The 144,179-nt window shown below is 39.1% G+C and overlaps 4 protein-coding genes and 3 pseudogenes across 4 annotated transcripts; 2 read left to right on the top strand and 5 right to left on the bottom strand.

Moving 5' to 3' along the window:
• Positions 1-1,707: 1,707 nt before the first annotated feature.
• LOC119521161 lies at positions 1,708-21,875 on the bottom strand (annotated as a pseudogene).
• Positions 21,876-22,373: 498 nt separating this feature from the next.
• LOC119521160 lies at positions 22,374-34,454 on the bottom strand (annotated as a pseudogene).
• A 1,417-nt stretch (positions 34,455-35,871) lies between these two features.
• Positions 35,872-36,401, bottom strand: LOC119521966 (eukaryotic translation initiation factor 1-like). Its single transcript, XM_037820708.1, has one exon. It carries the CDS (start codon positions 36,384-36,386, stop codon positions 36,048-36,050), a length of 339 nt encoding a protein of 112 aa, XP_037676636.1. The 5' UTR covers positions 36,387-36,401; the 3' UTR covers positions 35,872-36,047.
• A 2,979-nt stretch (positions 36,402-39,380) lies between these two features.
• On the bottom strand, positions 39,381-40,787 carry LOC119521952 (keratin, type I cytoskeletal 18-like). The gene has a single exon (XM_037820681.1). It carries the CDS (start codon positions 40,758-40,760, stop codon positions 39,465-39,467), a length of 1,296 nt encoding a protein of 431 aa, XP_037676609.1. The 5' UTR covers positions 40,761-40,787; the 3' UTR covers positions 39,381-39,464.
• Positions 40,788-46,927: 6,140 nt separating this feature from the next.
• On the bottom strand, positions 46,928-52,619 carry LOC119521940 (transcription initiation factor IIA subunit 1-like). Its single transcript, XM_037820659.1, has 2 exons — positions 52,273-52,619; positions 46,928-52,121 (listed from the first exon to the last, which is right to left on the bottom strand). The coding sequence occupies exons 1-2, from the start codon at positions 52,301-52,303 to the stop codon at positions 51,028-51,030; spliced, it is 1,125 nt and encodes a 374-aa protein (XP_037676587.1). The 5' UTR covers positions 52,304-52,619; the 3' UTR covers positions 46,928-51,027.
• Positions 52,620-60,185: 7,566 nt separating this feature from the next.
• Positions 60,186-92,796, top strand: ZNF283 (zinc finger protein 283). The gene is made up of 6 exons (XM_037820635.1): positions 60,186-60,288; positions 60,835-60,904; positions 62,354-63,053; positions 73,567-73,654; positions 75,393-75,519; positions 84,955-92,796. The coding sequence occupies exons 3-6, from the start codon at positions 63,040-63,042 to the stop codon at positions 86,655-86,657; spliced, it is 1,932 nt and encodes a 643-aa protein (XP_037676563.1). The 5' UTR covers positions 60,186-60,288; positions 60,835-60,904; positions 62,354-63,039; the 3' UTR covers positions 86,658-92,796.
• Positions 92,797-98,319: 5,523 nt separating this feature from the next.
• On the top strand, positions 98,320-101,033 carry LOC119521939 (annotated as a pseudogene).
• Positions 101,034-144,179: the final 43,146 nt, after the last annotated feature.

The raw sequence follows: 144,179 nt of genomic DNA, 5'->3' as shown, positions 1-144,179 counted from the left end.
ATTGGCTCCCCTAACTTTTGGCAGTTTCCAAAAGTGAATAACACTCAAAGGACAGAGATTTGCCATCACAGGAGATGCACAAAAGGATGGGCACGAGCACTCGAAGGAAACTCCCAAATGTGCTCCAGCCACAGCTGGAGAAACTATCACAGCTGATCAAGGGAGGCAGCGGCCACCAGAGGCGACTGTTCTGATGCCTTCCTCAAAATAAAGTTGGTCACATGTCTTCAGACTTTGTGGTGTCTGGGAGGAAATCTTCTGACCCAGGGGAAATCATCCCGGCTGGTCTTACTTCCTGGGTCCTGCAATCAGAATTAGAGTCCCAGCTTGGCCAGAACACCCTGGATTACCAAGGTCCCTCCTGCTAGCACTTTCCCAGCCTCCAGCAGGTATGCTCATTCTCGAACCTTCATCCTGTCACCCGCCACTCCTTACTATGCAGTGCTGAGAGCCAGGGGGTTAGAAAAACTCATCTGCGTAGCCATAATAAAACCAACAGCCAAAAGCTGTCAGCTCTCCTGGCCAGGCTCTAGAGGAAAGAGAGAGGAACAGTGATGGTTTCAATGCAGAAGTGGGTCTAGACAAGTGCTCCACAGACACATGTTTAGAAGGAACCCGAGGGTCACAGTGGTTCACCCAAAGGGTAGAAGAGGAGGCTGCAGGTGGGAGGCTTGGGACTGAAGTTTCTGCATGTAGTGTATTTTAACCAAATGGAGGTCTAACCCTGGGACCTGAGAAAGGAAATGGTGACCTAATAATTCTTGTCAGCTCCCTTGCCTCACTGTTCTGATCTCTCACATTCCAACCAAGGCATTGCAAAGTAAGTGCAGGCAGAGCCATGGAAAACACTGTATTTATGTACATAGGAAGGGTGGCTGCAAGCCCCTCACAGAGTAAACTCCACCCCAAAGGAAAATCTTAGTGGCAAATTCCTTTGTCCCTTGACATATCAGCACAGCCCGGACTGGAACTTGGGCTTCTTGTCTGTGGGCCCCCACTGTAAGATTATAAATATGAGAAAGAAACTGGTGTCAGACCTGGGGTTCAGTGGGAGCTGGGGTGCCTGGTCATTCCCAGGGAACAGACAGTGACACTTGTACAAGGGTTAAACTGGGAGCGATGCTGGGATTCTCCTCTGGGGACTGTGGCCTGCTGGGATGAGCTGGCAGCAGGGTGGGGAGTCCAGGGAACTGGAAGAAAATTAGTCCCGGGTTCATGGGTGCGCACACACATGCGTGTGGCACAGATTTTGCATTTTCCTTGTGCTTGATGCCTCCACCTGCTGTCCTCTTTCTGACGGCAGCTTATTACTTTGCACTGACATCACTGTCTGCAGCTATGGATCCCGAAACCAAGTATTTCTCCAAACAGAATAGCCGTGGTTCAGCCACATGGCACAGGTAATCGCTGTCCTAGGGAGGTAAGACGGGTGACTAGAACAGTGATTTGCTCCAATTAGAAATTCTTGATTTTTTTCTTTTTTAAAAATAGCAGAGTGGTGGCAGACGGTGGCTCAAAAGTGACACACGCCCCCTTTCCAGCCTCTCAGACGCCAAGGGCTTCAGCTGGGATCCTGACCGCATCCTGAATTCTAGGTGGGAACTCATTCCCTCTGCCCTACCAAAAGACTTCACATTTCCAGGGATCCTGGGCGGGACCTCACCTGGAGGGTCTGAGCACCCATCAGGTTGTCCAAAGGGCCCGACTCTAGATGTTGGATTTAGGAGCTGAGTCGTCGGAGATCTCCTTGAGCTCCATGCGCATGCACAGGTAGTCCGGGATGACAGCCGTCGGTGCAGTGCGCACGGCTTGCTCCAGCCACCAGGTCCGCAGCCGAGGGGAACCAGCAGCCCGGGTGGTGAAAGAAATGGACAGTGACAGTGAAATCCACACGCTGCTTCCCGCGCCGGATGAAGCCAACAAGCTCAGGGCACAGCTGAGGGCGTTGAAGATAGCGGACGTCATGGAGAGCCGGCAGAGAGGGGTGGAGAAGCCCAGGATCTCAGCGTCCAACATCTCTCTGCGCCAGCGAAGGGCTGCTGCGCGCCAGCCTCCACCAGCGCCAGCCACGGGCCCAGCGAGCCGTCACAGCCGGTCTGCATGGGGACGATCACGTATCAGTGACACAGCCCAGACCTCGGTCAGCAATGCTGCGCCGCGAGCTCCCGGCCGCCCTGGCACAGGGCCGCCTCAATTTTATTTTTCATAAACGAGTTTTCAATATACTCCAACATTTATTAGAAGCTGGAAGCAGTTGTAAAGTGCTTAGATTATATTTAAAAATCAGTGGCATCAAAAGAATATTTTTGCCGCATTGCTCGTTACCCAGTTTAAAGAACGTGCAGAAGGAGGTATAGGGAAGCCTTGGGAGTTTTTTCGAAGCTCTTTTATTGCAATCCATTCTGCTTCCATGCATGTTTCCATTTCTATGCATGTTTGCATATACCTGGTCTCTCAAATCAATTTTTTTCAGATTTGGTTTTTGTTTAAGCCATTTACTAAATGTGTGTCTGCAGTTATTCCATCTACTGGACAAAATCTTCAAAAATGTTTCTATATAAAGTAGGTGTAATGTGGAAATCCATCCATATAACAATAATTGTTAACTGATTTCAGGCTTTGTAGCTAAAATAATCAAATATTTTTCCTTATTCAAAATGATGCCATTAGTTTAAAATGCTGAAATTGTATTGAATTTGTTTTGCTTTTCATAATTAGCTTTGCATTTTACTGGGGGGTGTGGAAGAAAATAATCAGTCAATTTTCATGTAATATAATTTAAAAATATAGGAAAATGTCAGGTGAGTTGCCTAGATGTTTATAGAGAGCTCACAGTTATTTACATTTTAAGATAACAGATTCCAAAATTTGGTGTTCCTTTTATTTACACGAACTGATCCAATTTTTAACAACAGCTTTTTGGGGGATATGAATTATATCTCATATACCATAAATTTCACCATTTTTAAGTAGAAAATTTAGTGGTTTTAGTATATTCACAAAGTTGTGGAATCTCTACCACTACGTAATTCCAGCATACCTTCATCCCACACAAAGAAACCCCCTACCTAACTTCATTTCCTTCATCTCCCAGTCCCTGGAAACCTTAATTTACTCTCTGTCTCCACAGATTTGCCTATTCTGGACATTTCAGATCCATGAAATCACACATTACGTGACCTTTTGTGTCTGGCTCTTTTCATTTAGCATCATGTTTTCAAGGTTGTAGCGTGCATCAATATTTCACCCCTTTTTACGGCTAAATAATAGTTCATTGATGGATAAAGCACATTTTGTTTATCCATTTATCAGTAAATGGACATTTGGATAGTTTTCACTTCTGAGCTATGATGAATAATGCTGCTATAAACATTTGTGTACAGATTTTTGCATGGGCATATATTTTCATTCAACTTGTGTATAGGTCAAGTAGAATTGCCAGGTCACTTGGTAACTCCATGTTTCATTTTTGAGGAACTGTAAAAACATTTTCCAAAGTGGCTGCACCACCTTACATTCCCAGCAGCAATGTATGGAAGTTCCAGTTTCTCCACATCCCTGCCGTCAATTATTATTGTCCATCTTTTTGATTATAGCTATACTGGTGGGTGTGATAACCTTTTTAATCTCATCTATAAACATCACTTGCTATCAATTTTTACGTTTTGGATAAATGTTCTTCCATACATGGTCGGAGTTGTGAAGTTACCTGGATGAGCTTGTGAACTCCAGTCATTGCCTTGCACAAAACGGAATCATGCATACTTGCAGCACTGATGTTTCTTTTTCATATCAGGTTTTGATTTTGAATACTCCCCACTTTTCTGGACATGCCCCTCACTTTGTCTTCATTTTCAAACACTATGTTATCGATGCTGCTCATCTGTACGGTTATGCGTGGGGCTCTCCCTGGAGGCAGACTCTGAGGGGGGATCAGCACGTGGTGGACTTTCTTTAGGGAGAACCCCTGGGAGCAACAGCTGTGAAAAGGCGCAAAGGAAGCAGGACGAGGTGGAGGGAGAAGGTGGGCTGTGATGTGTCCCAGCAAAGCCCTATGGGACGCCCTAGTGCTGGACTCTCACTTCAGAGTTGGCTGCTGGGGCAGGGCGTGCCCTTGAGTGTGTGTGTGTGTGTGTGTGTGTGTGTGTGTGTGTGTGTGTGCTCTCTCTTCAGTTGAGGAGGTACCCAGGAAGCTGACAGCTGATGCTGTCTCCCAGCAACTGAGAGAATCAAAACCTTCATTCTTGAAGAGCATCTGGGTGGCACATCATAGCAGCCACCATACTCTACTCATTCTTTCTTCAGTGTATTTTCCATCCCCCAAAAGTTTGAAATAAAGCCTAATTACAGGATCCTTTGAGGCGAAATAAAGTAACACATATCTGATGATTCATTTTTCCTTTGGAACTATTTGTATGAAACAATGTTCCTTCTATCTTTACTGTCCTTTGGAATTTAGAAACTCATTTGAGATGAGTAATTTTCAAGAGTGTCCATTGTTTAATATAGAAATTACATGGCTTGGGACCTGGATTGGCAGAAAGTGTGCTCAATTAAAGGATTCTCCATTTTTCTCCTTCTTCCAGTGGTTTCTTGAAATTCTCCTTTCATGGTTTACAAGGAGGTGGAAGGTAAATTCACACCCTGCTCTGCTCAATCAGTCATGGATCTGTGCTACGTTCTGTTGAGCTAGAAGCTGTGGAACTCTGGAACTCTTTTTTTTTTTTTTTTTTCCTGCCACTTTATTTTTCTCAGAAATTTATTTGATGATCCAATTAGTTTTACAGTAGCTTTCCATTTTCTGTTTTCTGATCCTGATTATTTTTTCCTTCTTGACATCTAGGGACAAATAATATAGAGGGTTACTATTTTATTTAGAACTTGCAACGTCTTAAAATAATATGTAGAAAGCCATTAAACTTTGATAATAGTTAAAATAACTAACTTTTATGCTGACAAAATTTCTATAGCAACAATATACAATTGCAATAATAATACAATTAACTGATTATTATATAATACTCTAATATCCATCCACATAATATTACTTTGTGGATTACTAATTACAATTGGATATTAATTATTATCTAGTGATTCATGCCAAATGAAAGGACTTTAAATTTGGAATTCAATAATTCCATTCTGATACAGTGAACAATTACAGAAAATAGGAACTGCAATGTGAAATAATAGATGCAGTCAGTGCATAAAACCAGTAGTTTTTTTTTTTTTAAAAGATGCTCTTTTATCAGGTGGGAAAGCAGTCCTCTGTTTATAAGCACAAGTTATACAAGGTCTTTCCATTTCCAAACTGATTTTTCCTTTGTAAGTGGAAGCAGTACAGTAGCTACCAACTCTGTTAGAAGAAGACACTTTACTGCCATCTGCTGGAAAATGGTTGCAATAAATTAAAAATCCCTTATCTCGCTCTCACCAAAAGGAATAACACAATACAAAAATATTTCCCCCGCAAATTGTTTTCAAAATAATAAATATATATGTGATGCTAATGTTACCGCCTTAGGCATGGTGCAGCGCCCAACAGACACAACTGTATACTTGACAGAGGAAGGCCACACGCAGATGCGGGGTTTGGGAAGGTTTGGCTCATGACGACTTGGAAGACAGACAGATGGCTTCTAGGAGTGGACCCATAGCCAGAAGTAGCAGGATTTGGGAAATAGGTGAGAGTGGATTTTAGACCATCTAAAGGGGGGTGGTTCGGGTCAGGGAGGAGGAAGTTCAAGGTGGCAGGTTGTAGGGTGTGGGTCAGGAAACCCAGCTCTGCCCTGCGTTCACCGTGTGTCCTTGCAAGAGGTCCTCTCCCTCCCTGGGCTTCTTCTGTTCCTTCTGGTTGTTGGGGAGGGCAGGTGCTGCTGAACTCTGGAAGTTCTGCCCTCTTTGGCCTCCCAGGCCTCAGAGAACTAGAGACTGGGTCTTCAGACACGAGTCAGGGTTGGAAGGGGTGAGATCACATGTTCTCACTGTAGGAGTTTTAGCCCCAGCAGCAGAAATGGCTGACCACCCCTTTATATGGTCCAAAATCCACTCTTACCTAATGGCAGGGGAACTTGGTCATGTTCTGGCCACATCAGTGTCATCACTAGCCCATGGTCCGCTCTAAGGGAGGCTATAGTTGGGGGGGAGGAGCTTGGATAAGTAATGGAAAGAACACTCTGCAAAGTCTCCCCTGAGCCCTGGATTTTTCCATCTCTACCCACAACTTTCTGAATACTCCAGCTGCCTCTATAGTCCAAGCATCTCCACTGCCTATCTTTGCCCTCTTCCACCTCTCTCCCACTGGAACCCTAGATCTCCCTCATTCCTCTACTTCCCTCCTTTCCTCCAGACAATTCTTCTACCCCTACTTCTCCTCCACTTCCAGCACCTTTTCCTCCAGCATCTCTGCCATTCTCACCCCTCTTCTTCCACCTCCTTCCCTTTGTTTCTCCCCAACTTCCAGCTCTTTCCTGTCTGCTCCTTCAGTCCCCCCCACTTCCCCTCAGTCTCTGTTCCCTTCCTCCTCACTTCCTTCCCTTCTTTCCTGAGCCCACTCCACTTTCTTCCTGCCTAGGGTTGTCAGAGGAAACACAGGATTCTAAGCTAAATTTGAATTTCAGATAAACAATGGATAATATTTTAATATCTATCCCAAATATTTCATGGCACACACATATTGAAAAGTTATTTGTTGTTTCTCTGAAATTTGAATTTTATTAGGTGTCCTGTATTTTTATGTGTTACATCTGGCAACTCTACTCGCCTCTCTGCCACCTCCCTGGCCACGTTCATTCCACCCAGGCTGGTCTCCTTGGAGAAACTGGTCTCAAAGAGACAATCCAGTGCTCCCCACTCTGTCCACCTGATCGCCTCACCAGCCACCCTGGGCCTCCTTGGGACCCAGCTACTAAAGGGTTGTCACCAGGCAATGCAGGGGTTTCCAGGGCATTGCTCCAGCCCCATAGCCAGTATTAGTTCTGCTGGGCTGGTGCCTGGGCATATTCATTGTTATATTATCTATTCCACCAATTTATTTGTGTATTCTTTGGCTTTTACCACAATGACTTAATTACTATAGTTTTGAGTAAATCTTGAAATAAAGTTCTCCTTTTTCTTCAAGATTTTTGTGGCTATTCTAACTCTTTTTCACATACATTTTGGAATCATCTTGTCGACTTCTACAAAAAGAGCTTGTTGCCATTTTGATTGAGATTTGTTGACTCCAGAGATACATTTTGGAAGAATTGATAGCATAACAACACATGAATTCCAGTCCATGAATCCATGAATATGATGTATATCTCCATTTATTTATGTCTAATTTGTCAAAGTCAATATTTTGTAGCATTCATGTGTAAGCCTTGCACATCTATTATATTTCTTTCTAGATATTTTCTATATTTGAAAAATGTTTACTGTGGTAACATATATACAAAATAACATTTCCCATTTTAACCACTTTCAAGCATGTAATTACATTCACAACATTGTGCGACCATCACCACCATCCATTACCAAACGTTTCCATCACCCCAAACAGAAACTCTGTACCCATTAAGCATTAACTCCCTGTTCTAGTTTGCTAATGCTGCCAGAATGCGAAACAGCAGAAATGGATTGGCGTTTATAAGGGGGGTTTATTTGGTTATAAAGTTACAGTCTTAAGGCCATAAAGTGCCCAAGGCAACACATCAACAATCAGGTACCTTCACTGGAGGATGGCCAATGATGTCTGGAAACCCTCTGTTAGCTGGGATGGCACGTGGCTGGCATCTGCTCCAAAGTTCTGGTTTCAAAATGTCTTTCTCCCAGGACGTTCCTCTCTAGGCTGCAGTTCCTCAAAAATGTCACTCTCAGTTGCACTTGGGGTATTTGTCCTCTCTTAGCTTCTCTGGAGCAAGAGTCTGCTTTCAATGGCCGTCTTCAAACTGTCTCTCATCTGCAGCTCCTGAGCTTTCTTCAAAGTGTCCCTCTTGGCTGTAGCTCCTCTTCAAAACGTCCCTCACAGCGGCGCTGAGTTTCTTCTCTTTGCCAGCTCCTTTATATGGCTCCAGTGATCAACTTAGACCCACTCCGAATGGGTGGAGCAACACCTCCATGGAACTTATCCAATCAGAGTCTTCACCCACAGCTGGGTGGGGCACATCTCCACAGAAACACTCAAAGAATTACAATCTAATCAACACTGATAACGTCTGCCCACAAAGATTACATCAAAGACAATGGCATTTGGGGGACATAATACATTCAAACCGGCACACTCCCCATCCCCATCCCCATCCCCACTCTTGGTAACCTGTAATCTTCTTATTGTTTCTATGAATTTGCATGTTCTAGTTATTTCATATAAGTGAGGCCATACAATATTTGTCCTTTTGTGTCAGGCTTACTTCACTCAACTTGATGTCCTGAAGGTTCATCCACGTTGTTGCATGCATCAGCACTTCATTTCTTTTTACAGCAGAATAATATTCCATTGTATGCATATGCCACATTTTCTTTAGCCATTCATCTGCTGATGTATACTTGACTTGCTTCCACCTTTTGTTTACCATGAACATGGGTGTATGGATATCTGAGTCCCTGCACCGAGAGCGCAGGCTGACCAGATTCCGACTCCTTTCTCTTGGAGTTCAGTTCATCAAGGCTAATTAGCATCTACAACTCCTAACTAGCTTTACTATTGTATACTACTATTTTAAAGTATGACTTTTATTTTGTCCAGGTTTTTATTATTTTTTACCATGGGAGAGAAGGTATTTTATGTCATGCATTATATTTGTCTATCTGTTTATAAAAAGAAATGTAGCTCTCGGATTCCCGCTGCCTTGAGGGATGGTGCAGAATTCTGCTCCTCCTCCCCACCTGCCATGGCTCCCCCTGGGGGCGTCCTCCCTCCACTGCAGGAGCCCTGAGGGGACAAAGCCAGGATGGAAGTTCAGACTTGGTATCTGAGAACTAAAGAGCTGGCAATTATCCGCTCAAAACCGGCAGATAAAAGCAGCAGAGAACGCACGGAGAACCTTGCGAGTGTGGTGTTTGGGCAGGAGTCTCAGTGGAAATCAAAAGTTGAAGCTTTGGAAGCTGAAGTTCTGCAGTTACATCAAAAATTTCTTCAGAGCAGAATTTGTTCAGGATCTTTTAAGAATGTTCTCCATCATTATTTCTTTGAATATTTCTTCTGCCCCTTTGTCTCTTTCTTCTCCTTCTGGGACTTCCGTAATATGTATATTTGTGCACTTGATGGTGTCCCAGAGGCTATTTTCACTCTTAATATTTCTTTTTTTTCTGTTTGGTTACTTTAAAAAATTTCTGTCTCTTTACTTAGACTCTCATAGTGTTCATTCATTGTTTTCCTGATATTCTTTAGTTCTTTCTCTATACTTTCCTTCATCTCCTTGACACTTTTAAGATCATTTTATTAAAGGCTTTGTAATGCCCTCATTTTTGTCTTCTTTCTGGTGTTTTCTGTATTTTTATCCTCTTCCTTTGGATGGGTGATCATTTCCTGTTTCTTTGTCTTGTACTCTTTTTTTTTTTTTTTTTGCACATTGTACATTTTAATATTTTAAAATGTAACTCCGGAGTTTACTCCCTGGTGTCGTAGGTTCATCTCTTTAAACCTCAAACCTGTGATCTCTGTTAGAAAAGGCCTTAGTCTAATCAGGCTGTGATTCCATGGGTTTGGGTATCTTTCAAGCAACCTCCTGCTCAATTAAGAGTTTAGGGATAGCCAATAGTTTAAAAATAAAGAGTACTCAAGACAAGATTTCACCTTTAACACATTTTTACTAAAAGGAGCACTTAAGGTAAAAGGAACAAGTTAACAATGTAAAAATTAATTGATACGTGACCAAACCAGGGAGCCCCCCATTCTTCCAGATGGAGCTGGACATGAGATCAGACAGCTCCCCCTTGTCTCGGTTACAGAAAATTTATAGCACTTGATTTAGAGTAACTTTAATTAAGTCATATTCTATTTTTACATTAAATGATGCTTCATGAACACGAATGTCTCATGAAACGAAGTATCTCAACCCACGAGTTGTTCAAGATCAAAGGAATGTATCCACATTATCAGAGATTTAGTCTTGAATGCCCATAAAACTCTACTGATAATATTTTTGCTAGCTAAGCTATGATTTTTGTAAGAGCAATATAACATACTTTTTACTTGTATAAAAGTCTAAAAATTAGAAAAGAGATTACTATTACTTGTCTCTAACTTGTTAATATAGTTTTGTCATTTTATTCTATTGATTAGTTTAGCCATTACATTATATGGATAAACATACATTTGATTTGGACTGTATTCAACCTTGCTACATTATTTATGACTTCTCTATGATTAAAGTAACAGCTGCAGCCCCATCCTATTTTCACAGAGGACTAAGTGATTACATGTTATCTATATCTAAGAAGATTGAGAGGGCCTTTCTGCTTTCTTAAAAAATATTCACAGTTCTTTTACCTGTTTAGCTTTTCCTTCAGTTCAATTTTCTAATATGAGACTTGAAGGGTATGAAACATCCCTCCCAGTTATTATAGTAAGCCCTTTCCACTTTTTATCATTTGGAAATTTCACTTGAGTGTTTTTAGGTAAAATTCTGTTAAATATGCTTCTATATCAGAAGGATTAACTGGCTCTTCACTATCAGAAAGAAAACATCAGGTGGTATATGACAGCAGCATAGAGAGAAACAATCAGTTTTTTCATTATCAGATTACTCAGTAGAGATATTAGCCTGTGACACTGGGTTGTCTCTTTCTTGGTTTTGTAACCAGCTGGTGATGAACAGAGATTTTCTTGAGATTCCGCCCTCCTGTCAGGAAGTTCTGCCCAGGGGGAATGCAGTGTGCAGGGTTTTCCCTGACTTTCTGGGCCTCTGTCTTGTTCTGGGCTTGTTTGTTGTTTTGGAGTTCCCTTGTTTACACGAGTTTGGTTGTCCCGTTTCCCAGGGCACAAAACCTCCCTCTCTGAGGTATTTCAAGCTGGCAGGACTTTATCCCAGACTGTCCGCCTCTACAGTTTTTTACACTCCTTTTGTTTTCTCAGAATGCTTTTGCCTGGAGGGCAAATTCTGGGAGGAGGGCTCCCCTCAGCCCTGGGGAGGACTTTCCCAAGTCAGCCTTTCCCAGCCCAAACAGGGCCAGGGAACCAGAAAGGGGGAGCAGACCAGCTCCAAAGTGCCCCATGGAGGAGGCCTGAGGGGGCACCAAAAGCTTCTCGGTGGCTCCCCAAAGCTGAGCTTTCCTGGCCTGCCCAGCAAATGCAGCCCTTCAGCTAACTGTCCCCTGCAGCCTTGAGGAAGCACAGCATCTTTACATCTCCACCACCTCCGCCCCTGTCCAGAGAGGGTTGAAACAATGGCTGCTGCTGCCATTGTCTGGGGCTGGTTGAAACAAGAGCTGCCCTCAGAGCTGGGACCCAGTGATCCAAATTCGCTAATCAAAAGCTGTGATCAGTGATTGGCTGTGCCCACCTCTGTTCTTGGGAAAGAGGATTTTATGTCCCTTTCTATCACTAGCAGCTGGCCAGGGACTGGACCCCGCGGCAGCTGCCACGGGAGTGGGGAATGGGCACAAGTAGCCACCATGAGGAGACAGCGATTTACAGCTCTGTATCATAACTTATCAGCCTCTTTCCCCTGCTCTTCCCTGGATGCTATACAGTGTTTTGGCCTCTGGAGTCCCAAAATAGTTGTTTCAGACAGTTCCTGCTTGTTTAATAGCTGTTTTGGTGGAGGAACTGAGTCCTGGAGCCCCCTACTCTGCCATCTTGCCCGGAATTTCTCTAAAAATATTTTAACATCTGTGAAAACACAATGTTTTGCAATCAGTGGTGTTTTACAAATACTATTGGGCAGCCAGAAGTCATGACATAATTGTCATTGTTTGCACACATACAAACTATATCAAACATGATCACAATTTTATTATGTTAAATAAGTTGTGAGCATTGTTGGTTCTGAGTTGAGTTTAATTGCTGAATAAAATACATTATGATCTCTTTTGTGAAGTTGGCATCAATGTCATCTTTCCCTTTTTTCTAGATCAGATTTCCCAAAATCTAATCTAGATTAATGGTCTTTTCATATCTGACAGTGGAGACATCTGGCAGTCACCACTTTAACCAAGTAATCAAATTTGGTATCACTAATGGTGGGAAAATCTGACATTATGTGCCTTCATGTATTGAGATATGAAATGTAGAACATAACCTATGACATATTCTTGCCAAAAGTGTTTAAACTAAATTAAATCAATCTTCTAGGCTGAACTTTCATTTTCCAGAAAAAACAAATGAGAGAGGCATGAGTTAAATAACAAAGAAATAAACAAATCCAGAATGTGGGACATTCTGTAGGACTCTTTGAAAAGTCAATGCCATGTAAAAAAGATGAGGGCTTGCTCTAGATTAAAAAGATATAACTACCAAATGCAATACATGATACCACAGTGGATCTTAATTAGAATATAAGTAGACAGGTAAGATATCCTTGGGAAAATTGGGGAAATTTAAACGAATACTGCATATTTAAAGGATATTAATAAAATTGCTATTAATTTTAAGTTTGAATGTAGTACTATGGTTATATGTAAGATAATCCTTTTTTAGGACATGCATGCTGTTATATCAGGGTTGAAGTATTAAAATGGTAACTATTCTCAAATGGTAGAGCTAAAAACTGTGTGTTTAATCTGAATTTGTTTGGAAGGTGTTCTGGTTTGCTAATGCTGCTAGAATGCAAAACAACAGAGATGGATTGGCTTTTATAAAAGGGGGTTTATTTGGTTACACAGTTACAGTCTTAAGGCCATAAAGTGTCCAAGATAAGTCAACAATAATCGGGTACCTTCATTGGAGGATGGCCAATGGTGTCCAGAAAACCTCTGTTAGCTGGGAAGGCACGTGGCTGGTGTCTGCCCTGGAGTTCTGGTTTCAAAATGGCTTTCTCCCAGGACGTTCCTCTCTAGGCTTCAGCTTCTCTCTAAAATGTCACTCTCAGTTGCTCTTGGGGGCATCTGTCCCCTCTTAGCTTCTCCGGAGCAAAAATCTGCTCTCAACATCCATCTTCAAACTGTCTCTCATCTGCAGCATCTCTCTCAGCTCCTCTGCATTCTTCAAAGTGTCCCTCTTGGCTGTAGCAAGTTTGCTCCTTCTGTCTGAACTTATATAGTGCTCCAGTAATCAAGGCCCACACTGAATGGGCGGGGCCACACCTCCATGGAAATTCTCTCATCAGAGTTATCACCTAAAGTTGGGTGGGTCACATCTCCATTGAAACACTCAAAGGATTCCAATCTAATCAGCACTAAAACATCTGCCCCACAAGATTGAGTCAAAGAATATGGCTTTTTCTGGGGGACATAATACATTCAAACCAGCACAGAAGATACATGGTATTCATTGCTCTAATCTTTCAATTCTATATGGTTAAAAATTTTCATAACAGAAGATAGTTTTGTCATCTTTTGTTAATTTCTAATATATCTTGAATTGTGGACACAGAACGTGAATAATAGGGTATTGGCCTTTTGCAATTTATTATGGAAAAATAATTTCACATCTTTCCTTGGTTCTTTAACAGGTATATTCTCAACATCTTCACACTTACTAAATCTGCTGAATTTCTTTCCAATGTTAATTTTTTGATGCAGTTTAAGGGATGAGTGCTTAATGAAGATTCTCTGATTTTCTTTATATTCTACTAGATTCTATACAGAATAAAATGTCTGAGGTTCAATAAAAAATGAGTGATAATAAAAGACCTTTCTAGAAAGGGTCAAGGGGGAGGGCAAGATGGCAGCATAGAGAGGAGTGGAAACTAAGTAGTCCTCCTGGAACAACTACAAAAAACCAGAAACAACTAGTAAATAATCCAGAATAACTGTGGGGGGACAAACGAGACCATTCATTCATCATACACCAACCTGAATTGGGAGGAATGCCCGAGAACACAGCATAAAATCTGTAAGTAAAACCTGCGGATCCAAGTCACGAGACCCCCTCCCCCATAGCCCAAGCTGCAAAGCCTCGTGGTGCCAGAGAGAAGCTCTCTCCCAGCAAGTGAATACAGCTCAGCTGAGCTCCAACTGGGGTTTTAAGTAGCGAGTGTGAACTGCTCACTACAGGTACGCAGCCCCAAAAAACAGACAGAGGCTTTGGGTGACGACTGACCTGGGAGAGCCCGAGGGTCGCCTTGGACAGGGTCTGAAGGGGACTATCTGTTTCTTTTTCGGCTCAGTGGAGAAAGCCCCAGTCATTTTCAGTTTCCAGGGCTGTGACTCTGGGAAGGGTGGAGACAGCACAAGCAGAGAGAGAGACCATTGAAATGCTAATGACCCCCACCTGAGGGGTCTGTCTTCTCTAAGAGGAAAGGGGTGGGGCCCTTTCCATTCAGAACCAGACCCCAGAGCCTGGGGGAACACGGCCATACCTCCTCACACCAGTCAAGAATTATAGGCTAACAGGCGCCACCTGCTGGGCAGAAAAGCACAGTGACCCGAGGCATCAAAGGGTGGAGCAATTTTCTAAGACACACCCGCAGGGAAACCAGATACTGAATATTTCTTCCCTCTGGGACCTGAGCCTGTTCTGGTCTGGGAAAATCTGATTTGGATAACCAAGGAAACCATGTCTAGACAACAGAAAATTACAACCTACACTAAGAAAAACAAAGTTATGGCCCAGTCAAAGGAACAAACGTACACTTCAACTGAGATACAGGAATTTAAACAACTAATGCTAAATCAATTCAAAAAGTTTAGAGAAGATATTGCAAAAGAGATAGAGGCTGTAAAGGAAGTACTGGACATGTATACGGCAGAAATCAAAAGTTCAAAAAACCTACTAGTAGGATCTATGGAAATGAAAGGCACAACACAAGAGATGAAAGACACAATGGAAACATACAACAGCAGATCTCAAGAGGCAGAAGAAAACACTCAGGAACTGGAGAACAAAACACCTGAAAGCCTACACGCAAAGGAGCAGATGGAGAAAAGAATGAAAAAATACGAGCAACGTCTCCGGGAACTCAAGGATGAAACAAAGTACAATAATGTACGTATCATTGGTGTCCCAGAAGGAGAAGAGAAGGGAAAGGGGGCAGAAGCAATAATAGAGGAAATAATTAATGAAAATTTCCCATCTCTTATGAAAGACATAAAATCACAGATCCAAGAAGCGCAGCATACTCCAAACAGAAGAGATCTGAATAGGCCTACGCCAAGACACTTAATAATCAGATTATCAAATGTCAAAGACAAAGAGAGAATCCTGAAAGCAGCAAGAGAAAAGCAATCCATTACATACAAAGGAAGCTTCATAAGACTATGTGCGGATCTCTCAGCAGAAACCATGGAGGCAAGAAGGAAGTGGTGTGATATATTTAAGATACTGAAAGAGAAAAACCACCAACCAAGAATCCTGTATCCAGCAAAGCTGTCCCTCAAATATGAGGGAGAGCTCAAAATATTTTCTGACAAAAAGACAATGAGAGACTTTGCGAACAAGACACTTGCCCTACAGGAAATACTAAAGGGAGCACTACAGGGTGATAGAAGAAGGAGTGTGTGGTTTGGAACACAATTTTGGGAGATGGTAGCACAACAATGTAAGTACACTGAACAAAGGTAACTATGAGTACGGTTGAGAGAGGAAGATGGGGAGCATGTGAGACACCACAAGAAAGGAGGAAAGATAAAGACTGGGACTGTGTAACTTGGTGAAATCTAGAGTATTCAACAATTGTGATAAAATGTACAAATATGTTGTTTTACGAGGGAGAACAAGCAAATGTCAACCTTGCAAGGTGTTAAAAATGGGGAGGCATTGGGGGAGGGATGCAATCAGCATAAACTAGAGACTGTAACTAATAATAATAATAAAAAAGACCTTTCTAAATTCATTACACCCATTGGGGTTTCTTCATAATAATTCATTAACAGTAGCACTAATCATGATAATAATTATAATTAATATTTATTAAGTACATGCTATATGTCAGATATATTCCCAAGGACATTATATGCATTAACTCATTTCATTCCCCCCAAATAATGTTATCAAATAACATTATTTTCACCATTTCATAAGTGAGTCATAAAGGGGATAGTTAGCTAATCTAATGTCACATAGGGAGTAAAGGTGGAAAACTATAATAAAATACATGCAAAGACTAAAGTTTTCCCAAATTTGTAACATTAATGAGGTTATTCTATAGGTTGAATTCTACAGTTTGAATTTGTTGAAGATAAAAAAAAATGAGTGCTGTTGGAAGGCTTTTAAACATTAATTGTATTAATACAATGATAAAATCTCTGACACTGAGTAAACTATAAGCATGAAGAAAAAGATTACTGTGTTCTTTGAATTTTCCTATAGTATGAATATTCTGATATTCTGTATATAGAGGAGCAACAAGGGAAGGCTTTCTTATATTAATTAAATTATGTTATTATTTCTCCAGTGATAAAATTTTGAATAATATCAAAAGGCTTTCCCATATTCCTTACATTCATAAATTTGCTCACCAGTGTGAATTCTCTGATACAGAGTAAGATATCCACGTATAGTAAAGGCCTTTCCACCTTTCTAACACTCTTAGAGTTTCTCAATGTATGAATCCTGTGATGGTGGATAAGTTGAAAGCCGTAATTAAAGGCCTTCCCAAATTCTCTATATTGATAGGATTTTTCACCAGTATGAATTCTCTGATGATCAATAAGAGAGGCACCAAGTCTAAAGCTGTTTTTACATTCCACAAACTCATGGGGTTTCTCACCAGTACGAATTCTCTAATGTCAAGTAAACTGTTTATATGACTAAAGGCCTTTCCACATTCATGACATGCATGGTTTTTCATCAATATGAATTCTCTGATGTAAAGCCTGATATAAACACTAAAAACCTTCTAACGTTCTTTCTATTTATGGGTTTTCTCACTTGTATTAATTAACTGATGATATGAAGGTTTACAATATATCTGAAGGCCTTCCCACATTTTTTACATTCATAAAGTATGCTGTGCATGCTCGCTAAAGGTTTTCCCATATGCCTTCCAGACATAGGTTTTGCACCAGTATGAGTTTTCTGATGTACGCTAAGGTCTCAACCACAAGCAAAGATCTCATATTTCTCACATGCTTATGATTTCACTTCCATGTGAATTTTCTGATGAGTAAGTTATGAATGCACAAAAAAGCTCTCCAACATTCCTTACATTCATAGTATTTCTTATCACTGTGAATTATTTTATGTTCAGTTAAATAATAACAAAGTCTAAATCCCTTTCCATATTTCTTTCATTCACAGGGTTTTTCACCAGTTTGATTTTTTTTTTTTTTTGATGTTGAACAAGATTTGAATCACAGATATAAGCCTTCCGATGTTTCTTTTGGGTAAGTTGATAGCCACAACCAAAGGCCTTCCACGTTCATTATATTCAGAGAGTTTCTCATTAGTATGGATTCTGTTTTCTGTAAGTGGGTATTTTGTTATAATTTATTAGCATTTAATTGAAATATACTTTTTGAGGTTACTGCCATCCATTAAATTCACTTTTAGACTTCTGATCATTTCTAAAAGTGGAGGCTTCAAGGTCAAGCATTTTATTTCTTTCCATGATCTCACAGTGAGTTAAATTTATTTCATAAATGTTCTTTTCAGGAGATAAGTTATTCATCTTGTCTTTTGACTCTATATCTGAAATTCAATAAGAAAGAAAACATTTTGTTTACTTGCACCAGAAAAAGATGAAACTTTTATAGTAGAAATAATAGAATAATGGAAAAGAGTGCTCTTTAGAAATAAATGGCTTAAAAACCTCTAAAGGCAAATTACTGTCAAGCAATTTGAAAAAAGGAAAGGAGAGCTCAGGTAATGATCTGTTTATGTGATCTCAACGAGGCAAAGATATTAAGTTTGTGACATTTAGCTGTGCATCTAAATAATTTGGGATTTTATATTACAAAATTACAATACAGACCAACAGGATTATAATATAGAGAATGTGGTCCAAGGGTTTTGTATTTTTAACACCTATCAGATGATTCAGATGCAGATCAGAGTTTAAGAATTTCTACTTAAATTTGCAATGATTTATCTTTACTCTTAGAATAAGATCTCAACACAATATAGATAACATAGTGTTTCCTTGTCACAACATTACCCACCTCTTAGTGCCTTCTAAAGGCTCTTTCCTTTCCTAACATATCCCTGGCATGGAGTCTTTATTAGCTAATAAAGACGAACTTCTCATCCTTTAGTTCCCAGGTTAAATCCTATCTAAGTCCATATCTTTTGTTCTCTATCCCAGTACCTCATATCTTGTCTTTATAATCATTTTCAACTAATTTTTATTAATTAATTTATTATTCTGTTTATTTGTTTAAATACACCTCTCAAAGGGCAGCTCACTATCTTTTTCATTCACCAAGTAACAAATTCCTAGCACATGTAGATGTTAAATAATTGATTGCAGGTTAAATGAATAATTGGCTTAAAGAACCCAATTATTATCATGATGAGAATAAAGGGAACATTACAAAAATAACCCACTGGACACAAAAATAGGAAGAGCCCTGGATCCTGTCTGTTCCCTTATGGGCCATTTTCTTTCTTAAGCTGGTCTAGGTTCCCAAAATGCTAGATGAGAGATGAAGGTTTTAGAAAAGTAGAAATGAAAAGGGAAAGGGTTCGAAGCCTTGCTTTAAAAATTGTTTACTTACTCTCTGCTTGTAATTCTTGGGGAGATGGCAAGAGTAAGGATAGAAAGAGAAGGTGTCAAGTAAATGAGAAATGGGCCACTTAAGGTGGATGAAAGAAAACAATACTTTCTGACAGAGGAAGGAGAAAATGCAGCACATTGTTGTTTTGTTATTTTCATTTAATAATTTTGAGATCTCTTCACTCATACACAAAATAACTGGTTTTATTTACTGTTGATTTTTTTCCTCCTGTGGATGAAAGAACTGAAGCCTGGAGAAATGAACTAGTGCTACTGAACTGTTTATTTTTGTGATAATAGTACACTTCGAGTATCTTTTTCCACATTAAAAAATCTTTCTGAATTATAAATGTTTTCCCTACATTATTTAACAATGTGCACTACTTAAAAAAACAAGTACAATGAATTCAAACCTTAAAAAAATAACCTTCTGAAGAAAAAAGTTGAATACTGTAATAATCATTTAACTCCCACAATTACGTAATAGTTATTAAACCTGACTCCCTGCCTCAAATCCCTCACACTTTATTAGTGATTATTACTCTTTCCTGTACTGTTCCCAGACAGATGGGAACAAAAGCACATCCGAACCCGCTAAGGGAGATGTATGATTGGAAAAAGATTGTTTATACTGAATCATTTTCCTTAAGCACATACGAATCTCCACCACTATTGTTTGTTCTGTGCTGGCCACAGCCTTGATTGTTTTTATTTGTTCACATCACCTAAGAAACTGAGATGTAACTTTACTTAATTTCAGTGGAACTTTTACTAGTAGTCATCTGTCCTACATATGCTCAATCTGTTGGGTTCCATATACCGACTCTCAGGTCTTTCCTTCCATTCTCTTTTGTTCAGGGCCAACCATTCTTGTTCTCTCCAGATAATAATCCTAATTTTTTTCAGAAACAATAACAGGTACATACCTTCTGGAAGGCTTATGAATATTTGGACAAAGAGGGATGCTGGGGAGAATAGGGTATCTTTTTAAATCAGGGAAGGGTTTGGGGAGGACCAGAATGCCAGGAATTTTTAAATTAAAGGATGTATTGGATATAGGCAGGAGAATGGAAATTCAGAGATGGAAACAACCCAAATGTAAGTTTTCTAGGGCTGCCATAACACAGCATCACAACTGGGTGGCTTAAAACAACAGTAACTTATCCCCTCACAGTTCTAGAGGCTGGAGGTCTGAACCCAAGGCACTTGGCAGGGCCATGGTTCCTCCAAAGGCTCCAGGGAATAATCCTTTCTTGCCTCTTCTATCTCCTGGTAGTTGCCCACAATACTTGACTTTCCTTGGCTTGTAGATGCATCACGTCAATCACTACCTTCATCTTCACATGGCCTTCTACCTGTGTTTCTGTCTCTGTGTCCAAATTTCTATCTTCTTATAAGGATACCAATCGTATAGGCTTTAGGGCCCACCCTAATCTGGAATGACCACATCCAGTCACACAACCACAATCACATACCAGTCATAGCCTCACAACTATTCACATTATCACAGACATACACCCAGACTCTGTCCTATGTGCACAGGCTTAATCAAACACAAGTACTATCTGTCACATACCCCAGAAGTACATCCCATACACTGTGTCTATCACACACAGATCATGAACCCCAGACCTGTCACTCATATAGGCACTCAATGTCTGTTACAGCCATGAAGACGTACTCTGGGTCTGCATGTGTGCAGGTACTCACTCACACACACAGCTCTCTATCAGCATAGTCCCAGAGACATGTGCCCTGACCAATCATTTGCTCTAAGACACCCACACACAAAATGTCCTTCACACACACACACACACACAAACTGAGGTACATGTCAGCCCTGTTTTGCCTATAGGTGATCTCACATACACAATGTCTGTCAAACATGATCAGATATACACCCATGGTGCATGCACTATTTGTATGTACATAAGGTCTGTCACATAGTCATGGAGATACACCTTGGCCAAGTCACTCCCTTAGGCTCATCACACACACACACACAGAAATAAGTCTTTTACATACAATATGGAGACATGTCCTGATCCTGTGACATACATAGGTGCTAACTTGTCTGTCACATGCACACAAGTTACCACCCAACAGACACAATGCCTGTCACAGTCACAGAGACATATCCTGACTTGTCACACTCAAATGGTCATATGCACTCTCATAATACATAATCGCAGATACACCCAGACCTGTTACACACCACACAAGCACATATACAATATTCACATCATAGAGACATGCCACAACCCTGACATGCTACACAGAAATATATACACTTTTGTCACAGCCACAGATTCATCCTGGCCCTGTCACACTCTCAGAAGCACCTTCTCTCTTCTTTCATGAACATACACATAGTTTGTCACAGTCACAGGGAAACACTCCTGCTCCACCATCAGCACAGACATGCTCTCTCTCTTTTGTTTTAGTGTGCTACAGAAAATATAGATTTTGCATGGAATAAACATCTCTTCCTTTGGTCTCACACAGAAGTTGAAGTTTTAAAGCACCGTCAATATCATCCTTTACCCTTTAGTCTGATTTACTTTAGTCCTAACCAAGTCCATTTCATTCATATCTCAAATTGAAGTCTGATCTCCTTTTCAGCCTCTAACATTTGCTGTATGGGGTAATGCTGACATTCAAAGCTGCTGAATTCTGGCTCTGAGTCTCAGATGTCATGTCACACAGATACCCAAGTTCCAGGGACTGATCAGGTTACACCCAAGAGCTCAGCATCTCAGAATCTAGAAATAACTTACAACTCAAGAATAGATGTAACTGCTGTAAGACCTTACAGTCTAGGAACCTTTACCATAAGCCTTCCCCTGATAACCTATGCTCTCAGAGTTTGCACTTTATAGTTAGTCCATATTAGTGAGGTGTTACAATGTTTGTCTTTTCATTTCTGGTATATTTCACTCAACATACTGTCATCAAGGTCTGTTCACCTAGTTGCATACCTCACAACTTCATTCCTTCTTGTAGTCACTCAATATGCCATTGTATGAATACATCACAGTTCGCCATTCCGTTCGTCATTTGATGTACCTGTAGGCCACCTCTATCCACTGCAAACTGTGAATACTGCTGGCCATAAACCCCACAGTGCAAATGTCCATTCATGTCTCCGTTCTCAGTTCTTCCAAGTATATACCAATAACAGGGTTGCAGGACAATATGGCAACCCCATGCTTAGCTTCCTGTGGAGCCACCACTCTGCCCTTCAGATGGGCTGCACCATTCTACTTCCCCACAAATGGTGATTAGGTACATCCCTCTCTCCACATGTTCTCCAGCACTTGTATCCCTCTGTTTATTTTTTTTTGATCATTACAAAAAGATAAGGCATAATTTTATTACTTTCAACATTTCATCACCATGAAAATAAACTAACAAATAGCTTCACAAAAATAATTTTTTATTCAAAGCAGTGAAGCCTGAGCAGGAAGGCAGTACAAAGAATGTAAACAATGTAAACATCACTACATTCAGCTCAGACTGATCGAATGCTGAAAGACAACTCTCAATGCTCTATGTGTGCTTACTAGCAAGATACATTAAAAAGATTCTATTATACACATACAACTCTAATTTTGAAGAGGAAAAAGTAATTTATCAAAGTCAATCCCAAAGCCAAATACTGGCATCATCACAGCTATAAGGATCTCTGCTAAAACTGTTCAAACTAGTTTTTTGAATAGCAGCAACACAATTCTGATGTTGTGCATTTGGCTTTATGAGGATCTTCTACTTCTAAATCCCAAACACTGCCAATTTGATTGCCCAGTGCAAGCATCTTTTGCCAGAAATCCATAGAAAACCTCATGTATCAAATGTCACACTGGCTGTAATCAATTCGCCCAAGAATAGTCACATTAGACTCACTGGGTTTAATTTCATCTATATCATCTTCCATTTTGCCAGGTTTCCCGCACACAATGGCATTTTCACAAGACAAATGCCAGCAAAGCCTCTGAGAAACTGTATCTCTCCTACATTTCTGGTGAGAATGTAAAATGGCACGGCCACTCTTGGACAGTATCAAATCACCTAACCATCGCACACAACCGACATAATTCCTGTGTATGTCTCTGGTAGAAAAGTCAGGAAAGTGAATTTTCTGAAAAACAAATGGTCTGTTAGTTTTATTTCGGTTGTAATCATAAGATTCCTTAATTGCATTCATCATTCTCTTTGAATTGATCCTCCAAAGTTTAAGAGAGTGAGCCATACCACAGGCATTATTTTTTCACCCAAAATGTCATAATCAGCACTTAGAACTTCATGTCTGTGCCCTTCTACACCTCCAAATATTGCCACCAAGGTGTCCATTTGGATATTTCATAATCGTAAAGCATGATCTTTACTTACAGACAGAAGGAGGTTAGAGTCTCTTGGGTGGAATTTCAGCTCATTGATAGCATTTCATGGCCAACATAGTGCTTCATGCACTGCCTTGTTATGGGATTAATTATCCTAATTATGCCTCTAGATCCAGCCACAGCCAGCAGAGGATGGCTGGTATTGCTATCATATGTCCATGCACAAGTGTAAAAGTTTTCATCAGCATCAGCATCCACATAGGATTGCAACAACCAGACTTCTCGTGAGTGACATTCAAATAAGGTAACTCTGTTACTTCCAACAGTTGAAAACACTAATGGATCTCCTTCTTTACTATGCCAGTTAAACTAAACTCCAAACAGTGGTTGGTTATGATCTTCCTTGAGGCTATTTACACACTTGAAAGAATATTTGCATTTCTTTGACTTCCATTTTCCCTTCCCCCAATGTCTCCTTGCAGGTGCATTCGGCATATTTGTAGATGTATCAGGGTGTTCAGTGTTTGTACCACTTTCCATACTGACAGCATCATCATTTTTGTCTCCTGAGAGGTTGGGGTTGCTGTCCTCATCGCTGCTCAGCTTCTGCTTCTTCCCTCTGTTTATTTTATTTTATTTTATTTATTTATTTTTTCTTCGTTCCCTTTCTCATTCCCCTTCTCCCTTAATTCCTTGTGGGTACCTCCAGCATTGCACATGCCAGATTGTACCCTCACTGTCCATGTGTCTGTTTCACCCCAAATAGGGAGAACCTTGAAGGCAGAGGCCAGCACTGGGGCTTGCTTATCTCTAAACCCAGCACCAAGTACAGTAGCAGGCACAGAGTTTGTGCTCAGTAAACACTGGGGACCAAGTCTGGCAGATGGATAACCAGGAGCTATATTAGCCAAAGCCTGTGACAGAACTGTCACTGATAACATCTGAGTGGGGTTGGGGTGATCATCTCAAACAGATACAGTTTCCGTCTGCCTCCGCATTCAGTTTTTCTTAGAATCACATCTGTCTGTGTCTCAAGTATCCTTTGTACCTCTTTCCTGCTATTAATATACTTTGTCATCCTTTCTCTGTCATTTTTTTTATCTTCATTTTATTGAGATATATTCACATACCACGTAGTCATACAAAACAAATCGTACATTCGATTGTTCACAGTACCATTACATAGTTGTACATTCATCACCTAAATCAATCCCTGACACCTTCATTAGCACACACACAAAAATAATAAGAATAATAATTAAAGTGAAAAAGAGCAATTGAAGTAAAAAGGAACACTGGGTAACTTGTCTGTTTGTTTCCTTCCCCTATTTTTCTACTCATCCATCCATAAACTAGACAAAGTGGAGTGTGGTCCTTATGGCTTTCCCAATCCCATTGTCACCCCTCATAAGCTACATTTTTATACAATTGTCTTTGAGATTCATGGGTTCTGGGTTGTAGTTTGATAGTTTCAGGTATCCCCCACCAGCTACCCCAATTCTTTAGAACCTAAAAAGGGTTCTCTAAATTGCGCGTAACAGTGCCCACCAGAGTGACCTCTTGGCTCCTTTTGGAATCTCTCTGCCACTGAAGCTTATTTCATTTCCTTTCACATCCCCCTTTTGGTCAAGAAGATGTTCTCCGTCCCACGATGCCGGGTCTGCATTCCTCCCTGGGAGTCATATTCCACGTTGCCAGGGAGATTCACTCCCCTGGGTGTCTGATCCCACGTAGGGGGGAGGGCAGTGATTTCACCTTTCAAGTTGGCTTAGCTAGAGAGAGAGGGCCACATCTGAGCAACAAAGAGGCATTCGGGAGGAGGCTCTTAGGCACAATTATAGGGAGGCCTAGCCTCTCCTTTGCAGCAACTGTCTTCCCAAGGGTAAAACCTGTGGTAGAGGGCTCAAGCCATCAAACCACCAGTCCCCTATATCTGTGGTCATGTTAGCAACCATCGAGGTGGGGTAGGCCAATACCCCTGCATTCTCCACAGGCTCCTCAAGGGGGCACTACATATTTTTTTTCCTTTTTTTTTTTTTTAACCTTTTTGTCCTTTTTAAATCAACTGTATGGAAAAAAAAATTTATAAAACAAAGCAAAACAAAAAAAAACATAAAATAAAAGAACATTTCAAAGAGACCATAACAAGGGAGTAAGAAAAAGACAACTAACCTAAGATAACTGCTTTACTTCCAACCTGTTCCTACTTTACCCCAAGGAAGTTACATAATATAGCAACATTTCTGTGAACTTGCTCCTACTATATCCATCAGAAATTAACAGACCATAGTCATTCCTGGGCATCCCCAGAACGTTAAATAGCATGTCTGTTCTTCTTGGATTACTGTTCCCCCTTCCTTAATTGCTCTCTATTGCTAGTTCCCCTACATTCGACATTATAAACCATTCGTTTTACATTTTTCAATGTTCACATTAGTGGTAGCATGTAATATTTCTCTTTCTGTGCCTGGCTTATTTCGCTCAGCATTATGTCTTCAAGGTTCATCCATGTTGTCATATGTTTCATGAGGTCGTTCCTTCTTACTGCCATGTAGTATTCCATCGTGTGTATATACCACATTTTATTTATCCACTCATCTGTTGAAGGACATTTGGGTTGTTTCCATCTCTTAGCAATTGTGAATAATGCTGCTATGAACATTGGCGTGCAGATATCTGTTCGTGTCACTGCTTTCCGATCTTCCGGGTATATACCGAGAAGTGCAATTGCTGGATCGAATGGTAACTCTATATCTAGTTTTCTAAGGAACTGCCAGACCGACTTCCAGAGTGGCTGAACCATTATACAGTCCCACCAACAATGAATAAGAGTTCCAGTTTCTCCACATCCCCTCCAGAATTTGTAGTTTCCTGTTTGTTTAATGGCAGCCACTCTAATCGGTGTTAGATGGTATCTCATTGTGGTCTTAATTTGCATCTCTCTACTAGCTAGTGAAGCTGAACATTTTTTCATGTGTTTCTTGGCCATTTGTATTTCCTCTTCAGAGAACTGTCTTTTCATATCTTTTGCCCATTTTATAATTGGGCTGTCTGTACTATTGTCATTGAGTTGTAGGATTTCTTTATATATGCAAGATATCAGTCTTTTGTCAGATACATGGTTTCCCAAAATTTTTTCCCATTGAGTTGGCTGCCTCTTCACCTTTTTGAGAAATTCCTTTGAGGTGCAGAAACTTCTAAGCTTGAGGAGTTCCCATTTATCTATTTTTTCTTTTGTTGCTTGTGCTTTGGGTGTAAAGTCTAGGGAGTGGCTGCCTAATACAAGGTCTTGAAGATGTTTTCCTACATTATCTTCTAGGAGTTTTATGGTACTTTATTTTATATTGAGATCTTTCGTCCATTTTGAGTTAATTTTTGTGTAGGGTGTGAGGTAGGGGTCCTCTTTCATTCTTTTGGATATGGATATCCAACTCTCCCAGCCCCATTTGTTGAATAGACCATTATGACTCAGTTCAGTGACTCTGGGGGCCTTATCAAAGATCAGTCGGCCATAGATCTGAGGGTCTATCTCTGAATTCTCAATTCGATTCCATTGATCTATATGTCTATCTTTGTGCCAGTACCATGCTGTTTTGGCAACTGTGGCTTTATAATAAGCTTCAAAGTCAGGGAGTGTAAGTCCTCCCACTTCGTTTTTATTTTTTAGAGTGTCTTTAGCAATTCGAGGCATCTTCCCTTTCCAAATAAATTTGATAACTAGCTTTTCCAAGTCTGCAAAGTAGGTTGTTGGAATTTTGATTGGGATTGCATTGAATCTGTAGATGAGTTTGGGTAGAATTGACATCTTAATGACATTTAGCCTTCCTAACCATGAACATGGAATATTTTTCCATCTTTTAAGGTCCCCTTCTATTTCTTTGAGTAGAGTTACGTAGTTTTCTTTGTATAGGTCTTTTACATCTTTGGTTAAGTTTATTCCTAGGTACTTGATTTTTTTAGTTGCTATTGAAAATGGTATCTTTTTCTTGAGTATCTCTTCGGTTTGTTCATTTCTAGCATACAGAAACATTACTGACTTATGTGCATTAATCTTGTATCCCACTACTTTGCTAAATTTGTTTATTAGCTCTAGTAGCTGTATCGTCGATTTCTCAGGGTTTTCCAGATATAAGATCATATCATCTGCAAACAATGACAGTTTTACTTCTTCTTTTCCAATTTGGATGCCTTTTATTTCTTTGTCTTGCCAGATTGCCCTGGCTAGCACTTCCAGCACAATGTTGAATAACCGTGGTGACAGCGGGCATCTTTGTCTTGTTCCTGATCTTAGAGGGAAGGCTTTCAGTCTCTCACCATTGAGTGCTATGCTGGCTGTGGGTTTTTCATATATGCTCTTTATCATGTTGAGGAAGTTTCCTTCAATTCCTACCTTTTGAAGTGTTTTTATCAAAAAGGGATGTTGGATTTTGTCAAATGCTTTTTCAGCATCTATTGAGATGATCATTTGATTTTTCCCTTTTGAATTTTTAATGTGTTGTAATACGTTGATTGATTTTCTTATGTTGAACCATCCTTGCATGCCTGGAATGAACCCCACTTGGTCATGGTGTATGACTTTTTTAATGTGTCTTTGGATTCGATTTGCAAGTATTTTGTTGAGGATTTTTGCATCTATATTCATTAGGGAGATTGGCCGGTAGTTTTCCTTTTTTGTAGCATCTTTGCCTGGTTTTGGTATTAGATTGATGTTAGCTTCATAAAATGAGTTAGGTAGTGTTCCATTTTTTTCAATGTTTTGAAAGAGTTTGAGTAAGATTGGTGTCAGTTCTTTCTGGAAAGTTTGGTAGAATTCCCCTTTGAAGCCATCTGGCCCTGGGCATTTATTTGTGGGAAGATTTTTGATGACTGATTGGATCTCTTTGCTTGTGATGGGTTGATTGAGGTCTTCTATTTCTTCTCTGGACAGTCTAGGTTGTTCATATGTTTCCAGGAAATTGTCCATTTCCTCTACATTATCCAGTTTGTTGCCATACAGTTGTTCATAGTATCCTTTTATAATTTTTTTTAATTTCTTCAGGATCTGCAGTTATGTCACCTTTTTCATTCATTATTTTGTTTATATGGGTCTTCTCTCTTTTTGATTTTGTCAGTCTAGCTAGGGGCTTGTCAATCTTGTTGATCTTCTCAAAGAACCAACTTTTGGTGATATTTATCCTCTCTATTGTTTTTTTGTTCTCTATGTCATTTATTTCTGCTTTAATCCTTGTTATTTCTTTTCTTCTACTTGGTTTAGGATTGGTTTGCTGTTCATTTTCTAGCTTCTTCAGTTGATCCATTAGTTCTTTGATTTTGGCTCTTTCTTCCTTTTTAATATATGCGTTTAGTGCTATAAATTTCCCCCTCAGCACTGCTTTTGCTGCATCCCATAGGTTTTGGTATGTTGTGTTCTCATTTTCATTCGTCTCTATATATTTAGCAATTTCTCTTGCTATTTCTTCTTTAACCCACTGATTGTTTAGGAGTGTGTTGTTTAACCTCCAGGTATTCGTGAATTTTCTAAGTTTCTGATGGTTATTGACTTCTAATTGTACTCCATTGTGGTCAGAGAATGTGCTTTGAATAATTTCAATCTTTTTAAATTTACTGAGGCTTGTTTCATTTCCCAGCATATGATCTATTCTGGAGAAAGTTCCGTGAGCACTAGAAAAGTATGTGTATCCTGGTGATTTGGGATGTATTGTTCTGTATATGTCTGTTAAATCTAATTCATTTATCAGATTGTTTAGGTTTTCAATTTCCTTATTGGTCCTCTGTCTGGATGATCTATCTATAGGAGAGAGTGATGTGTTGAAGTCTCCCACAATTATTGTGGAAACATCAATTGCTTCCTTTAGTTTTGCCAGTGTTTCTCTCATGTATTTTGTGGCACCTTGATTGGGTGCATAGACATTTATGATTGTTATTTTTTCTTGTTGAATTGCCCCTTTTATTAGTATGTAGTGGCCTTCTTTGTCTCTCAAAACATCCCTGCATTTGAAGTCTATTTTATCTGAGATTAATATTGCTACACCTGCTTTCTTTTGGCTGTAGCTTGCATGATATATTTTTTTCCATCCTTTCACTTTCAATTTGTGTCCCTGTGTCTAAGATGGGTCTCTTGTATGCAACATATTGATGGTTCATTTTTTTTGATCCATTCTGCGAATCTATATCTTTTAATTGGGGAGTTTAATCCATTTACATTCAACGTTATAACCGTGAAGGCATTTCTTGAATCAGCCATCTTATCCTTTGGTTTATGTTTGTCATATATATTTTTCCCCTCTGTCTATTAATATCCTTTATTGTACCCATACCGAATCTCTTTAGTACTGAACCTTTCTCCAGGTCTCTCTGTCCTTTCTTTGTTTCTCTGTCTGTAGGGCTCCCTTTAGTATCTCCAGTAGGGCAGGTCTCTTGTTAGCAAATTCTCTCAGCATTTGTTTGTCTGTGAAAAATTTAAGCTCTCCCTCAAATTTGAAGGAGAGCTTTGCTGGATAAAGTATTCTTGATTGGAAATTTTTCTCACTCAGAATTTTAAATATATCATGCCACTGTCTTCTTGCCTCCATAGTGGCTGCTGAGTAGTCACTACGTAGTCTTATGCTGTTTCCTTTGTATGTGGTGAATTGCTTTTCTCTTGCTGCTTTCAGAACTTGCTTCTTCTCTTCCGTGTTTGACAGTGTGATCAGAATATGTCTCGGAGTGGGTTTATTTGGATTTATTCTATTTGGAGTTCGCTGAGCATTTATGATTTGTGTATTTATGTTGTTTAGAAGATTTGGGAAGTTTTCCCCAACAATTTCTTTGAATACTCTTCCTAGACCTCTACCCTTTTCTTCCCCTTCTTGAACACCAATGAGTCTTATATTAGGACGTTTTATATTATCTATCATGTCCCTGAGGTCTGTTTCGATTTTTTCAAATTTTTTCCCCATTCTTTCTATTATGCTTTCATTTTCCATTCTGTCATCTTCCAGGTCACTGATTCGTTGTTCAACTTCCTCTAGTCTTGTAATATGAGTGTCCAGAATCTTTTTAATTTGGTCAACAGTTTCTTTAATTTCCATAAGATCATCTATTTTTTTATTTAGTCTTGCAATGTCTTCCTTATGCTCTTCTAAGGTCTTCTTGATATCCTTTGTAGTCTGTATTATGGTCTCATTGTTCATCTTTAGTTCTTTGAGTAGCTGCTCCAGGTGCTGTGTCTCTTCTGGTCTTTTGATTTGGGTGCTTGGGCTTGGGTTATCCATATCGTCTGGTTTTTTCATATGCTTTATAATTTTCTGTTGTTTTTGGCCTCTTGGCATTTGCTGAACTTGATAGGGTTCTTTTAGGATGTGTAGACCAATTGAAGTCCTTATCTCTAATTTATCAGATTTACAGCTTCGTGGAGTACACTTTCTCTAACTAACCAGCAGGTGGCATCCACGAGCCACCTGTTTTCCACAAGCCAGTTCTCCCCTGCTCAGCCTTTGTGGTGAGTGGGGGAGTGAGTCTTGTGGGGTCCAATTGGTGTACCAAGCTTGCGTGTGTAGTTGGTGTTGCCTGCCCTGTATATGGGGCGTGTTTCTGGGCAGTCGGGGGGGGGGGTGGCTCTAACCATCAAATCTCCCTGGTGATCCTGGAGTTTTAAAGCTACTGTAATAGTCTAATCCTTCAGTTCAGTCCTGCCACAGTTTGTCTCTGCCACTGACCCCCAAGTCCTTGGTATTGTCGTATGGCTCCTGAGACTTGTAAGTGGGTCCCTCTTCCAGGCCGTGCACCCCGTGGTCCTCTGTTGAGGGATGACTGTGCTATGTCACAGGTAAGTGCCGTCCCCCCAGGGCAGTTCTGGGCTGCTGGGCTGTGTAGGGAGGCTCCCAGTCTGCTGAAATGATGGCTGAATGGGGCTTTGTTAATTCACACTGCTCCACCTTCCTAACTCTGCCCTATGTTTATTTTTTAAAGAGTTCTATTCACACAGCATACATTCCCTCCTAAGTAAACAATCAATGGTTTCTGGTATAATCACATAGATATGTGTTCACCACCACAATCTTTATGAGGACATTTTCATTTCCTCCACAAAGAAAGAGGAAGAGGAGGAAAAAGAAAAAAGAGAAAAAAGAAAAAGAAAAAAAATGATGACTGAAAAAATAAAAATACAATAAAAAGTCAGACAACACTACCAATGCCTAGTCTCCCATAACCCTCCCTTATATCTCCTTCTTATAGACCTTTAGCTTTGGTATATTGCCTTTGTTACAATTATTGGAAGCATATTACAATGTTACTGTTAACATTGATTGTATTTTTCCCCAATACCATACCATGTTCACTACCTTGCAAAGTCGACATTCATTTATTCTCCCTTATGTAAAAACATTTTTATGTTTGTACATTTAGTCACAATCATTGACCACTTTAGGTTTCACTAAGTTATACAGTCCCAGTCTTTATCTTCTATCTTTCCTTCTGGTGTCATATATATCCCTAAACTTCCTCTTTCAACTGTACTGAGTCATCTTTATTCAGTGTACTTATAATATTGCGCAACCATCATGCAGTAGTATGCTATCCATACAATCAATCCTCTTGAACATTCATCAAATGTATGATCTCTACCCTCTTTCTATCTCCTGATATCTTTATTTCTACACTCTTCTCCAAACCTCTCTCTCCTGTGTTTTCCTATCTGTCTGTAGCACTCCCTTTAGTATTTCCTGTAGAGAAGGTCTTCTGTTCACAAACTCTCTCAGTGTATATTTATCTGTAAATATTTTAAACAGTCCCTCATTTTTGAAGGACAGTTTTGCCAGATGTAGGATTCCTGTTTGGCAGTTTTTCTATTTCAGTGTCTTGAATATATCATACCACTGCTTTCTTGCCTCCATGGTTTCTGCTGAGAAATCTGCACATAGTTTTATCAAGCTTCCCTTGTATGTGATGGATTGCTTTTCTCTTGCTGCTTTCAGGATTCTCTCTTTGTCTTTGACATTTGAAATTCTGATTAGTAAGTGTCTTGGAGTAAGTCTATTTGTTTCAATTATGTTTGGTGTAGCTGCACTTCTTGGACCTGTAATTTTACGTCTCTCATAAGAGATGGGAAATTTTCATTAATTAGTTCCTCTATTATTCTTTCTGCCCCCTTTCCCTTCTCTTCTCCTTCTGGGACACCTACAACACATATATTCATGCACTTCATGTTGTCATTCAGTTCCCTAAGATACTGCTCTTATTTTTCCATTCTTTTCCCTATCTGTTTTTTTGTGTGTAGGATTTCAGATGTCCTTTCTCCACTTCACCAATCCTTTCTTCTGCCTCTCCAAGTCTGCTCTTATATGTCTCCATTGTGTTTTTCATCTCTTCTATTGTGCCTTTCATTCCCATAAGTTCTGCCATTTGTTTTTTCAAGCTTACAAATTCTTACTTACGGTCACCCAGTGTCTTCTTCATATCCTTCATTTCTTATGTCACATTTTATTTCAAATTTTTGGTTTGATCTAGAAGATTTGTTTGAATATCTTTAATTAGTTGTTTCAACTCCTGAATCTCAGTTGAGGTGTAAGTTTGTTCCTTTGACTGGGCCATATCTTTGTGTTTCCTGGTGTAGCACATGATTTTTTGCTGTCTAGACATCTGATTTTCTTGATTACTTGATTCTGGAGGTTGTTTTCTCTCTTTTGCCTAGGGTTTTCTTGTTGGTTGTCTTTGATCTCTAGCTTTTCTTTGTTTCTCACACTGGCCAGTTGTCAGATTGGCTCTGCTCCCCAGTCTTCCCCCCAAAATCAGGCACCCACCATGGCCTGCCACAGGGATGGGAGGGAGGCACTGGGTATCCCAGCAAGTTCACTGTGTGTGGTAAAATCTGCTGGCTTCCAGTGGTGCTCTGTTTTTCACTGGCCAACAAAACCTGGGCTTGCTTCAACAGTTGGGTACTCCATATTTCTCATCCAAAACAGGGCCAGGTTTCCATACAGGGCATGTAGACCAGCTCCTGTGGTCCTAAAAAAGGGTTTGGAGCATCTTTTTAAAAGTGTTTCAACTCCCTTACACCCTCAGGACTGTCCAGAAGATGGTGCTATTCAGTAACTTAATCGTCCTCAGAAGCTGCTTTGCCTCTGAGCACAGGCTGTGTCTACACAGGTGAGCTGAAATTGCAGGATTCCTATGCCCTCACTTCACTGGCCAAGATCTGGCTCGATGTGGGGCTACACCTTTGGCAAAGTACTCCCTCAGCTGACCCAGTACTCCAGGTGCTCCAAGGCAAGAAAACAACTGCCCGGCTGCTACTTCCCACAAGGGTGGGGGAAGGGCTTTCAGACCCAGGGCTGAAAATGCAGTCTCTGTCCATATTTTCTCAGTCTCTTTGCTCCTCACTGACCTGGGCCTTGAAATGTCCTCCCCAGTCCTCTGGGTCTTCAAACGGTGGGGTATGTCTCACTGCTGTGAGAGATTTTAAAATCTGTGTCCCTGGTGGGAGGGGACCTGTCTGCTGATTCTGTGCCTTTCCCACACTGAGAGCAAGTGAGGGAGAGGAGAGAGGACTGGCTGATCTGGGACAGAAGATTCCTACCTGATATTTCTTCTGTTTCTTCAATTCAGCATTTGCAGGGACTTCCTCCAGTCTATATCCTCCTCCAGAGTTTCAAACAATTCAGAATTGTCCTTTTTATCACTGAATCTCTGGAGAGAAGTTTTCAGTAGCTGTTTACATTGCCATGTTGATGACTTTCTCAGTCTCTTTACATGCAGTCACATACGCTCAATCACACATGCACACCTATCTGTCAAACACTTTCCTGGAGACAGACACACACACACCCCATTACCATCTGCCACACCGGACAGCCCTATCATATGCACAGTTATGCAATCACAAACATCATCTTTCACACAGGGTGCTACACCCAGGCCCTATTGCATGCACAACATTCACAGCTCCACATACACATCACGTCTGTCACACACCATCACAGAAACACCTGGCTCAGTCTCACTCTGGACATGTGGTGAGGGAGACATCCTGGCCCCCATTTCACCCACCCTTCCCCTCAAGTCCATCACACCCAGTCACTCAGTCAACTTCCTCAGGTGATGGTGTTCACTTCGAGTGCTCCTCTCACCCCCACCCTGGATTCTGGCCCAAATTGGAAGCCTCCTCCCTGCCTGGCCCTGAGTTGATTTCTTCCTTTGACCCGACTGGCTTACACGTGGAGCCCAAGAATCACGAGGACATGTCAAGGGGCCTCAGAGACTGTCATTCGGACCCGGTGGCCTGTAGGAAATGTAGTCCTGTGCCGAAAAAAACACACCAAACTCACCGCAAGCCCAAGGGTGAGGAGACGGCCCCGCCCCGAGGGGATTCTGGGAGCTGTGGTCTGCCCGGAGTGCGCATGCGTGCATAGGCGGAATTGGTGCCTCAGGCCAAGGCTGGGGTGAGGCTTTCCCAGCTGGGAGGGTGTGGACTGTTCAGAATCTCTACACACCAGGCGGTCTCTTTAGGGTACGTGGGCGCACCCTGAGGACAAGCGAGTTCCTGATCGCATTTAGTGAGGCAAGTTGTTGTCTGTGGTGGCTCTTGAGTTGACGCCAGCTCCTGGTCCTGCACCGGGAACACGGTAGGCTCCCAGGACGGGTGTGTCTCGTGCATGTTATTGTGTTAACTCGACAGTTGTGGTGCCGACTGAGTGGCCTTGGATGGTGCAGCCATGTGCTACAGCCAGATCCTACTGGCAGATTTTCACAAAAGTTGGGAGTTGTGTTAAACATGACCATTATTAAACATTAAATTATATAAACAGCATTAAATAAATTACATTTAAGGCAAAGGCAATAAAAACTCAAAACTTATCACTTCATAATTATTTTACTACTTTTTACTATTACTAGTGCTCTTGAGATTATGCCTACTGTATCTGTATGGAGGAAATACTGTATAATGGTGTGACCCTCTGGCTCTCTACCCAACTTGAAGTTTAGTGAAACCATATTAGTAGCTGGAAATAAGCCACAGTGGGACTTTTACATCACCGAAATAGGCAATTGCTACAAATCTGGAGTTGATTCGTTATTTTGTTGATTGTCTAGATCAGGTTTTGCCAAAATCCCATCTCTTCCTGCAACGTCTTTCCAGTGAACCCTACTGTGAAAGCTTAATATCGAATTCATTTTGAAGGAGAAATAAAGGAATTCCTTTATCACTGAGACATACTGAAGGGTGCATTGGGAGCTTAGAAGAAATAAATTGGTAACTGAGATAAATGCCACTTTTTCTCTTACCAAATTTTAAAACTAAAAATTCGTATAGTATACAATATTGCTGAGAATGTGGAGAAATGGGAATGACTACAGCCTTTTTTTTTTTTTTTTTTTTTGAAACATGTGCCAAGTTCTTTTATTAAACAGATCAGGTTTGTAGGATCTTGACTTACAGTACAAACCCCTACTGTTGGGGTTTGAATCCTCTCCATTTTCAGGATAGTTGCCACCAGCTCAGACTTCCTTCACACACGTCACCCGTTCTAAGGCTGTGTTCTAACAGTCTCCATATGAAGTCAGCCAACGCAGTCAAGAGCCCAGCCTTTATCCCATCTTTTCTCAGCTCCACCAAGGGCTGGTCAGGTGGTGACATTCTCTCAGGGCAGGGAACTCTGCAGAGGGAGGGCCAAGGAGCTTCTGGCCAAACACAGCTGTCTGTGATCGCGGGGTTCTGGGCGTGGCTGAAACATCACGCTACTGCTGTTTCAGGCTGGAAACTGCCAGGCGCCTAATGCTTGACCTCTGTTTAAATGAGGGACTTGAAGACTAGACAGCATGGCTCTTTTCAGTTTATTGCATGAAGGAGTTACACTAGTCCAAGTTAAAAGCGGACCCCAAATGGTTACATTATACAAGCTATGAGGTTTTTAAACTTGTGACAAGGGACAGAGGGAAATTTTCTACTCATTGCAAGGAAATCCTTATTTAAGCTTCAGTGAGCCACAAGCACTTAAAACCCATGAACCTTCAGCTGGTCGTCCTTAGCCAGTCCAATCTCTACAAGAAACTGGCATATGTTCTTGCGCTGGTCACCCTGTAGCTGAATCACTTCTCCATATTCTGGATGCTCAATTACAGTACCATTGCAGGCAAATTTCTTCTTAAATGCCTTCAGTAGTTTCTTTTTATTGTAATCATCAGCGATCACTTGGACCGTGGTAAGGGTCTTCCTGCCGTTTCTCTGTTGAAGTCTTATATGGATATAATCAGTCCCAGCAGAAAGCAGGTCATCACCCTTACTTGCGTTAGCAAAGGGGTCGAAAGAGTGGAGGTTCTGGATAGCGGACATACCATACGATTCTTTTTCCTTGGTGGAAACGGCCTTCGGCCTGCGGAAGGCAGCGGCAGGAGGAGGTGGGCAGGGGGGATGGAGCGTCGGGAAGTGAGGGGGCTCGAGGGGGAGGCTGCTGAGTCCTCCGCGGCCGCCAGTGACTGGGCGGCTACAGCCTTTTTACAATTCAATTGTTGTATAGTAGCTATCACAATATCTGAAAGCAAACCCCTAAGCAACTAGCACTTTTGTATGTAAGAATCAAGCCTACAAAAATGGTAGCATCAAAGACAAGGATGTGGATATAATAACGCTTACTGAAGCCATGTTTGCCATACTGAAGAACTGAAATCAACCTCAGTGTTCATCATTTGAGGTATGGTTTGTCGATGCTGACCAATACAGTAGCTATTTATAAATTTAATTTACAATGTAAATTTCTTAAAATTAAATACAATTAAAAATTCAGTTCCTTAGTCACTCTTGTCACATTGCAAGTTTGTAATAGCCAATGTGGCTAGTGGTTACCAGGTTAGACAACACAGATATAGAACATTTCCAACATCAGGGATAGTTATATTTGACAGTGCTGAGGTAGACAATAATTCAACATTAGAAAGAATGAGCTAACTTCTGGGAAGATGGCAGATTAGGAGAGGAAGAGCAAAATACTCCTCCACGAAAAAGACTAGATAAAGGGCAGAAAGTGCTCCAGAACAACAGTTCCAGGTTGTCACTGGCTGGGCAGGGATTTCTATACCACATAGTGGGGATTTAGCTGGAGAGGCAGAGAGACTGATTGAGAGGAGGGGGTGAATGTCTTTGGCCTGGACCACTGCCAGGAATGGGAGGCTGGAGCCAGCAGATGAGTGCATAAGAGAGCAGCTTTCCATGCCCTGCTCACACTTCTTAGCAGTTGGCTGGGGAGATAACCCTTCACAGCCCTGGAACTGAGAGCTCCCATGAGGGAACTCAGGATTCATGGACTTGTGGTGACTGCATTCACTCTTCCTCCATGGAAGCCCATGGTGAGCACAGCCAAGAAGCAAGGGCACTGCACAGAAAGGCCAGGAGCCCTTCCCCAACCCCAGGGACTTGTGGGTGCATGGCAGTCAGGGACTGCAGTGCATTTGAGCTGGAGGGTGAGATGTGCAGCTCTGCATCCCCAGAGCAGTCCACCTGCAGCCCCAGGAATTGCTGGGTCCACTGTGCCCTGGAGCAAACTCCCTGCTCATGTGTGCAGGGCCTGCCCTACCCACCCCCCCCAGGGCTTGCAATCCCAAGTGCTTTCTTGGCTCAGCTCCTGCCCAGCCAATGCAGCCCTTCAACTGTTCTGCACAGCTCTGAGTAAGCTTACTGTCTTTAAATCTCCTCTGCTGCCTTTGTCCCGGGTGGACTGGAACAGTGGCTGCCCTTAGAGTTGGGCCTACAGCAACATGAAGTAGCTAATGAAAAGCAGCTATCAGCAGGCTTCTCCCAGGGGCCAGAGCACACTGCTTCCTGTCACAAGGGTAGGGGGTGGGCACCAGTAACCACCATGTGGAGAGAGTAATTTTCTGGTATTTACTATAATGTACCAGCCTCTTCCTCTAGCTCTTCTTCCCTGGATGCTGTTGTGTCTTATTGGACTCGAGAGTTTCAAATAGTTGATTCAGACAGTTCCTGCCTGTCTAACAGTTATTCTGGTAGAGAGACTGATTCATGGGGCTTTCTACTCCGCCAAATTCCCACAACTCCCCTGTCATTTTCTTTTACACTCATTCTGTAGACGTCTTTTTCTGAATAGCTACTTCATTCTATTAACTGTTATGCAACTGGGCTATGGAAAATGAGTTTTTATTTTATTTTATAATCATAACATGCTCCTCCCTTCTTTTAAACCCAAGTAGTTCTGATTTCCAATCTTGGATTGGCATTCTTGATTATATTATTTATAACTCTTTCTGGAAGCAAACGAAGAGTGAAAATACAAGAAACTTTATCCACTTTACCTACTTAAAGGAGAAAGAAATGTAATAAAAGAGGCTTACAAAATCATCAACTATACTATAGGAAAGAGACCTAGATTGAATTTTCAGGAATAGTTTCAGATAAAAGGTTACCAAATTGGAGATGCTATTTCTGCAACAGATTTCTGCCACAGAAAAGTCCATGAATTGTCACAAGGGTACCTCTGGAACTTTTAAGTTCAATACCCAACTCTATAGCTAAATCTGGGCACCAGAAACCTTCCCCACTGCCACTTAATTTGACATTAACATTTTAATAGCTAACAAATAACAGCAGAACCTTCTGTATCCAAATCATTATCCCCACAACCTTGATTGACAGAGCAATCTGCAGGAAAATGCCATCTGTCTGAGTTCTATCCTCCAAATATCAGCAAATTTGCAAGAATTTAAAAACCTGTTTCATACAATCCTAGCAGAAAAGGAACTGGTTAATTTATACTTTTCAACATTTCCACTTGTTCAGTTCAAAAAGACACAATAAAAATAATTGGACTGATATGCAGGGTGAATTTATTATATCCATCAAAATTATCAAGAAAATATTACTCTAGGAACAAAAGTGTGAACATTACAAAATATGTCAATGTACTTCACCATATGAATTGTCTGAAAGTAATGATCAAATGTTTACCTCAATAGATCCTTGAGACTTAATATTATTCAGTGTCTATTTATGCTGAAAATATTAGCAAAGCAGAAATAAAAACTCACTAAATTGGTAGAGTCTGTATATTAAAAACCTCTAGCAAATATGTATACTGGAGAAATGTATACATATTTCATTTAATATCAGGAACAAGGCCATACAATCCATCCTTACTGCTTCCAATTAAAATAGTCCTGGAGGTCCTGTCTAATGCTATAAGAAATGGAAGGGAACTGATAAGACAATTATTTTCAGACTATATAACCTATAGAGACACCCAATAAAAGCATCAGACAAATCATTAGAACTAATAGATTTTTGGTTTTATATGTTTGTATAATATCTTTTTTCATCCTTTTACTTTTTTTTTTTTTTTTTGAAGATGCAGAAGTTTTTATTGGTCACCGGTTCCCCAGAGGGCACCCTGCTTCTGCTGCCTCAGTGCCTCAGAACTTGGGTGTCGTTGGTCTCAGATACCACTTTGCCGTCCACGATCCTGCGGGTGGTGGTCTTGTGGATGGTTTGCATGGAGTTGCTGCAGCCCAGGGCGTCGCTGAGACTGAAGTCCTCTCCGTCTTCTAGCAGGCGGCGATAGGTGGCAATCTCAGTCTCCAGCTTGACCTTGATGTTCAGCAGGGCCTCATACTCCTGGGCCTGGCGCTGCCCCTCTGCCCGGGTCTGTGCCAGCTCTGATTCCAGGTGCAGCAGGACCCCGTTGAGCTGCTCCATCTGCAGGGCATAGCGGGCTTCCACCTCCCGCAGGCTGTTCTCCAGGCTGGCTTTCAGATTCCTCATGGAGTCCAGGTCAATTTCCAAGGACTGGACGGTACGTCTCAGCTCCGTGAGTGTCATCTCAGCAGCTCCTATCTCAGCGGACTGAGAGGTGACCACTGTGGTGCTCTCTTCAATCTGCTGAGACCAGTACTTGTCCAGCTCCTCTCGGTTCTTCTGAGCCAACTCGTCATACTGGGCTCGGATGTCTGCCATGATCTTGCTGAGGTCCTGAGACTTGGGGGCATCCACCTCCACGGTCAGCCCAGAGCTGGCAATCTGCGCTTGTAGGCCCTTTACTTCCTCCTCATGGTTCTTCTTCATGAAGAGCAGCTCCTCTTTGAGAGCCTCGATCTCCGTCTCCAGCTGCAGCCGGGTGACGTTGGTGTCATCAATGACCTTGCGGAGCCCATGGATGTCACTCTCCACAGACTGGCACATGGCCAGCTCCGTCTCGTACTTGACTCTGAAGTCATCTGCAGCCAGCCGGGCATTGTCAATCTGCAGAACGATGCGGGCGTTGTCCACAGAAACCTCAAAGATCTGAGCCCTCAGTTCCTCGATGATCTTGAAGTAGTGGCTCCAGTCCCTGACCTGGGGTCCCTTCTTCTCCAGGTGTTCCCGAATTTTGCCCTCCAGTCTCCGATTCTCAGTCTCCAGGCTCCTCACCCTGTCCAGGTAGGAGGCTAGGCGGTCGTTGAGGGCTTGCATGGTCTCCTTCTCGCCCTGGATGCCCCCCATTCCCGCCAGACCCCCGGCCACCCCGCCGGCCAGGCCCCCGGACCCCCAGCCGCCCCGGGAGCTGGAGGAGCGGGACACGGAGATCCGGGAGCCCGAGCCCCCGGCGCCCGCATAGACGCTGGCCGCGCTGCTGGCTGGCCGGACCCGGTGGCTGGTCAACTGGACCGAGCCGAGGGATCGGTAGTTGGTGGAAAAGGTGGTGGAGCGGGTGGTGAAGCTCATGTTGTCTGGGGAGTGAGGCGAGAGGCCAGGACTCGGGATATGGACGCCTCATCCTTTTACTTTTAACCTCTTTGTGTCTTTGAATCTAAAGTGTATCTCTTGCAAACAGCATATAGTTGGATCACTTTAAAATCATTCTGCCAATCTATGCCTTTATTTTGGAGTGTCTTATGGAGTGTATTATGGAGTGTCTTATGATTTATGTCTATCTTGATCTTCTATTCCTCTTATTCTACTGCCTTCTTTTGTGTTAAATGAATATTTTCTAGTGTACCATTTTTTTATTTTTTTAATCATTTTATTGAGATATATTCACATACCACGCAGTCATACAAAACAAATTGTACTTTCGATTGTTTACAGTACCATTACATAGTTGTACATTCATCACCTAAATCAATCCCTGGCACCTTCATTAGCACACACACAAAAGTAACAAGGATAATAATTAGAGTGAAAAAGAGCAATTGAAGTAAAAAAGAACACTGGGTACCTTTGTCTGTTTGTTTCCTTCCCCTACTTTTCTACACATCCATCCATAAACTAGACAAAGTGGAGTTTGGTCCTTATGGCTTTCCCAATCCCTTTGTCACCCCTCATAAGCTACATTTTTATACAACTGTCTTCGAGATTCATGGGTTCTGGGTTGTAGTTTGATAGTTTCAGGTATCCACCACCAGCTACCCCAATTCTTTAGAACCTAAAAAGGGTTGTCTAAAGTGTGCCTAAGAGTGCCCACCAGAGTGATCTCTCGGCTCGTTTTGGAATCTCTCTGCCACTGAAGCTTATTTCATTTCCTTTCACATCCCCCTTTTGGTCAAGAAGATGTTCTCCATCCCACGATGCCGGGTCTACATTCCTCCCCAGGAGTCATATTCCACGTTGCCAGGGAGATTCACTCCCCTGGGTGTCTGATCCCATGTAGGGGGGAGGGCAGTGATTTCACCTTTCAAGTTGGCTTAGCCAGAGAGAGAGGGCCACATCTGAGCAACAAAGAGGCATTCAGGAGGAGACTCTTAGGCACAAATATAGGGAGGCCTAGCCTCTCCTTTGCAGCAACCATCTTCCCAAGGGTAAAACTTATGGTAGAGGGCTCAACCCATCAAACCACCAGTCCCCTATGTCTGTGGTCATGTTAGCAACCATGGAGGTGGGGTAGGCGAATACCCCTGCATTCTCCACAGGCTCCTCAAGGGGGCACTACATCTTTTTTTTTTTTCCTTGTTTTTCTTTTTTCTTTTTTTTTTTTAACTTTCCCTTCTTTTTTAAATCAACTGTATGAAAAAAAAGTTAAAAAGAAAACAAACATACAATAAAAGAACATTTCAAAGAGACCATAACAAGGGAGTAAGAAAAAGACAACTAACCTAAGATAACTGCTTAACTTCCAACATGTTCCTACTTTACCCCAAGAAAGTTACATAATATAGCAACATTTCTGTGAACTTGCTCCTACTATATCCATCAGAAATTAACAGACCATAGTCATTTCTGTGCATCCCCAGAACGTTAAATAGCTTATCTGTTCTTCTTGGATTATTGTTCCCCCTTCCTTAATTGCTCTCTACTGCTAGTTCCCCTACATTCTACATTATAAACCATTTGTTTTACATTTTTCAAAGTTCACATTAGTGGTAGCATATAATATTTCTCTTTTTGTGCCTGGCTTATTTCGCTCAGCATTATGTCTTCAAGGTTCATCCATGTTGTCATATGTTTCACGAGATCGTTCCTTCTTACTGCCGCGTAGTATTCCATCGTGTGTATATACCACATTTTATTTGTCCACTCATCTGTTGAAGGACATTTGGGTTGTTTCCATCTCTTGGCAATTGTGAATAATGCTGCTATGAACATTGGCGTGCAGATATCTGTTCGTGTCACTGCTTTCCGATCTTCCGGGTATATACCGAGAAGTGCAATCGCTGGATCGAATGGTAGCTCTATATCTAGTTTTCTAAGGAACTGCCAGACTGACTTCCAGAGTGGCTGAACCATTATACAGTCCCACCAACAATGAATAAGAGTTCCAATTTCTCCACATCCCCTCCAGCATTTGTAGTTTCCTGTTTGTTTAATGGCAGCTATTCTAACCGGTGTTAGATGGTATCTCATTGTGGTCTTAATTTGCATCTCTCTAATAGCTAGTGAAGCTGAACATTTTTTCATGTGTTTCTTGGCCATTTGTATTTCCTTTTCAGAGAACTGTCTTTTCATATCTTTTGCCCATTTTATAATTGGGCTGTCTGTACTATTGTCATTGAGTTGTAGGATTTCATTGTATATGCAAGATATCAGTCTTTTGTCAGATACATGGTTTCCCAAAATTTTTTCCCATGGAGTTGGCTGCCTCTTTACCTTTTTGAGAAATTCCTTTGAGGTGCAGAAACTTCTAAGCTTGAGGAGTTCCCATTTATCTATTTTTCTCTTTTGTTGCTTGTGCTTTGGGTGTAAAGTCTAGGAAGTGGCCGCCTAACACAAGGTCTTGAAGACGTTTTCCTACATTATCTTCTAGGAGTTTTATGGTACTTTCTTTTATATTGAGATCTTTGGTCCATTTTGAGTTAATTTTTGTGTAGGGGGTGAGGTAGGGGTCCTCTTTCATTCTTTTGGATATGGATATCCAACTCTCCCAGCCCCATTTGTTGAAAAGACCATTATGGCTCAGTTCAGTGACTTTGGGGGCCTTATCAAAGATCAGTCGGCCATAGATCTGAGGGTCTATCTCTGAATTCTCAATTCGATTCCATTGATCTATATGTCTATCTTTGTGCCAGTACCATGCTGTTTTGGCAACTGTGGCTTTATAGTAAGCTTCAAAGTCAGGGAGTGTAAGTCCTCCCACTTCGTTTTTCTTTTTTAGAGTGTCTTTAGCAATTCGAGGCATCTTCCCTTTCCAAATAAATTTGATAACTAGCTTTTCCAAGTCTGCAAAGTAGGTTCTTGGAATTTTGACTGGGATTGCATTGAATCTGTAGATTAGTTTGGGTAGAGTTGACATCTTAATGACATTTAGCCTTCCTAACCATGAACATGGAATATTTTTCCATCTTTTAAGGTCCCCTTCTATTTCTTTTAGTAGAGTTATGTAGTTTTCTTTGTATAGGTCTTTTACATCTTTGGTTAAGTTTATTCCTAGGTACTTGATTTTTTTAGTTGCTATTGAAAATGGTATCTTTTTCTTGAGTGTCTCTTCAGTTTGTTCATTTCTAGCATATAGAAACATTACTGACTTATGTGCATTAATCTTGTATCCCGCTACTTTGCTAAATTTGTTTATTAGCTCTAGTAGGTGTATCGTTGATTTCTCAGGGTTTTCTAGATATAAGATCATATCATCTGCAAACAATGACAGTTTTACTTCTTCTTTTCCAATTTGGATGCCTTTTATTTCTTTGTCTTGCCGGATTGCCCTGGCTAGCACTTCCAGCACAATGTTGAATAACAGTGGTGACAGCGGGCATCCTTGTCTTGTTCCTGATCTTAGAGGGAAGGCTTTCAGTCTCTCACCATTGAGTACTATGCTGGCTGTGGGTTTTTCATATATGCTCTTTATCATGTTGAGGAAGTTTCCTTCAATTCCTACCTTTTGAAGTGTTTTTATCAAAAAGGGATGTTGGATTTTGTCAAATGCTTTTTCAGCATCTATTGAGATGATCAATTGATTTTTCCCTTTTGAGTTTTTAATGTGTTGTAATACATTGATAGTTTTTCTTATGTTGAACCATCCTTGCATGCCTGGAATGAACCCCACTTGGTCATGGTGTATGATTTTTTTAATGTGTCTTTGGATTCGATTTGCAAGTATTTTGTTGAGGATTTTTGCATCTATATTCATTAGGGAGATTGGCCGGTAGTTTTCCTTTTTTGTAGCATCTTTGCCTGGTTTTGGTATTAGATTGATGTTAGCTTCATAAAATGAGTTAGGTAGTGTTCCATTTTTTTCAGTGTTTTGAAAGAGTTTGAGTAAGATTGGTGTCAGTTCTTTCTGGAAAGTTTGGTAGAATTCCCCTGTGAAGCCATCTGGCCCTGGGCATTTATTTGTGGGAAGATTTTTGATGACTGATTGGATCTCTTTGCTTGTGATGGGTTGGTTGAGGTCTTCTATTTCTTCTCTGGTCAGTCTAGGTTGTTCATATGTTTCCAGGAAATTGTCCATTTCCTCTACATTATCCAGTTTGTTGCCATACAGTTGTTCATAATATCCTCTTATAATTTTTTTAATTTCTTCAGGATCTGCAGTTATGTCACCTTTTTCATTCATTATTTTGTTTATATGGGTCTTCTCTCTTTTTGATTTTGTCAGTCTAGCTAGGGGCTTGTCAATCTTGTTGATCTTCTCAAAGAACCAACTTTTGGTGATATTTATCCTCTCTATTGTTTTTTTGTTCTCTATGTCATTTATTTCTGCTTTAATCCTTGTTATTCTTTTCTTCTACTTGGTTTAGGATTGGTTTGCTGTTCATTTTCTAGCTTCTTCAGTTGATCCATTAGTTCTTTGATTTTGGCTCTTTCTTCCTTTTTAATATATGCGTTTAGTGCTATAAATTTCCCCCTTAGCACTGCTTTTGCTGCATCCCATAGGTTTTGGTATGTTGTGTTCTCATTTTCATTCGTCTCTATATATTTAGCAATTTCTCTTGCTATTTCTTCTTTAACCCACTGATTGTTTAGGAGTGTGTTGTTTAACCTCCAGGTATTTGTGATTTTTCTAAGTCTCTGATGGTTATTGACTTCTAATTGTATTCCATTGTGGTCAGAGAATGTGCTTTGAATAATTTCAATCTTTTTAAATTTATTGAGGCTTGTTTTATGTCCCAGCATATGATCTATTCTGGAGAAAGTTCCGTGAGCACTAGAAAAGTATGTGTATCCTGGTGATTTGGGATGTAATGTCCTGTATATGTCTGTTAAATCTAATTCATTTATCAGATTGTTTAGGTTTCAATTTCCTTATTGGTCTTCTGTCTGGTTGATCTATCTATAGGAGAGAGTGATGTGTTGAAGTCTCCCACAATTATTGTGGAAACATCAATTGCTTCCTTTAGTTTTTCCAGTGTTTCTCTCATGTATTTTGTGGCACCTTGATTGGGTGCATAGACATTTATGATTGTTATTTCTTCTTGCTGAATTGCCCCTTTTATTAGTATGTAGTGGCCTTCTTTGTCTCTCAAAACATCCCTGCATTTGAAGTCTATTTTATCTGAGATTAATATTGCTACACCTGCTTTCTTTAGGCTGTAGCTTGCATGAAATATTTTTTTCCATCCTTTCACTTTCAGTTTCTTTGTGTCCCTGTGTCTAAGATGAGTCTCTTGTATGCAACATATTGATGGTTCATTTTTTTTGATCCATTCTGCGAATCTATATCTTTTAATTGGGGAGTTTAATCCATTTACATTCAACGTTAAAACCGTGAAGGCATTTCTTGAATCGGCCATCTTATCCTTTGGTTTATGTTTGCCATATTTTTCCCTCTCTCTATTAATATGCTTTATTGTACCCATACCGAATCTCTTTAGTACTGAACCTTTCTCCAAGTCTCTCTGTCCTTTCTTTGTTTCTCTGTCTGTAGGGCTCCCTTTAGTATCTCCAGTAGGGCAGGTCTCTTGTTAGCAAATTCTCTCAGCATTTGTTTGTCTGTGAAAAATTTAAGCTCTCCCTCAAATTTGAAGGAGAGCTTTGCTGGATAAAGTATTCTTGGTTGGAAATTTTTCTCACTCAGAATTTTAAATATATCGTGCCACTGCCTTCTTGCCTCCATGGTGGCTGCTGAGTAGTCACTACTTAGTCTTATGCTGTTTCCTTTGTATGTGGTGAATTGCTTTTCTCTTGCTGCTTTCAGAACTTGCTCCTTCTCTTCTGTGTTTGACAGTGTGATCAGTATATGTCTCGGAGTGGGTTTATTTGGATTTATTCTATTTGGAGTTCGCTGAGCATTTATGATTTGTGTATTAATGTTGTTTAGAAGATTTGGGAAGTTTTCCCCAACAATTTCTTTGAATACTCTTCCTAGACCTTTACCCTTTTCTTCCCCTTCTGGGACACCAATGAGTCTTATATTTGGACGTTTCATATTATCTATCATATCCCTGAGGTCCGTTTCAAGTTTTTCAATTTTTTTCCCCATTCTTTCTTTCTTTCTTTTTTTTTTTTTTTTACTTTTTTTAAATAACATCTTTAATTAAAGTTTTTGCAAAGGTAAAATATTAAACTTAAAATAGGTCTTAGTACATCAAAATACTAAGTTCTCTAATTGTATCCCAAGGATGGTCTTTAAAACATAATATCCTGTATATCACAGAAGAGCAAACTTGATCTGCAATTGTACAGAATGAATTTTACAAACATAATAAATATATTTACGCCCTTACACATAACAGTATGTACAACAGCAGTTGACAATAGTAGCTCCGAACAGCAAAAGGATTAGCCCCTCTCCCATAATTGTAGCCCTGATGCATACTGGACTAATTTAAGGAACGTTGACTGCAAGAGTAGTTACGAATTCAATCTATTTCTTCCCTTAGAAGAGAAGAAATAATTTATTTGAAATGAAAATATAAGTTTGGTGTGTTCTTCCTTAAACCACAGAAAATGACAAAAGACAGACTAAGGCAGGCTTACAAAGGGAAGAATATAGAGTAATTTCCATAGCATTAATAGTGGATTACAATGCAAAGTTATTCAACATAAACCCATGAGAAACTACATGGAACAATTAGTTTTAACTACTGAATTTAAAATCTGAAATGGCTGATTCAGATAGGTAGGTGGGAGACACACATGAAATAAAATGAAAATATACAAAGACAGATCAATAAAATATTACATTGCACAAAAGCTCAAAAATTTCAAGATGAAATAATCTGAAAATATAGGAATTTTCTTAAGTGGAAGAAACTGCTAAATTATAAAGGGAATTCCCAAGAGGAAATTTTTGTCTGCTTTCCTATATAAGGTGTATTTCCTTATGAAAAGAATGGTGACATTATTGCTATGAGATAAGAAGAAGTTACTCTTAGAGGGAGACAACCCTTTTCATTCCCACATAAAAGCCAGTAAAAAAAAAAAAAAACAAAATTCTTGATTTTCACTATAGCAAAAGAAATTCATATAAAAGCTATTATATTTTATTGTTCTTGTTTTCTAAAACCAGAATCTATTAGAAATATGCTCTTCAAGAACACATTTTAATCACTACACATACTACTCAAATCATGATGTATTCCTAGAATAACATCAAGGTGGCTTTGATTTTAAAAGCGGCAACAATGTAAATATGATATTATGGTGGCATTTAATCAACAAAAAGAAATGTGAACATTAAAAAAAAAATAAAAGCCCAATATAAAGATCCCCCTCATATAACAGACATTTTATTCTAGAAACTAATTGCACATTAAAGAGTTGTTTTGAGCCGTATGTGGTACTCCATAGAAATTAAATGTGCTCTCAGGCATTCAAGTGATCTGGATATCCCAATGAACAAGCAAGAGTATATATACTGAAAGGCACACATTTCCACATTTTATCTAGCAATTTTGGGTAAATTTTCCTTAGCACTGCTGATTAATGTTAATCTTTTTTTCTTTTTTAATGTAAAAGGTGCCATCACCATCTGTGCAAATCTAAACTTATCCTTTTCTGCAACCTTTAGTCATTTCCATAATACAAGTCTGAACTGTTTTCCTCCTTTGGATAAACATGTTACTTTCATTTTAAAATTGTAGAAAGTGGGAATCCTTTGCTTTTTCAAAGGAATGACATATTTACGGAACCTAATGAAATGATTTGCTAAATACAATGTTAAAAGCATGATTAAAAATTCAAGTACAATAAAAGATAAGCAAGTGACATTCTTACATCAAGCCACTATAATAAAACTAAAACATGCTATTTGATTAAAAAGGAACACGATGCGGTAGTATATAAAAGCACATTTTGGTATGCAGTATTGTTTGGACCAGCTTTCAGAATTTTCACAGGTAAAAGAAAAGCATTTGCCAAGCATGCCAAATTAATATGCAATACACAGGTGCAAATACAAATGGTTACTTCCTGCTTTAAAATAACCCTAGTGAATCATTCTGAAAGCTGTGGTTGTTCATGTTTGAAAACAAGTTATAAAAACTGGCCAGTATACAATGTTACTATGAATACAAATGTTTGTCTATATAGAAGGCCCATGACAGGATCTGAATATCATACAGCAATCCAATTTTCAGTAGCGTAAGAACTACTAGATAGCCAAAAGTTTTCACTTAATCAATACTGCAGCACCGCGAAACTTTTATAGGTAGTTCAGGTTGTTGACTTCTTTATTGGGTAAATATAAACCTACTAGCAATTTTACTAAAGACAACTGAACAACAGGATTTCTGTTATTTCACCCTTTTCCTTCTTCTCCTTCTCCTCCCTGTTTCATTAATTTAAAAAAGATGTGCTTTTGAGAGTAGTGGGGTCAACAAATAAATCTCCCCCCTCCCCCCAAAAAAACTAAATTAATATAGTCAGAATAAAAACCATACTCCCAATCATGGCATCTAAAGAAAACTTAACTACTAGCATGCTAGAAACCACCATTTACACCAAAGTAGAGAAGATAAGTTAAAGGAGCCAAGTTGGTAAGTGGGAAAGAAGTAGGGAAAAAATTCATTAGGCTTTTTGAGAAGTTTAAAGATTTGTGCTAAAAAAAATGAAGAAGAAAAAACACTATGTAGTAGCTCACAGTTTTCTCCTTTGCAATGTACTTTAAAGTGTTTGTGTGTTACTTCTAGAAACACACAAAGGCAAATAATCTGAAGACAAAAATGGAAGACTAAAAAAAATCCATAGACAAGTAACTTAAAACAAGTGAATTTTTTCAAGATAAACCACGAAAAGTTGAATTAGTTCTAAGAACACAAAGGTGAAGACAAGTGTTCCTGCAATTCTTCCAGGCAGCTAGTTCACACAACGAACACAGCATTGCCACATTGTTCTTTGGAGCCCCTTACATAATATTATGTAATTCTTAATGTACATATTAAATGTTATTTTTAATATACAAGTCAAGTTTCTATCCTTTCTTCCAGATGTGCAAACCAGAGCCCATGTTTATATTATCAATGACCTAAAAGGGCCACCAAATGAAATAGAGGTAAATTTGTACTTAGTGACCTACACCTCCCTCCACCCTCAAAATTTTCCCCTCAAATTACAAAGTTGCTTTTTAAAAAATTTGTTCAATTAGAATAATAGGCTTTTTCAATTCTTTACTAACAAACACAAGAAACTTTTATAATTACTAAATTGTTTCATAAAAATCCAGGTCCTCACTGCCTGCCCTATGTTTCTTTCAATCAATGCTTCAAAATGTTATCTGAATGTTTAGCTTCAGCCCTAACAAGAAAACTCTACATCTACTTATTTGTATACAATTTCAGCTAGATGCTACCTTTGTGAAATAAAACCGTATTCCTGAGGAGCCAACTGGGGTTTCTTATAAGGTATGAGACTAAAAGAAACAATACAGTAAGAAAATTTAAGTTGTCATTTTCATTCCACTTAACTCAGGCAAGACCCAAGTCTTTGAATTACATTTACTAAGTATGAAAACCTAATTAAAAGAAATATTCATTCCTGGGTCAAGTTTTGCCTCCAAACTAAGTTTGATCACCTTTAACTCTTAAATAGATGTTTCACAGAGCAGGGAAGGAAGAGGTAAATGTTACTGAGGAAGAACAGCAAGTAAAAATATTTAAGACATACTATGAGAGTTTTAAATTGTTTCCTTACACAAGTGAATTAAAATTCAACACCATAATTCTTACCCTTTTGTAAAAAGCTCACACAACTTTTACCAATTATAACCACACGCAATAAGCAATTTCAATCTATCAAAAGGGAAGTTTCTTCAGTTCATTCCAACAAGTATCTTCTGATTTAACCCAAGTTGGAGGAAGGAATATAGACAAAGCTTTACATGCTAAGTATTGGTGGCAGGTACCTGTATTTAAAATTGACAATTATGGTTTTCCTACACAAAAACCCAGCCCTCCCCCCTCAACAACCCCAGGTGCTACAGTTCCATGGCTTGCCAGTTAGAAGTAGTGTCTATGTTGTCAAGGTCTATCTTTGTTCCAGTAGCTTTGCTTCTACTGCACTTTTTTGACATGCAGAAATTAAGTTTTGGTTGGTGTATGTCCCAAGTTTCAAACTGTCCACTTAAAAAAATTTTTTTAAGTTTGTTTTGTTTTATTTATAAAAGAAAAGAAGCAACTCTTCACCATTCTGCATCTCCAATGGCTTTGGAAAATATATAATCTCTTCCATTAAGATTCATAATGCCATCCTTGAGATGAAATTTCCATTTGTTTTTACTTCTGTGTATCTTATCATACTGGCATACGACAACATTTTCTGTGTCAAAGAGTTCCTGCCCTTCCTCATCACTCACATCATCTTCACTATTGAGGGGCTCTTCTTCCACCTGCCCATCTTCAGCTCCATCTTTCTCTTTGTCTTCCTCTTCATCATCATCATAATCTTCTTCTTCGTCTTCATCTTCTTCAGACGACGTATCCCCAGTTCCATCAACTTGTAACACTAATGGAGCTTGTGATTGAGCAGGCTGGGCCTGTGACTGCTGTTGACCAGTTGCAGTTATCTGCGCTTGTGCTGCTGTAGGTGCTGCCACAGTTGTAGGTATAACTTGAGTCTTATTTCCTGTAAATAAGATTTGCTGAGGCTGGATGATGACACCTGCTTGTGGTGAAATCCCTCCAGGAAGAGGGGCCAGTACCTGTTGTATAACAGGAGCTTGAACTCCACCAGGCTGCATTTGTGGTATAACCTGTTGTTGTAGAACCACTGACTGCTGAGGTTGAAAGATATACTGGGCACCATTGGCTGCTCTGACCACCTGAAGAAGCTGGCCTGAATTTGTTAATATCTGTTGAACAGGAGTCACACCTGCAGGGAGTGCCAAGGTAGCAGCTGTGGCAGCAGCACTCATGTTTGATGCATTCATATGTTGTATCAACTTAGAATCAGGAACAATAACTTGTGGTGCTTGCTGGGGTGCAGGAATAAGGACCTGCTGGGTCTGAGCTTGCTGCGGTACAGTCTGTTGTGGTTGAGCTTGCTGATGGTGGTGGTGATGGTGATGCTGCTGCTGCTGGGGTTGATGCTGCTGCTGAACTTGCAATAAAAGCTGCTGCTCTTCTGAATGAAGTCCATCTACTGCCCTAGACTGCATTAGCTTATTCTCCCATAAAGTTTTTAGTTCCATCAGGACTTGTTCATCCACTCCATCATCCAAAAAGATATCTCTCACATCATTAATAACATCTTCAATCACAGATCTATATAATTTAGGTTCTGCTTTCGTGATCCAATCTGTACCTCTAAGCTGTATCATTAAATCATTTATATATCCAAAATAACAGCTCTCAGCGGTCCCAGTGCAGCAAGACACACTGAATTCTTTCCCAGGATATCTCTTTCCTTCCAGTCCTCCCCAGGTGATGCACGGTGTTTGTATTTGCCGAGTTCGCCATTTCCACACACAACACAAACAAGAGGGGGGAACCCTGAGAAAACAAAATCAAAACAAAACCAAAAATAAAAAAAAAAAGCCAAGACACCCGGAGGGTGACCCAAGCCACCACAAGATTAAAGAAAAATTTTAAACAAAATCGAGTCCTGAGGGAGTAGAGGGGAGCGGTGAGAGGAGGAGGCACTCTCCCAGAGCTAAAAACCTCGAGAATCGCCCTACAAAAAAAAAAGCCACGACCCTTCAGGGGTCCGGGGGGCGTCGCCCGCTCCCCACCCCGCGCGAAGGAGGGAAACCACCACCGGTCGCCACTCCCCGCACCGCCGCTGCCGCCACCGGCTGCAGCTCCAGCCGTCGGTCCGCCCGCTTCTCCCCTTTATATAGCGAGCCAACAAGCTGCGCGAACCGCCGCCACCGCTGCTGCCGCCGAGACACAGGGTGGAGGGGGAGGGAGGGGCGGAAAGGGCGGGGGCGGAGGTGGGCGGGGCTGAGCGCGAGACACCGCGAGAGCCGCCTGCGCAGGCGCGCCGGGGCGGAGGCTGCTGCGGGCCGCGTCGTCACTCCCCGTGGATGGTGGTGGGCGGGCGAAGCCCGCGAACTGGAGTAATGAAGTGCTGCCATCCCGAGTGTCGCGTGTTCACGTGGTTGGCACCCAGGCGGAAGTTTCCGACAGCTCCTTTGGACGAGAAGCTTGCAGAAGGCAGTACTGGAAAAGGCGCGAGTTCTAGTGACACTTAAGGGACCGCCTCCTGTCAGACGTTTACGCGCCGTGCCGCGCTGGAGGAGCTAGGGAACGTAGACCAGGCGGTGGCAGCTGCCTAGCAAGGAGCGGCCGCGGAGGAGGTCCGGTCACGTGGCCCAGCTTCCGGCCTGGGGCACACTTGGACTCCCCGCAGTTTCAAGTGCGGAGTCATCCCGCGGAGGGTCATCCCTGCTCGGCGTTCGCGCGTTTAGCCCAAGTTGGGCCTTTCGCTGGCCTAGTATACGTGTTTCCAAAGGGAATTAAATCTCATTCGAGCCCACTGTTTTCACGTTCCAGAAGCAGTAACTCCTTGAAACCGGCTGAGTTGTCTGTCTCCACTCGGTGTCAGGTTACGAAATCTCCCGGCTTAAGTAACCCAAGTGGTCGGCCTCCACTTGCCCACGTATTTTAAAATGACTTCTTATCCTAGTGGAAATGCCAAAAAAAAAAAAATAAACGGAATTCCGATCACTGGATTAAGACAGCACAAACGATTACGCTGACAATTTAAAATATTTACAAAATACTGTGACTCCATACAGCCGGCAGGCAGTGAGTGACTAATCACATCTGAGCTACATGCCCTTGACCCACCAACTCATTTGGCCTCTCGCTGTGAGAGAGCCGGCAGAAAATGTCCATGTCTTGGAGTGCAATTTGACAGGCTTTTGACCTGCTCTACCCAAGCAAATCCTGCCTTTATATCAGCATTTCACGGGGAACAGAGAAGGCTCTGTTTAGAGAACAGACCTCACGGTAACGAATTTTCTTGTCCCTAGCAATTTTGAGAGATATGGAATGTAGTTCTCAAAAGGCAAAACAAAACAAAATGTCAAAAGTTACATGCCGGTGAAACCAGATTTAAATAAGTGCCCGATGCATCCCATCAGAGGGAGGAAAAGATGCAGCCTGCCATGACCTGAAGGAAAGGATTAGAGAAATCCGAGGCCATTAAGATACAGAAAATGGGAGGTTGTGGGCCGGTTTGTGAATCCCCATTCTTTCTTTTATGCTTTCATTTTCCATTCTGTCATCTTCGAGGTCACTGATTCGTTGTTCAACTTCCTCTAGTCTTGTACTATGAGTGTCCAGAATCTTTTTAATTTGGTCAACAGTTTCTTTAATTTCCGTAAGATCATCCATTTTTTTATTTAGTCTTGCAATGTCTTCTTTATGCTCTTCTAGAGTCTTCTTGATTTCCTTCATATCCCGTACTATGGTCTCATTGTTCATCTTTAGTTCTTTGAGTAGCTGCTCTAGGTGCTGTGTCTCTTCTGGTCTTTTGATTTGGGTGCTTGGGCTTGGGTTATCCATATCGTCTGGTTTTTTCATATGCTTTATAATTTTCTGTTGTTTTTGGCCTCGTGGCATTTGCTGAACTTGATATGGTTCTTTTCGGATTTGTAGACCAATTGAAGTCCTTATCTCTAATTTATCAGATCTGCAGCTTCATGGAGTACACTTTCTCTAACTAACCAGCAGGTGGCGTCCACGAGCCACCTGTTCTCCACAAGCCAGTTCTCCCCTGCTTAGCCTTTTTGGTGAGTGGGGGAGTGAGTCTTGTGGGGTCCAATTGGTGTACCAAGCTTGCGTGTGTAGTTGGTGTTGCCTGCCCTGTATGTGGGGCGTGTTTCTGGGCAGTCGGGGAGGGGGGGGTGGCCCTAACAATCAAATCTCCCTGATGATCCTAGAGTTTTAAAGCTGCTGCAATAGTCTAATCCTTCAGTTCAGTCCTGCCACAGTTTGTCTCCGCCACTGACCCACAAGTCTTTGGTATTGGCGTATGGCTCCTGAGACTTGCAAGTGGACCCCTCTTCCAGGCTGTGCACCCCGGGTCCTCTGTTGAGGGATGACTGTGCTATGTCACAGGTGAGTGCCGTCCCCCCAGGGCAGTTCTGGGCTGCTGGGCTGTGTAGGGAGGCTCCCAGTCTGCTCAAATGATGGCTGAATGGGGCTTTGTTAATTCACACTGCTCCACCTTCCCAGCTCTGGGACAATCAGCTGAGGTTGCAGGGAAGGCTAATGTCCACGCCCAGTTTTGTGGTGTGTGCCTGTTATCTGAAGCACTTCCGTCACACTGGGTTGTCTGGGGCAGCTCTGGGCTATGGGGCTGGCGATGGGCAGGAGTGTTTCCTGTCCACCAGGATGGTGGCTGTGAGCGGACACCCCCCTTTTCTTGGGAAGTTGTGGTGTTTAGTGAATTTTCTCAGCCACTGGATTATTGCCTTTTGTCTCAAAGCTCTCTTAGTTCTGCTCTTGACTTGACGTGCCCAAATTGCAAGTCTTTGAAGCTTTTGGGCTTCTTAGAGTAATTGTTTTAGAAAAAGAAAAAAGGATTAAAAAAAAAACAAAAAACAAAAAACAGGGCCCTCCTCAGAGATCTAATGGGTTATTGAAATGCTAATAGACAAAGCAACCAGGGCCATTAAGGAAAGGTCCACAGGGCAGAGAGATCAGCTTTTCTTCGGGATTTGCATATGCGCCTCAAGGCCTGAGCTCCGCCCTTCCCCTTTCTGTGTTCGCCAGAACTCCAAAAATCCTCTGCTTTTATTTTGGAGTTTTTCATGTAATTTTTTTTTTTTTCTATGCCTGTCTCCTCTCTGCTGGGCTGGCAGCTCTCAGATTCTCTGGTGTCTGGTCTCAGTCTATCTATGGTTGGAGTATGGATCAGTAGAATGAGTTTCCGAGAAGGGCTACCACTGCAGTTCTCCCTTGTCCTTCCCGGTGCTGGCAGCCCCTCCTCCCACGGGACTGAGCCTGGCAGGGAGGGGCGCGGGTCCCCTGGCCGCAAAAACTTACAGATTTCGCTGATCTCAGCAGTTCGACATTTTCGTGAGTGTTGTATGAAGTATGCCCAAAGACAGATTGCTCTGTGGTGTCCAGTCCACGCAGTTCCTGGCTTTTTACCTACTTTCCTGGAGGAGTAACTAAAACTTACAGCTCACCAGTCTGCCATCTTGCCCCGCCTCCTCTAGTGTACCATTTTAATTTACTTTTTCTATATATATATATTTTAGTTATTTTCTTAGTGGCTGCCCTGGAGATTACAATTAACATCTAACAATCTAGTTTAGATCAATTCCAACTTCATTTCACTATTATACAAAAACTTTGCTCCCATATAGCTCCATTCCCTTCCCCTCCTTTGTGCTCTTACTGTCATACAAATGACATCTTTATATACTATATGCCACTCATCACAAACTTATAATTAGTGCTTTATGAAGTTGTCTTTAAGATCAGATAGACTAAGTGTGCCTGTTGGGGTATGCCTTCAACATTCAGCCAGAAAGTTTACAACTCCACCTTAGCTTTCACTTCCTGCTTGCACAGAACCTCAAGGTTAGCTAGAGGTGAAAGTGTAGGGGCTTCTCGGGTCTTTCTTGAGCATGCACACAACCTAATGCATGCACATGGCCTTCTAGTTCCCTTATGGGATTACATTCCCCAGCCTTTCAAGTTTTTTGGTTAGTCTATTGTTTACCCAATTGTATACACTGTCACAAGCAGCTGCAACATTAAACAACTGATAGTGATTGTTTTTAACATCCAGGAGACATGGGAGTAAGCCTAGGGGCATAGCTTTTCCAAAATCTCCTATTAGTTCTAATGATTTGTCTGATGCTTTTATTGGGTGGCTCCATAGATTATCATATAGTCTGAAAATAATTGTCTTATCAGTTCCCTTCCATTTCTTATGGCACTGCATAGGACCTCCAGTACTCTTTAAGTAGAAGCAGTAATGACAGACATTATTGCCTTGTTCCTGTTATTAAATGAAATGCATAAACATTTCTCTAGTATATATGCTTGCTAGAGATTTTTAGTATATAGCCTTTACCAACTTATGGGAATTTGTTTCTATTTCTGGTTTGCTAATATTGCACCACTAATAGACAGTGAATTATATTGTCTTAAGAATCTATTGAGATAAACATCTGATCTTTACTTTCAGACTACTCAAATAGTGAATTATATTGACAATAACTTTTAGAGATGGAAATATTTTTGAATGAAATGTGTTGGATTTCTTTCAAAATAATATGGGATTGGGAGAAGTGGGTGGGGGAAGAGATGAAACCAAATTCCAATATGCAAAGACCCTTCTTATCACATCGTCTTCAAAACTGTTTTGGCTTTTCTTTTGTATTTCTTTTTATTTGAAACATATCATTTCATCAAATCCATAGGAAAAATATACTTGGGATATTGTTTTAGATTGGAACTAATTTATATAGTTTTAGAAAGGATTGGATGACTCCAAATTTGAGTGCTTTATACACAGGTTCAAGGCATCTCTTTCCACTAAGGAAGTAATTGCTAAAGTTTTTTTAAATAAAACATTTTGTTTGCCTAATAGAGCTTTCATTCATTTCCTATTATGTTTTTCTTTAGGTAATTTATATTGCTACTGTGATGTAATAAATTAATTCGTTACTGTTTTCTATAAGTTCCTGCTGGTATACAGAAACTTTCATTTTTGTTAATGTCTGGCTGCCACTATATTCTTAAAAATTCTAGTTGTTTTTATATGCCTATCTTAGTTTCATAGAAAAACAAAAATATCATAGGCATAATAATTATGAGTTTACTTTCTTTATAATGTTTATTTTTTCCTCAACCAACAAAAATCTTTCTTGCTTTTATTGTGACCTTATAGATGGGAGCTTATTAAAAACTTCAAGAAGGACATAAAAATATAAAGTGAAAGCACCTGAAATCTCACCACCTTGTGATAATGATTCTTGGTATTTTAGTAACAATCTTCTAATGCACACTTAAATAACAGATACATATATATATATATATATATGTATATGTATGTATTTTACACTTTCAACAGGCATTTTTTACATTGTTTACCTACCAGTTTCTCCTCTGTACACACCCTCACAAGCCCCTGAAGTCCCATAATGTAAAACAATGTTAAAAACCTGGAGTACAAATCCCACAACTTTCTCCATGCTTAGACAATCATACATAAACACATATAAACATTTGCCTTCAATTCCTGTTTTATTAAAACTTTTATCACAAAATATTTTAACTTATGAGGAATATATAAAAAACATACAATTATGTAACTATAACCCAATTTAAGAAATAGAAAACATGAAATAATTTTGACTCCCTTAGCCAATTTATCTTTCCTCCTCCCTAGAGTAACCACATTCCTGAATTTTATATTTACTGTATCCTTTTTTTCATTAAGAACCACCTATGCACAAAACAAAATATCATTTAATTTTGACTCTTTCAGAAATTTTATAAATGGCTTTATACTATATGTATATCCATAATTTCCACTGCTCTGTAGTATTCCACTGTACAGGTACTCCATACCTAATTTATCCATCCTACTTTTGACAGCCATGTTTTATTTCCAGATCTGTTTGCCATGGCAGTGATGTTAGTGAAAGCAATGCTACTGAGTTTGACAACAGAGAAAGTGTTTTACTGATTTTTCGCAGTGATGAAGCCCCATTATGTAAAAATGAGAGAGAACTTTGAAGGAGAGACAACAAAAAATAGTCAGAAAAAATTATATATATATTTTAGGAACATTTAAGGCTTTCTTCTGAAATTGTAACAGAAAGAACTAAAAATTTTTAAGTTCAAACTTGCTAATTGCAACAGAAAAGTCAGGCCCTTCTAGGAACTGGAAACCTGGTTTTGTACATCTAGAATAGAACAAAATGTGTTATCATATTTTGAAACAGAAAGTTTTCTGATGGACTAATTATGTCGTTTTCAAACAGATTCCTTGCTTTATCTAATCTCAAATAATCCAGAATATTTGAGGACCTAAGTCTGGGCTCTGTTCTAATCCACTTGCCTTACAAATAGAAGACTATTTCCTTAATCCTAGGCTTTTCAAAATTATGTGCGCAAGTTTCCATAACATAATTGAAAAGTGGACCCCTACCTCAACCATTCCATGACTGGATGGTACTTTGATCTCTTCTTTTTAAAATTATGCTGATATATATTCTTTTCTATAAAACATCTTTGATTCTAAAATCTAAAATCATTTGGCAGATAAATTGCAAATGATTTTCTGCATCTTAAATACATTTGATGTTCCAAGAAGAGGTAACACGAATCCATTTTATAGATAATGAAACTGAGGCTTAGGGTCACTCACAATCCTAGGGTCACTCACAATTTCCCAAGCACATATTGTGGTCGGTACTCTGATAATCAAACTAAACTATACCTAGCTAGACAGCACTGCACTTTCTTTTTTCTCACTAATAACCCCAGCTGCACAGTGACGCACTTTCCTAATCACCATGATAGGTACACAAAAGAAAAACCTATAAAAAAAAGATCTCCCAAATATTAAATCATTTTCGGTTACAGATATTCAGAGACATACAATCTCATAGACCTCCTCACGTTTCTCAGTCCCACAGAGACCTTCACACAAGTCCCTAGTCACAATATCCTTTCACGACCACTTATTGTTGCCTTCCAACAGAGGACTATAATCTCTAAAACCATCTCACACGAGAGGAAACAAAGACTCACGCTGGCAGAAATATCCCATGGCCATAACTCCAAAAAAGGTCCTATGTACATAATCGGACCCACAAACCCACTCAGAGCAGAACACACACCCTTCCGTTCCAGTGTCAGGAGCTCCCGCCCAGGCGAGCTCGGGTTCCGCTCACGGGCTTTACCCAGGATGCTGAGGCTCACTGAGGACTAAGTCTCCTATCCCCAATCCCCGGCCCCGCCCTCTCCGGACTCCAGAATCTGTCCCTCAGCCTCCGCTGAGGACCTTTAACTCGCCTCCAACCAAACCAAAACAACTGAGCCGCAACACTCGCCTAAGCCAGCTACAATTCCGTCCAGCAAAAACCAGAGCTCCCAGCAGCCTTCGGAAAGCCGAATTGCAAGCTGGGAGCATTCTGAATGACCTGTTTCCCCACTTCAGCGGATTCGCCTGCCCTGGACTACGTTTCCCAGAAGTCTCCAAGGGCGGGGCGAGTATGCGGAGACAATTTGTATGGCTGGGCTCCCGGCCTCCGAGGATTCCCCAGCTCTGGACTACATTTCCCACAAGCCTCTGGGCCCCGACTAACCTCGGTCTCTGGGTCCTTTTCCGGTGTCCCCAAGGTTCCTGGGCTCTGCGCGGTGAGTTGGACGCGTCCGAGGAAGAAATCAGCACAGGGTGAGGAGGGAGGCCTCAGCGAACTGTACCGGAGACTTCGGAAACCGCAATGAGGGTGGCAATGAGTTTGGTGCGTGAGACGAGGCTGTGGTCGCGGACAGGGCGTTGTCGCGTGCGGAGCCTGAAACCTGTGTGCACGAGCAACTGAGGAGGATGGTGTGTGACAGACAGTTAGACAGGGCTGCAGTGTGTCTCCGTGACGGTTGATGCAGTTGTGAATGTGTGACGAGTGATGGTTGCGTGGCCTTATTTGTAGTGTGGTTTGCTTTGGTTGTGTGCCCTGTCACTCCAGGTGCCTTCCAGGTTCTCGACGGGCCCGCCACAGTTAAATGACCGCAAGAAAGAAGTCCTATATAATGCCTTGGAATTAACGTTTCAAACCGGAAGGCACAGGACTGGTCTTGAGAAGAGAATTTTAGATCTGAAAATGTCCTCAGGACTATCTCCTGGGAAGATGTGTTGGGGAGGTCTAGAATTTCTCCTAGACCATGTCTCCAAGAATTGCTGTCAACTCTCAGACAGATTCCAGACTTATTTTTTGTTTATTTTTCTTTTCTAATTAAGCCTGTCTGTGTTCCAAAAAATGCTGGTTTCTCATTATTTCTTTCTTCTCCAGTGCTGCCAGATTTCATAAGGACCCTGACAAGAAGGGTAGAATTGTTGCACATTTAGAAATCCAGACTCAGGTGAGTTTGTACTTCGTTTTATTCATACAATTACTTTTTCTTTTAGGCAGTAAGAATATTGCTTTCCTCCGCCTGAAATAGCCTACTAGTAGTGTCTATTCTGGTCATTCTAGTGAAGGATCATCATGCTAGTGCATCCCCCTTCCCAGGGGTCCGGTCTTGTCCTTCTCCTCCTCAGTTAATAGCTACATATCTAGGTGGCAAATTGTTTGAATTCTCCCATGTATACTATCCTCTTCTAAGGATTCTGATGGCAGTGAAGTATACCTCCTGGGGATTGTTAGAGCTCTATTTTAAACTATAATTACTTAAGGAGGAGATTAGTATTTAGGTGATGTCCTGAACAAGCTACTTTTGATCTTCTGCAGAGTCATGATTTTTAAAACAAGGCAAGGTATGAGTGAATTATTGTTTCAGTCTATACATGACAAAGTTGTCTGCTTTGTGAGACTTTTAGGGGTCAGAATGCAATTGGGCTTTCAGCATAGGGGTCTGTACCAACAAGGGCAGGGATTTTCAGATCATCTTTAGGTGACATCACTAAGGCTCGTTTTAGGTTTGTTTCAGGTCCAACTTTGTATGGGTTGTGAGTGGCAGTGCAGTGTCATGGTTCGGGACCTGTAGCATCTGGGTTCAAATCCTGGCTCTGCCTGTTAATAACTATGTGAGATTAATTGACTCCGGCTCTCTGTACCACATCTAAAAAAACGTGGTATAAAATCAGGACAAAATAATAGCTACTTAATGGCATTGCAATGAGGTAAGATGAGTTAATATGTCTAAAGCTCCTTAGAACAGTGCCTGCCCTGTGATATGGGCGGAGTAAATATTAGGAGTTACTATTACATGGTGATTCTGAATTATTCCCCCTTAATTTTTTATAGCTCAGAAGCAACGGAAATAAGAAGTTGATTGTGACAGGATAAAAAAAGTTTAAAAAAACAACCAAATGCTCAAATGGGCTAGGGCAGAAAATCTTAACCTGAGGTCTTTATTCCATTTATGAACTTCCAGGTGTCCACAAATCCCTTGAAATTGTGGTAATTTTTGTAAATAATAATAAATGTGCCTTTTTTCATGCCATAGACAAAATGTATATATGTTCATGAGATTGTCAAATATGTACATGATCCCAAAGATCTAACCCCACATATGGGTCTAGAATAAAGATTTTAATAGCTTGGGAATGAATTATTCAAAATTAGCATCCAGTTACTGGAACTAAGTAAATTGCAGTATATCCTGGGATGGAATAGTATAGAGCTAATAAAAATTATGCTTATAAACAGTATAGTGGCTTGGAGGTATGTACCCCAGAAAAAAAAATGTTCTTGAACTTAATCCATTCCTGTGGGTATAAACTCTTTTAAATAGTACCTTTTGATGAGGTTACTTCAGTTAAGGTATGGCACAGCTGAATCAGGATGGGTCTTAATCCTATTACTGAAGGCCTTACAGGGTAGGTCACAGAGAAGGAGAGAGAGAAAGAAAGCCAGAGGGAGCAGCCAGAAGTTGGATGTCAACGGAACCCAGAATAGAAGGGAGCAGCCAAGAGAGGCCATCATGTGTTTTGCCATGTGACAGAAAAGCCAAGGACCAAGGATGGCTGGTGGCAGCCAGCCCCAGAATCCACATTTTACTGGGAGAAAGCATCACCTTGATGACACCTTGATTTTGGACTTCTCCTAACCTCAAAACCGTGAGCCAAAAAATTCCCTGTTGTTTAAGCCAACCCATTGCATGATATTTGCTCTAGTAGTCAAGAAACTAAAACAAAGAGTTCCTCAAAAGAGGGAAAATTTAAGTGAGGTAACTTTAAGCAGTAGTTAAAGTTATGAACAATAGGACTCAAGATTATTATAAGTTATATTTGAACCCCATTTAATAAGATAGGCTCTGAAAAGACATTGTTCAAGAGTCATTTCCAAAATGTTATTTTAAATAACCATTCAGCGAAGAGGGGGAGGGCTTTAATCACACTCATCCAGCATCTACTCTGTACTAAATGCTGTTCTGCCTACACACATATATTTTCTTCCTCAGACTTCTAAGGTGACTTTTGTTGCTCACATTCATTCACAGGTGAATCTTAACAGAGACGGTGTCTCATTGTATCAGTGAGTTGCAGCTACAGGATGCTCAAGAGCTGGTAGGTATAATTTGTTTCAGGACCACTGATTTTTCAGTGTTGGACCTATTTGTTCAATTATCTTAATGACTGAAATGTGCCCTACCCCCATTACTCAGTTTTTTACATTTGGATATAAATATACCCCCAGTAAATATCTTTATAATTATGATTATTGAGTTAATGCAGACTTGTTGCAAAAAATCCAGTAATCCAGGAGATTTATAAAGAAGGTAGTTAAAATTCTATCTTCTAGAGTAACCATTCTTAATATCTTGGCATATTTTTATTCAAAATTTTTTTTTCTCCAGAAAATAGAATAAGAAGGCTATAGTTACAAATATTCACATAAATCATCAATTTGCAAAGAAAAACAAGATTGAGCCTTTGGTTGATGTTCTCAGGTGTCAACCTAATCAGATCCTATTCTCTGAGCTGGATTTATGATGTCAAATTGTGTCTGTCCATCTGCAACTTCTGGGAAGAGGGGATATTTCCTCCATATCTTTCTGAAAATCTTTTTTTTAGGAGAAGTGGGTTTACAGAACAATCATGCATAAAACACAACCCTGCGTTGGTGTGGAACATGTATTACATGTATTACAATTGATGATAGCACATTTTTATAATTGTACTGTTAATTACAGTCCGTGATTTAACATATGGTTCACTGTTTGTGTAGTATGGTTCCATGGATTTAAAAAAAAATTTATTTTGTTACCATGTATACAATCTAACATTGCCCCTTTTAATCATATTCAGATACATATTTCAGTGCTGTTAATTGCTTTCGCAATGTTGTGCTTTCATCACTACCATCCATTACCAAAACATTTCCATTATTCCAGATAGGAACCCTGTATATTTTAAGCCTTAACTTCCCATTCCCTGTCCCCACCCTGTCCCCTGGTAACCTATTGTTTAGATTTTGATTCTGTGAGTTTGTTTATTCTAATCATTTCAAGTCAATGAGATCATATACTATTTGTCCCTTCGTGTCTGGCTTATTTCATTCAACATGATGTCTTCAAGGTTCATCCGTGTCATCATATATATCAGGACTTCATTCCTTTTTATATAAATATACCACATTTTATTCATTCATAGGTTGATGGACACTTGGGTTGCTTCCATCATTTGACAATAAGAATAATGCTGCTATGAACATCAGTATGCAAGTATCTGTTTCAGTCCCTGCTTTCAATTTTTTTGGGTATATATCTAGTAGTGGTGCTGCAGGGTCATATGGTAGTTCTATACTTAGCTCTCTGAGGAACCATCAAACTCTGCCACAGTGGATGCACCATATTCCATTGCCACCAATGAATGAGTGTTCCTATTTTTCCACATCCACCCTAACACTTCTTATTTTCCGTTTTTTAAATAGCAGCCATTCTAATGGGTGTGAAATGAATCCCTTGGTTTTGATTTGCGTCTCCCTGATGGCTAATGCTTTGGAGAGATATCTGTTCAAGTCTTTTGTCTATTTTTAAATTGGGTTGTTTGTCTTTTTGTTGTTAAGTTGAAGAATTTCTTTATATATACTGGATATTAATCCCTTATCAGATATGTGGTTCCTAAATCTCTTCTCCAGTTGTGTAGGTTGTTTCTTTACTTTCATGATAAAGTTCTTTGAGGAACAAAAGTTTTTTATTTTGACGAAGCCATTGTCTATTTTTTTCTTTTGTTGTTTGTGCTTTGGGTGTAAAGTCTATTAAACTATTGCCCAACACAAGGTGCTGAAGATGCTTCCCTATGTTTTCTTGTAGGAGTTTTATATTTAGGTCATTGATCCATTTTGAGTTGCTTTTTGTATATGGTGTGATGCAGGGGTCCTCTTTTTTTTTTTTTTTTTTTGCAAATGGAGATCCAGTTTTCCCAGCACCATTTGTTGAAGAGACTGTTCTTTCCCAGTTGAGTAGTTTTTGCCACCTTGTAAAAAATTAGTTGGCTATATATTTGAGGGTTGAGTTCTGAGATCTCAGTTTTATTCCATTGGTCTGTCTGTCTGTCCTTGTGTCAGTATGTTGCTGTTTTGATTACTGTGGCTTTGTAAAAGTTTTAAGATTGAAAAGTGTGAGTCCTCCAACTTCATTCTTCTTTTTCAAGATGGCTTTAGCTATTCAGGGCCCTTTACTCTTCCATATAAATTTGATAACTGGCTTTTCCATTTCTGCAAAGAAGGTTGTTGGAATTTTGATTGGGATTGTATTGAATCTATAATTGTTTTGGGTACAATTGACATCTTAATGATATTTAGTCTTCCAATCCATGAATACAGAATATCCTTTCATTTATTTAGTTCTTCTCTATTTTCTTTTAGCAATGTTTTGTAGTTTTCTGTGTATAAGTTGTTTATGTCCTTGGTTAGATTTATTCCTAAATATTTGATTCTTTTAGTTGCTATTGTGAATGGAATTTTTTTTCTTGATTTCTTCTTCCAGTTGTTCATTGCTTGTGTATAGAAGCACTACTGATTTTTGTTTGTTGATCTTATACCCAGCCAGTTTTTTAATTCATTTTATTAGATCTACAAAGTTTGTTGTAGGTTTTTCAGGATTTTCTCCATATAGGCTCATTTCATCTGCAAATAGGGAAAGTTTTAGTTCTTCTTTTCCAATTTGGATGCCTTTACTTACTTTCTTTCCCCTCCCCTCCCTTCCCCATTGCTCTGGCAAGAATGTCCAGTACAATGTTGAATACCAGTGGTGACAGTGGGCATCCTTGTCTTGCTCTTGATCTTAGAGGGAAAGCTTTCACTCTTTTATCATTAAGTAGGATGTTAGCTGTGGTCTTTTCTTATATGCCCTTTGTCATGTTGAAGTTTCCTTCTATTCCTAGTGTTCTAAGTGTTTTTATCATGAAAGGGTGCTGTATTTTGTTAAATGCCTTTTCTGCCTTAATTGAGGTAATCATGTGGTTTTTTCCTTCATTCTGTTAATATGGTATATTACATTAATTGATTTATGTTGAACCAACCTTGCATACCAGGGAGAAATCCCACTTTATCGTGGTGTATAATTCTTTTAATATGCTACTGGATTTGGTTTGCTAGTATTTCCTTGAGCATGTTTGCATCTATATTCATAAGAGGTAATGGTCTGGAGTTTTCTTTTCGTGTGGTATTTTTATCCAGCTTTGGTATTTGGGTGATTTTGACCTTGTAGAATGAGTTAGGGAGTGTTCTTTCCTCTTGCATTTTTTGGAAGAGTTTGAACAGAATTAGTGTTGATTCTTCTTGGAATGTTTGGCAGAATTCCCATGTGAAGCCATCCTGGTCCTGGGCTTTTCTTTGTTGGGAGGTTTTTGATGACTGATTCAATCTCTTTACTAGTAATTGGTTCATTGGTATCTTCTGTTTCTTCTTGAGTCAATGTAGGTAATTTGTATGTTTCCAAGTATTTGTCCATTTCTTCTAGGTTATAAAATTTGTTGGCATACAGTTGTTCATAGTATACACTTACGGTCCTTTTTACATCAGCAGGGTCGGTAGTAATGTCCCCCTTTTCTTTTCTGATGTTTGTTGTTTGTGTCCTCTCTCTTTTTTTCTTTGTCAGTCTAGCTAAAAGTTTGTTGATTTTGTTGATCTTTTCAAAGGACCAACTTTTGGTTTTCTTCATTGTCTCTATTGTCTTATTGCTTTCTATTTCATTTATCTCTGCTCTAATTTTTGTTATTCCCTTTCTTCTACTTACTTTGGGTTTGGTTTGCTCTTCTTTTTCTAGTCCTTCCAATTTTGAGGTTAGGTCTGATTTGAGATCTTTCTTCTTTTTATTTTTATTTTTATTTTATTTTATTTTTTTTATTTTGAAATAAATTCAAAGTTATAGGAACAGTTGCAAAAACAATACTAACCCCATACAAAGAATTCCATCATACCCTGACCCCCCTCCCCCGATAGCTCAATCCACCAACCTTAACATGCTGTCACATCGCTATTTCTTTCCCTCCCTCCCTCCTTCCCTCCCTCCCTATCATCCATCATCTATTGCTTTGTCTTCTGAACATATGAGAGCTAGCTGCACACATCCTTGAACATATACTATAATTCACATATACACTTCCCATGAACAAGAACATTCTTTCATGCAATCCCATTAAGTGCAGCTAAGAAGTACAAGAGATTCAACAATGATACAAAGCTTACATTCTATATTTCCTTTTCCTTATGTCTCAACTGTGTCCCTTTGAGCCACCTGTCCTCTATCCTCCAATCCTATCCAAGTTCATCCTTGGCATTCAATCATCATCTATTTAGACTGTCTTTTTTTATTTTTATTTTATTTTTTTTTCAGTTGTGGATACATATATACAGCCTAAATCTTCCCATTCCACCCCCTCCCTAGCCTTCCATTAGTGTGATTAATCACCTTTAGAATGTTGTAATGCTCTTTCCCACCATCCATTATTTCACCTCAAACAGAAACTCTACCCTCATTTCTTAACTCCCCATTGCCCCTTCCCCCATTTCTCTTAACCTAAACTCTACATTTCGTCTCTATGGTTATATTCTCTGATAATTTCTTTGTGTCTGCTGTGGGGGTTAAAATTAACCTCTTAAATCCATATCAATCTTGTTTTTCTTTGATACCACCTTCACTTCAATAGGACACATAAACTATGTTCCTGTACTTCATTCCTCCACCTTTATATAGTTGTCTAAAATTACATATTTTACATTGAGTTCAAAACCACTGATCTGTGTTTGTGTAATTTATATCTGTTTGTGTAATTTATATCATATAGGAAGTCAATAGTGGAGTTATAGTTCAAAAATTATTGACTTCTATTTGTATTCCATTGTGGTTGGAGAATGTGCTTTGAGTATATTCAATTTTTTTTTTTTTTTAAATTTCTTGAGGCTTGTTTTATGTCCCAGCTTATGGTCCCTTCTGGAGAAAGATCCATGATCACTAGAGAAAAATGAGTGTCCTGGTGCTTTGGGATGTAAGGTACTATATATTTCTGTTAAAATTCTCTATATCTCTTTCTCCTTTCTGTTGTTTCTCTGTTGGTAGGGCTCCGTTTAGAATCTGAAGTAGTGCAGGTCTTTTATTGGCAAAGTCTCTCAGCATTTGTTTGTCTGTGAAAAATTTAAGCTCTCCCTCAAATTTGAAGGAGAGTTTTGCTGGATAAAGTATTCTTGGTTGGAAATTTTTCTCTCTCAGAATTTTAAATATGTCATGCCACTGCCTTCTTGCCTCCATGGTGGCCGCTCAGTAGTCACAACTTAGTCTTATGTTGTTTCCTTTGTATGTGGTGAATTGCTTTTCTCTTGCTGCTTTCAGGACTTGCTCCTTCTCTTCAGTATTTGAGAGTCTGATCAGAATATGTCTCGGAATGGGTTTATTTGGATTTATTCTATTTGGAGTTCACTGGGCATTTATGCTTTGTGTATTTATATTGTGTAGAAGGTTGGGGAAGTTTTCCCCAACAGTTTCTTTGAATACTCTTTCTAGACCTTTACCCTTCTCTTCGCCTTCTGGGACACCAATGAGTCTTAAGTGTGGATGTTTTATTTTCTCTATGTTTCCCTGAGATCCATTTCGATTTTTTCAATTTTTTTCTCCATTCTTTCTTTTGTTCTTTCATTTTCTGTTCTGTGGACTTCTAGGACACTGAGACGTTGTTCAGCTTTTTCTGGTCTTGTATTGTGAATATCCAGAGTCTTTTTAATTTTGCCAACAGTTTCTTTTATTTCCATAAGATCTTCTATTTTTTTATTTACTCTTGCAATGTCTGCTTTATGCTTTTCTAGGGTCTTCTTTATGTCGCTTATATCTTGGGCCATGGTCTTCTTGATGTCCTTTAAATCCTTTGCCATGTTTTCGTTCCTCAACTGTGTTTCTTTGATTAATTCTGAGAGGAACTTTGTTTCTTCTGATGGCTTGATTTGTGTGTTTGGAGTTGGATTCTCCATATCGTCTGGTTTTATCATATGCATTGAGATTTTCTGTTGTTTTTGGCCTCTTGGCATTTGCTCTGCTTGACAGGGTTCTTTCAATTTTTAAAAAAAACCGATCTAATTTTTCAGAAACACAGTTTGGTGACGTACACTTTCTCTAACTAACCAGCAGATGGCGTCTGTGAGTCACCTATACCTCTCAAGTCATTTCTCCACCTTGTTCCCGCCGTGAGTGGGGAAATGATTCCTGTGGGGTCCAGCCGGAGAACTCAGCCTGGGTGTGTTGCTGGAGCTGTCCGCCCTGAATGCGGGGCACTTGTACGGGTGGCCAGGGAGGAAGGACAGCCTCAATATTCAAATCCCCCTTGTTCCCGGAGATTCAAGTCCGCCGCAAGAGTCCAAGCCTTCATTTCATTTCAGCCCCAGCCCCTCTCTCTTGCTGTCCCACAAACCACCGGACTTGGCGTAGTGTCCCTGGGTTCTCTGAGCAGGTCCCCCCTCCCAGCTGTGATCCTCCAGGACCTCTGCCGAGGGAATGCCGTGCTATGTCACCAGTGCGCGCCGTCCCTCAAGGGAAGCCCCGGACCGCTGGGCCATCCCGGGGCACTTTCAGCCTGATGCAGAAATGGCTGAACGGGGCATCTCCACACCCCCCTCCTTACACAGTTCCTCCTTCCCAGCTCTGGGACAACTGGCGGGGTTCTGGGCTGTGGGCACGGCCCCAGGCAGGAGTTTATCCAGCCCTCCCAGGAGCGAGCTGCTAGCCGCGGGGTTTCTTTCGGCTTCTGGCTCTCCCCTCAGTTCCCCCCGCCCCAGGGATATCTGCAGCAGGCTGTCTTCCAGGCCAGACACTGAGAGGCCAGCCCAGCCCCCACTTGCTGTGTTTTACTGCGTGGTTCCCAGAATCGCAGCTGCAGCCGCTCCTGGGTTTTTCCCTTTTATTATTATTTTTTTTTTTATTAAAAGAGCCAGTCGGTCTCCAGATGCCAAACCCTGGCTTCCCCAGACTGCCATGTGGCTGCGGGACTTCCAGCCAGCATACTCACTTGTTTCAGAATGCAGACTCCCAGTTTCACCAAGTATACAGCCCCTGGGAACTAGCAGATCTCGTCCAGCTGGCGCATCACTGTAACCAGTATTCTGGGTCACTCTCTGGTCCTTATCTAGTGTTTCTCACGGAGGTGTCCCTTTGCCCTGTCTCACCTAGCCGCCATCTTAGTTCTTCTCTCTTCTTTTTTATTGTAAGCATTTAGAGCTACAGATCTCCCTTTCAGCAGTGCCTTTGCTCCATCCCATAAGTTTTGGTATGTTGTATCTTCATTTTCATTTGCATCAAGATATTTCCTAATCTTGCTTCTGATTTCCTCTTTAACCTACTGGTTGTTTAAGAGTATTTTGTTTAATTTCCACATATTTGCGAATTTTCTTTTTCTCCCTTTGTTATTGATTTCTAGCTTCATTCTGTTGTGGTCAGAGAATATACATTGTATGATTTAAATATTTTTTAGTTTATTGAAACTTGTTTTGTGACTTAATTTATGGTCTATCCTGGAGATTGATCCATGTGCACCCGACAAGAATGTGTTAACTATTTTTGTTGGGTGCAGTCTTCTATATATGTCTTTTAGTTCTAGTTGGTTTCATGTATCATTCAAGTCCTGTACTTACTTATTGATCTTCTGACTAGATGTTCTAACCTTATTGAGAGTGGTATGTTAATCTCCTACTATTAATTTTAAAATGTCAATTTTGTCCTTCAAATCTGTCAGTATTTGCTTCATACATTTTGGGACTCTGCTGTAAGTTGCATATATATTTATAATTGTTACATCTCCCTGTTGATTTGTCCCCTTTATCAGTAGGTATTGACCATCTTTGTCCCTTGTAACTGTTTTTGACTTGAAGTCTGTTTTATCTGATATTGGTATAGCCACCCTGTCATTTGGTTACTACTTGCATTGTTTATTTTTCCCATCATCAGCCTACTTGTATTGTTGAGTTTAAGGTGAATCTTTTGCAGATAGCATAGAGTTGGGTCATGCTTTTTTATCCAATAGCTGCCCTCAGAGCTGGGCCCCCAGCAATCTGAATTCGCTAATCAAAAGCTGTGACCAGCAATTGGCTGTGCAGCCCCCTCTTCTTGGGGAAGAGGATTCTTATGTCCCTTTCTGTTAAGCATCAACTAGCCAGCGACTGGACCCTGTGGTAGTCTTCCCTAAGAATGTGGGATGGGCGCCAGTAGCCACCATGTGGTGAGAGCAATTTACAGTTCTTCACTGTAATTTATCAGCCTTTTCCTTCTGCTCTTCCCTGGATGCTGTACAATGTTCCTCTGGCCTCTGGAGTTTCAAAACTGGTTGTTTCAGACAGTTCCCATCTAAAAATAATTGTTTTGGTAGATGGACTGAGTCCTGGAGCTTCCTACTCTGCCACTTTTCCCTAAAGTATCTTCTGAGAACCTTTTTTGCTCATGTTGTTATTTAGTAATTATAATGTGCTCATGTGCTCAAGGCTGGGTTGTGAAATTTTAGTTAGCATTATAAGGAAGCAGGATTGAGAAATTACTATGAGAAAAATGGAAAGAGTGCAATTACATTTCTTTTATTAAAATAGGTTAAGGGATATGTAACTTTCTCCATTTTCAAAAATAGTAGCCAACTTATATTAAGCAATTATTGTATGGCACTAAGTATTTTATGAATTTTCGTTATCTTCAACACAACCATCCATGTGGATACTGTTCTTCTTTCTCTTTTATTAATAAGGAAACAGAGACTTTGAGAAATTGGTAACTGTCAAGTTCAGATTCACACCCTTGAAAGTCTGACACAAGAGTCTTTTTCAGTAGAATATACCTCTCACATTAAGCATCCTTTATCACCTACCTCCCTCACCAAGAAATTGATCATGCATGTCTTTTTCCATCAGTTAATATGAACCAAAACCATCATTATCAATAAGAATATAGTGGATCATAATTTATTAATCATTTTGCCTACTGAATATTACATAGCTTCTAATTCTTAGTTATCAAAAATTATTTTTGTTGAGTATCTTTGTGCCTACATTTGTATATTTCTCCAGCTGTTTCTTAAGGGTACATTTTTAGAAGTGGAATTATGGGTAAAATTTTGCTCCAAATGTGAGACCCTGTGATAATAGTACTGGGGGTGGGGGCGGGTGGTAATACAGTGGCTAAAAGAAATACTTGCTTCCTTTAAGACAAAAGACAAATTTAAATAAAAATAAGTGTAAGCTCCCTTTAGCCAATGTATGGACAGATGAGTAGAAAAATGGGGACAAAAAGTAAATGAATAATAGGAAGGGATTGGAGGATGGGATGTTTTGGGAGTTCTTTTTTACTTTAATTTTTGATCTTATTTTTTTTGTGTGTGGTAATGAAAACGTTCAAAAATTAATTGTGGTGATGAGTGAACAACTATATAATGGTACTTGAACAATTGATTGTACACGTTGGATGACTGTATGGTATGTGAATATATCGCAATAAAATTGAATTAAAAAAAAAGAATAAGTGTAAGGCAGCCAGCGATAAAGGCCAATAGAGCAATCAGTGCAGGTGACTGCCTCAGGGGCTTACTGTTGGTTCATGACCAAATTTTACTGAACCTATGGAAACTCTGTGGAGGCAAATGGAATTTATTCTGTAAGCTTTATACCTTACAGTTTTTATTCTATAATGTTAGTTGCAAGGGGAGACTAATAGGATCAGGTGATTCAGCAGTTGTCTGGAGGGTATTGTGTCTGAAAATACAGGTTCAAAAGCAAAATACACTTATCTGTCAAGAAGACATGAAATGAAGCAGGATCAAGTCTTTAATATATGCATGATATTTCTTGGATAATTTCAGTCATTTTTTTCTAGGCAGGAAATGGGTAGACTGAAAAATCATAGGGTTGGTATAATGCATCACTGTGGTTGCAACAGTTATGCAGAATATCTAAACAAAAAGAAGAAAATTTTGATCACAATGAAAATGTAAACAATATTAATATATAGATGTATAACTTCCCAATATTTTTTTTCATGTGGGATATTAATATATACGTATTTTTTCATCTACTCATATACATATATTTTAAAAATATAATTATATATCCCATAACCTCTTTTTTCCATTGACAATATATCTTGAGTCTTCCCCTACTTAGCATGTACTGTTGTATTCCATTCCATGGCTGTTTTTATGTGTATTTAAGCAGCTAGCTTTTTGAAATTAGTCAATTGTCTGAGTAATTCCTTGTATATACTTCCTACTTCCATGTCTTGACCAACTTTATTCAGTTCTCAGGCCATGAAGGAGGTTCTAGTTGGACAATTTGGCCCCTTCACAGCTCTGAGATGTGGGAATGGAGGAAAAAGGATCTGATTTAGGCAAGACCGACAGCCTAATCTTAGGTGGAGATCAGCATCCCCAGAATTGGACACTGGCCATAAACCTTGGGGTTTCAGGAGAAAAGTTTAGATTCCATAAATGGTGTGGGGGATGAGGGTGGGATTGGGTGGGAGCAGAAGCTGGAATGGAGTGGATAAAAATTTACATTAGCTTAAGTCAGGATGAAATCACTTAAGCACAGCTTGTCTAAAGTTTCTTTATCCTCTCCCAGGTCTGGCTTCTCTGGACTCTGTGCTTTACCAGTTGAAGAACCCCATGGAGGATTAATTAGCTCTTTCAGTTCTAGAACAATGACTGAAGTAAGTTGGTATTTCTCTCTCCTTGAAAAATTGTGATTTTAAGTCATGTGGATATTTTCATTAATTATCCTAAAGTTTTCTACCTAACAGGACCCCATCCCTGAACCTGCTTCTTAGTTCCTCCTGTTCCAGTGAAGAATGATGCCAAGTAGTCTGAGTCCTCCGTGTGTGCCCCTCCTTTTTCCAGTCAGTGTTACCATGTTTGTTGAGTACATTATTCAGCATCTCTTGTGTGCTCAGTCTTCTATCAGGAGCAGTGATGAAGCAGTGACGGATTGGAGTCCCCTGAGGGAGCTTTTGTCAAAGAATATAGTTAATTATTAGCACACTTTTACTTGTATACAAGGGAAACCAGTAGTAGCTTGATTTCATCTAACAAGAGCACAAACAGGATTCGTGTAAGAGAAAAAGGAAAGAGGAGAGAACCGAAGACTGCAGACGTTTTGAAAACATAAATGATGCTGATAAGTGGACAGCTATCAAAAAGGCCAGTTGAGGTATTCTGCACTTAGATGGCTGCATGATCACCCAGCAGAACAGTTTCATTCATTTATGGATTCTCCGGAAGGGTTTAGGTGTTTAACTGTGACATATCCATGGCAGGCTGTCCCCAGCAGTGCCCTTTGTTAGAACCTCCGTTCAGCTAGGTCTGCCCATTTCCTTTAACAGAATTTCCAGGTCCCACCTAAAGTCTGTGGTGTGTTGAGTTAGTGTGAGGGTCCCATTGTATTACACCCAAAAAACTTGGGATTCTTCCTTAATCCAGAATTTTCCAGAGAAATAAGATGGAATTTGGGATTGCTTGGTCTTGGCTTCAGTTTATGGTTAACCTCAAGCTTTGTGAGGCTTTAGGAGATGGGAGTGAGTGTTTCCTTGCAGGGATTCCCTAAGAGATGAACACCAGTGTCAAAATCCATTTTGTCAATGTCCAGTATGTGTGGGTCTTGGGTGACATCTGTGTGATGTGCAACATCCTTCCTTGGTATTCTCTAACTCAGAAACAAGGGAGATGTTAAGTGAGGAATGATCAGTGGTAACAAGTAAGAAGATGATCCAGATGCATGAGTAATAGTTGATAACAGATTCCCAGAATTAAGAAAATCTTTAGTTTTGTTCTACCTAAATATATAAGTATAATAGAGTAATTAATCTGATATATCCATAGGATGAACTGATTTACAGCTTATAAAAACTTTATTCTTCATAAGGGAAAACTCTTATGATGTACTCTAACAGAATTGTCAACTTGAGGCTTGAAGATATAACTTAATTTAATGGAAATCATTTTTCTAACATAGAGATTTTATAGTACATTTGGAAAAAAGTTTTCATGCTTTTTTCTTACTTCTTAAAGGGAAAAGATGATGTAGCCGTTCACAATTACAAAGAATTTATAAGGCAGGTACATACCAGGTTGTGTGCTTATATATATAGACACTATTTTATTTAATAGAGAAGTTGGAATTTTTTTTTATAGAACCAGACAGGTTTGGATAGCTGACTTATCTCACAGCATCCAGTAAGTTTTTTTCTTCTGTTATAGGATTCCTCTAGAACATGTGGTCACTTTGCTTTAGTTGCACTGATTTCCTAATTTTTTCCTACTTGTATCACAGGCTTCCAGACTACTTGGTTGTTGTATTTCCCCCTTCTTGCAATGTTATCCTTCATACTTTCTTCTTTCCTCTTGAAATATTTTCTTTAATTTCACAAATAATATGTGGGTTTTTGGCTTTAGGGATTGGTGACATTCAGGGACGTGGCCATAGACTTCTCTCAAGAGGAGTGGGAGTGCCTGGACCCTGCTCAGAGGGACTTGTACGTGGATGTGATGTTGGAGAACTACAGCAACTTGGTCTCACTGGGTAAGGTCGTCTGCCTGAAATAACTTAGAATCTGCTGTCTGAAAATGAGGTTTCTGCATTAGGAATTTCAGGGCTGTCTTTCTAGAAACACCTTCCTTTGACCTTTCCTGCCATTACCTGCTTCAAAGCCAGATATGACTACCTTACTGGAGCAAAGGGAAGAGCCCTGGATGGCTGTGAGGGAAGGGATAAGAAATTGGAACCTGGATGGGGGAAGGCTAGGCAGAGGCGGGGGAAACCATCGTTGCAGGGAACAGCCTCCCAAGTTGTAGAGGAGAAGGAGGAAATCCAGGGGCCAAGGCTGGGGTGGAGCAGGTGAGGAGAGCTGAAGGCCTGAGGCCTGGGAAGAAATGGAGATCTCAGTTTGAGCTACCAAAGGAACTTCATCTTGATCCCATTTATTACTCTTCTTATTTTTCTTCTTATATTTCCCTCACATTTCAGTGAGAGGGTGTTCTCTTTCTTTTCCAGTGCAACCATTTTGCCTGTAGTTTGGATTCAACTGCTTTCTAGCTTGTCTTTTGCAGAAAGACAGAGACACCCCTCACCCCACCCCACCCCAAATATATGCATCCATTCATATATTCTGCAAATATTTATCAAGTGCCTACTCAGTAAGCGGCACTATGCTGGGTGCTATCAGTGCAATCATGAACAAGGTTCTAACTTGCCCATTCTTGTGGAGCTTATGTTGTCATGGGGAGAAACATAAAATAAGTAAATAAATGAATGGATAAATAAGATCACAAATGAAACAAGTTTTGCAAGAAAGATGAATAGCTTAAGGGAGTAGAAAAAGATGGAGATTGACAGGGCTAATTTAGATAAGACTGTCAGGGAAGGCTCTCTTGAACAGAGACATACAACCTGGGATGATGCTGGTGAATACCTGGGGGAGTGGTGAATCAGTCACAGTGCCGAGCAAATGCAGAGGCCCTGTGGTTGGAAAGCAGCTCTGTTGGAGGAACTGTAAGAAGGCCAGGGCAGGGTTGGGTAAAGGAGAGTGTACTTAGGTCAGGCAGATGGGTAAGGGCCAGATATATATGGTTGTGTTTTTGTTGTTGTTGTTTATTTGCTTTTGAATTTGGCTTGTTTCGTCTCTTTCAATTTGAAAGAGTTCATAAGCCTTTCCTTGACTTCCATATCTTTGATGCTTTTGAAGACTATAGGCCAGTTATTTTGTACAATGTCCCTCAGTTTGGGTTTGTGTGCTATTTCCTCATGATTAGATTTAGGTTATGGGTCTTTGGCAGGAATATCACAGAATCAGTGCTATGTTCTCCTTGCAGTCTGTCAGGCCGTGCAAGTGATTTGTCATTACTGATGATGCTACTTTGATCACTAGATTGTGGTGGGGACTGCCAGGCTTCCTCACTGTAAAATTATTCTTTTTTCCTTTAATACGTATTTTGTGGGGAGGAAGTTTGAGACTATGAAATATCTCATTCCTCTTCAGATTTATTAATATATTGGATTTCTGTTGAGTGGGTTGTAATCTGTTCTTCTCATTAGTTTTTTTTTTTTTTTTCAGGTTATGTACATCCTATGTGTTTTTTTTTTTAATTTTAATTTTGAAATAAATTCAAACTTACAGTAAACAGTTGCAAAAATAATACAAACCCCATACACAGAACTCCAGCATACCCCAACCCCCTTCCACTGATACCCCGATCTACCAACTTTAATATTTTCTCACTTTAACCATTTCTTTCTTTCCCTCCCTCCCTCCCTGTCTATCGTCCATCATCTATTGCTCTGTCTTCTGAACACATGAAAGCAAGTTGCGCACATCCTTGAACAAATAATATAATTCACATATACATTTTCTATGAACAAGAATATTCATTTATGAAATCACATTAAGTGTAGTTAAGTTCAAGAAATTTAACATTGATATAAAGCTTACATTCTATACTTCGTTTTTTTCTTTTTTCCCAGTTGTGTCCTTTTGAGTCTTTTCTCTTCTATTCTTAGATCTCATCTATGGCATTTAATTGTCATTATCTATTTAGACTTTTTTTCAATTGTGGAAACATATATACAGCATAAATCTTCCCATTCCAACCTCTCCCAAGCATTCCATTTAGTGGGATTAATCACATTCACAATATTGCAATGCCATCACCTTCCCACCATCCATTACTAGAAATTTTCCTTCACCCCAAACAGAAACCCTAGACTCATTTCTTATTAACTCCCCATTGCCCCTTCCCCCACTTCTCATAACCCATACTCTACTTTTCATCTCTATGATCATATTCTCTGATACTTTCTTTGTGTTTAGTGTGGGGCTTAAATTTAACATCTTAAGTCTATAACAATCTTGTTTTCTTTGATACCAACTTAACTTCAATAGGACACGTAAACTATGTTCCTATACTCCTCCATTCCCCCACCTTTATGTAGTTCTTGTCAAAAATTACATATTTTACATTGAGTCCAAAACCACTGATTTATCATTACACTTTATGTATTTTAGATCCTGTAGGAAGTAGATAGTGGAGTTACAAATCAAAAATACAGTAGTATTGGTATTTATATTTACCATGTGATCTTTACTGGAAATCTTTATTTCTTCATGTGGTTTCAGTTAATTGTTTAGTGTCCCTTCCTTTCAGCCTGCTCAGTTCCCTTTAGCATTTCTTATAGGACTGATCTATTGGTGATGAAGTCCCTCAGCTTTTGATTATCCAGGAATGTTTTCATCTTCCCCTCATTTTTAACCTCCAGGTGTTTGTGAATTTTCTGTCTCTGATGGTTATTGACTTCTGTTTGTATTCCATTCATTAGTTATTTTGATGCTTGAAATATTTTCATGTCAGATTTTACCTTCATGATGACTTCTGTGTCCCTATGGCATGTCTCCATCAGTTTTTGAGCACCTTCTTTGTTTTCTGACAAGATACTATAAGCTTATCTTGTAGTTTCTCTACTCTAACCTTAAAATTAGCTATTTCTCCAAGATGTCCTGATTCCTTTAAGTGGAGAATGGTGGTTGGAAGCCAAGGTCTAGATACTAGGTTTCTCACTGCTCCTAGGCCCTCTTAGTGAACAGAGCTAGGGATATCCATATATACATATATGCACACACATTTACAATATGTGTGTGTGTTTATATGTATATGATTCTTTATTTGTATATATTGAAAATCATAAGTTCACACTGGTATTTCCAATTCCAATCCAACACTACAGGTTACATTTCAGTTTATTCACTTTCTGTATTTCTAATTTCCTTCTCTAACAGTGAAAAACCTGACTTATGTTATCCTTAAAATATTTACTTATTTGATCAATCTCACTATGAATAACCAATCTCCCATCACCAGCCCCATCCACCTTGATCATGTGATTGCCTTCCTCATCCCACTTGGGTTTTGACACCTGGGCCAGGTCAGTCACACACAAACACCTGTCCTTACCCTGTTTGTGTTCTGACTCCCCACATGGGGCAGCCCTTTTACTTGGACTCTCCTCTCCCTGCTTAACATTTAATACCCTGCTTTGGGCATCTGCACTCCCCTACACCATGCTGTAAATGGCTCCCTTCCTCTGCTCCATCTAATAGCTGAATTGTTTGGTAGGGAAAATGGGCTGTTCATTTTCTTAATGGTGTCTCTATGAACAGAGTATTTAAGTCCAACTTATTTTTTTTCTTTCTTTTGATTTCTTCTTTGATCCCTGATTTATTTAGAAATATTTTGTTTAATTCCCACAAATTTGGAGATTTTTTAAATATCCTTTTCTTCTTGATGTGTAATTTAATTCTGTTGTTATCAGATAACATCTTCTGCATGATATCAATCTTTTGAAATTTATTGAGATTTGTTTTATGCCCCAGTATATGCCATGGTCCAACTTGGTGAATGTTCCATATGCACTTGAAAAGAATGTGCTTTCTGCATTTGTTGGATATAGTGTTCAGTAAATGTAAATTCAATCAAGTTAGTTGATAGTGTTAAAATCTTCAATATTCTTACTGATGTTTTGGCTGCTGCTTCCTATATGTTCTTTCTTGTTCTATTATTGCCGAGAGGAGGTTTAAGTTTCCAACTATGATTGAATTTGTATGTTTCTCCGTTTAGGCCTAAAAATAGTATTTTGAAGCCTACTATTGGATATATATACACTTAGAATCATTATGCTTTCTTGAAGAATTGACCTTTATCATCATGAAATGTCTCTGTTTAGGTCTGCTAATATTCCTTGACTTGAAGTCTACTTATTCTGATATCAATATAGCCATACCAGTTTGCAAGATAAGTCTTTTTTCATTCTTTTGCTTTCAGCCTATCCATGTATTGACATTTAAAATGTATCTATTTCTCATTGGTTTGAGTCCATTCACCCTAAAGAACTTTAGCGTTTCTTATATTATGGGGTTGCTAACAATGACTTCTTTCATCTTTATTTTTTCTGAAAGTACCTTTATTTCACCTTTATTTTTGAAGGATGTTTTCATTGAATATGGAATTCCAAGTTGATAGTTTTTTCTTTCTATGGGCTTTAAAGATATTATTCCAGTGTTTTCTGACCTTGATATGTATTGTGATATGACAGCTATCATTCTTATTAATCATTTTATGAACTCTTTATTCTCGTACTGTTTTTAAGTTTTTCTCTCTATTTTGGGTCTGCAAGAGTATGATTATAAAGTTCCTGGATATGGTATTCCTTACATTTATCATGTTTGAGGTTCTCTTACTTTCTTTTGATCTGTGGGTTGACGTCTTTTACTGAACTTGTGGAAATATCAGCCACTGTATTTTCAAATACTTTTTTTCTGCTTTTTCTTTCTCCTTCTGAGACTCGGGTTACATGTATGTTAGATCATTTGATATTGTCCTATAAATCACTGAGGTGCTATTCATATTTTCCCTTTAATCTTTTTTCTCTTTGTACTTCAATTTGGATGATGTCGTTAACCTGTCTTCAAGTCACTGATGTTTTTCCCCCATAGTATCCAATTGCTGTTAAACACAACCAGTGAAGGTTTCATTCCATATAGTATATTTCAGTTCTAGATTTATGTTTGTTCTGTGGGTCTGCTTCTATTTACTATGTTTTTTCCTGATCATGTGTCAAATTTTCCTGCTTCTTCACCAATCTAGTAATTTTCTATTATATACTAGACATTATATATGATATGTTATAGTGACTTGGGAATTTAACTATCTTCCTAACCATTATTGAGAATTGTTCCAGGTAAATAAATTATTGGTAGATCACAGTGATCTCTCTGAGGATTGATTTTGGGCTTTTTGAGAGCAGATATATTTTTGGTTTTGTCCTTCGTTTTTGGTATAGCACTTATTCTAGGGCAGCAGTTGTCAGAGTGTGATCTGAATACTCTTGGGGGTCCCCCAAATCCTTTTAGTGGTTCCACAAGGTAAAAGCTATTCTCATAACAATACTAAGATGTTATTTGCCATTTTCACTATGGTGACATTTTCACTGATGGAGCAGAATCAGTAGGGGGTAAATCTTCTCTTCGTTTTAACATGTATCAAAGCAGAGTAACCAAACTGAACAAATAATTATTGTATTCTTTGCTGCCACAAACTTGCAGTTAGAAAAATGCCAGTTTCACTTAAGAATGTCTCGAGGAGCAGTAAAAGGTATACATTTTATGAAATCTTCACCCTGAGTATACATTTTAAAAATATTTTGTGTGATGACATGGGAAATATGCATTGAGCTCTTCTGCTATATACCAAAGTTTGATGGTTGGCTTGAGGGAAACCACTATGCAGTTGTTTCATTTGTGATTCACTGGATTCCATTTTTTACTTGAAAGAATGATTGACAGGCAAACTATTATTATTCAGACTTGGGTGGTTGGTAGACATTTTCTCACAAGCAAGGCTGTCAATTCAAGAAGAACAACTGGCAATATTGGTATAATTAAAACTTTCAAGTAAAAATTAGGATTTTGGAAAACGTATCCACCATCATGAGCTTTACAGTGTCCCGATACATAAAGACTTTTCTGATGAGATAGATGGTCCTGTTAAAAAGTATGAATTTTTTTAATGTTGCGTAAGTACTTACTGAAATATGTCAACATTTCAAAGATCTGCCTAAGTCTGTGTACCACTATTTTCCAGATGGCCAATACATGATGTTACAAAATTATGCAAGGATAAAAGATCCATCCAAAGTGCAAGACAGATCAATGGATTATAATGTAACATAGTATGAAAAGTTTGCTTTTATGGTTTCAGATTCTACATTGCAACTAACATTTAAGAAACTACTACTTCTCAAGTTTTGTTGTGGTATTGAATAATAATATTCCAAATTATCTGAATGGGCTGCGTTTTCCAACCACATGTCTATGGGAAGTCACGGTTACTACAATTTAGGCCTTGTAGTTAATTATACGTGACTAAAATTACTTCTCTTATTCACATCCATTATTCACATAGTTGAGCATAGTTAATAGCTCAACTATGAAGTGTTATACATGTGAAAAATACTAAACCTATATACTTGATATTGCAAATATCTTGAGCAAGCACAGGATTCACCAATAGTTTAAGTGTAAGGGATACTGAGACCCAAAAGTTTGAGAAATACTGCTCCAAGTTGTGGTTTTTACTTTCAACTTACGAACTTCATGAGGTCTCAACTGAATACTTAACATGTTCATTGAGGTCTTTCCACTCTGGCTGGGTTGGAACACCAATGTACAACTTCTAGAATATCAGATCAGCAATCAGTACCCCATCTGCCTCGTGGAGATTCCCATGCTGGATGCACAGCTTAACAGTTGGTTACAGACCCAAGGAGGGGGATCCCTACATAGATTTCTGGGGCTCCTTTGTGTGACTTTTCCTGTACTGAACCCTGTCCCATAAATTTCAGCCACCTTGCAGCCCTAAAAATCAGATCCCTTTTTCCTTTGCCCAGTGAGATCACTGCTTTCTATTTGGATTCATTTTCCTGTATCTTGATTTGGAGGATGCACCAAAGCAGAGTCAATATGAAATTCAACTGATATGTTTCTCTTCTCTAAAAGTTTTTAAGGCATGTCTGGTTCCAATTTTATGGTTTTGTAGTTGTTTATAGTGAGAGAGTAAATCTAGTAGCAATCTATCCTGCATGGCTGGGACCAGATATCTCTCATGTTCATTTTGAAGAACATTTTTCCTGAATAGAATTCTAGGTTGAAAGCTTGTTTTCTTTCAGTCCTTAAAGATGTCATTCCTGTGTCTATGGGCTTGCATGGTTTCTGATGTGAAGTCAGCTGTGCTGGTTTGAATCTGTTATATACCCCATAAAAAACTATGTCCTTTCAATCTACCCTTGTGGGGGTAGACCTATTGTGTGTGGAATCTTTTGATTAGGTTGTTTCCATGGAGATGTGACCCACCCAATTGTGGGCGGGACCTTTGATTAGATTATCTCTATGGAGATTTGAGCCCGCATATTCATGGTGGGTCTTAATTAATTCACTGGAGTCCTTAAGAGAGTTCAGGGAGAGAGAGAGCTCAGAGCCGACACAGACCCAGATGCTTGGAAATGCATAGAAAGACATTTGGAGATGCTAAGCTAAGAGATGAAGCCCAGAGTTTGCCCCAGAGAAGCTAAGTGAGACCCCAGAGACTCTTAAAGAGAAGGCCACTAGAATCAGAAGCTGAAAGCGGTGCAACCTGGGAGCAAAGGACCAGTAGACATCAGCCACGTGCCTTCCCGACTGACAGAGGTATTCCAGATGCCATTGGCCTTTCTTCAGTGAAGGTATCCTCTTGTTGATGCCTCAGCTTGGATACTTGTATGGCCTTAGAACTGTAAATTTGTAACCTAATAAATCCCTTTTATAAAAGCCAACCCATTTCTGGTACATTGCGGCAGCTTTAGCAAACCAGAACATCAGCTATCATTGTTATTTTTGTTCCCTTGAATTTAATATGGGTTTTTCTCTGGATACTTTTACTATTTTCTCTTATCTTTGGTTTTCACCATTTGATTATGATATGCTCAAGAATTGCTTTCCTTTGTATTTAACCTGTTTGCAGATTGCTGGAAGAAAAAAAAAAAAACAGTGAGAACATAATAATAATTAAGAATTTTAATTCTTATTGAAATTTTTAAAAATCCTGTCCTATTTTAAAAATAATTTAGATAAGTGATAAGAAAAAACATGAAAATTAGACTCTTAAAAATTGAAAGCATACACAGAGTTGTGGCAAAATTAAGCTTTATTTTTCTATTTATAAAGGATAATATTTTAATTCTTTTTAATTTAATTGTAGAATCCATGACATTCAGTAACATGTAAAGTGTAGAAAGTGTAGAAAGTGACACAAAATGACATCATGATGAAATCAGCAATATTGGTCTCTGTGACCCTGCGTGCAGGGAAGCCAATTAGAAGATGGTATCTCCCAACAAATCATATACTAATAACCAGACAATATATTAATAGGTTGAAAATTCAGATAAGAAAGTCTGGAGTTGAAGTCTTTTAGGAGACTTTTGGCTAGAGATTTGAAAACAAACCATATTGCAAAAAACTTGGAAAAACTAGATTGGACAAAATGAAATCAGCAAAAGCTCATTAACAAAGTAGAATTGCTTGCCATTAAGAGACATACCTAGCAGGGAATGTTGGATAAGTACAACCAAGCACATAAGAGCTCTGTTGGTGGAGCTAACATTTTGGTTCAAGAAACCATCAAAACGGGAAGGTGAGGGACTTGTTAAGTTGATCTCCATGGAATCCTCCAGCAAATTGTCACATCACATCATTAAGAGCACAACAGCTGAAAAATCAAAGCTGAGTTTATTGACAGGAAAGGGAGAGCCTTGATCCTCAGGAGTGAGTTCAGTAAGTCTGCTAATCCAGTTCACTAACTGTTTTAGTTTCCTGGCTCCTAAGGCAAATACCATGCAGTGGGTTGGTTTAAACAACAGAAATTTATTGGCTCACAGTTTTGAGGCTAGATGAAGTCCAAAATTGAGGCATCAGCAAGGTGAAGCTTTCTTCCAAAAGACTGTGGCTTCCTGGGGCTGGCTGCCAGCAATCCTTGGTTCTTGGTTTTCCTGTCACATGGCGGTGCACATGGCAGCCTCTCCTGGCTTCTTCTTTCTCTCCTGGGTTCCTTTGACTTCTAGCTTCTGACACTTTCCCATGTGGGGTTTTAGCTTTCTCTGTGGCCTTTCCTGTAAGGCCTTCAGTAATAAGAGTAAGACCCATCTGAATTTATTTGGGCCTCACCTTAATGGAAGTAACTTCATCAAAAGGTCCTATTTATAAGAATTCACACCCACAGAACTGGATTAAGTTTAAGAACATGTTTTTCTAGGGTACATATCTCAAAGCTACCACAACTGCTAATAGGTATTTTCAATTTGTCTTTTATTTTTATGGTAGAGATTTTGTTTTCTGGTAAAGGAAATAAAAAGTGTGGTTTTCTTGTTTTCTTTCAGATTTGGAGTCAACATTTGAGACCAAAGATAAATTTTCAGAAAAGGACATTTTTGAAATAATTTTTTCCCAATGGGAGATAAAGGAAAACAGTAAAACCCTTGGCCTTGAGGCATCCATTTTCAGAAATGACTGGAAGTGCAAAAGTGCATTTGAGCGACTGCAGGGACATCAAGAAGGATATTTCAGTCAAATGATAATCAGCTATGAAAACATGCCCAATTATGGTAAAAGTAAATCTCTTACTCCCAATCAAAGCATTCATCATATGGAGAAACCTTATATTTGCAAGGAACGAGGGAAGGCCTTTAGGCATGGCTCAAAACTTGTACAACATGAGAGAACTCATGCTACTAAAAAACCCTTTGAATGTAAAGAATGTGGTAAAGCCTTTTTTAGTGCTTATCAACTTACCGTGCATCAGAGATTTCATACAGGTGAGAAACCTTATGAATGTAAGGAATGTGGGAAGACATTTACTTGGGGATCAAGCCTTGTTAAACATGAGAGACTTCATACTGGTGAGAAGCCCTATGAATGTAAAGAATGTGGGAAGGCCTTTAGTCGTGGCTATCAACTTACTCAACATCAGAAAATTCATATTGGTGTGAAATCTTATGAATGTAAGAAATGTGGAAAGGCCTTTTTCTGGGGCTCGAGCCTTGTTAAACATGAGATAATTCATACTGGTGAAAAACCTTATGAATGTAAAGAATGTGGAAAAGCCTTCAGTCGTGGCTATCAACTTACTCAGCATCAGAAAATTCACACTGGTAAGAAACCTTATGAATGTAAAGTGTGTGGAAAGGCTTTTTGTTGGGGCTATCAGCTTACTCGACATCAGATATTTCATACTGGTGAGAAACCCTACAAATGTAAGGAATGTGGGAAGTCCTTTAACTGTGGCTCAAGTCTTGTTCAACATGAAAGAATTCATACTGGTGAGAAGCCCTATGAATGTAAAGAATGTGGGAAGGCCTTTAGTCGTGGCTATCACCTTACTCAACATCAAAAAATTCATACTGGTGAGAAACCTTTCGAATGTAGGGAATGTGGGAAGGCCTTTAGTTGGGGTTCGAGCCTTGTTAAACATGAGAGAATCCATACTGGTGAGAAATCCTATGAATGTAAAGAATGTGGGAAGGCCTTTTGTAGTGGTTATCAACTTACTCGACATCAAATATTTCATACTGGTGAGAAACCCTATGAATGTAAGGAATGTGGAAAGGCCTTTAATTGTGGCTCAAGCCTTGTTCAACATGAGAGAATCCATACTGGTGAAAAACCCTATGAATGTAAAGAATGTGGGAAGGCCTTTAGTCGTGGTTATCACCTTACTCAGCATCAGAAAATTCATACTGGTGAGAAACCCTTTAAATGTAAAGAATGTGGGAAAGCTTTTAGTTGGGGTTCAAGCCTTGTTAAACATGAGAGAGTCCATACTGGTGAGAAATCCTATGAATGTAAAGAATGCGGGAAGGCCTTTGGTAGTGGATATCAACTTAGTGTTCACCAGAGATTTCATACTGGTGAGAAACTTTATCAGTGTAAGGAATGTGAAAAAGCCTTTACCCGTGGCTCAAGTCTTGTTCAACATGAGAGAATTCATAGGAGTGACAAGCCATATGACTATAAAGAGTGTGGGGAAGACTTTATATGGACAACTTACTTAAATGAGAAAATTCATACTGGTGTAACCTTATGAATTTAAGAAGTGAAATAATTTTTTTATATGAACAACTTACTCAACATGAGAAGTCTTATCTTAAGAAACCCTATGAATTTAAAGAATGTGCAAAAGCCTTTCCTGTTTACAAACAACTTTCTCAATATCGGCCAATGCATGCTAGTGACAAACCTTTTGAACATAAGGACTATGACAACTTCTGTATGATCTTATTGAACTTCAGTTAATAATGTTGTGAAACTCTTAAATGTAAGGAATGGGGAAGATCTTTATTCTTGGCATAAAGCTTGCTCAGCATCAGAGAATTCATACTTGTAAGAAATGCTTTAAATTAAGGAATATGGGAAGGACCTAAACAATTCAGTTCCCGCTGCACACTAGGGTATTCTATACTGCTGTGAAATTCTATGATTGTAAGGAATGTAGGAAGGCCTGTAGATATGATTAGACATCTTAGAGTAAATCAAGAAGTCATCCTAAATGAGAAACCCTTTGCACTAGGATTGTAGGAAGGCTTTTGGCCCAAACTACTCAAGGTATTGTCCATAGACTGATGCCAGTCAACAAAATGTTACTTATCCATCATGAAATAAATACAGAAATTGAGAGTAAATATTTGCAAACTTTTATAGCAATTTGATATTGCCACAACATTTTAAAAAAATTTTACAAAAGTGTGAATCCATGAATGGAAATTATAAAAAATAAATTGGTGCTTCAGAAATAATTTGAGACAACATTCACACTTTTTAAAACCCCAGAGAAATCACAATATGATGTAATTAGCATAAGAAATCATTTGTCATCTCTCTGATTAGAATAGCGTAAGATAATTTATACTATACCATATTTATAGTATATACTTGCCATATTTGTTTTCTTCCTAATTATGTGTTTGTATTTATATTCATGTACTATTTGATTTAAGATGTAGAAACCATGATGAGTTGTCTCTGAACACAGCTTGCATCTCCTAAGAATAACGGTCTTATTCTGAACTCTAATACTATGGTCAAACATAAGAAAATTAATAATTCTGTTATAGTTTTTTATAATCTCTTCAATTTCCCAGTGTTCCCAAGAACTTATTATATTGCTGTTTATTTTCTAACCAGCACCTTTTCTAGATTCTTGCATTGCCATTTGGTTGTCATCTCTAGATTTTAGTCTTGAACAGACTTTTTTGAAGCTGTTTCATAGAATGCCACACATTCTAGATTTGTTTCTTTCCTCATTGTGAAATTTAAGTTGTGTTCCTGTCCTTCGTATTTCTTGTAAGATGAAGTTGAGAGCTGAAGGCTTAAATATTTTTGACCAGCACACTTCATAGGTGGTGATTTGTACTTCATATTGCAGCACATCAGAAGCACATAGTATTCATTTGCCCTACCATCACTGATGCTAAGTTTGATCAGTTGATTAAGATGGTTACTGCTAGAACTCCCTATATAAAGATCCATTATATAACTAGTAAGAATGGTGAACTTTGGTCACTACTTTAGGAAATATATAATTGTATGTATGTACAGGTTCTGAATTAAAGAAAATTGAAACAATTATAGACCCTTCAGAAAAGAATGATAAAACAAGAGAGTATTAGAAATTGTAGGATGTGACTGAAGCTCTACTAAGTGGAAAAATAATACTCTTTAATCCATCTTGGAGGAAACAAGATGGAAAGCCAGAGCTATGCCTTGTTCACCACCTTTTCCTCAGTATCTACATGGTACCTGTCACAGTGAACCCAGGAAACTTGAATAATGACAATTCCTAAGCTAATAACACAGCAACAATATAACTAAAATTAGAGGTTAATGATTTGGAATTAAAAGAGGGGGACTTCATCCAGTATTTTTCTGTGAAAAGTTTGTTAACCTCAATCAGACTTCATTAAATCTGAACGAGTGAAAAACAAAGATGACAGCATTATAGAATCAATAGTAAAAAAGGAGATGTAACTGAAGTTATGGAGGAGATTTTTAAAATCTAAGATAATACAGTCTACAATGTACCAGTATGAAGAGTGGACCAACAAACAAAGGAAAAGGTTGAAAATTTGGCCCTGAAAGTCCTTTTAGAAGCAGCGTTTGGAAATTGTTAGCAGCTCCTCAAGTAAAAATTTCAAGGCGAAAATAATCACTAAAAATTTTACTAGCTGTTCTTACATGGACGACATAATTTTGATAACAAAACTGGATGGAGATAGCTTCTAAAAGGCAAAAGCTAGATGAATTAAACTTAGGTAAATGAAAAAATTCTAATTAAAACTATCAGCAAAACAGAAACCAGGTGTCAGTTATAAGAATTGTGCAATAGAAAATAATTTGTCCTATCTAGACCCAGACTTTTCTGGTTTAAATATAAAAAGTTAACTGACAAGAAAAAAATTGAATCAACACAAATATCTAATCTAGATACATTTTCATAGTTTTTCTTAGATTTATATGGTTTTGGAGTAGGAAATCTTATATATTATTTAATCAATTCAAAAAGTATGTATTTTCATATTTGGAAATCAAACATATCTTAAAATTGATGGCTTCTCATAATCACTTTCAACTGGGTGGCTGTCATGACTTAGTGCTCGCATCAAAGCATATTAGTTATGATGAAATAGTATTTATATACTCAGACAGTTGGAATTCAACCCTTTAAAAATTATTCCCTTCCCAAAATAAGAATGCCACTTCCATCCAAACTTCTGTTTTGACAGCCAAATTTCTGAGGTGTCACCTGGTCATCTATTACAATCTGAACCTCACCACTATGTCCATTTTGTGCAGCTAGGGCTTCTATGGTGTCGTCGTTCAGTCATTCACTATCCAGTGGTTGACAGCATCCACACAATTGCAAATCTGAAATAATCCAATGCAACACAAAGCAGGGTATTTTGAGTGTTTTAATAAAATAAGTTATCGCTAATAGGTTAGTATATTATTCCTGGGTGCCATATTTGCGTGTTAACTAGAGTCTGTGAAGATGATGCCTTATCCCAGCATTTCTGAAACTGTGTTCCAAGGACCACGAGTGCTTAATAGTACTTGAAAAGCAAGGGAGAGTCTCTGGTTAAAGAAGCTTATGAAGCAAATCTACTAAATCTTTCATGGAACAACCAAAAACACATTATCAGCTCATGAAAAGTCTAGAGAACACTTTAGGAAGGGGAATTGTTTATCCTTGTTTAAATGCTGTATCTCAAACTTTACTGTGGAAATCCCCATTCTTATTACTTATTGCCATCTTAGGGATGCATCAGGACAAACTGCCATAACCAAAAAAGTGGCTCTAAATTTGAAAATTTCAGCCACCAAGTCTGGTTATTAGCTATGCTGGAATAGAAGGCAATTAGCACCACACCCTGAAAACAGCTGCATTCTTTTCCTAATGAATCTTCTTAGTTGTTCTTTTCCTAATGAATCTTAGTTGTGAGCAAATGATCTTTGTTGTATCTAAGTAGGAGTAGCTCCCGGATGTTACCAAATGTCATTTCATCATCCCTTTCTGTAAGCATATGGTATTTAATTTGTTATTGTGATCATTTATACTGATACATTCTTTTACTTTTCCCCTTTCCTGGATATACCCAGTTAAGCCATGGTATATGATTATTATATGCACTGCTTGGTTTCATTTGCACTACTTTATTTAGATTTTTGCATCTCATGAGTGAGATGGTATAACAGTGGTTTTTTTAATCTGTTTTTTTTGTTTGTTTGTTTTGGTATTGAAATTAACCTGTCCTTTAAATGTTGAAAATCATATGGCTCTATTGGGTTTTGTTTTGTTTTTAATTGGAGGTCTTTCATCATTTTTTTCATTCCATCTGTTGCAAAATCATTTCTGTTTTGGACACAACAAATTTCCTGAGCATCTAGGACAATTCTTTTAAAGAACCTTTTCATATTCATGAAGTACCAACCAAGATCTACATAAAAGGAGTGTTCCAATATGGCTCCTCATTAAAATACCATCATATGTTCTTGGGAATACTGTGTTGGGAGGTCAGAACTCCTATATTAGGGCTGCTATAACCATTCTTGTACATGTCTTTTGGAACATACGTGTACACACAAGTGCTTTTTTTGAGTAAATACCTAGGAATGGAATTGATGGGTCATGGTCATGGATCATGCCTATGTTCAACTTTGGTAAATCTAAATTCTGCTAAATGGATTTCCAAACAAATGTACTGACTGACATGCCCACCAGCAGTGTATGAGTGTCATGATTCTGCCATATCCTTGACAATTCTTGGTATCATCAGGTTGACACCCACCCACCCCCAACTCTGGTAGGTATATAGTGGTATTGTGATAATTGTGGTTTACATTTCCATTTTCTTCTGATTATTGTTGGCTATTTGGAAGTCCTTGCAATCTGTCTGCACTCCTTGCTCCTGGCCCCGGATGCATTATGTGTCTGGTTTCATAAAGCATCTGTAAAACTTGTAGGACAACACTTAATACCTAACTCGTGAGTGTGTGCTGTGTGTGTTTTCATCCCTTACCATATGGTGAGCTGGTTGATGGCTGGGATGGAATCCACTTTACCTCTGCTTCTCCAGCTACCAGCATGAACCATGACCCTTAGTTACTTGATTCAATTAGGATACCCTCAACAGAAATTATGAGAATACCCAAATGGCTGAAACAGTGAGGAAGTGTATTGAGTCATGTATTCTGAGGGAGAGAGAACTCCAGAGATTTTTTATTCAACAGCAAAATGAATATCCAGAGGTTCAGATTCTCTTCTGTTTTCCACTCTGTGAGCTGGTACCAAGATGGCTGATGGATTTCAGAGATTATATACAAACATGACAATATCCAGAGAAAAGAGTAACAGATCATATCCCATGGCACTCTCTCAAGAGCGAGCAAATATTTCCTATTAGCCATCAATGTATGTTTGCTCGTACCTTAATTGCTAAAATAGGTCATGTGCAATTTCTGAAACATCACTTGTTACTTTAATCACAGACTCTCAAAGCTTTTATATAAAATAATAAATCTAGCAGACTCTAGGATTTCATTAACTTTTTACAAGTGTGTGGAGAGAGAAGAACCAATGAACTTTGTTTTAAGCCCCCATTAGATATTTTATAAAACAAATAACAATTTAAATTTATATATTAAGACCACCAAACATAATTATGGACAGTTAAGAGGTAATGTTTATTTTACAAGACATGGCTAGGAGGTGGTGGTTGTTTTTTGTTGTTGTTTTTTAATGATGTAGCATATTATGATTTTCTGTAGCTTAGGGATAGGGGAAATATTGTTAGTTTAACCTTGTTTATTTTTTTCTCCCAAAGTCAGAGCGGCTTACTCTTATTTACTGGAATTCTCTTAGTTATCCGCAAGATTGAGAAGGCCAAAATTTACAATGTGGAAATGAAATAAAGGTATAATTGGAATTTGGGGGAATATATTTACTCAGTTTTTACTTATGTAAACAGCATATGTTGCCTCAATGTAGGCATTTAAGATTTAAAATATTCTTTTAATATCTCATAATTCAGCATCTGCCATATACCATTATCACTATAAAGTTTTGGTTCAATTTACTTTCAATATACCTGAGTGTTCACTGTGGAGGAAATGGTGTGCATTGTCCTTAGCCACCATTGTCCTCTGTTTGATTTTTTGACAGTTATTTTATAATTTTATATGATAATCAGCTGTTAGTTTTCACCCACACTGTTTGTAGGTTTTTGAAAGCAGTGACAGGTACATAGTTAACTAATGTATAGAGCCTGTTTGGTGAATTTTCATTCTCATTGTTTTCCACACAACCATACAGAGAGAAGGTATGGGGCATTCCTTTTTCCTTTGGCCCAGCAGCTTTGTTGAGCCTAGTGTCATTGTGTTCATCTGGCATTCCCATCTCCTTCATGGCAGATTTCTGGATGTCTTTTGAGTGCCTGAGGAGCATGTTTCTTTACTATTTTTGTTTCTTTTTTTCTGAGAATGTATTTTAATTTTAGCAGAATATTTGACAAACTCTGCCTTGATACCCTCTTGTCAAGAACAGGAAATATATATTGCATGCTAACACAGTAATTTAAGTAGATCGAATAATATTTTCCAAAGATTTAAAGATAGTTGATTGATGAATGCCAACTGGTTAGGGATCGGGTCAGGGTATGGGTTCTAGTGGTCTACAATAAGTCACCTATGAAAATTCAACTTAGGTTTTTTTTTTTTTTTTTTTTTTTTTTTTTTTGACCTTTTTGTTTTCCTTTAGTTTGTTTTTATTTATTTATTTTTTTTCACCATGGCAAGGTTTTTTTTTTTGTTAGAGAAGTTGTAGGTTTACAGAAAAATCATGCATGAAATACAGAGTTCCTATATACCCCCCATTATTAACACCTTGCATTGGTGTGATACATTTATTATGATTGATGAAAGAACATATTTATAATTGTACTATTAACTATAGTTCATGTTTTACATTAGGGTTCAGTGTTTCTGTTACAGAGTCCTATGTTTGTCTTTTTATGTCTAGTAATATATACAACTTAAAACTTTCCCTTTGAGCCACATTTAAATATATAATTCAGTGCTGTTAAGTACATTCACAATGTTGTGCGACCATTTCCACCATCCATTATCAAAACGTTTCCGTCACCCCAAATAGAAACTCTGTGCAATTTAAGCATTAACACACCATTCCCTATCCCCACCCAGGTCCTAATAACCTATATTCTAATTTCCAACTCTATGAATTTGCTTATACTAATAATTTCATATCCATGAGATCATATGGTATTTGTCCTTTTTTGATGTAAGCATTTAGAGATCACACAATGTCAGTGAGTTCATACAGTATTTGTCAATGTCTTCCAGGTCCATCCACATTGTTTCATGTATCAGAATTTCATTCCTTTTTATGGCTGAATGATATTCCATTATATGTATAAGCTACATTTTATTTATCCATTCATGGGTTGATGGACACTTGGGTTACTTCAGTCTGTGGCAATTATGAATAATGCTGCTATGAACATCAGTGTGCAAATATTTGTTTGAATCCCTGCCTTTAATTCTTTTGTTCAAATACCTAGAAGTGGGATTGCCAGGTCATATGGTAATTCTATAATTAACTTTCTGAGGAACTGCCAAACTGTCTTCCATAGGAGCTGCACCATTTTACATTCCAACCAACAATGAATGAGGGTTCCTTTTTCTCCATATTCTCTCCAACACTGTAATTTTCCATTTTTTAAATAGTAGCCATTCTAGTGAGTGTGAAGTATCTCATTGTGATTTTGATTTTCATCTCCCTAATAGCTAGTGATGTTGAGCATCTTTTCATGTGCTGTTTGGCCATTTGTATATCTTCTTTGGAGAAATGTCTATTCAAGTCTTTTGCCCATTTTTCAATTAGGTTGTTTGTCTTTTTGTTGTTGAATTGAAGGATTTCTTTATGTATTCTGGCTGTTAAACCTTTATCAGATATGTAGTTTCTAAATATTTTCTCCTAGCGCATAGGCTGTCTTTTACTTTCTTGATGAAGTCCCTTTGATGCACAAAAGTTTTTAATGTTGATGAGGTCCATTTTATCTGTTTTTTTTCTTTTGCTGCTTGTGCTTTGGGTGTAATCTAAAAAACCATTGCCTAACATAAGGTCCTTATGATGCTTCCCTGTGTTTTCTTCTAGGATTTTTATGGTTTGGGTTCTTATATTTAGGTTTTTGATCCATTTCAAATTGATTTGTTTATATAGTATGAGATATATTAAGGTTCCATCTTAATTCTTTTGCATATGGATATCCAGTTTTCCCAGCACCATTTATTGAAGAGAGTTTTTTTCCCCCCATTGAGTGAACTTGTTACCCTTGTCACAGATCATTTGGCCATAAATGTGAGGATTGATTTCTGAACTCTCAATTCTATTCCATTGATCTATATGTCTGTCCTTGTGGGAGTACCATGCCGTTCTGATTACTATGGCTTTGTTATAAGTTTTAAGATCAGAAAATCTGAGTCCTTCAACTTCTTTCTTCTTTTTCAAGATGGTCTTGCCTATTTGGGGCCCCTCATCCTTCCATATGAATTTGATGATTGGTTTTCCCATTTTTGCAAAGAGGCTATTGGAATTTTGTTTGGGATTCAATTGAATCTGTAAATTGCTTTGCAAAAAATTGACATCTTAACAATATTTAGTCTTCCAATGCATGAATGCAGAATATCTTTCCATTTGTTTATGTCTTCTTTGATTTCTTTTAGCAATGTTTTGTAGTTTTCTGTGTTCAAATCCTTTACATCCTTGGTTAGATTTATCCCTAGATATTTAATCTTTTAATTGCTTTTGAAAATGGAATTTGAACAAAACCTTAGATTCATCATTATTTTTTATGCATTTATATTTTAGAACCTGTAAGGAGTAAGAAGTAGAGTTAAAATATTAAGAATACTATAGTACTGGCATTTAAAGTTACCCATATGTTACCTTTACTGGAGGTCTTTATTTCTTTATGCCACTTTGTTCCACTATCTAGTGTCCTCTCCTTTCAGTCTGAAGAACCCCCGTTAGCATTGCTTGTAAGGCAGGTCTAGTGGTGATGAACTTCTTCAGTTTTGTTTATCTTGGAACGTCTTAATGTCTTAGTTTTGAAAGAAAGTCTTGCTGGATATAAAATTCTTGGTTGGCAATTGTTTTCATTCAGCACTTCATGTATTTCATACTACTGCCTTCTTGCCCCTGTGGTTTCTGATCAGCACTTAATCTGTACTCCCTCTGCAACACAGCCAGGGACCCAAGATGGGAATGTTAGCTTGTGCTCCACCCTGCATAGTGGAGGGGATGGGGGTGGTGGTGGCAAACAAGTTGCCAAGAGCTACTTCTATGGCTTTTGAAGCTGTGTTTTATTTTCTTTTAATTTTATTAGAGAAGTTGTGAGTTTACAGAACAATCGTGCATAAAATGTAGGATTTCCATATACCACACCACCACCACCACCTCATATTGACTTGGAACATTTGTTACAATTGATAGCACAATTTTATAATTTACTATTAATTAAAGCCCATGGTTTAACTTAGGGTTCACTATTTATATGATGTAGTTCCATGGATATTTTTTAAAAATTTTATTCTGCCCACCATATGTACCATCTAACATTTCCCCTTTTAATCATATTCATACATATATTTCAATGCTGTTAACTGCATTCATGATGTTGTGCTACCATCACCACCATCCATCACCAAAGCATTTCCATCATTCCAAATGGGAACCCTGTACATTCTAAGCCTTAACTTCTAAGGATGTGCTTATAAATGTTGGTGGTGTACTCCCTGGTCACCATTCCCTTGATGACATGACACCTCTTCTTCCTACCACCTTCTTTGTGGAAGCCATTCTGCCTATACCAGGTTGGAAAGGAAGAACATGAAAAATTGGCCAGTTTTTAAATATGATCCATCCTGGACTGGTTGCCCTCTGTCTGGTGCACAAGAGATACCATGGCCTCCTGTACCACCATTATCCTGGGAATCCTTTTTACCTCTCTCCTGTATTGAATTTCGAGTTTCCTATTCATTCATTTTGGTGGAAAACATCCTCCAACTGCTTTCCTAGCAGGGCTGACTTGGAGATAATTCATATAGTTGAAAGTATTTTTATCCTACCCTTCTGTTTCCTGTGCCTCTTTATTCTGAGCCTGCAGGTGCCTGGGGCATGTTCTTTTCATAGCAGATGGCAGAAGCCCAAGAGTCTGAGCCAAAACAAGCAAGCATATTTATAGTCTCTAAACTCATTGTAATCCGCATTCTGTTCACTAGAGAAGTCACAGGGCTGATCCCAACATCAATGGGACAGGAGTGAGGCATGCCAAAGGCAGGTAGGGAGGAAGAATTATGGACAAATACTATAAGTTACTAGATTCACACCAAAATTGTTAGTATCACTGTCAATTGAGGCAATCCATTGTTGGAATAACTGAGCAACAGTTAATGATTTCACGGATAATAATTTATTCCCATGACCCTAGTCAATGGGAGAATATAAACTATTCCAATATAAATGTTCACAGCTGTAATAATTTATAAATAAATAAATATATATCTTATACATCTAGCAATAGTGAAAAAGTACAATAAATTTATATTAATGTGATAAAAAATTATTCTTATAGAGATTTGTGGCAGAATGATTAAAATTACTATCCAATGTCTATGGAAGAATAATTGTAGGGAAAAAAAACAGGAAAGGGGGAAAATGTGACAGAGAATTCTATATGTTATGATGCTTTTTAATATACAAACTTAGACATTTCTTCTCATAAGAAGTTCCTGACCATGACCCCAGTGGGTGGGCATAATCTGAAAAAGAAATAAAAGTTCTAAACAGATGAGTGAGTGTTCTTCACAGGATTGGGGCACACCAGAAAACCTGCTTTCAATTATTATCTTCTGGACCATAGTATTAGCCTAGGCAGTGATGTAGTAAAAGGCTGTGTAGAATCCCACAGTCAGTGTGCTGGTTTGGAGCTGTTATGTACCCCAGAAAAGCCATGTTCTTTTAATGCATTCTTGTGGGTGCAGACCTGTTATGGGTGGGACCTTTTGATTAGGTTATTTCCATGGAGAGGTGTCCCACCCAATTCAAGGTGGGTCTAAATCCTTTACTGGAGTGCTTTAAGAGAGCTCATGGAGAGAGCTTGGAAAGAGAACACCCCTGGAAAAGCAAGAAGGACCCACAGAAACTGAGAGAAACTTTTTGAAACCAGGGCTCAGGAGAGAAGGAAGAGCAGACATCACCATGTGCCTTCCCATATGACTGGGGGACTCCGGATGCCATCAGCCTTTCATCACAGAAGGTATCTTCCTCTTGATGCCTTAATTTGGACATTTTCATGGCCTTAGAACTGTAAATTTGTAAACCAATAAATCACCATTGAAAAAGCCAACTCATTTCTGGTATATTGCATTCTGGAAGCTTTAGCAAACCGAAACAGTCAGTTCCTCTGAGACTAACCTAGCCTGAGTCAGAAGGAGAATGGAAAGATTCTAGGATAAAATGTATTGTTTATGTATATTAGTTGTGGAATCATTTCTATAGCTGGGAGCTTTAAAGAGAGAATTTGCAGTGAATTTTCAGATGGCTAATCCACAGCAGACAAATTCTGTCTGTATGCCACTGCTCCATCTCTGTGGTATGGTTTATCAAACTCAAAAGCAAGGTGAAGTGTTCCTGTGTGCAAACATGGGCACATGCTTATGTATTCTTTCCACATTCCTGCTTGGGATGCTACTGGAGTTTCTGATAGTCTTCAGTGTTTCCTCTTAAAAAACTTGGTTCCTCATCTGAAAAACCTATATCCCCCATTTCTTAGATTTGGATATTAAGGGACTGGATGGGCATATCTCTTCTGCATACACAGAGAGGCCATGCGAGGGGCAGAAACAAAGCCAAGAGCTCTGCACTGAGCTGAGATTCAGGCTGAGCTAGGGGCATCTTCCAGGGAAGCATTCTGTAGTCCATGAGGGGAAAAAATGGTAAAGGAATTCTTTTCTAAGAGAAGGAAAATGATATGTGTACCAAGGAATATTGTAATTTTAAGCTTCCAATTTGCTTAAAAATTACTTTCATTACAATTGGCATTTAGCAGGGATGGGAGTCTCTTTTCCCCCTCCCTCTCTCTTCTGCCTCCACACCTGCAGAAGATTCTCTGACAGTAAAATAAAATATACCACCTACATGCCAGGCTGTGCTACTTCTGGCAGTGCTGGAGAGGGGGCACTGAGCTGTTGGGTATGAAGTGTAACAACAGACTTTACCACCTGAAATTGCTGCTTCAAGTTCACATCAGGCAAGCAACAAAAGATGTAACAACCAGCAAGACCAAAGAAGAGTACACTTAAGTTGAAGACCTAACACTTAATTGGAAATAAGAAGTTTGTGCCTACTCAACAGCTTTGAAAGAGCACTTCCCAACACTACTAGTACTCTTCATTTTCTTCAGTTCTGTACTGTAGTATTGCTCTGTACAGCAGTAGTTGTAGCAGTAATTATATTCTTTATTATCTTGAAAGCAAATTTTCACTTGCTCTTTATTTTTTAATACTAGCAACTTTCATACTTTGAATCGTGCTAAAAAGGAAGTATCAGCAAATACTACTGAAAGTGCAATGATACTTGATTGTCACTGCCAAGATGCACTTTGATCCAACCTTCTCCACAACAATGAACACAATAGGCCCCCCATGGTACTTCAGCAGCACTGCATGAAACTGGGGTTATAAAAGAATTGCTAACCTCTTATGGATTTATTCAGTGTTCAGAACATCAAGCTAGACTTTTCTTCCACTGTTCACAGTATAATGGCAACCTGCAGGACTTAAAAGTAGGAGATGATGTTGAATCTGAACTATCATCTAACCAGCAGACTGGGAAACCCATTGCTGTTAAACTGGTGAAAATAAAACCAGAACTCCTTCCTGAAGAATGAATTAATGGATGAGAAGTGTTTTATCTGACTTAAACCCCCAAAGATGTCAAAGGGAATGTTCAGCTGGAAACCAGAGATAAAATAAACCTTGAAATTGGTAACAATAAACATAATCATGCTGTAAGTGCTTGTAACATTATGCTGTTGAAAAAGAAACAAGCCTGCTGTCAGAGAATAGTTTGTACCATGAAGGAGGTGTTTGGCTTTTTGAAAGAGGTGATGTTATAAAAGAGATTTTTTTTCACTATAATGAATTTAAAGGTGACATAGAAGCCTTCCAGCCTGAAGATGATGTGGCATTCATACTCAAGGACAGAAATGGTAAAGAAGTTGCAAAAGATATCAGACTATTACCCCAAGGAACAGTCAGTTTTTAAAGATAATCTGCATTGAACATTTTGAAGGAACTGTAGCAAAAGTGATCCCAAAGTACCCAGTAATAACAATAATGACCCATTGCTAGGATGCATCAAATTTGACTTTATGGTTCCTAAAGAACTTTCCTTTGGAGACAAAGATACAAAATCCAAGGTGACCCTGCTGGAAGGTGACTATGTTAGGTTTAATATTTCAACAGACCATTGTAACAAACTAGAATGAGCAACCAACATAGAAGTTCTATCAAATACATTTCAGTTCACTATTGAAGCCAGAGAAATGAGTGTGATTGCTGCTATGAGAGATGGTTTTGGTTTCATCAAGTGGATTGTGATGCTTGTATATTCTTCCACTTCAGTGAAATTCTTGATAGGAATCAGCTCCATATTGCTTACTGTGGTTCCTGATATGCTCTCTGCCCAAAGAAATTATTATGATTTTAAAAACTTCCAAAGAGCATGGTTTCATTCCATTCCCACTCAGATCATCATTTCCTGGGCACTGTAGAAAAACAAAGCCACCTTTTCCAATCCCAAAACCACTAGCCCAAACAAAGGCAAAGAGAAGGAGGCTGAGGATGACATTATTGCTTATGGTGAGTGTGGATAAAACTGACTATTGCTTTTCAAGCCAAGGATGCGCAAGGATCTACTTCTTCTCAAATAGGAGATAAGGTTGAATTTAGTATTGGTGACAGAGGCCTGGGCAGCAGATTGCAACTTATGTGTGACTTTTAGGTCCTAATTCCAGTTCCAAGAGGCTCTTGGGTTATGTGGCAACTCTGAAGGATAATTTTGGATTTATTGAAATAGCCAATTATAATAAGGAAATCTTTTTCCATTACAGTGAGTTCTCAGGTGATGCTGATAGCCTGGAACTGGGGGACATGGTGGAATACAGCTTGTCCAAAAGCAAAGGCAGCAAAACTAGTGCAGAAAAAGTGAGCAAAACACACTCGGTGAATGACATTACTGAGGAAGCCAATCCCACCATAGACTCTGGTAAAGTCATTCGCCTCCTGAGGAATATTGATTCAACACAAAATGAACACCAAGAATGGTTGAGATCATGGCAGAGGGGATATGAAAGGTGAGGTCTATCCATAGTTGGGATGGCCAACAAAGGGGATTGCCTGCAGAAAGGGGAGAGTGCCAAGTTCTGCTTGTGTGTCCTGGGCCAAAATACACAGATTACAGCCTACAACATCACATCCCTGCATAGGACCACAGTGGAGTGTGTGAAAGATCAGTTTGACTTCGTTAACTATTGAAGTAGGAGACAGCAAGCTCTTTTCCCATGTGAAAGAAGTTCAAGATGGCATCGAGCTACCGGCAGGAGATGAGGTGGCATTCCCAGTGATTCTTAATCGCTCACTGGTGCCAAAGTACAGCACTTGTAAGGTTTGGCGAGTCCTGTAATGTTTGGTGAGTCTGCAAGGACCTGAAGGCTGTTGCAGCTGCAAGACCTGATTGGTTGGTTGATCACTTGAAGAGCGTCACCCCGGATGATGCCAGTGCTCCCTGCCTAATGGTTCTTTGGCAGCCAAGGGGACCAGATAACTTAGTGGGATTTGGTGCAGAAAGAAAGATCGACCAGGCTGATATCATTGACTAATCACATCCACAAAGCATATCATTAATCCACTACAATCAAGATGGGGGTGATTCTAGTGAATGGTTCTGAATATTTCCCTCTTCATCCCTCCAAAAATCTGGAACACTTATTCTACTGAGCTGTTAAACCTTCCTCCGGTTATGTTTAAAAACATAAATAAATTTAAGGAAACCATTTAAAAATTTTGCACAGTTGCAGGCTGGAAAACTTAAAGTGGTGCCTTATAGTATCAATTTTAGGAGCTTTATTTGGTGCATTTATCGCAACTGGTAATTGCAAAATCCACTTTGCCTGTGTAAGTGAAAAATATAGACTGTTGTCTTGTTGACCATATAAAATTCTGCACTCAGTATTTAGTATATACTCTGCCTGCATTACTTCTGGCAAGATGTTCTGCTTTAGCACTCAGTTGCATTATTTTCTTTCCTGTTCATTATGCTTTAATTCTGAGGGCTGTAGGAGGATAGAATACATTACCTATTAAAATTACAAAAATTAAACAATTTGTATAGGCAAATTATTTCCTCAAGTTGATGACCAAATGTTAAATGTTATTTTCTTTCATTTCATTTATAGTCTTGTCACAGTCCACTTAATGAAGTTTGGTTAGCTTTCAGTGAAAATTATCTTCCACAGTAGTTTTTTCCCTCCTGGGATGGGGGATAACTTTGCTACAATTAGTATGTTTGTTGCAGAATTTCATGCAAATGAGGTATGCTGGTAGTGTGATAATTTAAAAATATTTAACAGAGAAAAGGGAAAAATGAACAAACTTGCTGCTGCTTAGATCACTGCAGCTTCTAGGACCCAGTTTCTTTTACTGATTTAAAAACAAAACAAAAAATAAAAATGAAAAGTTGTGCCTGAAAACAAATAATAAAGTATTTCTTGAGAACCTTCCTGTGGATTGGATTATGAACTCTGACAAAAGACCATTTCTTAATCTTAATCTGGATCCTTGTGGGTATGAACCCATTATAAACAGAACTTTTTGAAGATGTTATTTTTAGTTAAGGTGTGGCCCAACTGAATCAGTCTGGGCTTTAATCCATATAGCTGGAAACCTTATAAAGAGAAGTAAGAGAAAGCCACAAGCAGCCAGCAGCAGAAATTCTGTGGAAACTGAAGAAGCATGTTCACCACAATGGCAGGCAGAGATGTGGGCCAAGCAACCCCAAGGATTGCAGCAAACCAGCACCAGAAGGCAACAAACTGAGGAAAAAGCATGGCCTTCTTGCTGATGCCTTGATTTTGGACTTCTAGCCTTTGAAACTGTGAGCCAGTAAATCTCTGTTGTTATGCCAACCCATTGTGTGGTATTTGTCATAGCAGCCTGGCAAACCAAGACACTTCCTGTCTCTATACATTTGCATTCCTATTTCCAATGGAAAAACAAAATTTTTAAAGGATTGGAAAGTCCCTCTTTCTGTCCTTGTTCCTGTATGTCTATAGAGCATTGGGATGAGGATGCAAGGACTGGGAATGACAGAGCCCCTCTATCCCTTGATTTAAGGAAACTTGTAGAATGGGCAGGTTTGCCAAGATAAGGATAAATAAATAGGCACCGAGTAGACAAATGATGTGGAATTTGCTATAGCAGCCATGGCTCCATGCATTGTATTCCAGAGAGAATGTCAGTGGGTTTTGTTTCCTCAGGCACAAAACCTGGGTTTTCGAATTTCATGATGAGATAGAAACAAAGATTAATAAGCTGCTTTTACAGCTGTATGTTCTCTCTTTAATTGTTATTTAGGAGTCTCTAGAGCTAAGCCCCTCTAATGGCCTCCAATCACATTTAGAATCAAATCCAAGTTTGTCAGCAGGCCCTACAGGTCTTATGGGTTATGCCATTGCCTACCTCTCTGACATCGTTCCTGTGGCTCCCCTCGCAGCCCTCCCTGGTCCACCACACTGCATTCGGGATCAGCCTTCCCATTCCTTAAAAATGGCGAGCTGCCTTTCGCCTGCTGGTCGCTCTGCTGGAATGCACCTCAGCTCTTCACAAGGCTTCTTGTAATCCTGGTCTCTGCGTAAATGCCGCCTGATCGGAGATGTCTTCCTTGACCTGTCCCACGCTCAGATCCATCGATTCTTTCAAATTAAAATTTTGTTTCCTCATGACACAACACTGTAAGTGACATTCTTTGAGTAGTTGTCTGCGAGGTGATTAGCTGTCTTCTCACTCTTGACTATAAGTCCCACAAGCTCAGGGACATGTCCTTCTCATTATCATGACATCTCCAATATGTGAAGTGCATAGCGCAGAGAAGGTGTTCAATGCATATTTATGGAATGAATAAGATGCATATAGGTGAACTCATGTTGTAGATTTTACATGGAGGTAGATTATTTCTGCCTTATTTAGAGAATAAAAGCATCCACTCATAGCTCTGAACAGTATCAAAATGAGTTCCTCCTATTTAGAGAAAGAAAATATGAGAGGACTGGGATGGAGTTAAAAGCACTGAAGAGCACACTGTTTATGAGGATGTGATTTAAAATAAATTTCCTGGATTTAATTGGGCCTCTGGTAGTACGGGTGTATGGTGAGGGGATCAAATCTTGTTCTTTGATTTTGGAATTCTCACCGTACCAAATAGTGCAGTAGTTGAGAGCACTGACTCAGAGACTGAATGGTTCCTAACACACATAAACTCCACCACTTACTGGTAGTTTAACCATGGGCAAGTCCCTGAATCTGTGGTATCCAAAATAGAGAGATAACAATAGTATACCTATGTCATAGGACTTTTAAGGGTAATAAATGAGTTAAACGTGTAGCAAGGTTAGTGCACTGTCTGACACTTAGAAACTTAGATAGATGATATAGATACAGACATAGATATAGATATAGATAAAGATATAGGTATATAAAACCCCTGTTCTGGCTTGCCAGGACCATGAGCAGCACTGAGAAGGCAAAGGCAGGAGCCCAAGGGCATAGTTTTGTGTTTTTTTAAACTTTTTATTTTGAAATAATTTCAAATTTACAGGACAGTGGCAAAAATAATATAAACCTCAAACAGAATTCCAGCATACCCCCATGCCATCCCTCAGATACCCAGATCCATCAATTTTAACATTTTGACATCTTTGTTGCATTATTTTCTCTATCTATCATCTATCTATCTATCATCTATCTATCATCTATCAATCCATCCATCCATCCATCCCTCCATCCATCCATTTTCTGAACTTTTGAGAACAGGTTGCAAACATCATATTCTTTGAACACATAATACTTCCATATGCATTTCCTGCGAAAAAGGAGATCCACTTATGTAATCACCTTAAGTGCAGTTTTCAAGTTCAAGAAATTTAACAATGGTTTAAAGCTTACACTCTGTACTCCATTTTTTCTCCTGTCCCAATAGTGTCCTTTTGATCCTTTTCTCCTCTGTTATGTATTGCATTTAATTGTCATTATCTCTACTTTTTCTTAAAATTGTGGAAACATATGTACAATATAAATCTTCCCATCCCAACCCCTCCCAAGCATACCATGCAGTCGGATGAATCACATTTATAATGTCTTGCCAACATCCATTACTAGAACTTTCCCTTCACCCCAAATGGAAACCGTACATTCATTTTGCATTAACTCCCCCATTACCCTTCCCCTGCCCAGTAACCTGTACCCTACTTTCTGCCTCTATGTGTTTGTGTATTCTGTGATATTTTCTTTGTGGTTACTGTGGGCTTAAATTTAACATCCTAAATCTATAACAATCTCAACATAGTTTTTTTTTATTTTTTTAATTTTTTTTATTTTTTAATCCTCATTTTATTGAGATATATTCACATACCACGCAGTCATACAAAACAAATCGTACTTTCGATTGTTTACAGTACCATTACATAGTGGTACATTCATCACCCAAATCAATCCCTGACACCTTCATTAGCACACACACACAAAAATAACAAGAATAATAATTAGAGTGAAAAAGAGCAATTGAAGTAAAAAAGAACACTGGGTACCTTTGTCTGTTTGTTTCCTTCCCCTATTTTTCTACTCATCCATCCATAAACTAGACAAAATGGAGTGTGGTCCTTATGGCTTTCCCAATCCCATTGTCACCCCTCATAAGCTACATTTTTATACAACTGTCTTCGAGATTCATGGGTTCTGGGTTGTAGTTTGATAGTTTCAGGTATCCACCACCAGCTACCCCAATTCTTTAGAACCTAAAAAGGGTTGTCTAAAGTGTGCGTAAGAGTGCCCACCAGAGTGACCTCTCGGCTCCTTTTGGAATCTCTCTGCCACTGAAGCTTATTTCATTTCCTTTCACATCCCCCTTTTGGTCAAGAAGATGTTCTCCGTCCCACGATGCCAGGTCTACATTTCTCCCCGGGAGTCGTATTCCACGTTGCCAGGGAGATTCACTCCCCTGGGTGTCTGATCCCACGTAGGGGGGAGGGCAGTGATTTCACCTTTCAAGTTGGCTTAGCTAGAGAGACAGGGCCACATCTGAGCAACAAAGAGGCATTCGGGAGGAGGCTCTTAGGCACAACCATAGGGAGGCCTAGCCTCTCCTTTGCAGCAACCGTCTTCCCAAGGGTAAAACCTGTGGTAGAGGGCTCAACGCATCAAACCACCAGTCCCCTATGTCTGTGGTCATGTTAGCAACCATGGAGGTGGGGTAGGCGAATACCCCTGCATTCTCCACAGGCTCCTCAAGGGGGCACTACATCTTTTTTTTTTTCCTTGTTTTTCTTTTCTTTCTTTTTTTTTTTTTAACTTTCCCTTCTTTTTTAAATCAACTGTATGAAAAAAAAAGTTAAAAAGAAAACAAACATACAGTAAAAGAACATTTCAAAGAGACCATAACAAGGGAGTAAGAAAAAGACAACTAACCTGAGATAACTGCTTGACTTCCAACATATTCCTACTTTACCCCAAGAAAGTTACCTAATATAGCAACATTTCTGTGAACTTGCTCCTACTATATCCATAAGAAATTAACAGACCATAGTCATTCCTGGGCATCCCCAGAACGTTAAATCGCTTATCTGTTCTTCTTGGATTATTGTTCCCCCTTCCTTAATTGCTCTCTATTGCTAGTTCCCCTACATTCTACATTATAAACCATTTGTTTTACATTTTTCAAAGTTCACATTAGTGGTAGCATATAATATTTCTCTTTTTGTGCCTGGCTTATTTCGCTCAGCATTATGTCTTCAAGGTTCATCCATGTTGTCATATGTTTCACGAGATCGTTCCTTCTTACTGCCGCGTAGTATTCCATCGTGTGTATATACCACATTTTATTTATCCACTCATCTGTTGAAGGATATTTGGGTTGTTTCCATCTCTTGGCAATTGTGAATAATGCTGCTATGAACATGGGCGTGCAGATATCTGTTCGTGTCACTGCTTTCCGATCTTCCGGGTATATACCGAGAAGTGCAATCGCTGGATCGAATGGTAACTCTATATCTAGTTTTCTAAGGAACTGCCAGACCGACTTCCAGAGTGGCTGAACCATTATACAGTCCCACCAACAATGAATAAGAGTTCCAATTTCTCCACATCCCCTCCAGCATTTGTAGTTTCCTGTTTGTTTAATGGCAGCCATTCTAACCGGTGTTAGATGGTATCTCATTGTGGTCTTAATTTGCATCTCTCTACTAGCTAGTGAAGCTGAACATTTTTTCATGTGTTTCTTGGCCATTTGTATTTCCTCTTCAGAGAACTGTCTTTTCATATCTTTTGCCCATTTTATAATTGGGCCGACTGTACTATTGTCATTGAGTTGTAGTATTTCTTTATATATGCAAGATATCAGTCTTTTGTCAGATACATGGTTTCCAAAAATTTTTTCCCATTGAGTTGGCTGCCTCTTTACCTTTTTGAGAAATTCCTTTGAGGTGCAGAAACTTCTAAGCTTGAGGAGTTCCCATTTATCTATTTTCTCTTTTGTTGCTTGTGCTTTGGGTGTAAAGTCTAGGAAGTGGCCGCCTAATACAAGGTCTTGAAGATGTTTTCCTACATTATCTTCTAGGAGTTTTATGGTACTTTCTTTTATATTGAGATCTTTGGTCCATTTTGAGTTAATTTTTGTGTAGGGGGTAAGGTAGGGGTTCTCTTTCATTCTTTTGGATATGGATATCCAACTCTCCCAGCCCCATTTGTTGAAAAGACCATTATGACTCAGTTCAGTGACTTTGGGGGCCTTATCAAAGATCAGTCGGCCATAGATCTGAGGGTCTATCTCTGAATTCTCAATTCGATTCCATTGATCTATATGTCTATCTTTGTGCCAGTACCATGCTGTTTTGGCAACTGTGGCTTTATAATAAGCTTCAAAGTCAGGGAGTGTAAGTCCTCCCACTTCGTTTTTCTTTTTCAGAGTGTCTTTAGCAATTCGAGGCATCTTCCCTTTCCAAATAAATTTGATAACTAGCTTTTCCAAGTCTGCAAAGTAGGTTGTTGGAATTTTGATTGGGATTGCATTGAATCTGTAGATGAGTTTGGGTAGAATTGACATCTTAATGACATTTAGTCTTCCTATCCATGAACATGGAATATTTTTCCATCTTTTAAGGTCCCCTTCTATTTCTTTTAGTAGAGTTATGTAGTTTTCTTTGTATAGGTCTTTTACATCTTTGGTTAAGTTTATTCCTAGGTACTTGATTTTTTTAGTTGCTATTGAAAATGGTATCTTTTTCTTGAGTGTCTCTTCAGTTTGTTCATTTCTAGCATATAGAAACATTACTGACTTATGTGCATTAACCTTGTATCCCACTACTTTGCTAAATTTGTTTATTAGCTCTAGTAGCTGTATCGTCAATTTCTCAGGGTTTTCTAGATATAAGATCATATCATCTGCAAACAATGACAGTTTTACTTCTTCTTTTCCAATATGGATGCCTTTTATTTCTTTGTCTTGCCGGATTGCCCTGGCTAGCACTTCCAGCACAATTTGGATAACAGTGGTGACAGCGGGCATCCTTGTCTTGTTCCTGATCTTAGAGGGAAGGCTTTCAGTCTCTCACCACTGAGTACTATGCTGGCTGTGGGATTTTCATATATGCTCTTTATCATGTTGAGGAAGTTTCCTTCAATTCCTACCTTTTGAAGTGTTTTTATCAAAAAGGGATGTTGGATTTTGTCAAATGCTTTTTCAGCATCTATTGAGATGATCAATTGATTTTTCCCTTTTGACTTGTTAATGTGTTGTAATACATTGATTGATTTTCTTATGTTGAACCATCCTTGCATGCCTGGAATAAACCCCAGTTGGTTATGGTGTATGATTTTTTTAATGTGTCTTTGGATTCGATTTGCAAGTATTTTGTTGAGGATTTTTGCATCTATATTCATTAGGGAGATTGGCCGGTAGTTTTCCTTTTTTGTAGCATCTTTGCCTGGTTTTGGTATTAGATTGATGTTAGCTTCATAAAATGAGTTAGGTAGTGTTCCATTTTCTTCAATGTTTTGAAAGAGTTTGAGTAAGATTGGTGTCAGTTCTTTCTGGAAAGTTTGGTAGAATTCCCCTGTGAAGCCATCTGGCCCTGGGCATTTATTTGTGGGAAGATTTTTGATGACTGATTGGATCTCTTTGCTTGTGATGGGTTGGTTGAAGTCTTCTATTTCTTCTCTGGTCAGTCTAGGTTGTTCATATGTTTCCAGGAAATTGTCCATTTCCTCTACATTATCCAGTTTGTTGCCATACAGTTGTTCATAGTATCCTCTTATAATTTTTTTTAATTTCTTCAGGATCTGCAGTTATGTCACCTTTTTCATTCATTATTTTGTTTATGTGGGTCTTCTCTCTTTTTGATTTTGTCAGTCTAGCTAGGGGCTTGTCAATCTTGTTGATCTTCTCAAAGAACCAACTTTTGGTGATATTTATCCTCTCTATTGTTTTTTTGTTCTCTATGTCATTTATTTCTGCTTTAATCCTTGTTACTTCTTTTCTTATACTTGGTTTAGGATTGGTTTGCTGTTCATTTTCTAGCTTCTTCAGTTGATCCATTAGTTCTTTGATTTTGGCTCTTTCTTCCTTTTTAATATATGCGTTTAGTGCTATAAATTTCCCCCTCAGCACTGCTTTTGCTGCATCCCATAGGTTTTGGTATGTTGTGTTCTCATTTTCATTCGTCTGTATATATTTAGCAATTTCTCTTGCTATTTCTTCTTTAACCCACTGATTGTTTAGGAGTGTGTTGTTTAACCTCCAGGTATTTGTGAATTTTCTAAGTCTCTGATGGTTATTGACTTCTAATTGTATTCCATTGTGGTCAGAGAATGTGTTTTGAATAATTTCAATCTTTTTAAATTTATTGAGGCTTGTTTTATGTCCCAGCATATGATCTATTCTGGAGAAAGTTCCATGAGCACTAGAAAAGTATGTGTATCCTGGTGATTTGGGATGTAATGTCCTGTATATGTCTGTTAAATCTAATTCATTTATCAGATTGTTTAGGTTTTCAGTTTCCTTATTGGTCTTCTGTCTGGTTGATCTATCTATAGGAGAGAGTGATGTGTTGAAGTCTCCCACAATTATTGTGGAAACATCAATTGCTTCCTTTAGTTTTGCCAGTGTTTCTCTCATGTATTTTTGGCACCTTGATTGGGTGCATAGACATTTACGATTGTTATTTCTTCTTGCTGAATTGCCCCTTTTATTAGTATGTAGTGGCCTTCTTTGTCTCTCAAAACATCCGTGCATTTGAAGTCTATTTTATCTGAGATTAATATTGCTACACCTGCTTTCTTTTGGCTGTAGCTTGCATGAAATATTTTTTTCCATCCTTTCACTTTCAGTTTCTTTGTGTCCCTGTGTCTAAGATGAGTCTCTTGTATGCAACATATTGATGGTTCATTTTTTTTGATCCATTCTGCGAATCTATATCTTTTAATTGGGGAGTTTAATCCATTTACGTTCAACGTTGTAACCGTGAAGGCATTTCTTGAATCAGCCATCTTATCCTTTGGTTTATGTTTGTCATATTTTTCCCCCTCTGTCTATTAATATCCTTTATTGTACCCATACTGAATCTCTTTAGTACTGAACCTTTCTCCAGGTCTCTCTGTCCTTTCTTTGTTTCTCTGTCTGTAGGGCTTCCTTTAGTATCTCCAGTAGGGCAGGTCTCTTGTTAGCAAATTCTCTCAGCATTTGTTTGTCTGTGAAAAATTTAAGCTCTCCCTCAAATTTGAAGGAGAGCTTTGCTGGATAAAGTATTCTTGGCTGGAAATTTTTCTCACTCAGAATTTTAAATATATCGTGCCACTGCCTTCTCGCCTCCATGGTGGCTGCTGAGTAGTCACTACTTAGTCTTATGCTGTTTCCTTTGTATGTGGTTTTTTCATATGCTTTATAATTTTCTGTTGTTTTTGGCCTCGTGGCATTTGCTGAACTTGATAGGGTTCTTTTAGGATTTGTAGACCAATTGAAGTCCTTATCTCTAATTTATCAGATCTACAGCTTCGTGGAGTACACTTTCTCTAACTAACCAGCAGGTGGCGTCCATGAGCCACCTGTTCTCCACAAGCCAGTTCTCCCCTGCTTAGCCTTTTTGGTGAGTGGGGGAGTGAGTCTTGTGGGGTCCAATTGGTGTACCAAGCTTGCGTGTGTAGTTTGTGTTGCCTGCCCTGTGTATGGGGCGTGTTTCTGGGCAGTCAGGGAGGGGGGGGTGGCTCTGACAATCAAATCTCCCTGGTGATCCTAGTTTTAAAGCTGCTGCAATAGTCTAATCCTTCAGTTCAGTCCTGCCACAGTTTGTCTCTGCCACTGACCCACAAGTCCTTGGTATTGGCGTAAGGCTCCTGAGACTTGCAAGTGGGCCCCTCTTCCAGGCCGTGCACCCCGGGTCCTCTGTTGAGGGATGACTGTGCTATGTCACAGGTGAGTGCTGTCCCCCCAGGGCAGTTCTGGGCTGCTGGGCTGTGTAGGGAGGCTCCCAGTCTGCTGAAATGATGGCTGAATGGGGCTTTGTTAATTCACACTGCTCTACCTTCCCAACTCTGGGACAATCAGCTGAGGTTGCAGGGAAGGCTAATGTCCACGCCCAGTTTTGTGGTGTGTGCCTGTTATTTGAAGCACTTCCGTCACACTGGGTTGTCTGGGGCAGTTCTGGGCTATGGGGCTGGCGATGGGCAGGAGTGTTTCTTGTCCGCCAGGATGATGGCTGTGAGCGGACACCCCCCTTTTCTTGGGAAGTTGTGGTGTTTAGTGAATTTTCTCAGCCACTGGATTATTGCGTTTTGTCTCAGAGCTCTCCTAGTTCTGCTCTTGACTTGACCTGCCCAAATTGCAAGTCTTTGAAGCTTTCTGTATTGGGCTTCTTAGAGTAATTGTTTTAGAAAAAGAAAACAGGATTAAAAAAAAAAAAAAAGAAAAAGTGCCCTCCTCAGAGATCTAATGGGTTATTGAAATGCTAAGAGACAAAGCAACCAGGGCCATTAAGGAAAGGTCCACAGGGCAGAGAGATCAGCTTTTCTTCGGGATTTGCATATGCGCCTCAGGGCCTGAGCTTGGGCCTGGGCTCTGCCCTTCCCCCTTCTATGTTCACCAGAACTCCAAAAATCCTCCGCTTTTATTTTGGAGTTTTTCGTGTTGTTTTTTTTCTATGCCTGTCTCCTCTCTGCTGGGCTGGCTGCTCTCAGATTCTTTGGTGTCTGGTCTCCGTCTATCTATGGTTGGAGTTTGGATCAGCAGAATGAGTTTCCGATAAGGGCTGCCACTGCAGTTCTCCCTTCTCCTTCCCGGAGCTGACAGCCCCTCCTCCCACGGGACTGAGCCTGGCAGGGAGGGGCGCGGGTCCCCTGGTCGCAAAAACTTACAGATTTCGGTGATCTCAGCAGTTCCATGTTTTCATGAGTGTTGTATGAAGTATGCCCAAAGTCAGATTGCTCTGTGGTGTCCAGTCCACGCAGTTCCTGGCTTTCTACCTACTTTCCTGGAGGAGTAACTAAAACATACAGCTCACCAGTCTGCCATCTTGCCCCGCCCCAAGAGAGCTTTTTTTTTCAACATAGTTTTTTTTGAATTCTCCTATTAGTTCTAATGATTTGTCTGATGCTTAGGGAGGAGAGGTTCTTACTATATTATCATATTACCTGAAAATAATAATTTTATCACATCCTTTCTATGTCTTTTTTTTTTTTCTTGCTTTATGGTATTAGAGAGGAACTCCAGGTTTATTTTAAATTCTAGCAGTAATGAAGGCCATTCTTTCCTTCTTCCTGGTATTAAATGAAATGCAAATCAATTTCTCCAGTACTCATATTTACTAGAGGTTTTTAGAATATAACCCTTACTCACTTAAGGAAATGCTCTTCTATTTCTGGTTCATTATTTTTTTAATCATAATAGACACTGACATATAAAATAATTGGCATCTATTGAGATAAATATCTGATATTCCATTATCAGACAATTAATGTAGTAAATTGTATTGATAGACATTTTTTATTGTGGATCATAACATATTTACATGAAATGATAACTTTCCAAGTGCAACTTAACAAGTAGTTAGCAAATTTCAAAGAATGTTATGGATTACAGTACCACAGTTTCAATTATTTCCTTATTGTGAAATATAACATATATACAAAGAGGTGATAACTTTCAAATTACAATTTAACAAGTAGCAGAGAGCAAATTTCAAAGACTGTTATGGGTTACAATTCCCCCATTTTAGTTCTTTCCTTCTAGCTATTCTAATGCCCTAGCAACTAAGAAAAAGAAAACTATATGGCGATCCAGTATTCATAATCCTTTGTTAAATCTCATCTTGTCTGTTGCTAATCCTTTCTCTAGTTTAATCACTTTCCCGATCTTCAGGGATGTCTAGGCAGTGACCACCCTAAATTGTTCATGTTGAAAAGGGGTGTTGACTTTATGTGGAAAGGGGAAGCAACTGGTTGATGTTTTTGAAGAGGTTATTGCCTCTGGGTTTTGGGGGCTTAGCTAGCATAGAAGCTCTCTGGAAGATTTAAGTTTCTGAAGAATAAACTTAGTGAGTGAAACTTTTATAGGGTCTCAGATAGGGACCCAAGTATTCTTTAGGGTTTTCAGGACTACTGTTGACTTGGGCTTTTCATACTGTGGCCATTTGGGATATCTAGGTGAAGCTTGCATAGGAGTAACCTCCAGAACAGCCTCTTGACTCTATTTGAAATCTCTTAACCACTGAGACCTTATTTTGTTGCCTTTCTTTCCCCTCATTTGGTCAAAAAGGCATTCTCAACCCCTCGGTGCCAGGTCAGGCTCATTCCTGGGAATCATGCCCCACATCGCCAGGGAAACTCACTCACCTGGGGGTCCTGTCCCACGTTGTGGGGGAAGGTGATGAATTTATTTGCAGAGTTGGGCTTAGAGAGAGAAAGTTCATATTTGAGCAACAAAAGAGTTTCTCTGGAGGTGACTCCTAGGTATAATTATAGGTGGGCTTAACCTCCCCTTCACAACCATAAGTTTCACAAGAGCAAACCTCAAGATCGAGGGCTTGACTTATAAAGTAGGGGGTTCCTAAGTTCATGTAGCATATGTAACGTCCATGATAATCAATCCATATCTCACATTATCATCACTTAGTCATACAATCCTCATCCCTCTCCACTTTAAACAGTTCTCATGACCAAAATACCCCATAGTTCTTTTTAGCCCTTAATTATTTGTCCCTAGTATTTGGGTGGTATTAGTAAGGTATTACTATTAATTATAGTCCCAAATATACAATAGATAGATTTTCCCCATATACAACTCTGTTGTCAAGTCTCAGTACCATTGTCATACCTTAGAAGTATATTACATGAGCACCTATCTATACGTGTAGTGCTGATCCATGGGATACATGCCTTTAAATGACCCACTTCAATCCCATTCACCTTCAATGCAGCTCTGATACTTATAATCCCATTAACAAACAACCATCATGCCTATCCATTTCCATACCTTTAAATTCACCCTCATTAACATATCTGAACATATTAAGTTACCATTCCCCCTTCACTAGCTTCTGTCTATCTCTAGGTCCCCAAAATTCTACATTATAAGATATCAGTTTTACATTTTTCAGGGAGTTCATAGTAGTGGTAACATACAATATCTCTCCTTTTGTGTCTGACTTATTTCGCTCAGCATTATTTCTTCAAGGTTCATCCATGTTGTCATGTTTCAGGACCTTGTTGCTTCTTACTGCTGCATTTTATTCCATCATATGTATTTACCACATTTTGTTTATCCTCTTATCTGTTGAAGGACACTTGGATTGTTTCCATTTCTAGGCAATTGTGAACAATGCTGCTATGAACATTGGTGTACAAATTTCTGTTTGTGTCACTGCTTTCAGATCTTCTGGGTATATACTGAGATGGAATTGCTGGATTGTAGAGTAATTAGATATGTAGTTTTCTGAGAAACCACCAAACTGTTTTCCACAGCAGCTGTACCATTGTACATCCCCAACAGCAATGAATAAGAGTTCCAATTTCTCCACATCCTCTCCAGCATTTGTTGTTTCCTGTTTGTTTAATGCCAACCATTCTTATTGGTGTGAGCTGGTATCTTGCGGTTTTGATTTGCATTTCACTAATAGCTAGTGAAGGTGAACATTTTTTCATGTTTTTTAGCCATTTGTATTTTCTCTTCAGAAAAATGCCTTTTCATGTCCTTTGTCCATTATATAATTGGGCTGTTTGTACTATTGTTGTTGAGTTGTAGGATTTCTTTATGTATGCAGGATAACAGTCTCCTATCAGACATGTGGTTTCCAAATATTTTCTCATTGAGTTGGTTGCCTCTTCACATTTTTGACAGTCTTTTGAGGCACAGTAAGTTTTGATTTTGAGAAGTTCTCATTTATCTATTTTTTCTTTTGTTGCTTGTGCTTTGGGTGTAAGGTTTAAGAAGCCACCTCCTATTACTAGGTCTTAAAGATGTTTCCTTATATTATCTTCTAAGAGTTTTATTGTGCTGTCTCTTATTTTGAGGTCTTTGATCCACTTTGAGTTAATTTTTTTATAGGGTATGAGGTAGGGGTCCTCTTTCATTCTTTTGGATATCGATATCCAGTTCTCCCAGCCCCATTTGTTGAAGAGATTGTTCTGTCCCAGTTCAGTGGTTTTGGGGGCCTTATAAAAAATCAGTTGATCATAGATATTGTGGTCTACTTTGAAACTCTCAATTCTATACCATTGATCAATATGTCTATCTTTGTGCCAATACCATGCTGTTTTGACCACTGTGACTTTGTAGTAGGCTTTAAAGTTAGAAAATGTGTGTCCTCCCACTTTGTTCTTTTTTTTTTAGAATATTTTTGGCAATTTGAGGCCCATTTCCCTTCTAAATAGATTTGATAACTAGCTTTTCCAAGTCTGCAAAATAGATTGTTGGAATTTTGATTGGAATTATGTTGATTCTGTAGATCAGTTTGGCTAGAATTGACATTTTAATGATGTTTAGCCTTCCTATCCATGAATATGGAATATTTTTCCACCTCTTTAGGTTCCCTTTGATTTCTTTTAGTAACAATTTGTAATTTTCTGTGTAGAGGCCTTTTACATCCTTGGTTAAATTTATTCCTAGGTACTTGATTTTTTTTGTTTGTTTGTTTCTATTGTGAATGGAATTTTTTGATAGTCTCTTCAGTTAGATCATTACTAGTGTATAGGAACATTACTGACTTAATGTGAATTAATCTTTTATCCTGACACTGTGCTGAATTTGTTTATTAACTCAAGTAGCTTTGTTATTGATTTCTTAGGATTTTCTAAACATAAGATCATATCATCTGCAAAAAAAGAAAGTTTTACTTTTTTCCTTTCCAATTTGGATACCTTTTATTTCTTTGTCTTGGCAAATTGCTCTGGCTAGAACTTCTAGCACAATGTTGAATAATAGTGGTGACAGTGGACAACCTTGTCTCATTCCCAATCTTAGGGGAAAGGCTTTCAGTGTCTCACCATTGAGTACTATACTGGCTGTGGGCTTTTAAAAATATGCACCCTTTATCATATTGAGGAAGTTTCCTTTAATTCTTACCTTTTGAAGTGTTTTTATCAAAAAGGGATGCTGAATTTTGTCAAATGCTTTTTCAGCATCTATCGAGTTGATCATTTGCTTTTTCCCTTTTGATTTGTTAATGTGTTATATTACCTTGATTGATTTTCTTATGTTGGACCACCCTTGCATGCCAGGAATGAACCCCACTTGCTCATGGTGTATGATTCTTTAGTCTTTTAAATATGCAACCATACATTCATTCTTAGGTGTTTCAGTTTGCTAAAGCTGCCAAATGCAATGTACCAGAAATGGAATGGCTTTTTATAGTTCTGAGGCCATGAAAATTTCCAAATTAGGGCATCAAGAGGTATATAACTGTTCATAAGACAGAGCAATAGATGATGGATGATAGATAGGGAGGGAGGCAGGGAAAGAAAGAAATGGTGGTGTGATCGGATGTTAAAGTTGGTGGACTGGGGTATCGGGGCAGGGGGGTTGGGGTATGCTGGAGTTCTGTGTATGGGGTTTGTATTGTTTTTGCAACTGTTCCTGTAAGTTTGAATTTATTTAAAAATAAAATTTAAAAAAAAGAGGTATATACCTTCTCTGAGGAAGGCTGATGGCATCCAGTATTCCTCTGTCAAATGGGAAGGCACATGGCAATGTCTGCTAGTCCTTCTCCTGGGTTCTGGTTTCAATGGCTGTCTCCAAAATGTCTCTGGGCTTCTGTCTCTCTTAGCTTTTCTGAGCTCTCTCTCTGTGAGCTCTCTTAAAGGACTCCAGTAAATGATTAAGTCCTACCTAGATTTGGCAGGGCCACATCTCCATGGAAACAATCTAATCAAAAGTCCCACCCACAATTGTGTCTGCCCTCACAAGATTGGATAAAAGAACATGGCTTTTTTGGGGGTACATAATAGATTCAAACCAGCACACTAGGATAACTCGTTCTGATTTTAAGATGGACAAAGAAAATTGGCCCTCTGGATGAATTCCAACCCTCTTCTGGTGTGTTTTCCTGTACCTAAGAAGCCAAACTGTTGAAAAAACTAAATTTACCAATTCATCTCCTGCTAGGTTTACAGGGGTGAAGCAAGTTTTAAACATTCTCACACATTTCATCAAAATTAAAAACTTTGTGTTTCAAAAATACCACCAAAAAAATGAAAAGGTAACCCACAGAATGGGAAAAATATTTGTATATTATATATTGTGATGGTTGGGTTCATGTGTCAACTTGGCTAGGTGGCCTAGCTGTCTGGTCAAGCGGGCACTAGCCTGACGATTGCTGTGAGGATATTTGAGGCTGGTTAATAAACCAACGGGCTGGTTCGTCGGATCATCAGTCAATTGACTGCAGCTGACTGATGACTCATCAAGGGGCATGCTTCCACAGTGAGAGAATGCAATTGGCTGGATTTGGTCCGGGTGATCAGTTGGAGGCTTATAAGCCGGATGGTTAGAGAACCTTCACTTCTTCTTCAGCTGCTCAGTGAAGCTTTTCCTGGGGAGCTCGTCGAAGTTGCCAGTTCGTTTCCTGAGGAGCTCGTCGAAGTTGCCGGTTCGTTTCCTGAGGAGTTCGTCAAAGTTGTCGGTTCGTTTCCTGAGGAGTTCGTCGGACGTCTTCCTTGGAGTTGACAGCTTGTTGACGGCTCTGCAGAATTTGGACTCATGCACTCCTGCAGTAGCGTGAGTCACTTTTACAATTTGATAATCAGAGACATCTCTCATTGATTCTGTTTCCAAGGAGAACCCTAACTAATACATATATCTAATAGCGATCTGTATTGAGAATATATAAAAAAATCCTTACAACTCAAAAATAAAAGGATAAATAACTCAAGTTTAAAATGGAAAAAGGATATGAACATACATTTCTCCAAAGAATATATACAAATAGCTAATAAGCAGTGAAAAGATGCTCAGCATCATTAGCCATCAGGGAATGCAAATCAGAACCACAATGATGTACCATTTCACAATCACTAGGATGGCTGTAATAAAAATAACAAGTATTGGTGAGGATGCAGAGAAACTGGAACCCCATACATTGCTAGTGGGAATGTAAACTGGCACAGCCACTGTGAAAAACAGATTGGCAGTTCCTCAAAAAATTAAACATAGAATTACCTAGGACCCAACAATTCCACTCTTGTCACCCAAGAAAATTTAAAATATATGTTCACACATAAATGTGTATATGAATGTTCATAGTGGCATTATTCACAATAGCCCAAAGCAGAAACAACCCAAATTTCTATCAAATGATGAGTGGGTAAACAAAACATGGTCTAGACATACAATATTACTTAGCCATAAAAAGGAATGAAGCATTGATACAAAGTACAATATGGATGAACCTTGAAAACATTATGCTAAGTGAAAGAAGCCAGTCACAAATAATCACAATTTTGTACAATTTTATTATTTGAAATGTCCAGAATAGGCAAATCTATAAAGGCAGAAAGTAGATTAGTGTTGCCTAAGCCTGGGACAGTTGCATGGAAATGAGGAGTGACTGCTAATAAGTACAGGGTTTCTTTTTGGGGTGATAAAAATGTTCCAAAATTGATTGTTGTGAAGGTTGCACAACTCGGTGAACATATTGAGAACTCTTCAGTTGTACACTTTGAATTGTACACAATGTACATATTATAGTATATGAATTATATTTCAGTAAAGCTTTTACATTTTAAAATGTCTTACATCTTTACTGATACTTGGAAGATAGAAGTGATGCAGATGCCATTTTCCTGCTGCTCTTGTTGCTATTTCAAGTGAGGTTTGGAGATAGTGATCTTTTATGTGGCATGTTCCAGTGTCAATAACTAGCTAGGAAAATATTAAAAGTCCAATGCAGTGGCATTGATGAAGCCTTCTGGATTGCTAGATCCAGTTATATTCAGTGTTTTAAATATAATTGTTCCAGAGGTGGCCTTATAGCATCCCATCTTCCTGTCTATGGCAGAAATGTGTTGCAAAAATAGCACCTCCATGGGTGGATCAGTTTGACAGACTTTTCATTGGAGTCATTCCTAAATGTCCACAGTAGATCTCGTTACTCTAGGACTTCTCATAATTTTGTAAGTCTTGGTTTATTTATATTAATATGGTAATCCTCAAGTAACTATAAGGGCTTCTGTTCCCTTAATTGAAATCTGCACTATACAGGATTTGCTACCAGAAATAGTCGCATTCCACAGATAATCAAGGATGGAAATATGGTATTGGAAATCAGAACTGGTTGGGTTTTAAGGAAGTGAGGTTCATGATATGATTGGAAAATAAAACACTAATTTTCCGTAGCACCCAGTGGCATAACACTTACCAGGATGAAGTACAGATTCAGAGAAAGGCATTCTGCAGAATGAGAGATTTCTCATTATGGTGGGAATAAGAAAAAACAGGACTGTGGGGTGCCCTGGCTATTTCTGCCTGCACTGTCCAGATTATGAAAAAAAAAAAAGACACACTCCTTAGCATGGCCTATATAACTTACAAACACCCACGCGATCTGCCACTGTCTCTCTCTTTTACCTCATCTGCTACCAATCCTCATATTATTTAATACATTTTAGCTTCATTATCTGTCCTATCAGTTAGAGGTGCATTTGACCTGAATAACAAACTCTCGTCAATAGCTTATATATACAAATTTTTTTCAAATAAATATTCAGTATTAACATTATTATAAGCTACCAAATCCTGAGTGCCAAGAGTTATTATGTTGCATTTCCGTTCTCCTATTCATTTTAGTTTCCTGAATGTAAAATTAGCTATTTTTTTTCAATTTTTAGAATTTTCATTACTCAAGAAAAGAAATAAAGACAAAAAAAAAAAGGAAACTCAAATCCTCTCATACCCCTAACCACCCCCCTCTATTGTTGACTCATAGTATATGTATAGTACATTTGTTACTGTTGATGAAAGAATCTTAAAATACTAACTGTAGTATATAGTTTGCAATAGGTATATTTTTCCCTATATACCCCTCTATTATTAACTTCTAGTTATAGTGTCATACATTTGTTCTGGTTCATGAAAGAGATTTCTAATATTTGTACAGTTAATCATGGACATTGCCCACCACAAGATGCACTGTTTTATACATTCCCATCTTTTAACCTCCAACTTTCCTTCTGGTGACATATATGACTCTGAGCTTCTCCTTTCCACCACATTCATGCACCATTCAGCACTGTTAGTTATTCTCACAATGTGCTACCCTCACCTCTGTTCATTTCCAAATATTTAAGTTCAACCTAGTTGAACATTCTGCTCATAATAAGCAACCACTTCCCATTCTTTAGCCTCATTCTATATCCTGGTAACTTATATGTCATGTCTATGAGTTTACATATTATAATTAGTTCATATCAGTGAGACCCTGCAATATTTGTCCTTATGTATCTGACTTATTTCACTCAATATAGTGCCCTCAAGTTTTCTTCATCAACCCATTTTTTTAAAGATGGTTTTGTTCACACACAGTACATTCCATCCTAAGTAAACAATCAATGGTTCCCTGTATAGTCACGTATTTGTGTATTCACCACCATTGCCACTATCTATATAAGGACATCTCCACTTCTTCCACAAAGCAGGAGGAAGAGTCAAAGAAGGTAGAGAGACAAAAGAAAAAGAAAAAAGAAAGAGTAAAAAAAATGACAGCTAAGAAGCAACAAAAGGAAAGGTAGCATTAAACTAAAGTAGAATAGAGTCAGACAACACTACCAATGCCAAGAGTCCCATATTGCCTTTGTTACATTAAAGGAAGCATAATACAATGTTTCTGTTAATTATAGTCTCTAGTTTGCCTTGATTGTATTTTTCCCCCAATACCTCCCCATTTTTAACACCTTGCAAGGTTGACATTCGTTTGTTTTCCCTCATGAAAAGACATAGTTGTACATTTTATCACAACTGTTGAGCACTCTAGGTTTCACTGAGTTATAGAGTCCCAGTATTTATTTTTCCTCTTTCTTCTTTCCTCTTTCCTTCTGGTGTCCCACATACTTCCTTATTCAACCATACTCAGTCATCTTTGTTCAGTGTACTTACATTGCTATGCTACTATCTCCTAAAATTGTTTTCCAAACCTCTCACTCCTGTCTTTTTCTTTCTGTCTGCAGTGCTTCCTTTAGTGTTTCCTGTAAAGCAGGTATCTTATTCACAGACTCTGTCATTGTATGTTTGTCAGAGAATATTTTAAACTCTCCCTCATATTTGAAAGACAGTTTTGCCAGATATAGGATTCTTAGTTGGTTTTTCTTTTTCAGTATCTTAAATACATCACACTACTTCCTTCTTGCCTCCGTGGTTTCTACTGAGAAATCCACACATAGTCTTATGAAGCTTCATTTTTATGTGATGGATTGCTTTTCTCTTGCTGCTTTCAGGATTCTCTCTTTGTCTTTGACATTTGATAATCTGATTATTAAGTGTCTTGGTATAGACCTATTCAGATCTATTCTGTTTGGGGTACACTGCACTTCTTGGATCTGTAATTTTATGTCTTTCATAAGAGATGGGAAATTTTCATTGATTATTTCCTCTATTATTGCTTCTGCCCCTTTCCCCTTCTCTTGTCCTTCTGGGACACCCATGACACATATATTCATGTGCTTCACGTTCTAATTCAATTTCCTGAGACATTGCTCATATTTTTCCATTCTTTTCTCTATGTGTTATTTTGTGGGTAGGATTTCAGTTGTCTTGTTCTCCAGTTCCTGAGTGTTTTCTTCTGCCTTTTGAGATCTGCTGTTGTATATCCCCATTGTGTTTTTCATATCTTATTTTGTGCCTTTCATTTCCATAGATTCTTCCAGTTGTTTTTTCAAACTTTTGATTTCAACCTTATGTTCACTGAGTATTTTCTTTATATCCTTCATTTCTTTTGTCATATCTTCCCTGAACTTGCTGATTTGGTTTTTGATTTGATTTAGCATATTTCTTTGAAAATCTTTAACTGATTGTTTCATTAAAGTGAAACATTATCTCAACTGTATCCTGATCATGGTATAAGTTTGTTCCTTTGACTGGGCCATATTTCCATCTTTCCCAGTGTAGTTTGTAGTCCTCTGTTGTCTAGGCATCTGGCTTCCCCACTTATCCCAATCAGATTTTCCAAGACCAGAATGGGTTCAGATCTCAGAATGGGTTATATTAAGTTTCAAGTCTCCCTGAGGGTGTGTCTTAGAGATTCACAGACTTTCCTCTGAGGTCTCTAGCTGCTGTGCTTTTCCTAACCTGCCCAGCAGGTGGTGCCCATCAGTCTGTCTCTCCTGACTAGTGTAAGGAAGTGTGGGCCCTTTAGTTTTTGTTTTGTGTTTTCCCCCAGGCTCTGGGGTCTGAGTTCTGAAGGGACATGGCAGTAGAGCTGAGCCCCAACTCCTTCCTTTTAGGCAAGATACACCCCCTAGGGAGTTACCTTCTGCATTTGAATTGTTCTTTGTCTCTGTGACTCTATTATCTCCACCCCTGTCTGGGTCTGAGCGCTGCAAACTGAAATGGCCAAGGCTCTCTCCACTGAGCCACTCAGGTTGAAAGAGAGAAAAAGGGAAAGAAAGCCCCCTTTCAGAGCCAGTCCACAGTCCTCCAGTTTTGCCCAATGGCCAGAGATAATATTGGTCTTTTGGGCTCCCTTTCCCAGGACACAGGAGTTTTCTAGTTCTTTAAGGTCAGTTGTCACTAAAAGCCTCTGTCTGCTTGTTATTTTTGTAGCTTGTATTCAGCAGTCTACATTTTTAATTAAACCAAAGTTAGTGCTGGGCTAATCTATATTCGCTTGCTCTGGGACTGTTGGTCTCTCCCATGGTGAGGTTTTGCAGCTCAGTCTGCCATGGGGGGAGGGGGTCCCTGGCGTGGTTCTGTAGTTTCTACTTACAGATTTTATGCTGTGATATCAGCCACTCCACCCAATCCAGGCTGGTGCATAACGTGTGGACAGTCACGGTTGTCCCCCAGAAGTTATTCCTTCCTGATCATTTACTAGTTGTTCCTGGTTGTTTATTAGTTGCTCCAGGGGACTTACTCAACTCCACTCCTCTCTATGCTGCCATATTGCCCCTCCCTCTGCTTCCTTCAGTTTTGCCAATGTTTGTCTCATGTACTTTGGGGCACCTTGATTGGGTGCATAGGCATTTATAATTATTTCTTCTTGTTGAATTGTCCCTCTCATTAGTATATAGTGTCCTTCTTTCTCTCTTACAACATCCTTACATTTAAAGTCTATTTTATCTGAGATTAATATTGCTACTCCTCCTTTCTTTTGACTGTAGCTTTTATGGAATATTTTTTTTCCATCCTTTCACTTTCAATTTCTTTGTGTCTCTGGGTCTAAGATGAGTCTCTTGTAAGCAACATATTGATGGTTCATATTTTTTAATCCATTCTGCCAGTCTGTATCTTTTAATTGGGGAGTTTAATCCATTCACATTCAATGTTATTACCGTGAAGGCAGTTCTTGAATCCGCCATCATATCCTTTGGTTTTTATTTGTCAGATATAGTTTCCTCCCTCTCTCTTTATTTCCTTTAATGTATCCTTACTAAAATGTTTTTTTTTTTTTTTTCTGTACCGTTCCTTATACCTCACTCTCCTTTCTTTTTTTTCTCAGCTGGTAGGGCTCCCTTTAGTATTTCTTGTAGGGCAGGTCTTTTGTTAGCAAATTCTCTCAGCATTTGTTTATGAAGATTTAAAACTCTCACTCAAATTTACAAGAGAGCTTTGCTGGATAAAGAGGTCTTGGTTGGCAATTTTTCTCTTTCAGAATTTTAAAATCTTTTACCACTGCCTTCTTACCTCCACGGTGGCTACTGAGTATTAACTACTTAGTCTCATGTTGTTTCCCTTGTATGTGGTGAATTGCTTGCTTCTCTCTTGCTGCTTTCAGAACTTGTTCCTTCTTATCAGCATTTGACAATCTGATCAGAATATGTCTTGGAGTGGGTTTATTTTTATTTATTCTGTTTGGAATTTGTTGGGCATCTATGATTTGCATATTTATGTCATTTAGAAGGGTTGGGAAGTTCTCTCCAACAATGTCTTTGAATACTTTTCCTAGTCCTTTACCCTTCTCTTCCCCTTCTAGAACACCAATGATTCTTTATATTTGTGTGCTTCATGTTGTCCATCATATCCCTGAGGTCCATTTCTAATTTTTTGATGTTTTTCTCCATTCTTTCTTTTGTACTTTCACTTTCCAATCTGCACTCTTCCAGTTCGCTTATTCTTTTCTCAGTTTCCTCTAATCTCATACTGTGTGTATCCAGAATCTTTTTAATTTGATCAATAGTTTCTTTTATTTCCATAAGAAACTGTTTATTCACTGTTGGTCAGAATGTAAAATGGTACAACCACTGTGGAAGGTGATTTGGCAGTTCCTCAGAAGGCTAAGTATAGAGTTGCTCTGAAATCCAGCAATCACTCAGTATATACCCAAAGGAACTGAAAGCAGACATCTGCACACCATTGTTCATAGTGGCATTATTCACAATTGCCAAAAGATGGAAACAACCTAAGGGTTATCAATGGATGAATGGATAAACAAAATGTGGTATATACATACAATGGAAAGCAGACATCTGCAGTAAGTTTTGTATGGGGTGTGAGATAAGTGTCCTCTTTCTTTCTTTTGGATATGTATATCAGATTATATGGTGAGATCCACTGCATTCTCCTGCAAGCAATGCTGTAAAGTTCCTGGGAACAGAGAGTAAGTTTTTTGTTTTTGAGATTAGAGTAACAGCAATTTATTTCAACAAAGGCTTTTTAGGCTTAGAATAACTCAAGGCTGCTTGAGTGAAGTGATCTTAATAAATGTGTTTTATTTGTTTGTTTGTTTTTGGCTACTGATGAATATGCTAAGCATTTTCCAGCTAAAGAATTATGTTGACTATTTTTTTCTATTTATCCAGCTATCAGTTTTGATTTGTATTTCCCTAATAGTTAGTAAAGATGAGCATCATTTCATGTGCTTTTTAGCCATCTGTATTTCCCCTTTGGAAAAATGTCTATTAATGTCTTTTGACCATTTTTTTTGAGGGGGGGTTGTCTTTTTATTGTAGAGTTATATATTCTGGAGATCAAAAGATCATGAGTTATGTGGTTTCAAAATACTTTCTCCCATTGAGTCAGCTGCCTTTGAACCCTTTTGACAAAATCCTTTGAAGCACAGAGTATTCAGTTTTGAGGAGGTCCCATTTATCAGGTTTTTCTTTCACTGCTTGTGCTTTGGATGTAAGGTCTAAGAAACTACCTCCTATCACTAGATCTTGAAGCTGTTTCACCATATTTTCTTCTAGGAGTTTTAAGGTACTGGTTCCTATATTTAGGTCTTTGATCCATTTGGAATCAAATGGTGTGAGATAGGGATCCTCTTTCTTTCTTTTGGATATGGATATCCAGTTCTCTCATTTATTGAAGAGACTGTTCTATCCCAGTTTAGTAGATTTGGGAGCTTTGTCAAAACTCAGTTGACTATCTTGTGATAGGAGGTGGTTTCCTAGCCCTCACACCCAAAGCATGAGCAACCAAAGAACAAATAGACAAATTGGATCTCCTCAAAATTAAACACTTTTGTACATCAAAGGACTTTGTCAGAAAGGTAAAAAGGCAGCCTACCCTACCCCATAAGACCTCAGGGAGGTGAGAAGCATCATAGAGAGGTTCCCCATGACATGATGGAGTTGCAGCTACAGAGTAGAAACAGTAATACAGTATGAGAGGGCTTGAGCTAAAATCTGAAGTCACCTTTGAAACAATTAAAAAATTATGTTTTTCTCCATCTGAGTTAATGATTGTGAAAAATTATACTGCTTTATTTTTATTTTTGTTTCTCCTGTCATGTATGTACCTGTTTTAGTTACTTAGCCATAAGCCTCACTGGACCTCAGTTTTAAAAATGGAAATAATAATAGCTATATGATGTGCTTTTCTTCTGTAAATAAACACTTATGCTTCTTATCCAAAAAAAAAAAAAAAAAAAAAGGCAGCCTACACAATGGTAGACAATATTTGGAAACCACATATCAGATAAGGGTTTGATACCCCAAATATATAACGCGATCCTACAACTCAACTACAAAAAGACAAACAACTCAATTAAAAAATGGGCAAAAGACATGGACAGACACTTTCTGAAGAGGAAATAGAAATGGCTCAAAAACATGAAAAAATGCTCAACTTCACTGACTGTTAGGGAAATACAAATCAAAACCATGAGATATCATCTCATGCCTACTAGAATGGCCATTGTCAGAGAAAGAAAGAAAAGAAAGAAAGGAAGGAAGGAAGGAAGGAAGGAAGGAAGGAAGGAAGAAAAGAAAATTACAAATGCTGGAGAGGATGTGGAGAAAGAGGCACACTTATTCACTGTTGGTGGGAATGCAGAATGGTGCAACCACTCTGGAAGACAGTGTGGCGGTACCTCAGGAAGCTAAGTATGGATTTGCCATATGACCCAGCTATTCCATTACTAGGTATGTACTCAGAGGAACTGAAAGTTAAGACAGAATGGACATTCGTAAACTGATGTTCATTACAGCATATTCACAATAGCCAAGAGACGGAAACAACCCAAATGTCAATGGATGAGTGAATAAACAAACTGTGGTAAATACACATGATGGAATATTACCCAACTGTAAGACAGAACAAAGACATGGAACATATAATTACATGGATGAACCCTGAGGACATTATGTTGAGCAAAGTTATCCAGAAACAAAAGGACAAATACTGTATGGTCTTGCTAATATGAACTAACATTAATGAGAAAATTTTGAGAGTTGAAAGATGATAACACAGGTTATCAGGAGACAGAAAGAGGGTAGAGATCAGGCATTTGATGCTGAAAGGCTACAGAATGTTCAGCAGGATTGACTATAGATCCAGAAATAGATAGCATAATACTGTGTGATGGTAGCAAAATATTGTAAGTGCACTGAACAAAGATGTCCATGAGTAAAGCTGAAAGAGGTGGGCTAGGGGCATGTATGACACCTGAGGTAAAGATAGAAGATAAAGACTGGGATTGCTTAACTTAGCAAAAGCTGGAGTGGTCAACAATTGTAACTAAATGTACAAATATAAAAATGTTCTTGCATGTGGGAGAACAAATGAGTGTCAACCATGCAGACTGCTGAAAAGGGGAAGGTATGAGGGAAAATATAATCAAAGCAAACTGGAGTCTATGGTCAACAGTAACACTGTAATATGCTTCCATTAAATGTAACAAAGGCAATATACCAAAGCTAAATGTGTATGAGGGGGGATATAAGGGAGGGATATGGGATTCTTGGTAGTGGTGTTATTGTCTGACCCTACTATTTATTGTATTGTATGACATTTTATTTTTCTTTTGATTATCTTTTTTATTATTCATTAAAAAAACAAAAAACAAAAATTTTTTCCATATTAATCAATATGTTCAAGCATTAACTGTGGTGATAAATGCACAACTATATGATGATACCATGAGCAACTGATTGTACGCTGTGGATAATTGTATGGTATGTGAATATAGCTCTATAAAACCATAGGAAGAAATATAAATAGGGATAAAAGTGCTGGAGAAAACATGGAGAGAGGGATGTAGGTATTTACTGTTGGTTAGGAGATTGGATGGTGTAGCTTTTCTAGTGGTTCCACAAGAGGCTAAGTATGTGGGTGCCATAAGGTCCTGCAACCTCATTAGGGGACATATAATTGGAAGATCTGAGAGCAGGGGCATGAATGGACATTTGCACACTGGTGTTTATGGAGGCAATATACATGATTTGCAATGGGTGTAGGTGGCCTAAGGGAATATTGACTAAGGAACAGAATGGTGAACTGTGGTTTGTGCATACAATGGAATAGTGAACAATTGTGAGGAGTGAAGCTGCAAGACATGCAATGTAATGAGGTGAATGGATCCTGTAGACAGCATTTTGAGAGAAGTACACCAGAAAAAAGGCAAACACTATAATGCCTCACCAATATGGAGTAACTACAATGTATAAACTCATAATTGAATCTTAGAGAACAGATTATTAGGGGAACACTTATTGTAATGGTCTCTAGATTGTAAGCTTTTACAGTAGTCACATCTATTCCTGAACTGTAATGGCTATCTCCAGATTCTGAGATGGTGATCCCTTTGAATATAACCTGATCGATCCTTGGAACCCTGGGTACCTGTGTGATACTTGAGACTCAGAGCTAGAGCCTGGCAGATATGAATGTATTAGCACATACAGAAACTGTTAAAAAAGCTGAAAAAGGGTCCAGACTTCAATTAGAGATATGAATGAAGCAGATGTGGTTAGGGCTAGGGCAAATTGGGCCAAAGGGAAAAGGATGATACTGACTTTGTTTTAAAACTTCAACTTCCAGGAAAGAGATGCTTATTTGGTGCAGGATCTATATTTCCTAAACAATTTAACTCATACAGTTTGTTCCAATACCATAATAACTTGGAACTTTGAATAGGAAGTGAGACCCAGTAGGTTTGTACAGGTTAGTGTGAAATAGCAACACAACCCAAAGTAATTTGGGTGGAGAATAAAAATATATGCAGGGCCCCCCTGAGGAGCTGGGAGAAAATGTGGAAGTGTTGAACTTCTTCACCTGGATTGTTGCTGATGGTCTCACAAATATTGAGTTCTGGCAATTTGGTATGCCGAGTCCTCTATCTTGGGGCTTGCCCTAATGGAGCTCTTTATTGCAAAGGAGAGGTTAAACCTGCTTAAAATTGTGTTTAAGAGTCTCCCCCTGAGTACCTCTTTGTTGCTCAGATGTGGCCATCTCTCTCAAGCTAACCCAACTCACTGCCCTCCCCTCTACATGGGACCTGACTCCCAGGGGTGTAAATCTCCTTGACAATGCAGAATATGACTCCTGAAGATGAAACTGGACCTAACAAGGTGGGATTGAGAACATCTTCTTGACCAAAAGGGGGATGTGAAGTGAAACAAAATCAAGTTTCAGTGGCTGAGAGTTTCCAAATGGAGTCAAGAGGTCCCTCAGGTGGGCACTCATATGCATTAGATAGATAACCCTTTTTCAGTTTTAATGTACTGGAATAGCTAGAAGTAAATACCTGAAACTGTGGAATGGCAGCCCAGTAGATTGTCTCTTGGAAATGACTGTATAACAATGTAGCTTACAAGGTGTGACAGTGTGATCGTGAAAGCCTTGTGGATCACACTCCCTTTATCCAGTGTATGTATAGAAAACTGGAGACAAAAACTAAATGAAAAATAGGGTGGGACGGGGAGATGATTTGGATGTTATTTTTTTTTTTAATCTTCATTTTATTGAGATATATTCACATACCACGCAGTCATACAAAACAAATCGTACTTTCGATTGTTTACAGTACCATTACATAGTGGTACATTCATCACCCAAATCAATCCCTGGCACCTTCATTAGCACACAGACAAAAATAACAAGAATAATAATTAGAGTGAAAAAGAGCAATTGAAGTGAAAAAGAACACTGGGTACCTTTGTCTGTTTGTTTCCTTCCCCTATTTTTCTACTTATCCATCCATAAACTAGACAAAGTGGAGTGCGGTCCTTATGGCTTTCCCAATCCCATTGTCACCCCTCATAAGCTACATTTTTATACAACTGTCTTCGAGATTCATGGGTTCTGGGTTGTAGTTTGATAGTTTCAGGTATCCACCACCAGCTACCCCAATTCTTTAGAACCTAAAAAGGGTTGTCTAAAGTGTGCATAAGAGTGCCCACCAGAGTGACCTCTCGGCTCCTTTTGGAATCTCTCTGCCACTGAATCTTATTTCATTTCCTCTCACATTCCCCTTTTGGTCAAGAAGATGTTCTCCGTCCCACGATGCCAGGTCTACATTTCTCCCCGGGAGTCGTATTCCACGTTGCCAGGGAGATTCACTCCCCTGGGTGTGTGATCCCACGTAGGGAGGAGGGCAGTGATTTCACCTTTCAAGTTGGCTTAGCTAGAGAGACAGGGCCACATCTGAGCAACAAAGAGGCATTCGGGAGGAGGCTCTTAGGCACAACCATAGGGAGGCCTAGCCTCTCCTTTGCAGCAACCGTCTTCCCAAGGGTAAAACCTGTGGTAGAGGGCTCAACCCATCAAACCACCAGTCCCCTATGTCTGTGGTCATGTTAGCAACCGTGGAGGTGGGGTAGGTGAATACCCCTGCATTCTCCACAGGCTCCTCAAGGGGGCACTACATCTTTTTTTTTTCTTTTTCCCTTGTTTTTTTTTTTTTTTTTTTTTTAACTTTCCCTTCTTTTTTAAATCAACTGTATGAAAAAAAAAGTTAAAAAGAAAACAAACATACAATAAAAGAACATTTCAAAGAGACCATAACAAGGGAGTAAGAAAAAGACAACTAACCTAAGATAACTGCTTAACTTCCAACATGTTCCTACTTTACCCCAAGAAAGTTACCTAATATAGCAACATTTCTGTGAACTTGCTCCTACTATATCCATCAGAAATTAACAGACCATAGTCATTCCTGGGCATCCCCAGAATGTTAAATAGCTTATCTGTTCTTCTTGGATTATTGTTCCCCCTTCCTTAATTGCTCTCTATTGCTAGTTCCCCTACATTCTACATTATAAACCATTTGTTTTACATTTTTCAAAGTTCACATTAGTGGTAGCATATAATATTTCTCTTTTTGTGCCTGGCTTATTTCGCTCAGCATTATGTCTTCAAGGTTCATCCATGTTGTCATATGTTTCACGAGATCGTTCCTTCTTACTGCCGCGTAGTATTCCATCGTGTGTATATACCACATTTTATTTATCCACTCATCTGTTGAAGGACATTTGGGTTGTTTCCATCTCTTGGCAATTGTGAATAATGCTGCTATGAACATTGGCGTACAGATATCTGTTCGTGTCACTGCTTTCCGATCTTCCGGGTATATACCGAGAAGTGCAATCGCTGGATCGAATGGTAACTCTATATCTAGTTTTCTAAGGAACTGCCAGACTGACTTCCAGAGTGGCTGAACCATTATACAGTCCCACCAACAATGAATAAGAGTTCCAATTTCTCCACATCCCCTCCAGCATTTGTAGTTTCCTGTTTGTTTAATGGCAGCCATTCTAACCGGTGTTAGATGGTATCTCATTGTGGTCTTAATTTGCATCTCTCTACTAGCTAGTGAAGCTGAACATTTTTTCATGTGTTTCTTGGCCATTTGTATTTCCTCTTCAGAGAACTGTCTTTTCATATCTTTTGCCCATTTTATAATTGGGCTGTCTGTACTATTGTCATTGAGTTGTAGGATTTCTTTATATATGCAAGATATCAGTCTTTTGTCAGATACATGGTTTCCAAAAATTTTTTCCCATTGAGTTGGCTGCCTCTTTACCTTTTTGAGAAATTCCTTTGAGGTGCAGAAACTTCTAAGCTTGAGGAGTTCCCATTTATCTATTTTCTCTTTTGTTGCTTGTGCTTTGGGTGTAAAGTCTAGGAAGTGGCCGCCTAATACAAGGTCTTGAAGATGTTTTCCTACATTATCTTCGAGGAGTTTTATGGTACTTTCTTTTATATTGAGATCTTTGGTCCATTTTGAGTTAATTTTTGTGTAGGGGGTGAGGTAGGGGTCCTCTTTCATTCTTTTGGATATGGATATCCAACTCTCCTAGCCCCATTTGTTGAAAAAACCATTATGACTCAGTTCAGTGACTTTGGGGGCCTTATCAAAGATCAGTCGGCCATAGATCTGAGGGTCTATCTCTGAATTCTCAATTCGATTCCATTGATCTATATGTCTATCTTTGTGCCAGTACCATGCTGTTTTGGCAACTGTGGCTTTATAATAAGCTTCAAAGTCAGGGATTGTAAGTCCTCCCACTTCGTTTTTCTTTTTTAGAGTGTCTTTAGCAATTCGAGGCATCTTCCCTTTCCAAATAAATTTGATAACTAGCTTTTCCAAGTCTGCAAAGTAGGTTGTTGGAATTTTGATTGGGATTGCATTGAATCTGTAGATGAGTTTGGGTAGAATTGACATCTTAATGACATTTAGCCTTCCTATCCATGAACATGGAATATTTTTCCATCTTTTAAGGTCCCCTTCTATTTCTTTTAGTAGAGTTATGTAGTTTTCTTTGTATAGGTCTTTTACATCTTTGGTTAAGTTTATTCCTAGGTACTTGATTTTTTTAGTTGCAATTGAAAATGGTATCTTTTTCTTGAGTGTCTCTTCAGTTTGTTCATTTCTAGCATATAGAAACATTACTGACTTATGTGCATTAACCTTGTATCCCGCTACTTTGCTAAATTTGTTTATTAGCTCTAGTAGGTGTATCGTTGATTTCTCAGGGTTTTCTAGATATAAGATCATATCATCTGCAAACAATGACAGTTTTACTTCTTCTTTTCCAATTTGGATGCCTTTTATTTCTTTGTCTTGCCGGATTGCCCTGGCTAGCACTTCCAGCACAATGTTGAATAACAGTGGTGACAGCGGGCATCCTTGTCTTGTTCCTGATCTTAGAGGGAAGGCTTTCAGTCTCTCACCATTGAGTACTATGCTGGCTGTGGGTTTTTCATATATGCTCTTTATGATGTTGAGGAAGTTTCCTTCAATTCCTACCTTTTGAAGTGTTTTTATCAAAAAGGGATGCTGGATTTTGTCAAATGCTTTTTCAGCATCTATTGAGATGATCAATTGACTTTTCCCTTTTTACTTGTTAATGTGTTGTAATACATTGATTGATTTTCTTATGTTGAACCATCCTTGCATGTCTGGAATGAACTGCACTTGGTCATGGTGTATGATTTTTTTAATGTGTCTTTGGATTTGATTTGCAAGTATTTTGTTGAGGATTTTTGCATCTATATTCATTAGGGAGATTGGCCGGTAGTTTTCCTTTTTTGTAGCATCTTTGCCTGGTTTTGGTATTAGATTGATGTTAGCTTCATAGAATGAGTTAGGTAGTGTTCCATTTTCTTCAATGTTTTGAAAGAGTTTGAGTAAGATTGGTGTCAGTTCTTTCTGGAAAGTTTGGTAGAATTCCCCTGTGAAGCCATCTGGCCCTGGGCATTTATTTGTGGGAATATTTTTGATGACTGATTGGATCTCTTTGCTTGTGATGGGTTGGTTGAGGTCTTCTATTTGTTCTCTGGTCAGTCTAGGTTGTTCATATGTTTCCAGGAAATTGTCCATTTCCTCTACATTATCCAGTTTTTTGCCATACAGTTGTTCATAGTATCCTCTTATAATTTTTTTAATTTCTTCAGGATCTGCAGTTATGTCACATTTTTCATTCATTATTTTGTTTATATTGGTCTTCTCTCTTTTTGATTTTGTCAGTCTAGCTAGGGGCTTGTCAATCTTGTTGATCTTCTCAAAGAACCAACTTTTGGTGATATTTATCCTCTCTATTGTTTTTTTGTTCTCCATGTCATTTATTTCTGCTTTAATCCTTGTGATTTCTTTTCTTCTACTTGGTTTACGATTGGTTTGCTGTTCATTTTCTAGCTTCTTCAGTTGATCCATTAGTTCTTTGATTTTGGCTCTTTCTTCCTTTTTAATATATGCATTTAGTGCTATAAGTTTCCCCCTCAGCACTGCTTTTGCTGCATCCCATAGGTTTTGGTATGTTGTGTTCTCATTTTCATTCGTCTCTATATATTTAGCAATTTCTCTTGCTATTTCTTCTTTAACCCACTGATTGTTTAGGAGTGTGTTGTTTAACCTCCAGGTATTTGTGAATTTTCTAAGTCTCTGATGGTTATTGACTTCTAATTGTATTCCATTGTGGTCAGAGAATGTGCTTTGAATAATTTCAATCTTTTTAAATTTGTTGAGGCTTGTTTTATGTCCCAGCATATGATCTATTCTGGAGAAAGTTCCGTGAGCACTAGAAAAGTATGTGTATCCTGGTGAATTGGGATGTAATGTCCTGTATATGTCTGTTAAATCTAATTCATTTATCAGATTGTTTAGGTTTTCAATTTCCTTATTGGTCTTCTGTCTGGTTGATCTATCTATAGGAGAGAGTGATGTGTTGAAGTCTCCCACAATTATTGTGGAAACATCAATTGCTTCCTTTAGTTTTGCCAGTGTTTCTCTCATGTATTTTGTGGCACCTTGATTGGGTGCATAGACATTTACGATTGTTATTTCTTCTTGCTGAATTGCCCCTTTTATTAGTATGTAGTGGCCTTCTTTGTCTCTCAAAACATCCCTGCATTTGAAGTCTATTTTATCTGAGATTAATATTGCTGCACCTGCTTTCTTTTGGCTGTAGCTTGCATGAAATATTTTTTTCCATCCTTTCACTTTCAGTTTCTTTGTGTCCCTGTGTCTAAGATGAGTCTCTTGTATGCAACATATTGATGGTTCATTTTTTTTTGATCCATTCTGCGAATCTATATCTTTTAATTGGGGAGTTTAATCCATTTACATTCAACGTTATAACCGTGAAGGCATTTCTTGAATCAGCCATCTTATCATTTGGTTTATGTTTGTCATATTTTTCCTCTCTGTCTATTAATATCCTTTATTGTACCCATACCGAATCTCTTTAGTACTGAACCTTTCTCCAAGTCTCTCTGTCCTTTCTTTGTTTCTCTGTCTGTAGGGCTCCCTTTAGTATCTCCAGGAGGGCAGGTCTCTTGTTAGCAAATTCTCTCAGCATTTGTTTGTCTGTGAAAAATTTAAGCTCTCCCTCAAATTTGAAGGAGAGCTTTGCTGGATAAAGTATTCTTGGTTGGAAATTTTTCTCACTCAGAATTTTAAATATATCGTGCCACTGCCTTCTCGCCTCCATGGTGGCTGCTGTGTAGTCACTACTTAGTCTTATGCTGTTTCCTTTGTATGTGGTGAATTGCTTTTCTCTTGCTGCTTTCAGAACTTGCTCCTTCTCTTCTGTGTTTGACAGTGTGATCAGTATATGTCTCGGAGTGGGTTTATTTCGATTTATTCTATTTGGGGTTCGCTGAGCATTTATGATTTGTGTATTTATGTTGTTTAGAAGATTTGGGAAGTTTTCCCCAACAATTTCTTTGAATACTCTTCCTAGACCTTCACCCTTTTCTTCCCCTTCTGGGACACCAATGAGTCTTATATTTGGACGTTTCATATTATCTATCATATCCCTGAGGTCCATTTCGATTTTTTCAATTTTTTCCCCATTCTTTTTTTCATGCTTTCATTTTCCATTCTGTCATCTTCGAGGTCACTGATTCGTTGTTCAACTTCCTCTAGTCTTGTACTATGAGTGTCCAGAATCTTTTTAATTTGGTCAACAGTTTCTTTAATTTCCATAAGATCATCCATTTTTTTATTTAGTCTTGCAATGTCTTCTTTATGCTCTTCTAGGGTCTTCTTGATTTCCTTTGTCTCCCGTACTATGGTCTCATTGTTCATCTTTAGTTCTTTGAGTAGCTGCTCTAGGTGCTGTGTCTCTTCTGGTCTTTTGATTTGGGTGCTTGGGCTTGGGTTATCCATATCGTCTGGTTTTTTCATATGCTTTATAATTTTCTGTTGTTTTTGGCCTCGTGGCATTTGCTGAACTTGATATGGTTCTTTTAGGATTTGTAGACCAATTGAAGTCCTTATCTCTAATTTATCAGATCTGCAGCTTCGTGGAGTACACTTTCTCTAACTAACCAGCAGGTGGCGTCCACGAGCCACCTGTTCTCCACAAGCCAGTTCTCCGCTGCTTAGCCTTTTTGGTGAGTGGGGGAGTGAGTCTTGTGGGGTCCAATTGGTGTACCAAGCTTGCGTGTGTAGTTGGTGTTGCCTGCCCTGTATATGGGGCGTGTTTCTGGGCAGTCATTGGGGGGGGGTGGCTCTAACCATCAAATCTCCCTGGTGATCCTAGAGTTTTAAGGCTGCTGCAATAGTCTAATCCTTCAGTTCAGTCCTGCCACAGTTTGTCTCTGCCACTGACCCACAAGTCCTTGGTATTGGCGTATGGCTCCTGAGAGTTGCAAGTGGGCCCCTCTTCCAGGCCGTGCACCCCCTGGTCCTCTGTTGAGGGATGACTGTGCTATGTCACAGGTGAGTGCCGTCCCCCCAGAGCAGTTCTGGGCTGCTGGGCTGTGTAGGGAGGCTCCCAGTCTGCTGAAATGATGGCTGATTGGGGCTTTGTTAATTCACACTGCTCTACCTTCCCAGCTCTGGGACAATCAGCTGAGGTTGCAGGGAAGGCTAATGTCCACGCCCAGTTTTGTGGTGTGTGCGTGTTATTTGAAGCACTTCCGTCACACTGGGTTGTCTGGGGCAGCTCTGGGCTATGGGGCTGGCGAAGGGCAGGAGTGTTTCCTGTCCACCAGGATGATGGCTGTGAGCGGACACCCCCCTTTTCTTGGGAAGTTGTGGTGTTTAGTGAATTTTCTCAGCCACTGGATTATTGCGTTTTGTCTCAGAGCTCTCCTAGTTCTGCTCTTGACTTGACCTGCCCAAATTGCAGGTCTTTGAAGCTTTCTGTATTGGGCTTCTTAGAGTAATTGTTTTAGAAAAAGAAAAAAGGATTAAAAAAAAAAAAAAGGGCCCTCCTCAGAGATCTAATGGGTTATTGACATGCTAAGAGACAAAGCAACCAGGCCATTAAGGAAAGGTCCACAGGGCAGAGAGATCAGCTTTTCTTCGGGATTTGCATATGCGCCTCAGGGCCTGGGCTCCAGCCTGAGCTCTGCCCTTCCCCCTTCTATGTTCACCAGAACTCCAAAAATCCTCCACTTTTATTTTGGAGTTTTTCGTGTTGTTTTTTTTCTATGCCTGTCTCCTCTCTGCTGGGCTGGCTGCTCTCAGATTGTCTGGTGTCTGGTCTCCGTCTATCTATGGTTGGAGTTTGGATCAGCAGAATGAGTTTCCGATAAGGGCTGCCACTGCAGTTCTCCCTTCTCCTTCCTGGAGCTGACAGCCCCTCCTCCCCCGGGACTGAGCCTGGCAGGGAGGGGCGTGGGTCCCCTGGCCGCAAAAACTTACAGATTTCGCTGATCTCAGCAGTTCCACGTTTTCATGAGTGTTGTATGAAGTATGCCCAAAGTCAGATTGCTCTGTGGTGTCCAGTCCACGCAGTTCCTGGCTTTCTACCTACTTTCCTGGAGGAGTAACTAAAACATACAGCTCACCAGTCTGCCATCTTGCCCCGCCTCCCCTGGATGTTATTTTTTACTTTTATTTTTTATTCTTACTTTTACTTTTTTCTAGTGTAAGGAAAATGTTCAAAAAATAGATTGAGCTGATGATGCACAACTATATGATCATACTGTGAACAGTTGATTGTACACCACAGATGACTGTATAGTGAATATATCTCAATAAAACTGAATTAAAAAAAAACTCAATTGACCATAGATCTGAGGGTGTATTTCTGAGCTCTCAATTCAACTCCATTGATCAATACATCTATTGTTACGGCAGTACCACACTGTTTTGACCACTGTGGCTTTATAATATGCTTTAGAGTCAGGAAGTGTCAGTCCTCCCACTTCACTCTTTTCTTTTTTTTTTTTTTTCATTTTTATTGAGATTGTTCAGATACCATACAATTATCCAAAGATCCAAAGTGTACAATCACTTGCCCCTGGGTACCCTCATACAGCTGTGCATCCATCACACTTAATTTTTGTTCAATTTTTAGAAACTTTTCATTACTCCAGACAAGAAATAAAGTGAAAGATGAAAAAAGAAAAAAAGGAAAGGAAACTCTAAACCTCCCCTATCCCTAACCAACCCCCCTCAATTGTTGACTCCTAGTATTGATACAGTACGTTTGTTACTGTTTATGAAAAAATGTTGAAATACTACTAACTGTAGTATATAGTTTGTAATAGGTATATAGTTCTTCCCTATATGCCCCTCTATTATTAACTTCTAATTGTATCGTCATACATTTGTTCTGGTTCATGAAGTGATTTCTAGTATTTGTACAGTTGATCATGGACATTGCCCACCATAGGATTCAGTTTTATACATTTCCATCTTTTGACCTCCGACTTTCCTTCTGGTGACATATATGACTCTGAGCTTCCCCTTTCCACCTCATTCACACACCATTCGGCACTGTTAGTTATTCTCACATCTTGCTACCAACACCCCTGTTCATTTCCAAACATTTAAGTTCATCCTAATTGAACATTCTGCTCATACTAAGCAACCACTCCCCATTCTTAAGCCTCGTCCTATATCCTGGTACCTTATATTTCATGTCTATGAGTTTACATATTGTAATTAGTTCCTATCAGTGACACCCTGCAATAATTGTCCTAATGTGTCTGGCTTATTTCACTCAGTATATTGCCCTCGAGGTTTTGTCATCGACCCATTTTTTTTAATATGGTTTTGTTCACTCACCATACATTCCATCCCAAGTAAATACTCGATAGTTTTCTGCATGGTCATACATTTATGTGTTCACCACCTTCACCACTATCTATATAAGAGCATCTACATTACTTCCACAAGACAGGAGGGAGAGTCAAAGAAGGTAGAGAGGCAAAAGAAAGAGGAAAAAAAAGAAAATGACAGCTAGGAAGCAGCAAAAGGAAAAATAACCTTAAATCAAAGTAGAATAAAGAATCAGACAATACCACCAATGTCAAGTGTCTAACATGCCTCTCCTATCCCCCCCTCTTATCTGCATTCACCTTGGTATATCACCTTTGTTACATTAAAGGAAGCATAATACAATGATTCTATTAGTTACAGTCTCTAGTTTATGCTGATTGCATCCCTCCCCCAATGCCTCCCCATTTTTAACACCTTGCAAAGTTGACATTTGCTTGTTCTCCCTCGTAAAACAACATATTTGTACATTTTGTCACAATTGTTGAATACTCTAGATTTCACCAAGTTACACAGTCCCAGTCGTTATCTTTCCTCCTTTCTTGTGGTGTCTCACATGCTCCCCATCTTCCTCTCTCAACCGTATTCATAGTTACCTTTGTTTAGTGTACTTACATTGTTGTGCTACCATCTCCCAAAATTGTGTTCCAAACCACACACTCCTGTCTTCTATCACTCTGTAGTGCTCCCTTTAGTATTTCCTGTAGGGCAGGTGTCTTGTTCACAAAGTCTCTCATTGTCTGTTTGTCAGAAAATATTTTGAGCTCTCCCTCATATTTGAAGGACAGCTTTGCTGGATACAGGATTCTTGGTTGGTGGTTTTTCTCTTTCAGTATCTTAAATATATCACACCACTTCCTTCTTGCCTCCATGGTTTCTGCTGAGAGATCCACACATAGTCTTAGTGAGCTTCCTTTGTACGTAATGGATTGCTTTTCTCTTGCTGCTTTCAGGATTCTCTCTTTGTCTTTGACATTTGATAATCTGATTATTAAGTGTCTTGGCGTAGACCTATTCATATCTCTTCTGTTTGGAGTACGCTGCGCTTCTTGGATCTGTAATTTTATGTCTTTCATAAGAGATGGGAAATTTTCATTAATTATTTCCTCTATTATTGCTTCTGCCCCCTTTCCCTTCTCTTCTCCTTCTGGGACATCAATGATACGTACATTACTGTACTTTGTTTCATCCTTGAGTTCCCGGAGACGTTGCTCATATTTTTTCATTCTTTTCTCCATCTGCTCCTTTGCGTGTAAGCTTTCAGGTGTTTTGTTCTCCAGTTCCTGAGTGTTTTCTTCTGCCTCTTGAGATCTGCTGTTGTATGTTTCCATTGTGTCTTTCATCTCTTGTGTTGTGCCTTTCATTTCCATAGATTCTACTAGTAGGTTTTTTGAACTTTTGATTTCTGCCGTATACATGTCCAGTGCTTCCTTTACAGCCTCTATCTCTTTTGCAATATCTTCTCTAAACTTTTTGAATTGATTTAGCATTAGTTGCTCAAATTCCTGTATCTCAGTTGAAGTGTACATTTGTTCCTTTGACTGGGCCATACCTTTGTTTTTCTTAGTGTAGGTTGTAATTTTCTGTTGTCTAGGCATGGTTTCCTTGGTTATCCAAATCAGGTTTTCCCAGACCAGAACAGGCTCAGGTCCCAGAGGGAAGAAATATTCAGTATCTGGTTTCCCTGCGGGTGTGTTTTAGAAAATTGCTCCACCCTTTGATGCCTCGGGTCACTGTGCTTTTCTGCCCAGCAGGTGGCGCCTGTCAGCCTATAATTCTTCACTGGTGTGAGGAGGTGTGGCCGTGTTCCCCCAGGCTCTGGGGTCTGGTTCTGAATGGAAAGGGCCCCACCCCTTTCCTCCTAGAGAAGACAGACCCCCCAGGTGGAGTTCATTAGCATTTCAATGGTCTTGCTGTCTGCTTGTGCTGTCTCCGCCCTTCCATGAGTCACAGCCCTGGAAACTGAAAATGGCTGGGGCTTTCTCCACTGAGCCAAAAAAGAAACAGATAGTCCCCTTCAGACCCAGTCAAGGTGACCCTCCGGCTCTCCCAGGTCAGTCGTCACCCAAAGCCTCTGTCTGTTTTTTGGGGATGCGTACCTGTAGTGAGCAGTTCACACTCGCTACTTAAAACCCCAGTTGGAGCTCAGCTGAGCTATATTCGCTTGCTGGGAGAGAGCTTCTCTCTGGCACCACGCGGCTCCGCAGCTGGGGCTATGGGGGAGGGGGTCTCCCGACCTGGTTCCACAGGTTTTACTTACAGATTTTATGCTGTGTTCTCGGGCATTCCTCCCAATTCAGGCTGGTGTATGATGAATGAATGGTCTCATTTGTCCCCCCGCAGTTATTCTGGATTATTTACTAGTTGTTTCTGTTTTTTTGTAGTTGTTCCAGGGGGACTGCTTAGCTTCCACTCCTCTCTATGCCGCCATCTTGCCTCTCTCTCACTCTTCTTTTTCAAGATGTTTTTGGCTATTCAAGGCCAAATTTTCAAGTCTGTATTTTTTTATCAAATACTTTTTCTGCATCAATTGATTTTCTTGTGTTGAACCACCCTTGAATACCTGGAATAAAACCCACTTCATCATGGTGTATAATTCTTTTAATGTGTTGTTGGATTTGATTTGATTTACAAGTATATTGTTGAGGATTTTTGCATCTGTATTCATTAGAGAGATTGGTCTGTAGTGTTATCTTGTAGTGTCTTTATCAGGCTTTGGTATTAGGGCATTGTTGGCTTCGTAGAATGAGTTAGGTAGTGTTCCCTCTTCTTCAATTTATTAGAAGAGTTTGAGCAGAATTGGTAGTAATTCTTCTTGGTAAAATTCACCTGTGAAGCCATCAGGTCCTGGATTTTTCTTTGTTGGGAAGTTTTTGAAGATTGATTCAAAATCTACTTGTGATTGTGTGGGGAACTGAGTCTTCCATGTGGCCTGAGGCATATCTGGGGTGGTGGCTTAGAACACTGAGCTGCAGGCCTGCATAGAATACCATGCAGGCCCACCCTGTAAAGATGTGTGTCTTGTGACTACCATTGTCTTAAACCTAGATTGTATGCACCTGATGTAAACAGAAGTATTTGGTGGGCTCTCCTCCACCTGAGCACCTTTAGCATATACATCTGATCTTCTGAAATAAATAGCTGGAGCAAGGCTGCATTGTCATCCACTTAGCACGAGATGCAAGTGGGCCCCCTGCTCCCTTAACTCTTAGCTTTGTGTCCGTGTCTCATTCCTGCGTCACCCTGTCAGCAATATGATTGGTTTGTTGAGGTCTTCTGTTTCTTCTCAAGTCAGTGTAGGTCATTCTTGTGTTTCTAGGAAATTGTCCATTGCATCTAAGTTGTGTAGTTTGTTGGCATATGGTTCATAGTATCCTCTTATGACCCTTTTAAAAATTTCTTCAGGGTCCATGGTAATGATGCCCTCTCATTTCTGATTTTATTAGTATCTTCTCACTTTTTGTCTTTGTCAGTATAGCTAAGGGTTTGTCAATTTTATTGATCTCAAATAACCCACTTTTGGTTTTATTGATTCTCTGTCATTTTTTTTTTTTCTGGTCTTACTTTCATTTATTTCAGCTCTAGCCTTTGTTGTTTCTTTCCTTCTGCTTGCTTTAGGACTGGATTGGTCTTTTTTCTCTTGTGTCTGCAGGTGTCCAGATGGACTTTGGTTTTAGCTCTTTCCTCCTTTTTAATGTAGGCATTTAGGCCTATAAATTTCCCTCTCAGCTCTGCCTTCTCTTCATCCCATAAGTTGTGATATGGTTTGTTCTCCTTTCATTCATCTTGAGATATTTTCCATGCAATTTCCTCTTTGATCCACTGATTGTTTAAGAGCGTGTTGTTTTACCTCCATATATTTGTGAATTTTCCAGTTCTCCAGCTATTATTGATTTCCAGCTTCATTCCCTTATGATCAGAGAAAGTGCTCTGTACAATTTCAATCTTTTAAAATTTATTAAAACCTGTTTTGTGCCCCAGCATGTGGTCTATCCTGGAGAATGTTCCATAAGAACTTGAGAAGAAAGTAGATCCTGCAGCTTTGGGGTGGAATGATCTATTTATGTCTGTTGGATCTAATTCATTTATATTATTTAGATTTTGTTTCCTTATTCATCTTCTGTTGAGACATTCTGTCTATTGAAGAGGGTGCTATTTTGAAGTTTCCCACTACTATTGTAAAGATATCTATTACTTCAGTTTGGGCAGCATTTGCCTCCTGTACTTTGGGGAACCTTGATTAGATTAGCATATTTATGATTATTTCTTCTTGTTGAATTGCTGTTTTTATTAATATATAGTGTCCTTTGTCTCACAAAGTTTTTGCATTTAAAGTCTATTTTTTCTTATATTAGTACAGCTATCCCAGCTTTTTTTATTACTACTTGCATGGAGTATCTTTTTGCATACTTTCACTTTCAGTTTATTGTACAATTGGATCTAAAATGAGTCTCTTGTAAACAGCATATAGATGGATCACATTTTTCTTTATCAATTCTGCCAATCTGTGTCTTTCAATTGGGAAATTTAATCTATCAACATTCAATGTTATTACTGTAAAAGCAGTCCTTACTTCAACCATTTTATCCTTTGGCTTTTATTTGTCAGACCTATTTTTTTCTCTTTTTATCCTTTTAGTTACCCTTATTGACAATCTTCATTTCTATGTTGTCCTCCAAGCCTTTCTCTCCTGTCATTTTTTTTTTTTTTTTTAGCTAGCAGAACTCGCTTTAGTATTTCTTTTAGGGCAGGCCTCGTTAAAAAACTCAGCTTTGGTTTATCTGTGAATATTTTAAACTCACTCTCATTTTTGAAGGGCAGCTTTTCATACCACTGTCTTCTTGCCTCCATGGTGTCTGATGAGAAATCAGGATTTAGCCTTATTTGACTTCCCTTGTATGTGGTGAATAGCTTTTCTCTTGCTGCTTTCAGGATTCTCTCCTTCTCTTCAGCATTTGGCAGGCTGATTAGAATGTGTCTTGGAGTGGGTCTATTTGGATTTATTCTATTTGGAGTATATTGGGCTTTTTTGATTTCCATATTTATGTCTTTTATAAGGGTTGGAAAATTTTCAGCCATTATTTCCTCAAATATTCTTCCTGGCCCTTTTCCCTTCTCTTCTCCTTTTGGGACACCTCTTGTGTATATTTGTGTGCTTTCTTATTGTCAATAATTTCCCTGGGACCCAGATCAAAATTCTCCACCTTTTTGTCCTTTTTTTTTTCTTTTGTGTGTTCAAATTCAGTTATCTGTCTTCTAGTTCGCTGATACTTTCTTGTGCCTCTTCAAATCTGCTGCTGTGGGCCTCTAGTATATTTAAAATTTCATCTATGGTACCTTTCATTTCCATAAGATCTGCTATTTTTCTATGTATTCTTTCAAATTCTCCTTTATGCTCTCCTAGTGTCTTAATATCCTTTATCTCTTTAGCCATCTCATTGAAATTATTTAGATTTCTTTGAACATATTTGATTAGTTGTTCCAAATTCTGTATCTACAACTTCTTTTGGCTTGTCCATAACTTATTTCTTGGTATGTCTTGTAATTTTTTTTGCTGGTATCTGGGCATCTGATTATCTTGATATGATTATTTTGAAAGTTGGTTTCTGTTGCTGACAGGGTGACGCTGAAATGAGACACAGACACAAAGTTAAGATTTAAGGGAGCAGGGGACCCACAGCATCATGTGCCAAGTGGGTGCTGATGCACCTGTGCTCCAATTATTTATTCATTTGTTACACAAAGCAAGACTACACTACGTGATCAAAAGCATTCAGGGTCTCTCAGATATTAATCTTTACATCCTGCTGCAGATAAGAAGGAACAATCTGGGGTCAATG

The sequence above is a fragment of the Choloepus didactylus genome, chromosome 27 (assembly GCF_015220235.1).
Source record: "Choloepus didactylus isolate mChoDid1 chromosome 27, mChoDid1.pri, whole genome shotgun sequence".
NCBI lineage: Eukaryota > Metazoa > Chordata > Mammalia > Pilosa > Megalonychidae > Choloepus > Choloepus didactylus.
This window is presented reverse-complemented; position numbering and strand designations above follow the sequence as displayed.

Bases quoted from the DNA above. Each gene is read 5' to 3' on its own strand.
- LOC119521966 (XM_037820708.1), bottom strand. From the start codon at position 36,386: ATGTCCGCTATCCAGAACCTCCACTCTTTCGACCCCTTTGCTAACGCA.
- LOC119521952 (XM_037820681.1), bottom strand. From the start codon at position 40,760: ATGAGCTTCACCACCCGCTCCACCACCTTTTCCACCAACTACCGATCC.
- LOC119521940 (XM_037820659.1), bottom strand. From the start codon at position 52,303: ATGGCGAACTCGGCAAATACAAACACCGTGC. The intron at 52,122-52,272 runs ATCACCTGGGGA...CGAAAGCAGAAC, and splicing joins GGCAAATACAAACACCGTGC to CTAAATTATATAGATCTGTG.
- ZNF283 (XM_037820635.1), top strand. The intron at 73,655-75,392 runs GTAAGTTGGTAT...TTTTGGCTTTAG, and splicing joins GTTCTAGAACAATGACTGAA to GGATTGGTGACATTCAGGGA. The intron at 75,520-84,954 runs GTAAGGTCGTCT...GTTTTCTTTCAG, and splicing joins CAGCAACTTGGTCTCACTGG to ATTTGGAGTCAACATTTGAG.